Source organism: Nelumbo nucifera, chromosome 1, assembly GCF_055504915.1.
Source record: "Nelumbo nucifera cultivar China Antique chromosome 1, China Antique-T2T, whole genome shotgun sequence".
Taxonomy (NCBI): domain Eukaryota; kingdom Viridiplantae; phylum Streptophyta; class Magnoliopsida; order Proteales; family Nelumbonaceae; genus Nelumbo; species Nelumbo nucifera.
Window position 1 is genome coordinate 30477829 of NC_142649.1, and position 144179 is coordinate 30622007.

At 40.9% G+C, this 144179-nt stretch overlaps 4 protein-coding genes across 5 annotated transcripts; 2 read left to right on the top strand and 2 right to left on the bottom strand.

Annotated features, from left to right (window-relative positions):
• The first annotated feature begins 3333 nt into the window (after positions 1-3333).
• On the top strand, positions 3334-23744 carry LOC104589757 (syntaxin-52-like). Of its 2 annotated transcripts, none has more exons than XM_010248179.3 (6): positions 3334-3566; positions 4823-5045; positions 21154-21359; positions 21461-21561; positions 21641-21685; positions 23375-23744. In XM_010248179.3, exons 2-6 carry the CDS (start codon positions 4828-4830, stop codon positions 23504-23506), a joined length of 702 nt encoding a protein of 233 aa, XP_010246481.1. In that variant the 5' UTR covers positions 3334-3566; positions 4823-4827; the 3' UTR covers positions 23507-23744. The 2 variants fall into 2 exon arrangements, with proteins under 2 accessions (XP_010246481.1, XP_010246482.1); XM_010248180.3 differs by having other exon boundaries at positions 3406-3689.
• An 11949-nt stretch (positions 23745-35693) lies between these two features.
• Positions 35694-97540, top strand: LOC104589756 (partner of Y14 and mago-like). Its single transcript, XM_010248178.3, has 4 exons — positions 35694-36084; positions 36211-36327; positions 57144-57389; positions 97139-97540. Exons 1-4 carry the CDS (start codon positions 35890-35892, stop codon positions 97280-97282), a joined length of 702 nt encoding a protein of 233 aa, XP_010246480.1. The 5' UTR covers positions 35694-35889; the 3' UTR covers positions 97283-97540.
• A 5354-nt stretch (positions 97541-102894) lies between these two features.
• LOC104589754 (putative calcium-binding protein CML29) lies at positions 102895-103525 on the bottom strand. Its single transcript, XM_010248177.3, has one exon. It carries the CDS (start codon positions 103486-103488, stop codon positions 103006-103008), a length of 483 nt encoding a protein of 160 aa, XP_010246479.1. The 5' UTR covers positions 103489-103525; the 3' UTR covers positions 102895-103005.
• A 14354-nt stretch (positions 103526-117879) lies between these two features.
• On the bottom strand, positions 117880-125635 carry LOC104589753 (nitrate reductase [NADH]-like). Its single transcript, XM_010248176.3, has 4 exons — positions 124491-125635; positions 124233-124373; positions 119456-119688; positions 117880-119281 (listed from the first exon to the last, which is right to left on the bottom strand). Exons 1-4 carry the CDS (start codon positions 125500-125502, stop codon positions 117953-117955), a joined length of 2715 nt encoding a protein of 904 aa, XP_010246478.1. The 5' UTR covers positions 125503-125635; the 3' UTR covers positions 117880-117952.
• Positions 125636-144179: the final 18544 nt, after the last annotated feature.

Genomic DNA, 144179 nt, shown 5'->3' on the forward strand with positions numbered 1-144179 from the left:
TGGAGAGTGCGGCACTGTTCCTTGCAACCGAGGGAGATGTCCTCTCTTGTCGAGCAGTGCTTGATCATTAAGGGTTGAGAGGTTAAGTGTAAGACCATTTAGGATAATACCTGATAGGCTAATCTTGCACCTGCCCACAGTCCCTGGGTTTTTATAAGATGACTTGGCCTAGGGACCACTTAATGTAAGTGTTGCGCCCATAGGGTCCATGTGATGGACTTAGGGGTTCACTGAGTTTTTCAGTGAATTCGGCTGGGTCTTGTAATAAAGGTTGGGCCGAACCCATGTGGTTGGTGTGTAAATCAATGCTTGGGTCCCACGCCATACAAAGAAGCCCAACTGGGCAGCAAATTGGAAACTAGTTAAACACTGAACACTTAATGGGCCAAAAGCCCATTTCGAGCTGGGCTGATATGATCACCCATCTATGGGGCGAATTTGAAATTAATGTTAGTAAAAGGATAGGGCCTTTAACCTTATCCACTCTGGGAGACCAAATTCAAAACAGATTTGAATCTGGTAACCTCCTGATAAGATCAGGAGTAAGCTAACTTAATCTGCAGATAGGATTAAGATAATCCCCTATCCAAATACAGATTTGGATTGGGATAACTCCTAATTAGGAGGTTTCTTAGTCAAGAAGAAAGGAGGAGAAATCCAAGAGAAATATATCAGATTTCGAACCAAGGGTTTTAGAAAAAAAAAAAAAAAGAAAGCTCCCTGCGATTTGAGATAAGATCTCATACTAAACTCTAGAGAGAAGAGAAGCAGTTCAGCCATCTTCGTCCCAAGAGTTCTCCTCCAACCGCCGCCATTCCCTCTTGCAAGATTTGATCTTTGCAGCAATAGGGAGTCAAGAAATCAGTTCTTGACATTAGTCTTGCGAAAAAGAGTAAGAAAAATTCAGTGTTCAGAGTTTCCAGAGGATTTTTGCGAAGGATCCAATGTGTAGGATGCACCCTGCTGGTTCCGTTCCATTCACAGTTGTGTCATCTTCAGCAGGAGCGGATCTTGGTTTCTTCTTTGGGCGTGAACACCAACTTTGGGAGATACTGTTTCTCCGGATCATTTATATTCCTCCCTTTTGCTTTTTGGTTCAGATTTGGTTCGATCATGGTTCAAGTAAAATCTTTGAATATAGTATTTTAAATTCAGGGAATATGATTCCCAGTTGGGAGAAGGTGGGAAAATTTTTGAAATTCGCTCACCCATTCCGCAACCTTTTGGCATCCATTGAATGAATCCTACCATTTTTCAAACTTCACCTCGAGAATTTTGCCAAATGGTTTATAGCGATGCAACCAATAAAACAAAATCGATCACTTTTACTAGAAGAATAAGAACTTACTTTGATTAAAGTTTAATCATTAAACTAAGGATATTATAAATTATAGGCCTCCAAGATCTTCTTATAAAGATGAAAAGAAGTCAGGCCAAATTAAAAGGAGTCCGCTTTCTGTGGACCCATGGGTGCACCACTCGAATGAGAATCGACCACGCTAGTTGGGCGAAAAGAAGCTAATGTTAACACTTCACATGGCCATCAACTGAAGTGACCGGTTGAACCGGACATAAAAGAAGCACCCTCGAATGTGAGGCGCAAGTTATCTCGCTTACAGTCTCCCTGCTTTCGGTTGACGTCAGTTCAGGTGATCAAATTCGCTTCCTCTCATCTCATGGTTTCGTTACTTGTTTTGAGGCGAGTTTCTACTCCAAGCCTTCTCAACAAGTTCCTCCACCCCCTCCGCTCTGTTGCTGTCGCTCCTTCCGCCTCTCGCTCCTTCAACACTAATGCTCAGTTGCGCCATTATGACGACGATGAGCGTGGCATCGATGTCAGCCGCTGCTCCGGCGAGCCTGTTTCCCGTAGTCGTGACTATGTTCCTAGCTTCTTCTCAGGTAGTTGTGATCTCAGTCCTTGTTCTTTTGGACTATGTTCACCATTTTCTTATTGATGTAGTCTTTTTGATTTCTAGTTTTGGTTTATAATATTGTCTCCATGGTTTTTGTTGGTTTCTTTAACGTGTCTATTTCAACTCGGTTTTCTCTCCGACAAGGAGCTTGAGCCAGGTTCTGAATTTGATGGATCAATTCATGGACAACCCGTTCTTGGCTGCATCGAGAGGGATGGGGGCTGGATCGAGAAGAGGATGGGACGTTAAAGAAGATGAGAATGGTCTCTATGTGAGGATTGACATGCTAGGGCTCGGGAAAGATAATGTTAAGGTTTCCGTGGAGCAGAACACCCTGATCATCAAGGGAGAAGGGGAAAAGGAATCCGAGGAGGAGGAGAGCGGACGGAGGTACAGTAGCAGGATCGACCTGCCTGAGAAGCTCTACAAGACCGATCAGATTAAAGCTGAGATGAAGAACGATGTCGTGAAGGAAGAGGAGAGGAAGGGCGTTTTCCATGTCAACATCGAGTGATTTGGCTGAATTAACATGATGAATTAGCGGTAGTGAGTTTTTGTAGAAATCTTCTCTTTACTTCTGTCGTCAGTAGTGTAGACATTGAGAAGAGTTTATACTTCAGGGGGGGATGAGGCTTCTGCCTTTATAGTTTTAACAGTGAAGAAATGTAAAGTGGGTCTTGTGACAGAAATGAATAGTACTTCGGTTTCTTTCATCTTGGTTTTATTTATCTTCGACTAATTTTGTTTCTCCCATTTCTATAACCGACTGAACTTCGACGAAATTACTATAACCGACTGAAATGGCAAGTGGAGACCGCCGATGTGAGCTGCGGTTCGGGTTCACTCACCTTCGTTTGACTGAAGACTGACCGCCGGTGTGAGCTGAGTTTCGGTTCACTCACCTTCGATCTGTTGAAAAACAAAAACCAGAAAGACCATTATGTTTGTAGGAGGAAGAAGAAGAGGAGGATGGCAAAGAACATACCGCCTGACACTCTCGTCGTCGGTAGCTTCCGAGTGGACGGACGTTGGTGTGGATTGAGCTCGCCGGTGTGTGGGGTAGGGTTCGATGGAGGGGAAACAGAAAATGGGAGGGAGGTTAGAATTGATAATGGCCATGTTAGCTTCGGTTCATGTTTGCTTCTTTTCACCCAATTGACGTGGTCGATTCTCATTCGAGGGTGCACTCGTCCGGTGCACCCACGGGTCCACAGAACGCGAACTCAATTAAAAGAATACGCTTGATATATGTACTGGTATCATAATCCGGAAGGCTGGGTCAGCCAATCCGATTTCCGAAACCAATAAGCCTGACCCTATCCAACCCGATACAGGTCCACCATTTAACCCGACCCATTAACATCGCTACCTACTCAGTACCCACAAAGACAAGACGATACGTGGTCGTATGATTCGTTTAGATCGAGTGGAAAAGTAGATTATTAGAAGTGTTCATTTTGTTAATTTGAGCCATTTTAAAGAATCTCCTTTTCTTCTAAATTGAACAACGAAGCTCGGACAAACCAAGTCTGCCGGACTCAGGTGGCGCGTCTGTTGTCTCAAATCTCTCTGTCTACGTCATCCGACAGTAATTCCGACAATCCAATCTAACTCATACTCTCTGCCTATCGGATTTAGGTTCTGCGCGCCCAGGTAATTTTGTGTTTCTTTCTGCATAATCTTGGTTCTTCCATGTTCTCAAATTGAAGTTCAGTGCGATCATCTCCATCTATTAAATTCACCAGTAATCTTGAGGTTTGGCTTCCGCTTTGTAAGGTTAGTTCTGAAATTCATATTTGTTTGTAGTTTTATTTTATTTTTTTGTGATGGGTTATGGAGGTGTTTGAATTCATTACTAGGGTTTTAGATTTTTTCTCTCGGTAATTGGGTTTCAATATTCATTGTCTGTGGTCGATGTAGATAAATCTGATTAGAGCATGTTATTGTTGCCATAGTTTCCGGTTATCAGATGATCGCTTTTGGGTAGTTCATTTTACCAAGATTAGGAATAAAGATTTTATTGTGGGGAATAAGGATTTTATTCAAAAATAGTAATGGAATTGGTTGGTTGACCATAGCAAAATGGGTAATTATTGGTTGCTTGTTTATTGAGAATTCAAAATTTTCTTGGCTCAAAAGTCTGATCCGACACCTTTTGTGTTTTCTAGCGTCTATTGTATTCCTGGTTGAGTACATGGTGCGTTTGTTGCATACCTTTTTGATATAGTTTGGGGGAGATTTCGTGTTTTTGTTTTGAAGAATTTGGTCCCAGGGGAAAAGAGTGTGTTGGAAAGTGGCAACTTATGAAAAAGTAGATGGGTTAGTTTCTGGGAGGCATCTAAAGCTGATAACTTGAAAGTAATTGAGTTGTATGCAGTCTACGCATCAAGACTTTTAGAAGTTATATTCATAGTCATTTACTATTTGGAGTTGTAGATTTTAATTTGCAAACCACATTATTTATTATTACTTCAACCCACATCCTTTTTGGTCTGTACTTAGCTCTTCTAGCCCCTTCAAGTTGTCTAGATAGAAAACCTCAAATAGGATAAATAGGTCAGACATGAGGAATCAGAAATTTTTTATTGGAGTAATAGATGCAGTGTCATCATAGTAGCAGGGGCTGATGCTTGATGTCCATGCTTGGTACATCAGTGCTTTATTGAATGGAATGCATGTTCATTAGTTTTAGTGATTTATTCAATGAAATGAATAATGTTTTGTTGGAACCATTTAATTTCTGAATCATCTTTTCCCCTGTTGTCCAGATCTACTTGTAACCTTTTTAATTTGTTTTCCCCCCTATGTACATACAATTTTATTTTATTAGATCTTTGTGAACACATTGTGGAGGATCAAATTTGTTCATCTGAGAATGTTAACTCACATATAGTTGTGTTATCTTTCAGTTACAATGGCATCTTCTTCAGACTCATGGATGAGGGAATTCAGTGAAGCGTCAAAGCTTGCTGATGACATCAATGGCATGATTTCTGAAAGAAGTTCTTTTCCCCCATCCGGACCAGAAACACAACGTCATTCATCTGCAATTAGAAGGAAGATTACTATCCTAGGAACCAGACTAGATAGCTTGCAGTCTCTTTTGTCAAAGCTACCAAGCAAGCAGCCTATGTAAGCATTTTAACTCAAGTTGTATCAGTATATTTGAGAAAAATAACTTGTAGTTAAGTTTAAATATCTTAAGGATTTTTCTAATTTTCAACTCAGTTAGTATCGTTTTTTTATGGATTATAATTTATATTCTAAGATCTTGTTGACGTTTTCATCTAATACTCATCCATGTTTATTTGCTGACTGATGAAATCTCTTTTAATAAAACTGTAACCTTTTTTATCTTTTAATTAAAGCTTATCAAAAAAGTGTTCATATTTTGATTACTATTCTGTTTATGCTGCATACAAAAAGAACTAATGTTATAATGTGGGCAATAGTAGTTCTATAGAATTCTTGATCATAATAAAGTTCTCAGTTTCAAATCAAATCAAGTATCATTATTTTTTGAAAGATGGAATGAGAAAACTTTATTAAAGAAGAAGGGGGGGGTGGTGGTGGAAGAAAAGATCCCACCCGAAGCTTACAACAGAGCGGTCATAGGCCAAACAAAGCAGAACTAAATGGAAAAATGATCATCCCAAATGATTCTACACCAATGAGCACTACAGACAAAAAGAAAGACCAAAGAACAGAGCGGTCATGGGTCAAAGCAAAGCAGAACTAAATGACAAAATGATCATCTCAAATGATTCTACACCAATGAGTGCTACAGACAGAGAAGAAAGACCAACAAACTCCTTGTGGATTGCTACCCATTTGAAAAGGCCAAAGTATTGTTTTAGGTGACTTTCAGTTTTGTTGTCACCTTTTACAGTGCATTTTCTTTTTGATAATCTGGACACATAAATCACTAAATAGACAAAGGGTTCGAGTTCGACCATTATGCCAGAAAAACATGACGCTGGAAAACTTTACAACCAATCAATCGGTATCATAAAAGTGGTAACCAATCAGTTGGTATTTATTTATTTTCTTTTTTGATAGGAAGCAGTAACTCTCATTAAGATAGATTAATAGAATACACAGGTCCAGTCCCCATAAAAAGGGACTAACACCCCACATTCAATTATAATTCAACCCAAGACAAATTACCCCTCAATGTCCCTTGTTTGCCTCATTATATAATGCTTGATTAAGAGAAGATGGAGAATAGGTTCGTAGAAGTTGCAAGACGGAGGAAAGTGATGAAGATTGAAGCAAAAGATCTCATATTTGAAGAGATAAGGATTAGAGGCCAGTAGAGTTTGAAGATTAGGGAGGCAAAGAAAGCTACGATACTGTTGGAAGGTCTTGAAGTGATCGAATGGATGCAGAAGTTTGTTTCAGAAGCAAGTTCTAAAGGTAAACAAAACTTTACGAAGTTCAACCTTGATGGAAGAAAAAGTTATGAGTTGGAATGCAAAAAGAATGCAAAAGGATGCTACATAACTCTGCAGGAATTCTTTGGAGGAAGAAAGAAGCAGTTGGTTTGCTTCCCAGAAAGTAGAAGGGGTAATGGATGGAAGGTAGTGGCAGAGGTACTGAGTAACTTTACTCAGCAGCTGAAAACAAAACAAGTAAAGGCTGTAGCAAAAGAAAAGAAAGGGGGTAAACAAAGGAGAGAGGAAGAACCCATTGATAGGAAATGGATGATTGCAGGGAAAAAGAAGTTGTAAACTGGTAGCAACAGTAGAAAAAGAGGATTGGGGGAAGAAATTTGTGGTGGAAACTTCAAGTCACCAAAGGATTGGAGAGGTATTGCTCAGGCGATACTCAGAGAATTAAACCTGCAAAAGCCGATGGTGATTACTCCTTATGAATCTTGTAAAGCTTTGATAGATCTGGGTGAAGACGGAGTAGAGATTTCGGCTTTAAGCATTCACTCAGAGGCTGGTGTTGCCACAGTCTCGAAATGGTGTCCTCTCTCTAATACCAAATGTTTTGAGATTGAAGACAATGTAATAGTCAGATTGCTCGGGTTACCTTTCAATCTCTGGAAGGAGGAAGTATTACACTCCATAGCTGTAATCTGTGATGCAAAACTAGAAGGTGTTTTTGTTTGTGATCTCCATTCAGTTGCAGTGATGTTAGGTGGTGTTAAATCCAGTGACATTCCAAGGAAGGTAGAGGTTGTTGCAGAGGGTTTAGTATACCTCGTTTGGCTTGCTACCTCCATTGAAGCCCAACTATGGAAGGAGGGAAGAAGGGAGGAAGATGAAGGGGCAGAACAGGCCTGGTTGCTTGGTTTGCAAGGCAGAGTAGTCACTACAAAAGTGGCTAAGTCATCTGAGGTAACCAAGAAAAAAGAGAATAATTTAACCACTTGGGGAAAGTCTGCATTGGCAGGGTGGGCTGAGGGATGGCAGGTCCTATGTTCAGTCAGTGACAGGAGGATTAATTGGAGGCAGACTTGCGCCAGGAGTTCAAATTTCAAAAGAAATTGAGCAAAGGTCAGCAAGGGTTCAGGTGTCAAGCCGGTTCATTCTGGTCCATTGAACCAAGGTCAGTCACATGTTGTTTTAAGTAAAGATGTGACTGGTAAAGAGGTTGGGGGGCTGGGCCCAGGCCCATAAAAAATTAATGGGTCTATTCCTGTGAATGGGCCAGCTGTGTTAAATAGTGTGGACCTAGGCTTTAAAGAGCCAAGTGCCAACTTAAGTAGGCATTTGACCAAAGGAAATGGGGAGATAATGGACCAAAAAGATGGTCTATCATCGTCCCCCTCGAGTAAATCTCATCCAGCGCCCACAGGAGAGAGTTAGCCGCAGTGGAGTGGCAAATCTGAATTGGGCATGGGTTCTGAGCAATGAGAAGAAAGGCTACTCCCCGGAACGGTGCAATTTGAGGTTCAAGAAGCACCCATTGACAGTGGAGACAGGGTGTTCCCTCATTCCGGCGACAGTAAATCACAATATTACGGACACGTTTGAGGTCTGTGTGATGGAGGAAGAAAGTAGCTCAGCATTAGAGTCTGAATGCTCCTCAAGTATTGGAAGCATGGAACTTTAAAAGCCAAATCTCTCAGTGCTGATGAGAGCCTTCACACCAAGCTGCTTTTTTTGGAAAACGATGTTTTGGATTTATCAGACTCATCCCAGAAGAATCACTCTCAATTTCTCCCATTACCTAAGGAATTGGGGTTTACTGCAGCTATTATAGAGGAGAGGCAGGGGACACCGGTTCTTAAATTTGCTCCCAGCTCGCTAGAGTAGCACGACATTGATAGAGGAACAGAGGAACAAGACTTACCTTGGTCACCAATCACAGAGTCATCAACCAGGAGACAACTTCTAAAGGCAAACTCTGATGCAAGGACTAAAACAACATTGGTTGAACACATTGGGAACCCACAGTCATCTCTTTTGGAAGGATTAGCCGTGACCTTGCCCCTTTGTGTTGCTCCTCAATAGTCAATGACCTCTTCCCACAACCATTCAGGTAATATATATATATATTTTTTGATGAATAACCATTTAGGTAATATTGTCAATTCGTTTTCTGGTACTGATGTGGGTTTCCTGCCTAGAACAGGTACTTTTGTAGGTCAACTTGATCAGCAGCCATGGATGGAAAGTATTTAATTGGGGACAAGGAGGGCAAAGAACAAGAGGAAGTGGGAAGGGGAAGAGAATCATAGGAAGAGGTAAGGAAGTATGAGGTTCAAGAAGGTTCAGTAAAAATAGGGGTTCAAAGAAGGAAGAAAGCAGGGGATGAATTAATTATGGGAAAGATGCAGGAGGAATTAGAGAGGATTTGGAGACAAATTTGTGCTCTCCTTGAGGAATATAGGCAAACAAAGGAATCTTTATAGGAAAACCAAGGAATTTCGGAAAGGCAAAATAAAACAAAAGCAGCCTTAAGCAGATCTGGAACAATTAATAACTGAAGGAAGAAGAAAAGATCAGAAGTGGAAAGGTTGATATCAGATATAGAAGAAAATTTGGAATTCAATGGGAGAGAAGGAAAGCCTCTAAGTAGAGGCATGATCTCAGAAGGGGATGCCAAATCTCTTATCTCCATGAAAATCATTAGTTGGAATGTGAGGGGGTTGGGGAGTGCTAGGAAAAGAAGGCTGATTAAGGACCTCCTTAGAAGGGAAAGGCCAGATATTGTGATGCTACAGGAGACCAAATTAGCTGATATTGATAGAAGGTGGGCAAGAAGCATCTGGAAAGCTAGTGGAATAAGTTGGGTTTCAGCACCTTCTTAGGGGGCTTCGGGGGGAATTGCTACTTTTTGGAGAGAGGATACGGTGGAGGTTTTGGAGGAGCTAGTAGGTAATTTTTCAGTGTCATTAAAATTCAAGATGGTAGATGATGGATTTACTTGGGCTCTAACTAATGTGTATGGACCAAGCAATTACAGAGAAAGGAATGAATTTTGGGAAGAACTTTATGGGATTCAAGGCTTTGGGATGGTCTGTGGTGCTTGGGGGGAGATTTCAATGTAATTCAATTTGCGAATGAATCAAATAACCCCCAATAGGTCATTACAACCAGCATACGGAGATTCAACGATTTTATTAATAACTGTGAGTTAAAGGAACTCCCAATGCTGCGCTCTGTATACTTGGTCCAACTCATAGTTTTCAAGGTGTCTAGGCGACATTGGGGCGCCTAGGCGTCGCCTAGTTGCCTAGGCGATAAAAGTTTTATAATATAAAAAAATGACTTTTGGCTAGTTTCCTAGTTTTATATACCATTCAGCATGTATGTTAATTGAAAAAATAGCAATTATCTTTATTAAGAACATTAAATTTCCTCTAAAAATGTGGCAAATCATCACATCTAAAAGATAAAAATCTTTTACATGTATTAATTTCATTATTTTCAAAAATAATACTATTATAATAAGTACTTAATAGAGCAAATTCATATTAATTAGCAGCTAAAGAAGGTTATTAACTTTATATGATAAATATTCAAGATAGAAAGTAAAATAGAAAAAAAAACAAGGATGGAGTTTCTATTTTATTTAATTAGAGAGAGAGAATAGAAAAAAAGAACTTTATTATTCTATTCTTTCTTTCCTCTTTCTTTTCTTTCTTTCCTTCTTTCTTTCCTTCTTTCTTTCTTTCTTTCTTTTTCTCTCCTCAAAACCCTTTGATCTTTTAAATTTCAATAGTAAAACATTAAAACAAAGTATAATCGATATATATATATATATATATATATAGCATGTAATAAAATGTATTAACACATACATTAATAAGATACATCAATATAAATGGCATTATAAAAGGCGCCCGCCTTGTCACTTTTGTCGCTTAGGCGGGCGCCTAGTTGCTAAAAGTCAAGGTGTTTGGGCAAGGCGCCCAACCAAGGGCGCCTAGTCGCCAAGGCGTCGCCTTGGCAACTATGGTCCAACTTTCAAGAGACACCAACCTGCTCCAAATTAGACATGTTCCTTTTCAATGAAAGCTGGGAAAATAAGTGGTCGGACTTGATAACAAGGGCTCTACCTAGAGTCACATCTGAATTGCCCCATTGGCCTAGGACAAGAGCCCTTTAGGCAAGGACCTCGACCCTTTAGGTTTGAGAACATGTGGTTTACTCACCCGGACTTCATGAAGAAGGTTGGGGAATGGTGGAGAGAAAGACCTAAGGGGGGTAAAGTGAAAAGGGGTAAGATTTCACAAAAAACTAAAAAGATTGAGAGCACATGTGAAGGATTGGAATAGGGAGCATTTTGGGAGAATAGAAGAAATGAAATTCTCTCTGTTGTCCCAAATAGAGGAATTGGATGCGAAGGAATCCCAAAGTGCCATAAGTCCTCAGGATAGAGATCGGAGATGGAATTTGAAAAGAGAGTTAGATGAAATCATTTTGAGAGAAGAAATTTCTTGGAGGCAGAAGTCTAGATGTAAGTGGATTAAGGAAGGAGGCGGGAACACAATTTTTTCATGACCTAGCCAATGGAAGGAGAAGGAAAAACCTAGTGTCCAAACTGGAAGTGGATGGAATAGTCTATGATACTCAAGAGAGGATAGCCAATTGTTTTGTTGACCATTTCAAGTCCATTTTGACGAGACCCCTAAGCCCTAGTGTGGAGTTGGAAGGTGTGACCTGGCAGAGGCTTCCAGAAGAGAGTAGAAATTGGCTGGAAAGGATTTTTTTTTTGTTGAAAAATGGCAAGGTAAAATTTTATTCAAATGGCCAAAAGTGGCAGATTACAACTAAGGCCCCTAAGACAAGGAGCCGAAAGACTCACTTTAACAACTACAATACATCATAACTCAAGAAAGATCCTAAATCTCAGCTGAGAATAGAGGGCTGAAGCCTGAATGTCCTTTGCCGCCGCCACCCAGGAAACTATCTTGCCAAATGCAAAGTCAATCAAGTGTTCTATGCTATAGGCCTTTTTTTGAAAGATCCTTCTGTTTCTTTCCGTCCAGACTGTGCATAAGATGGCTGCAGGCAGGACACTCCAAATGCACTTCGCCAATTTTGAACCACCCTCCAGCTCCTAACTCTATATCATGTCTAAAACTGAATTAGGCATACACGGTACACCATTGCAGCCCTACCCCCGATAAAAAGTGATTCCATATTGCAGCTGCAACCGAACAGTGAATGAATAGGTGCCTGCCATCCTCCTCCATATCTCCACAAAGAACACACAGCTGGTCCTGAATCTGAACACCCCTTCTAACCAGGGAGTCTTTCATAAGGCATCTATTGAGAGATGCAGCCCAAACCAAAGCATTCACTTTTGAAGGCACAAAGGGGTTCCAAATCTTCTCCGCTGGAATTTTTGGATGCACAACTTCATTCAGAACCCCCACAAAAGAGCTAACCGAGAAACTACCATCCACACTAAACTTCCAGTTCCAAGAATCCTCAGAAGACGAGTCAATGGACTGCCTGTAAAGCAACCCCAAGAGATCAGCAACTTTCCCAATTTCCCAGTCCTGAAATGACCTTCTAAAGGAAGGGCTCCAAATAACATTGCCCCCACTCACTTCAAATTGACTGGCCACCGATCCATTCTGATTTTCTACTATCTGAAACAGCTGAGGGAATACTTCAGCCAGAGGTGTACTTTCACACCAAGTATCCTTCCAGAAATGCAACCTATTCCCATTCCCCACTTTAGGAATTAGACCACTACTCATCCAAGGGAGAACTTCCATGACTTTTTTCCATAGGGAGAAACCTAAAGAATTCAATTGATTAGTGGTTACCCAGTCCCCACTGTCAGTATCATATTTTGCTGCAATTAATTTCCTTCACCATCTGTCTTTTTCTTTCTCAAATCTCCAAATCCATTTTCCCAAGAGAGCTTTATTAAACAACTTAAGCTTCCTGATCCCCAACCCCCCTTTCTCCTTAGGGCCACATACCTGATCCCTTTCTCCTTAGAAAAACCGTGCTTTCCATGGACAGATCTAAAGCACCAGGGCCAGATGGGTTTACAATGACTTTCTTTCAAGATTGTTGGGACGTAGTCAAAGAAGATTTAGTTGAGGTTTTCAAGGAATTTGAGAATAACCCAGTGATGAGTCGGGGAATTAATGCTACCTTTTTAGCCTTATTTCCCAAGAAGAAAGAGGCCAAGCATCCAAAGGACTTTAGACCTATCAGTTTGGTGACTAATGTTTACAAGATCGTGGCAAAGGTCTTATCTTATTAGCCAAGCGCATGGAGCTTTTGTTCAGGGGAGACAAATTGTAGATTAGATTCTAATAGCAAATGAATGTGTGGAGGAAATGAGGAGATCGAGGTGTCAAGGTTATGTTTGTAAACTAGATCTTGAAAAGGCCTATGACTTGGTGGATTGGGGATTCTTATCACTCGTGCTAAGGAAGTATGGGTTTGGGGATAAATGGTGCAAATGGATAAACGGTTGCCTTTCCAATTGCCATTATTTCATCCTAGTCAACGGGGTAGTTATTGATTTTTTCCCAGCTAATAGGGGTCTGAGACAAGGCAATCACATGCTACCTTTCCTTTTCACTTTAGTCGCCGATGCTATTAGTAGACTCTTCTTAGAAGCAGATAGAGCTGGATCTCTAAGAGGGAGGAGAATAGGTAGAGATAGAGTTTCCGTAACTCATCTCCAATTTGTAGATGACATAATAATGTTTTGCGAAGGTTGTGATTTGATAGAGGTAAGGAATCTGAAGGATTTAATAATTCACTTTGAGAGGGCCTCAAATTTGAAGGTAAATTTTGAGAAGAGCTGTGTTGTGGGAGTTCATTTGAATAGAGAGGAGATGGAGTCTATAGCAGCCTTGTTAGAATGCACTTGCTCTCAGCGACCTCTATCCTACCTAGGACTTCCTCTAGGTACAAATCCAAAGGAAAGTAGGTTCTGAAACCCGGTGGTGGAAAAATTCGAAAAAAGATTGGCAGCTTGGAAGAGAAACTATATTTCTGTGGGTGGTATAGTTACTTTGATTAAAGCAACTTTAGCCAGCTTGCCATTATATTTCTTGTCAGTCTTTAGAATTCCTAAAAGGGAGGCAAAGAGGTTGAAAATCTGATGCGGGGCTTCTTATGGGAACCTGGAGAAGAGAAAAAAGATCACTTGATTAGGTGGGAGGTGGTGAGTCGGAGTAAAAGAGGAGGCCTAAGCTAAGGGAATGTGTTGAGTAAGAATGAGGCTCTTTTAGGTAAGTGGCTTTGGAGGTGGCCCCTGGAGAGGGAGAGGTTGTGGCATAAAGTAGTGAAAAGTATCCATGGCTGTTCTGAATCAGGTTGGGATGCGGGGGTATCTCGAAGGGCTTTGCTCACAACACCTTGGAAGGCGATCTCTGGCATTCTCCCTAAATTCCTTAGTTTTGTAAGGTACAATGCTTGTTTTGGAAACTTCATTCTTTTTTGGGAAGATACTTGGGCGAGCACTCAACCCCTAAAAGACCATTTCTCTTCTCTCTATTCCATCTCCCTCTTTAAAAAGAAACCCATTTCATGATTCCTTTCCCCCCTGGTTTGCCCTTTGGCTTTAAACTGGGATTTCGGGTTTCGAAGAGGGTTAAGGGATGAAGAATTTCATTGTGTTTCAGAGCTATTGTTGCTTCTAGATTCGGTGTGTTGGACCCCACTAACCCGGATAAAAGAGTCTGGGCCCTAACCCCGGTTGGCTCCTTCACTTGTGCATCTTTCTTTAAAGCCCTTTGCTCTAACCCTTCCTTTCAGGTCTTCCCTGTTAAAGAGGTTTGGTCAAGGCCAATACCCCCCAAAATAGCAGTGTTCTGTTGGGAAGTCTATTATGGTAAGATCAATATTGTGGAAAACTTGCAAAAGAAGTAACCTTTTATGTGTTTGTCCCCAAATTGGTGCTTTATGTGTAAAGTGAAGGGTGAGGATTGTAACCATTTGCTGATATCGTGCTCCTTTGCTGCCAATATTTGGAACTGGGTTGTTTCCTTATTTGGGTGCAGGTGGAACTTGTCCTCTGAAGTAAAGATGTTGTTCACTCCGGCTGCTTTTGGGAGATTGACAAAAAGAGGGAAGCTAATGTGGAAATGTATCAGAACCGCTACTTTGTAGATTTTATGGGAGGAGAGAAATGCTAGAATATTTCAAGAAAAGGAAAGAAGTCTTGCTGAAATCAAGGAATGCATATTGACAAGGACAATCAAATGGTTGAAATCTTCACAGTTGTTGGCAGATTTCTCCTTTGATGACTTAAGGAGAAACTGGGAAGTAGTGGCTTCTACAGCATCCACCAAGAACAAATCACAGGTTGAATGGAAACCCCCACTGGATGGAGTGGTAAAATAGAATTTTGATGGCAGCTGCCAAGGTAACCCAGGGTCATCCGGAATTGGTGGGATTCTGAGAGACAAAGACAGCAATATGTTATCTCTTTTTTCAGGACCAGTGGGTGAAGGTGATTCTGTAAGGGCAGAGTTACTAGCAGCGGTACAAGGTATATAGATGGCTAGTCAAATTGGAGTGAACAATTTGTTAGTAGAAGGATGGAGGAATTTGGTTTCTTACTTCCTCTAGTTCCTTTTTTTGTGCTTTGTTCCTTAGGCCCATTAGTTTATGCTTTAAGTTAAGAATGCTTTTAAGTTCTCACAAGTAACCTACTTACTAAGGGCATACTTGTCTTTGTACTATCTTTTATTTATGAGTATATAATCTAATGAAAGGGGCGGCTAGACCTAATTCTGAGCTTCTCCCATTCTCTTCTATCTCTCTTCTCTCTCTTTCTTAGCTGAAAAATTTTCTTCTTTCTTTTACAGTTTTTATATCAAAACAGGTTGTCCAAACTTTTCTACTTGGTATCAGAGCAGTTTAAAGATTTCTTGAGCTGCTCCATCATGTAACCCTAGATCAATTGACTACATGATAAGGTAAAGGGCTGAACGAAGACTTCAGGTAAGCCCAACTTTTGGATTTTTTGGTGGAATTGCAATCCCTTGTACCTGGTCTAGGGTTTTACACCAAAGTCAAGAAGAACTGGAGAAAGGGGGAGAGTCCTGTTTTAGTAGGACTCTTTCAATTTTGACCTAGGAAGTGACACTCTAGTTTTTTTAGGGTTCCTTGAGGTTTTCTGAAGGGGGCAGTTCAAGTCCCAACCTTTTTGGAGGTCTTTGGAGGGAGTCACAACCTCTTCTCTCTCTTCTCCTGCTTCCACAGAAAAAGGAATCTTTGGAGGGAGGGCCTTCTAGGTTTCAGGAGGGTGTTTAGGGTTTCTAAAGGAGATAAATACCTTTCTTTTCATCTCAAATTGATTTCCTAATCTATTCAGGGAGTTATGGAGGCCAATGGAGTTGAAAACAAATTTACAAGAGAAATGAGATCCAGGGGAGGAGGTGTTAGAGACCCCTTCAACGTCAGAAGCATCACTACAATCAAGTTGGATGGTACGAACTACTTTGAATGGTCACAATTTACAAAGATCATTGGTGCTCGTGGGAAATTGGGGTATGTCATTGGTGAGGAAAAGAAACCTGAAACTAACCATTCCTGGTGGGTATAGGAGAACTACATGGTGATGACTTGGTTGTGTAATTCCATGTTGCCCCATATAAATAAGAACTTTTTATGGGCTAACACAGCTAAGGAGATTTGGGATGGAGTACCAAAAACCTATTCACAGATGAGAATGTTGCTAGAGTCTTTCAGTTGAGAAACAAGGTGATTGCTACTAGGCAGGGAGACAAGTCTGTTGCTATTTATTTTTTAGCCCTCAAAACCTTATAGCAGGAGATAAATCATTTGGAGATTGTGGTTTGGGAAAGTAGCAAAGATGCAACAACTTATCAGAAGCTGGTAAAGAAGAATAAGGTTTTTGAGTTTTTAGCTAGACTTTAACCTCGAGTATGATATTGCACGACAACATATTCTTTCTCGAGACGGCGTAATTCTCTCTCAGGCATATGCCTTTGTGTCTGGAGAGGAGAGTAGGAGGAATGTGATGATGAGGAACCCAAGCCTTGAGTAGTCAACGATGGTTAGCATAGTTAAGCCTAAGCCAAGTGGGGACAAGGGTAGAAATGAACCGAGAAAGGAGGACAAAAGGGATCTGATCTGTGACTACTGTAAGAAACCCAAACATACCAGAGATACCTGTTTGAAGATTTACCCACACCTTGTACCGAGACGGCTCAGAAATAAGAAGGGAAATGTGAATATGGCAGTGACTGGTGATTTATCAGGGCCACCCACTACAACCTCTCCAGAGTTTGTTCCATCAGCTGTAGTGAGGGCCGAATTGGAGAGATATGGGCAGTTTCTAAATCAGAAGGATACAACCATTTCCAACTCATTATCAAGTGGACAGCAAGGTGCAGGTGGATTGGAGGTAGTCATTCTACCTCATTTGCACACACAGGTAGTTCACATGCCATTGCAAATTATGTATCCACTATAGGTAACGGGGGACCTCCCTAGATTATAGATGTGGGAGCCTCAAAACATATGACCAACATTTCCACCATTTTCACCTCATACCACCCCTGCTTTGGCAGAGATAGAGTTTTCACAGCTGATGAATCACATGTTTCCATAGTTGGGAAAGGGTTTGTCAGGATAATTAATACCATTACCCTACCTTTTGTCCTTCATGTTCCTAGACTGAGTACTAATCTTTTATTTGTTAGTACTTTGACAAAGAATTTGAACTATTCTATGATTTTTTCCCTTGATCATTGTGTTTTATAGGACCTAGAATCAAAGAGGACGATTGGGAGTAGTCGTGAGGTGAATGGAATCTATCTTCTTGATGTGCTTCCCAGTCATCAGTCATCATGTCAGCAGGAGTATTGAGTCAGAGTTGGTGGGTCAGATTATGCTTTGGCATAATCGGTTAGGACATTTTTCTTTTGCTTCTTTACGTTTTCTGTTTCCCAAATTGTTTGAGTCTGTTAGTTTGTCCAATTTGGAGTGTGAGGGCTGTCAACTTGGAAAGCATTGTAGACATTCCTTTAAAGCAAGTAATAAAAGATGTTCTTCTGTTTTTTATATTGTTCATATTGATGTGTGGGGGACATACTATGGGTGGTTATCGGTATTTTCTTTTATTTATGGATGATTATTCTCAGTACTCTTGGATATATTTGATGAGATCTCGTGATGAGGTATTGTCTTTGGTTCAACAATTCCATAAAATGGTGCTGATACAATTTGGGGTACGAGTGAAAGTGTTTAGATCAGACAATGCTAGGGAATACTTTGAAAAAACTTGGCATCATACCTATTGGAGCATGGAGTTATCCATTAGAGCAGTTTTACATACACTCCACAACAAAATGGTGTAGCGAAAAAGAACAAACATATTGTGGAAGTAGCAAGAAGCATGATGTTGAGCTCTACAGTTCCTGTTCGTTTTGGGGGTGATTTAGTTCTTACAACAGCGTTCTTGATTAACCGGGTGCCTTCTCGTGTTCTTGGATATAGCACTCCGTTCAACCTTCTTTTTCTTGAAGGGGAGACATTCCATGTTTTTGGTCCTCACCGCTCAAAGCTGGATCCTAAGGCGAAGAAGTTTGTCTTCCTTGGGTATGCAGGAAATCAGAAGGGGTATTGTTGTTATGATCCAGTCTTCCTTGGGTATGCACACCTTTTTTCTCGAGGGGTTCTTCTCAGGGAGAGTGTTTTGGAGAAGGAAGTGAGTAATCTATACCACTTCCTGTTCCAGCTTCTTTGTATACTCCAGTGTTTGACCTACTTATCTCACCCACTTTGCCACCTCCATTGCATCCTGTCTCTCAGTGTTTTACACGACAGCGCCTACAACAACACAGGGAGGTTGATTCCACAGTAAAGGAACCCACATCACTCCCTATCGATACTATTACCCCTGTTCCTAACACCATTGCAGATGACCTTGATCTCCCTATTGCCCTCAGAAAAGGGAAGAGGAAGTGTACTGTTCATTTCATCTCATACTATCTTTCCTATAGTGGATTATCCCCTTCCTACCGGGCCTTCCTTTCCTCCCTTGACTCTGTGTTTATACCCATGAGTGTTAGTGAGGCTCTTTCCAAACCTAGTGTTTTAAAAGCGCAAGGGCCATTTTGTGCCTGAGGCGCAAGGCGAGGCACACACCTTTTTGAGGTAAGGCACACAATTTAAAAAAAAAAAGATAAAAATTCAAAAAATGCAAAAAATTCAAAAAAAGTAAAAAAAAATCAAAAAATTATAAAACATAATATTAATAAAAATATAAACTTAAGTTTTAAAATAAATGTTTTAAAAAACCTATATAATATGTAAAGCATATTCAAATGAGAATTTAAAAATGAAATCAAACATATAAAACATTTTCAAGCATATAAAACCCACAATCTCTTTTTTTTCTCAATTGCATCAAGTAGCTAATGTGGCATTACATTCCTAATTCTACGAGCCGTCTTTGTGCCACGCCCCTCGAGGCAAGCCCAAACAAGTCCATGTTAGGGTCTTAAATTCTTAGTTTTCACACAAAAAATAATAATTTAATAGTTTTAATTGCTTTTAAGAAGATATTTTATTAGGATGAATGAATGGACAACATTACAAAATAGGGGATTCTCGAAGCTTTGGTAAGGTGCACTAGGCGTGCGCCTTTTGAATGGGCTGCACCTAGGACCTGGGCGAGGCGCCTACCCTAAAATGCGCCTCGCCTGTGCGCCTAGGCACGCCTTTTAAATCACTGTCCAAACCTGAGTGGAAGATAGCTATGCAGGAGACAGTTGGATGCAGATGGGTTTATACAGTGAAGTACAAGACTAATGGGAGTATAGAAAGGTACAAGGCGAGGCTGGTTGCAAAACGGTATAGTCAAACTTATGGCATAGATTATTTGAAAACTTTTGCACCAGTGGCAAAGATGAGTTCAGTTTGGGATCTTCTATCACTAGCAGCTACTTACTCTTGGCCACTCTTCCAACTTGATGTGAAGAATGTCTTTCTCAATGGGGACTTGCAGGAAGAGGTGTATATGGACCTCTTTCTCCCATTCTCTTCCATCTCTCTTTCTCTGCTGAAACATTTTCTTATCTTTCTTTTCTTCTTTTTTTTTTTTTTACAGTTTTTATATCAAAACAGGTTGTCCAAACTTTTCTACTTAATGCATTATTAGAAGGGCCAATTTTGTCCTATTTCCCACCTAGGAGATGGGTATCATTTACCCATGTAAGTGATACCTAGGAAAAGCAGTTTACTGTGGGACCCATGATTTACCAAAAAGCGAACATGGGATTGTTGGTCAACAGGAACCTCTTCTCCATTCACTAATCCCTTCTCCCATTTACTAAAAAACAAATGGGGCCTTAAAGCATTATCTTCCTTTTCAAAACCAAGTTAGGTACTTATGGTCAAAGAAAGTTGGCATGGGCTAGTCCCACCTAAAATTTGAGCTTTCTGTTGGGAAGTATTGAAATGCTCCATAAGAGAAGATGGGACCTACTTGGTGGTTGTCTCCCCACATATGTTTCTCTTTCAATGCAAGTGGGTAAGCTACTTATGACCTATTAATTTCCTGCTTTTATGTCACTTTTATTTGGAAAAGGTTGCCTTTGTTTGATTGCAGGTGGGGTCGAACAGCCAATATTGTAAGTCTTTTCAGACCCTCCATCAAACTACCAATGAAAAGAGGAATACTAATGTGGAAATGCACAAGGGTAGTGTGCTGTGGGCAATTTGGGAAGAGAGGAATGCTAGAATTTTCAATGACAAGGCATGTCTAGAGGAAGCAATCATGGACAACATTGTGATTAAGGTTTTCAATGATCAAAACTTTAGATATCCCTTCTTCATAGAAAACATTCATGGAAGGTGGCAGCATGTGGTTTACTCATCAACAGCAAGACCTCCATGGTTGCAATGGAGTCCTTTAGCTCATATATGTGTAAGCTGAACTTTGATGGATCAGCTTGAGTAATCCAGGAACACTGGGCATTGGTGGAGAAATGGTTGATATCATCCATCTCTCCAGGCCTGATAGGTAATGGAAAGCCACAAGAGCTGAAGCTGGTGCAGCTTTATAAGGTTTGAGGTTGTCCAAAATACTCAAGAAATTTAGTAGTGGGGGGAGACTCTAAAGTGGTACTGGGATGGCTGAGAGGATGTTGCTAAAGTGCTTGGCAATACAAATAAAAGAAATAAGATAGCTGGAAAAGGACATGAGAATCACTTACTCGTGGATGAAAAGATCAGGAAACTTGTTGGCTGATGCATGGAGAAACAGGGGTTTATAGGGTTATTATGTTTTGGGGTCAGTTATAATAAAAGAATCTTTTGTTTCAGAGAGATGGGTAGCAAAAGCTAGCCTATATGTTGGGGCCTGGGGGTGCTTCAGCATTATGTACATGCATATTTTTTTACATATGGTCAAGAAATTTCATCTGTTACCAGAAAAAAACTAAAGCTTATCAAGCATATTTGTATCAGGTTCAGGTCAACTCATCAATTAGGTGGCTCAAGATTATAAGTTTTGAACTTGCATGGAAACTCCAGATATAGTCTAATATTAAAAGTATGATGATCCTATCATGACTACATGGTTGAGTGTGCTTATGTAGGGATATTGATTAATGGCATAATTAGTTTTTATGTTCTCCCAACTGGACAATCAGAACTTTGCATACCAGGGCCCCTCTTTTCCATTATGCTCTTATTATTAAATATTTGAACTCAATATCTAATGTGGTAGCTATACAACCATGAATTTTCAGTTAAAATAACTATTTTGTTTTCAATCAATCTGTTTCCCAAGTTTTTTATGCTGAGTTTCATTGTAAGGACAGAACAGAGAAGGAGATGCACCGGCGTCAGGATATGCTTGCAAACCTGAAATCAAAAGCCAACCAGATGGCTTCCACATTGAACATGTCCAATTTTGCTAATAGAGACAGTTTAATAGGACCAGATAAAAAGCCAGCTGATGTCATGAGCAGAACAACCGGCTTGGATAATCACGGTCTTGTTGGCTTTCAAAGGCAAATTATGAAAGGCAAATTCTCACCTTTTTGGTAGAAAGATTCTTTTTTATTGTCTTATTTTCATTAAGTTTACTTACGTCAATATATATATGTGGTGTTGCATTGGAAGCAGAACAAGATGAGGGTCTTGAGAAATTGGAGGAAACTGTATTAAGTACAAAACATATTGCACTGGCAGTCAACGAGGAACTCAGCTTACATACTAGACTCATTGTATGTTTCTGATCATTTTCTTTTCTCATAGTTCTGTATTGGATGTTGATCTTATTTTTGTTGCTTGCACATTATACAGGATACTTTGGACGAACATGTAGAATCAACAGACTCGAGGCTACAGGTTACACTTTTAACACCTACATGTCTTTCTTTTAATTAGTTTAAAATCTTATTGGGCAGAACGGCAGAAAACACTCGCACACACACTTAAACGCATAGGTGCTGCAGGGAATTTCTGAATGTGATACATTTGTCTAAATTATGCAATCAGTGAGCTCTTGATGTATGGTGTTGTTTTTATTTTCTTTTTTTAATAACTTTATAAGGGGAAGACATGCGAATACTTAGATGGATGAGTGGTAAAACTAGGACAGGGTTAGAGATGAAGTCATACAGAAGAACCTAGGAGTAGCTTTAATAAGTGATAAAATAAGAGAAGTAGATTGAGATGGTTTGGTGGCGTGCATAGAAGACCATCTACGGCACCTATAGAACAAGTGATCTGTTAAAGTTGAAAAGTTGAAGGGGCCAGAAGAGCTAGGGGCGAACTGAAAAGGACTTGGGTGGATTTGGTGGAATTAATAAGAAATTATTTAACCATCCATAATTTAACAAGGGACATAGCACTGAACAGAACAGAGTGGTGAAACAGGATTCATGTACCTGACCCCATATCGACGGGACAAGGCATAGATGATGATGATGATGATAGAGGGAAGTATGTTTTTATTTTTTTATTTTTTGATAGGACAAAGTTGGGGGTGCAACATGAGGACTTCCCAGGAGAGGGAAGTATGTTTTTAATCAGCAAGTGAGAACAATTAATTGGCAGGTTTTATTTATATTAAACTGAAACAAATCAAAAGTTCCCTAAATAGTACAGGAAAGGCCTACATGAGTAAAAACTGAAGTCCATAACATTAAATGTTTGATGGACCAATTTGGGTCAATTAACATGCTTAAAGTTTGTAGCAGGTTCCAGTGATGTTGCCATCCTTCACTAGTTACACTTGTTACTGCATAACATTATGTCGGAATTTTGCCTGGAGGAAGCAAGGTGCCAACCAACTGGTTGGTAAGGTCTCCTGCTGGTTGTAGCGGAGACTTGGGATCGAATACCACTTGCACCAGGTTGGGGGATGGGCTTACCACCCCCTCCTCAAAAGATATCAAGAAATTTTGTCTAGAGGAATGCTAGTTAACAAGAATTCATGCGAGTCTTGGATACCTTTCTCTACTGACATGGTGAGACCCATGAAGAGATACTAAAAGACAAAATTTGGCATGTGTCCCACCTTGTCTGTAGGCTTAGGTAGTAGCTACAAAATGACTGCATAAAGTCGTTTAATGGTTTGACACGATTGTTGAATGTGATGTTTGATAGTTCAATTTTTTCTTTTTTCTTTCAACATGCATATGTTTATGAATATTCACATTTCTTTTTTCTCTTTTAATTTTCTCCTTTGTGGCAGAGAGGAATCTGGATTTCATCCTCGTGAAATTGGTCCTCACACTATTCTCACAAACTTGCAGCCATGTATTGGGAACATCTCTGTACTTGTATATTTTCATTCATGGGAAGATGTTCCCAATGCATGGCTGCAAGCCTGGTGAGGACCTTTGAGGACAGTTACCCAGTAGTTGCATAAACTCGTTTAATGGCACTAATCTTTTGTTTTACAAGTTTGACAAAGTTGTTGGATGTTACCTTATGGTTGAATTTCTTTATCAATATCTTTCAATATGCATCTTTGGATGAATTTTAGCATTTCCTTTTTTCCCTCTTAAAATTTCTTCATGTTTGTGGCAGAGAGTGCAAAAGAGACTGGCAATCCTGAACAAACGTACCAAGGGAGGTTGCTCCTGCATGTGCTTGCTTTTCTCAGTTATTGGAATTGTGATTCTGGCTGTTGTTGTTTGGGCGCTGATCAAGTACTTGTAGTATTACTTCTAATAATGAATGGTAAACACAATAACCTTTTCTTTATCTCTGTTCACGTGTTGTTTGTGTGGGCCAGCCGGCCGTTTTTCAATGTCATTGCTCAGTCTGATCCTTGTTTCCTGAAAGGCTTTGTCTCTGCAACGGTTATGGCATTTGTGATTTTGTGTAACCGAAGAAATCCTATTTGTAAATTGCAACTGGCCAAGTCTAGAGAATAAATGTTTTATCATCTTTGTGACTTTGATTGCTTCCAAGAGAAATTAAACTAAGGAACTCTCGAATTACAAGAGAGATCTCTTAATACGTAGTGGCAATAAAAAGCAAATTATTCATTCATGCCATGTTCGCAGGTCTGTGAACCCCAGTTCCAAATGACCTGAAGTTTTGAACTTCTGAATTCTGATACTGGTGATTGTGCCGAAGCTACTAATAATCTGTTTTATTCTAATGTTCCATAGCCTACATGAATTTGAATCTTGAATCGTTGCTTGAAGTGATGCACTAAACACAGTTTAGATATGATGACCCTTAATGGAGTTAAGTACATTTCAGTATTTTATTTTTTGTTTGGTAATGGCAAAAATGGGCTACACAACCCGGGTGTACCCCCCCCCCCCCCCCCCAGCAAATAGCAATCATGATTTGATCAATTAATTAGCTCGAAGTGTAAATTTCAGGTATTTACTTTAATGAATCATGCATCAGGGATTCCAACACCCTATGCGTAGAGTCTAGACTCCAAAGGCAGAACCCCTGTGCACTATACACTAGGATTTAGGGGTTTCTATATGTTTAAATATTAGAACCCCTCTTAACATATTTATCTTTAAAGTACTGAATTGGAAAAAAAAAAGACACAATTGCTATTTTAATACTCACAATAAATATTATCGGTACTTTGAACTATGGTGTAAATAGATAAATATAGTTAGGATTTTATCATTTTGTATGTATGCTTTGCAAGGCATAGGAATCTGGTTGGAGATGTCTTTAGGCTCCAATCATTGAGTCCATCACAATAAGGGTGATTCATTGGATTAAGACGTTGCAACTTTTGAATTCATTTTCATTTGAAGGCATTTGAAGAGGATAGCATTGGATAGCTTCATAGCTCAATCATCATCGGCCACCGATGGGGTGATTTCTAGATGGGGGTAACCTGATTAACCTAAATTTTGGCGGCTACGGTAGAGGAAACATCGACATGTTTGTATTTGTATTTGCACTCTTTCCAAACTGAGCCTAGTTTCAATTGGAATCATAAATCAGCCAATGAGTTGGCTGATGCGAAGGTTAATAGAGGAAACTTGTTTAGGGGACAGGTGGGCACGTATTCGGATTTGCTCCTCATAGAGTGTTTCTCACATCAATCTCACAACAAGGTGCAGCCGTGCATTGGGAATATCTTTCCATGAATGACAATGTAATGTGCAGATACAAAAGATGTTCCCAATCTGTGGCTATAAGTGCTGTGAGGAGTGCTTTGTGAGGGCAAATCTGAATTTGATGGGAATGTGCAATATGGCACAAATTGTAATATATCAAGGGTATTAAACTAAGAGTGTAATATATAGAAGGGCAAAAGTAAACAAAGGGTAGGTGACATCAGTTGTCCTAAATTGGGGATGCTTTACATCTTTGTATGTTTTATAGTTATTCTATTATCAATCAATGGAAGGTTATAGTAGAAAATTTGTCTTTAAATTTTAAAATTATTTCTATATGTATAGATACACGCATTTTTTTTACGACGCCCTCAAGGGCAAGCCCCTAGTCCAAGTTTGTGCTTAGGCTAGAAGGTCCCATCATGAGCAATAGAAGAAGTCCAAGATCGCCTTCACCCTTTTGTTTCACAAGGAGTTTAAGAGTGAGGCCAGGAGGGAGGAATTGATGTTGTCCCTTGTCACGACTTCCGGTTGTGAGGTCACATCAACTATTCATGAGAGACTCTAGATCCTCATCCCACATATTGACTCAATCTCAAAAACATACAGAACCATAGAGACAAGTGAATGACTTAATCCAAAAAGGACACATCCAACCCACTTTGAATACTTGCCCGATGTCATTCCTAAGAAGGATGGCTCTTGGCGAATGTGTATAGATGGTCATCTCATCAACAATATTACTATAAAGTACCAATTCCTAGGGGTGAGTATTCGGTTAAGAACTGAATTGAATAAATCGAAAATTTTAAAATCGAATTAAAAAAATCAAATTAAAATTAAATTATAGAATAATCAAAATAACTGAAATTGAAATTTTCGGTTATTTTGGTTAAAACTGAATTTTAATAATGTATATGCTATATATTATAATATATATTGTGAAAGCAAATTTCAAAGTTTCGTTAATTCAGTTAAGCAAATTTCTAATTTTAAAAACTGAAACTGAAAATGGAATTGTTCAAACACCGAATTAATAAAAAACCAAGGAAACCGAACCGAAAAATCAAAATTGAAATTTTTGGTTCGGTTTTTTGGATTTAACCGAATTATCCCCTACCAATTCCCCATACTTTGGTTGGAGGAGATGTTGGACCAACTCAATTAGGCCACATTTTTCATAAAGATATAACAGAATAGTGGCTATCACTAACATCTGCATCGGGCCAAGAGATGAATGGAAGACAACCTTTAAGACTTGTAAAGGCCTATATGAGTGGCTAGTTATGCCATTTGGGTTATTCAATACACCATCCACCTTCATGAGGAAGATGACTCAGTTGTTGAAGCTTTTCTAAGCAAATTTATTGTTGTCTATTTTGATGATATCTTATATATACTTAAAGCACAAGGGGGCATAAGGGGAGAAGATGTGGCTGCATGAGAATGAAGTAAATAGCATTTACACATGTGGAGTTTGGGGCATGTGAAATTTACTATTACAAATTTAATTAATCACAACAATGGCATTGAATAAAACAAAAAACAAAACAATGATAACTCGTTCGACCCAATGACTAGGTCACGAGTTGCACACTAAATATGTATGCAAACTTTGGGAGGCCATAACATGCACTTCAATGTCCGATGAGGTGATTTTTTTTTTTATTTTGGGTAACTATTTTTGCCAAAACCCCTTTTTTCCCTCAAATTGTATTTTTTTATATTTTTTTAGATAAAAAACTTATAACTAAATTAAAAAATATATATATTTAGGGTTTCCAACAGGTTGGGTTTGGTTGAACCCGATCGATTGCACTACTCGAACCATCACCCTGTCAAGATTCCAAGTCTAGTTTGAGTAAAACCCGGAAGGAGGTAAAAAAATTATTGACTTGGTCAAAAAATGTCTGACCTGAACGGTTGGATCATTGACCCATTCAACCTGGTGACCGAGTTATGGGTTGCACACTAAATGTGTATGAAAATTTGAAGAGGCCATAACTTTGCACTCCAATGTTTGATTGAGGTGATTTTTTTTATTTTGGATAACTTTTCGATATTTATGCATCCCAAGGAGCCATAGGTGCCTTGCCCTTCTATTTTCTCAAAAAAAAAATGTCCTCAAATTGCAATTTTTAATATTTTTTATAAATAAAAAAATTAGTATAAAATAATACCTACATTACATGTAGAACACAAACCACCCACTTGATCCATTTAGAAATCACAAACCACCCCCAAGGAAATAAATGGCAAGCATTGCTATTCTATGGGCACCCAGTTCAAAAGCATAGAAAAGAGTTGTGGCAGAAAATAGCCCAAACACAATCTGTAACCACAGTACTATGGATTCTAATGGGGGACCTGAATGAAATATACAAACAAGAAGATCATAAGTCTCTCAAAAGAAAACAGCCCCATCTCTCAAAACACCTCCAAAGCTTCATAAGAAAATTTGACTTAGTGGACTTTGACTATGTGGGGCCACCTTTCACATGGACCAATGGACAACATGGACTATCAAAAGTGCTGGAAAGACTAGACAAAGCCTTGGCCACCTCCAACTGGTGTCAATTGTACCCAGAAGCTATACTACATCGTCACCCAATAACAACTTCAGACCATGGGCCTATCTCAATTAACACCATGCCAACCCCACCAAGAAGAAAACCTCAATTCCACTTCTTATATTTTTTGATTGAACACCCTCAGTGCAAGCAAATCATTGAAGATTCTTGGCAACAACAAATTCATGGATCCCCTGCCCACCAAATCCTCACCAAATTGAAGGTTTGTAAAGCAGAATTAAAAGAATGGAACACAAACCAATTCGGGCAAATCCAACATCACATTCAGAAACTGGCACAGCAGATATCTACGCTGCAAATGGAAACTTCGGAAGATGACCATAAGAGAAAACTCCAATCCCTCCTAAAACAATACCAATACTGGCTTCTCAAAGAGGAACAATTATGGAGACTGAAATCAAGGGAGCTCTGGTTAAAAAATGGTGATAAAAACACAAAGTTCTTTCACCACATTGCAAGCCACAAAAACATAAAAAATAACAACCTAGAATGGCTTCAGATTTCAGAAGGGGCATGGACATCAGACAGAAACACCATAGCCAAAATGTTCAAGGAAGCCATCCTAACCATAAGTGGCCAACCAGAAGACTTTGATCCCAATCAGCTCAACAGTGTATCTCTCCCTACACTCAGAGGAGCAAAAAAACCTACTCCTCACCCCACCCACTCAAGAAGAGCTGGCATTAGTGGTCAAACAGTTCAACCACACAAAGCTCCAGGACCATATGGATTCACAGCCTTTTTTTACCAACATTTCTGGGAGTTAATTGCATAGGACCCTAACTGATGCTACAAGTTACCGACCTATTAGCCTATGTAATGTACAAAATAATCTCCAAACGGTTGGTGCTTAGATTGCAGCCAGTATTGCAGGACCTAATCTCCTCCTATCAGTTGGGTTTTCTAAAAGGAAGGCAAATCACAGATAACATCCTACTAGTGAAGGAATTACTGCACAGGATGAAAACCCAGAAAAGAGGTAAAAAGCACATATCGCTTAAGATAGACATGTCCAAGGCTTTTGATAGAATGGGCTGGTCATATCTATTGCAAGTGCTAAAAAAGATGGAGTTTCCTGAAAAGTGGTGCAAGCTACTACTCGCTTCTCCATAAAATTAGTAAGAGAAACCCATGAACATTTCAAATTAAGCAGGGGAGTAAGACAAGGAGACCCCATTTCTCTTTATCTTTTCATCATTGGAATGGAGGTACTAACCCAGTTGCTTAATCAAGCTGTATCATCTAGACAAATAGAAGGAACCCAGTTCAGCAAAGAAGACACTCCAGTTACACATTTATTCTTTGCAAACGACTATATCCCATTCTGTAGAACCGATTTGGTGCAAATCAAGGCCTTGGTAAAAGTCCTCAATAATTTCAAATTCGTGTCAGGACAAAAGATAAATTATTCTAAATCAAGCATCTTCTTCAGCAAAAATGTGCCTCAGCATCATCACAAGTTTCTCTCACATACCCTTCATGTGAAGAAATCACTAGTAGGCACCAAATATCTTGGGATCCAAATTGGTACAAGCCCTCGGCTCTGCTCTACCCACAAAGAAGTCCTTAGTAAAGTAACAGCTAGAATAAATGCATGGAACTCAAAGTTGCTGTCCCAAGCAGGCAAAACCACCTTAGTCAAATCAGTCTTGCAGTCCATCCCAACAGACTCCATATCCACAACAATCTTCCCAAAAGCCAGAAACTCAAAATTAGATAAACTTACAAGAAAGTTATGGTGGGGAGATACAACTGGGAGAACCATACACACTATTTCTTGGGGCAAGATATGTAGGCATAAACAACAAGGAGGATTGGGCTTCAGATCCCATGAGATTATGAACAAGGCTATCTTTGGGAAACAAATCTGGCGGCTCTTAAGTGATAGCAAGGGTATATGGAAACAAACAAATAAAAGTCAAATATTTCCCACATACCTCCCTATTTACTGCTCCAAAAACCAAGAATAGCTCATTGTGGTGGAAACAAGCACACTCCATGCTATCACAGTTAAAGACAAACTTACTATGATCAATCAAAGATGGCCGAGACACCCAAGTCATCATGGACCCATGGATACCCACCTTACCGGGGCACATCCCAAGTCTGAACCCCTTGATATCTGAATCACAAGTCAAGAACATGAAGGTCTCTAAACTCCTTACTTCAGAAGGATCTTGGGACACTACCAAACTAAATATTCTCTTCCAAGAATCTACAATTCCTCACATTCTATCAATAACTCCAGATACAAGCCAGCCAACAGATAAAGTGATTTGGAAGAAGAACAAGTTGGGTTCATATTCAGTGAAGTCAGCCTATCAACACTTCTCCTCATTTGAAAGCTCTAGTTCTGGTCCTCACTTCAACTGGAAGCTAATTTGGAAGCTCAAAATACCGCATAGATTCCAAGTTTTCTTATGGAAACTAATATGGGATGGTGTGCCTACTAAGCGGAAATGCTTGCCATGGTTGCAAGGAGAGGACTGAATATGTAGCTTCTGCAAAGTCAGTGAGGAGACAACCTTCCACCTGTTCTTTCAATGTGCTTTTGCAAGAGCAGTTTGGTGTGAAGCCCAATTCGGGCTGAACCCAAACACAATATCAGAAAATCAACCCCACACCATCATCACCGAATGGTTTACAAGCCTAGAATCATCACTAGGTGAGCAACAAGCACTTTTGTACCTCAGCAGATTCAATATCATCTGTTACTTCATATGGAAAGCAAGGAACAAAAGCATATTAAAAAATAGACAACTGGATCCATATCTTGTCATACGGACAGCATCCCAATTCCCCCCTAACACACATCAGCCAGCATAGGCAAAGCCATCGCACCATCTCATTATCACAGTCCATGCCAACCTTACATGTCGATGGCTCCTTTGATCCTAATACAGGATATGCAGGACGAGGGTTCGTCATCCAACATGCGCAACGTCAACTCTATATTGCAGAAGGGAAGCCTAGCTAGGCTATCAACAGCTATGATGTCGAAACAAGAGCTCTCTTAGGAGGGTTGCAAGCAACACAATCACATGGTATTACCCATCTTTTGGTTTTCTCAGATAGTGTAGCCTTAATGGAGTTTGCTACCACAGATAAACCAATCCAATGGTCTAATCATCTCCACCGAAGCTATCTACAAAGACTGATTTCATCTTTTGAAGTTATTGAGTTTGTACATATAAGTAGAAACAACAATCAAGTGGCCCATCTTTTTGCTTACATCTCATGTAAGTGCCACATATCACTAGACTACAATGGAGCTAACTCCCCCCATGTAAGACTCGTTTAACTAATTCAAGGCAGCTTCTTTTGACAAAAAAAAAAAAACCTCAATAAACATATAGAACTATAGAGACAAGTGAATAACTTAATCCAAAAAGGATGGCTCTTGGCGAATGTGTATAGATGGTCATCCCATCAACAATATTACTATAAAGTACCAATTCCTAGAAGTGAGTATTCGGTTAAAAACTGAATTGAATAAATTGAAAATTTTAAAACTGAATCAAAAAAAATCAAAAATGTATATACTATATATTATATTATATATTATAATTAAGCAAATTTCATTATATTATATATTAATACATAAATAGTATGATATATTATATATTATATATTATATATCAAAGTTCAGTTAATTCAATTAAGCAAATTTCTAATTTTAAAAACTAAAACTGAAAATGGAATTGTTCAAACACCAAATTAATAAAAAACCCAAGGAAACCAATTCGAAAAATCAAAATTGAAATTTGCGGTTTGGTTTTTTGGTTTTAACCAAATTATCCTCTACCAATTTCCCATACCTTGATTGGAGGAGATGTTGGACCAACTCAATTAAGCCACACTTTTCATAAAGATAGAACTGAATAGTGACTATCACTAGATCTGCACCAGGCCAAGAGATGAATGGAAGACGACCTTCAAGACTTGTAAAGGCCTGTATGAGTGGATAGCTATGCCATTTGGGTTATTCAAACATAGAATTAATAAAAAAACCAAGGAAGCCGAACCGAAAAATCAAAATTGAAATTTCCAATTCGTTTTTTTGGTTATAACCGAATTATCCCCTACCAATTCCCCATACCTTGATTGGAGGAGATGTTGGACCAACTCAATTAGGCCACACTTTTCATAAAGATAGAACTGAATAGTGACTATCACTAGATTTGCACCAGGCCAAGAGAAGAATGGAAAATGACCTTCAAGACTTGTAAAGGCCTATATGAGTGGCTAGTTATGCCATTTGGGTTATTCATACACCATCCACCTTCATGAGAGAGATGACTCAGTTGTTGCAGGCTCGCAACCTTTTCTAAGCAAATTTGTTGTTGTCTATTTTGATGATATCTTATATATACTTAAAGCACAAGGGGGGCATAAGGGGAGAAGACGTGGCTGCATGAGAATGAAGTAAATTAGCATTTACACATGTGGTGTTTGGAGCATGTGAAATTTACTATTACAAATTTAATTAATTAGAACAATGCCATTGAATAAAACAAAGAAAAAACAATGATAACTTGTCATTTCTTTCATATTTGATGCTAAATATGTAATTACTTACAATAGTGTCACTACTAACTATTTACAATGATGCCACTAAATTTTTACCTTTTTCATATTTGTTGAAAATTGTCTTTCACTCTCATTTTATTTACAATCAAGCCATGTTGGGTCGTGCTGAGTCGGGACATGCTTCCCTCCCCTAGGATACTTTAGGGGGTTGGCCCGACACAGTATATGGCATGTGTCGTGCTGGCCAAGCCATGTTTTTTAAAAATTTTGAAAAAAATAAAGAAAATTTTAACATAAATTATAAAAATAGACAAAAATTAAAAAGATCTTAAAATTTTATTTTATATGAATTTTGACGTATATAATTGTTTATATACACAATAATAAAATTGAAAATAAAATTATATATATTAATATATTATATAATTATTGTATATAATATATATAATATACAAATTATATTGTATACACAATGGGGTGTGGCCACACTCATTGCACCCCTACTCCTGCATCTTGTCACTGCCTACCCCTGCCTACCCTGCATCTTGTCACTGCTTCCCTGCATCTCTCCTGTAACGCCTCCATTGATTCATGCACAGTTTACTGGAGCGAACATCTCTCTCCATCTCTCTCTCTCCAATGGAAGGAAAAGCAAAAACCACTGGAGCGAACACCCTCGTAGTATGACTCTTCAGATGAATTCGCTAAGATTGATACTCAACGGATGGCTCATGACAACCACAAGATGAATGAAGCTGGTGCATTGGTCCCCCTCCAAGTTCAAGGTGATTCCGCCCTTTACCAGGCTCAACTTCCAGTCTTGGATCCGGTCGAGCCTCACCGTCACCGATGACCGAACAAGCTTCAGTCGGTTGTGTGTGTCGCTGAAGATTATATTGGAACCTGGAAGCAGAGTCTCAGACCCCTGCAACAATGCCATTTAATTTGCAGGATATCTCGTAGCCGTTAAATTTGCACTGGGGGAAGCATCGAGGCGGCAGGCTATGGCCTACGGCTATCTAGCCAGCAGCCTAGGCTAGGCCGCAGTCAACCAAGAGATTGGATTTACTTTTACAGTGAGCTCCCGTCAGCTACCACCCCATAGAATTCTGCAAGAAGATTTTTGGGGTCAGGCAACCTTTATAACTCTGTCTCCGGCCTTCAGAAAGAGGAGAGAGATTCACCAACCGGCAACCTCATGAAACTCTCAAGGAACGAAAATAATGGCACAGCTCGAAAGAGAAGATTAGGCAATGGGACGAGGGCAAGCTAGCTATTTGTACTTCAGATGTTGTTATTAATGATTCTCTGGAAACGACACAGCGTGGTTTCATCGGCCATTATTCAAACTAATAAACAAAACAGTGCGATTGCGAGTGTAAAAGCTTTGATAGCCGCTCTAACCACTTCATCGGCCGTTCCTGGAAACCACGCTCAAATGGCTCAGGGCTCAAAATTTTCATGCCCACGTCTCCGTAAAAATAAATGTACAAAGCTACCTGTTTATAGACTAGGATAATCCTTTCTAATATGTCTATTTATGTCCAGTGAACTGTTGATGAATCAATGGAGGCGTTGATCCTCTGTGCTCTAAGATGGTGGAACGCCGGTGAAAAGAGGTGCAGCTCCGATTCGTTGTCGTCTGGTACCAACCTGGGTGAAGGAGGTACAGATCTGCAACACTGATTCTTACGGGGTGAAGAAGCTTGCAGCATGAAGGCTGAGCAGAGCACCCAGGTTGAAGACTGATCGGAGAAGAAGGAAAATTGAAGACCGATGGTAGGTATGAATACACGAGAGTGAAACCAGGAGGAAGAAGAAGAACAAGGAGAGAGAAGAAGAAGAAGAAGAAGAAGAAGAAGAAGAAGAAGAAGAAGAGAGAAAGAGAGAGAGAGCGAGAGAGAAGAGAAGAGAAGAGAAGAGGAAGAGAGAAAGAGAGAGCGAGAGAGGAGAAGAAGAAGAGAGAGAGAGAGCGAGAGAGAAGGAGAAGAAGAAGAAGAAGAAAGAGAGAGCGAGCGATGTAATAAATACATCGATAATCGATGTAAATTTAAATTAAAATGTTTCCAGTGTAAAATTACAAAATTACATGTTTATCAAACGCCAATATAATCGAACCGGGGTGTAAAGTTTACCCCGATTGATTTTCCACCCCACGTACCCTCAGTTTTCTTTTATTTTTTATTTTTTGTATATCATGTATTTTCAGACTCATGATATGTTTAAATCAATTTCTGAAGCCTCATGGTAGATTTAAGTGGCCATTTAAAAAATAGGCCTTCTAAAAAATGGTAGATTTAAGTCTTTTACCCAAATTAGAATTAAGGTTGCGTTTGTTTGTAGTGTAAAGCCTAATTTAATGTAATTTTACATTTTGTGTTAGTTTTATACACGTTTGGATAGAGTGTAACAAACTCTCAAGTAGTGTAAAAGTTAACGTTTTTCTCTTCTCTTCCAAAAAACTGCTCCGCCTCTTCCTCATTGGTTTCAATCTTCACCGGCATCGTGCTTCTCTGGAACCTTGGTTTCAATCGCTGCATGATTTTCTTCTTTGTCTCCGCACTTTGCTTCTCTGGAACCTTGGTTCTTAAGCTTGTTGTGGTTTCAATCGCCGACACCTTGCTTCTCCGTCTCCATGCCCTACTTCTCTAGTGCCCTTATTCTTCAACTCGTTGTGGTTTCAATTGTGGTTTCTATCTTTGCACAACTCTCTTCTTTGGCTCCGCATCTTGCTTCTCCCATTTGTCGTTGTTTCAATCATCGGTGTCCTACTTCTCCGTCGTTTCAATCTCCGCTTCTCTGTCTGTTGGCTTACTCCAAGCCCATATAAAAACTCTACCAAAGATTTTACACTTTTTCCAAATGAATAAGAGTGTAAAATGAGCATTCCGCGGATTCAATTATTACACCAATAATTCTGTAAAGTTTTTACATCGCTTCCAAACGCAGCCTAAGGGAAATACGAGCGGAACGTACCAATACCATGAGATGCTGACGTGTGATGGTTTCGACTCTGAAGTGAAAGCTTGGTGGGCCCAGAAAAGCCCAGCTGATATTGCCCGAATCCAATCCACCACACTCAAACTTCTGCCCCTTAAAACTGATCGTCTTGGAGGCCCACGGTTTATTGGGTAGGCCGTCTCCAACAGTTGCAGCTATGATTAACCATGATTAGGGGGCATTATTAACTTATACATAATGTTTACACGTGGCAATTGAGCTAAATTCATATATTGGCTTAGGTCTACACTAGAAATGGGTCTGGGAGTCTGGGACCCAGTAAGTGGTGGGTTTTACTTGAAACATATAAAGTTAGGCTATAGAGGCCCAAAGATCCAAGCCCATCCATGCTCCTCACACAGCGCCTCACTCCGATCTCACATGTACACTTCACCATGCATCGGGAATATCTCCCGTGAATAATAATGTAATATCTCCCGTGAATAATAATGTATAAATACGGGAGATGTTACTAACATGGTAGGATGTGCGTATGAGGTTGATGTGAGACGCCCTGTGTAAAGAGCAGATCCGGTCTCATCATTACATCCGTCCAGTTTGGCCAATTTCATTGCCACGTGGCGAAAAACCAGGCTGCAAAGTACAAAATGCTTTATTAGGGACACTTACTGTTGACAAATGACGATGAACAAAAGAGCGTGAAATCTGAAAAGATCTCTCTCTCCCCTCTGACACTTGTTTTCACTCCCCTCGACGCTGCTTACAAGAAGAGTGTCAAGAATCAAAAACAGAAGAACATAGAGCAACCAATTAATCAAAGAAACCCAGTTTCCATTTCTCTTCTGTCGTTCGTCGTCGTCTCATTTCGAGTTCGTTGAGGGAGTATTTGCTTTTTAGATTTCAAATACATTCTTTGATGGCTTCCGGTGGAGGAACAGAGGAAGAACGGCAGAAAGAGCAGCTTGCTCTTCTGGGGAAACCCTTAAAAGAAGGGGAGAGAATTTTGGCGCCAACGAGGAGACCAGACGGGACAATGCGAAAAGCCATTCGGATTAGGGCAGGTTACGTCCCTCAAGACGAAGTTGCAATTTACCAATCCAAAGGTGCTCTGGTAGGAAAAGCGAATTTCAATCGTTTTCGCTTCTTTTGAAGTTCTCTGAATTGATTTGTGTCGGTCTTTGTCTTTGCTTATTATCGTCGGGGATTTTGCAGCCGATGGTGTTTTCTTTTGATGCAGTTAAGGAAAAGTATGGGCACGCCGGAGGTGCCCCCGGGGTATGACCCGGTTTTGGATGCGAAGCCGAAGACGAAGGCCGCTAAGCGGAATGAGAGAAAGAAGGAGAAGAAGCACCAGGTGCTTGGTTTATTTCCTTGTAATAGTTTTTGCGCATTTGGTGATAGTTTCGTGCCACTGTGCCAGATATGTGTCTTTCGAATCTTTTGGGATGGAGGTCTTGAAATAGCTAATACGGTAACTGGGGCTTGTTTAGAGTGCCTCTTTTTTTACAAAGATTTCTCAATATGTCATGGTTGAATTCTATGGAGAATTAGTTTATGTTCAAGAATGTCGAAATGAATGGTGTGAAGAAGTTGATGCACAAGTAGGTTATTGGGAGAGGAGTGGAGGACTTGAAGTTGCAAATATGGTGACAGGGTGTAGGGCCGTTCTTACCAGAACAATGGTGAATCAGTGAAAGATGGATTAGCCATCCTTTTATGTGATTGAGTTGGGCAGTCAACTCAAGAGCTTGCATTGTTTCATAGTGTGTATGCATTTTGGTTTGTTTATGGTTTGGATTTTCATCACTGGAGGCGAAATACAAGTGCAGTGCTCCCTTTTAGTTTCTTGATTGTTTGGGGCTTTTGGTGTTTTAAAAGTAAGGAGTGCAGTTAAGCACAAAGGGTTCCTAGAGCGAAAGGTGCAAGGTGAGGCATGCACCTCTTTGAAGTAAGGTGCCACTTTTGAAGAAAAAAATCAGAATAAATAAACTTATATATAAGAAGATGAAAATCCTATATTTATAATAAATAAAATATTTCAAAATGTTTATTAGCCCAATTGGTTAAAGCATCATGTTATTAAAACAAATATTGTAGACTTGTATTCTGAAATCTTATGTAGATAATTTTTTTAAACTCTAAACATCATAACTATAACCAAATTCAAGGTTAGAATATCAACAAGCCAGATTTAGGAACCTAGGTGATACAGGTATTGGAGGTGTGATTGAGAGAGGGACGGAGCTATCTGTTGGGCTTTCAGTGGCCCTTTGGGAACAGGTGACTCTACAAAGGCTGAAGTTTTGGTGGCTCTACTGGGATTAGGATTGCTAGAAACTTGGGAATCATGAGCTTAACAATTGAAGGTGATTTAGTAAACACAATTAAGTAGTTACAAGGAAGAGCTGAAGGTCCTTGGAGATTGGTGCATTACATTTCTGAAGCAAGAGACATTCTAATTAACATGTTTGCAAGTATGGTTTGGGTTCATAGGGAACTGAATGCAATTGCTGATGGTTTAGCTAAATCTGGGATTTATAGGGTTTCTTTGTATAGTGATACTGGTCTTCCTCTGTGTTGTGAGGGGTGGTTTTACTAGTACTATTGGTATGGGGGGTCCTATATTTTCTTATTTGTCTAGGGACCTCCCTGTAATATTATTTTTTATTAATATAATAGGGTGAAGTGGGTGCTGCCACGTATCGTTTCCTATAAAAGAAAAGTGGGTGCTGCCACTTACCCAATCATATTTTCCCTCTCATACATGGAATTGGAGTAATAATTTGTCATAGAAAATCTAATTTTTTTCTTGTGTTATTCTTGACTTATCAGTTTGACCACTAGAGGAAGCATACTCAAACAACTGGTTTGATCTGATTGCCACATCCAAGCTTCTATTCTCCTTCTTCTTTGGTTATAGCACCAAGTTTTTATTTTATTTTTCTTGGTTGAGCCTCCAGTGACTGAAGCATTTAAGAGGATTAAATAGTTCCTGTAAGGAAAGTTTCTGCTGTGTTTTTGATCTGGACTGTGTTTGGGAGCCTTGTAGAAGGCTGTTATGATCAAAGAAGGTGCTGGAAATTGACTGGAAGGTGGTTTTTGTTTGAAAGAAGGTTTTCCAAGTGACCAGTCATATGTTTTCTGTTTGCCAAGTGGAAACCAAAGGGCTGTTTGCATGTTGACCAGAATGTGTGTGCAGTAGTGGTTTACAGTGACAGTGTGTCATTGTGTGCATGGTACAAGTGGTTGTAGCCCTCATGTAAGTAGTTTGTTTTCAGTTTTGTCCCTCCTAATACAGTTGTTCTGTCATTGCCTTGGACTGTTAATGTCATGTGATTGTGTCTGCCCAGGAAGGGTCTTCTTTTGGATCCTTTTGGTGGTACTGGTTATCTAGTAGTAGTGTTTCAGCAATGTTCTCAGAGAGTTCTGTCACTTCAAATTCTTTTTGGGGGCTTGTTAATTCTGGTAGTGGGATGGACAATGTTGGATTTCCTGTATCCATTGTTTTTCTTGATGGGCTGGATTACTTGGAGTGGTCCAAGGGTGTGAAATGTTTGTTGGAGTCAGGGGAAAGTTAGGGTACCTCATCAAAAAGACTAAGAAGCCTATTAGTGAAGGCACTGAGTATGAGAAGTGGGAACAAGAGAACTATATGATTATGTCTTGGCTTACATCTTCAATTCAGCCTGCTGTTAGAAAAAAACTTTAAGTGGGCTGAAATCCATCTCTATTGAAAACTACTAAAAGAGAGAGTTGGCTGGTGATTCTTTGGTCTTGATTGAGATGTTGAAAGTTCCAATCTTCTAGGTTGAGAGAACATCAAGAGTTTTAGGGTTGTCAAACAGTATATCCAATCCCTGCCCCCAAAGAGCCTATATATCTTATTAGTTATAAGTATTTACAAAGAGGCCCTTGAAGGGCTAAAGATAAGAAAGAAAATGAATGCTATGGTACAATAGGGACCATAAAACAACATTACATCAAGTATCTCTATACTCCCCCTCAAAATGATGCCGAGACATAAGCATTAGTTTGCCCACAAGAAATAGATGTCTCAATCTCGTCATAGGCTTCGTGAGAATGTCAGCAATCTCTAAGTCGGAAGCTATATGAGGAAGGGAAATAGAGCCGGTAAGAAAAAGATCCCTGATGAAGTGACAATCCACCTCAATGTGTTTGGTTCTCTCATGAAACACTGGATTAGATGCAATCTTGATATCACTAGTGTTGTTAGCATAGAGAGGAATAGGCGGTGGGAGATGAACACCAAGATCAGCAAGGAGAGATTGAAGCCAAACAACCTCACTGCATACCAATGACATAACCCCGTATTCAACTTCTGTAGATGACTTAGAAACTGTTTGTTGTTTCTTACTTTTCCAGGAGATAAGGGAGTCTCCCAAAAAGACACACCATCCGGTAGTAGACTGTCTAGTGTTAGGACAACCTGACCAATCTGCATCAGCATAAACTCTCAATTGAAGAGGAGAGAAGAAGAAAAGAATAGTCCTTGAGACAGAGTGCCGCGAACATAACGGATAATCCGGTGGACAGCAGTCATGTGGGGCTGAAACGAATTGACTAACTACCTGAATTGCATGGGAAATGTCCGGACGAGTCATGGTGAGATAAATGAGAGACCCAACCAATCATTAGATTTAGACATCTTGACATTGAGTTCCAAAGGTGTATCAACTTGTTTGGTGTCTGTAAGACCAACAAGCTTAATAAGATCACATGCATATTTGTGTTGACAAAGTAACCATGGCCGCTACGATGTATTTCCAGCCCCAAGAAATAAGTAAGAGAACCCAAGTCTTTCATATGGAAGGAACTGTAGAGAAGAGACTTAAGTTCTTGGATTCCAACCTCATCATCCCCTATCAATAACATATCATCTACATGCAACAATAAGATGGTAATGCCTCGAGGTCTTTGACGGATGAAGAGAGAATAATTAGAGGCACTCTGATTGTAGCCAACAACCACTACAACATCTCGGAATTTCTCAAACCAAGCACGGGGAGCTTGTTTGAGACCATATAAGGATTTCTTTAACCGACAAACAAGAGAGGGATCACCACTGTATCCAGGAGGAGGCTTCATGTATACTGTCTCCTTCAAATCGCTATGAAGAAAAGCATTCTTCACATCTAACTGAAGTATGGCCCATGAATGTGTAGCAGATAAAGCTAAGAGGATACAGACTATAGTAATCTTGGCAACACTTGAAAGAAGAAAAAGAAGAATTGTTTACTGTATTACAGATTTGAAGAGAGAGAGAGAGAGAGAGAGAGAGAGAGAGGAGAAAAGAAAGAATTTGAACAAAATACACTTAGTGGCTTTGGGTTCAAACTTGGAGCGATGAGGTCCAAGGATTTGAACAAAACAAGTACACCCAAAAGTTTTGAGGGGAAGAGTGAATAGGTCCTTATCTGGATATAGAAGACTGAACGGGATTTGCATGTTTAGGACTTGTGAAGGAACCCTGTTAATGAGGTATATGGCTGTATGGATTGCATCTCCCTAGAAGCGTATGGGAACATGGAATTGAGCATGATGCTTCTGGCTACCTCTAAAATATGTCTGTTTTTTCTCTTAGCAACCTCGTTTTGCTAAGGTGTGTGAGGATAGGTGCTCTAATGAATGATCCCATGATCAAGGAGATAGGATGCCAAGGGTTTTGCAAAGTATTCCTTGGCATTATCAGATCTAAGAATCTTGATCTTGGTTTCAAATTGAGTTAGGATCATCTAATGGAAAGCTTGGTCAGAGAGGGAACCTCATCTCGAGAGTGCATAAGATAGACCCATGAAAAACAGGCATAGTCATCAAGAAATAATAAGAAATATCCGTACCCCCCCATGGTGGGAGTATGGTAGGGCCCCCAAACATCGGTATGCACAATCTCAAAAGGAAGGTTGCTTCTTTTATTACTTAAATGATAAGATGATCTACTATGTTTTGCAAGTTCACAACTTTCACATTTTAACCCAGACACTTCTACTGACTTAAAGAAGTTTGGAAAAAGACTCTTTAAAGACCCAACAGATAAATGACCTAAGCGGTTGTGCCAAAGCATAATCTTACTACAAGACTGAGAAACAAACAATTTACCTGCTTTACTCTACTCCCCCTGTGAATGTTCCAGCAGGTAGACTCCATTCATCTCATGGTCAATCCCAATCACCTTCTTCGTTTCCAAATCCTGAAAAATACACTGATTAGGGAAAAAAGTTATCGAACAATTTTGATTTTTAGTAATATTACTAACTGAAAGTAAGTTAGCACTAAGCTTGGGAACATGCAAAGCTGAGGATAGGGTGATGGTATCTGATAATTTGATGTCTCCCTTGCCAGAAATTGGTACAAGAGAGCCATCAACAATAGAAACTTTTGTCTCTCCCAGAGGATAAACAATAGGTGCTAAATAGAGTAGATATACTGGTCATATGATCTAAAGCACCTAAATCTATTACCCAGGAAGGTCTAGTATTACCTGGGACAAAAGCATGACAAGCACTAGCTCTTGTACTTGTATGAGCAAGGGTTGAAGTGGGCTGTTGAGCTGATGTAGGCTGAGCTGAATTACTAAATTCATTTTCTAGCTGAGTCAGAGCAGCTCGGGCTGCAGCTAGGGTATTTAGAGGAGTGCCTCTTGTGCTTGATGAAGTTGTACTATCAGTGTTGACAGCCATATTAGCATTCCCTTTCTTATTTTTGAGCTTTGCTGGGACTAGATTAGGGTGCAACTTCCAACAGGTGTCCTTAGTATGTTTAGGTTTCTTGTAGTGTTCACATACTAAGTCCTTCTTAGCTTCCTTCTTCTCCTTATCCCCCTAGATTTAGGTCTAATTTCTACCAAGGCTGATTCGGAGGGCTGTTGCTGCAACATAACCTTTCTCCTAGTTTCTTCACTATGCACTAGGGAATAGGCTTGTGATAAAGTCACACTATCTCTTGTCAACATCTGTTGTCTCACAATGCCATATTCAGAGTTCAGACCAGTTAGGAACTCAAAAATTCTGTTAGTTTACCTGCTTTCTATATGTTTGTGTATCTTTCTGACTCTCCCACTCAATTGTTTTAAGATGGTCAATTTCATGCCATAGGGATTTTAAGGTTGAAAAGTAAACAGAGACTTGCTTCTCTCCTTGCCTCAGATTTTTAACCTCACATTTTAGCTTATAAGCCCTAGCAACATTAAGAGGCTGAAAGTAAGTTTCCTTCATAACATCCCATATTTCCTTAGCTGTTTTGGCCCACAAGTAGTTTCGGTTGATGTGTGGCTGCTGAAGGGATGAGAGATCCATCATATGGATGGCCGAACCCTGCAGAAAGGTTGGGCGAAATTTAAAAAATTTCCTCTCCCCTTATCTGGGAATCACATTCCCTGTTTTAGAAAATCTGCATTTTCAAGGATCAGTCTTGAACCATAAACCAAACCAGATATGAAAACAGAAGTAGGAAAGGGATATACTGAAGGGATGAGATATCCATCGTATGGATGCCCAAATCTTGCGGAATAGAATGGGCGAATTTCAAAAATTTCTCTCCATCCTACTAGGAATCATATTCCCTATTTTAGAAAAATCATATTTTTCAAGGATCAATCTTGAACCAAGAACCAAACCAGATCTGAACAAAAGCAGTAGGAGAGGGATATGCCTGATACAGAGAAATAGTATCTCCCAATGGAGGTGTTCACGCCTAAGGAAGGAACCAAAAACTGCTCCCACTGAAGATGGCGCAGTGCAGGATGGAGCAGGATCAACAGCGTTCTTCAAAAGAACCGGATCCTTCGCAAGAATCAGCTAGACGACACGTGAGCATTACTTCCAATCAGCCCTTTCACAAAGGACTGGTATCAAGATTCAATCTTGATCACTCCTACTGACAAAAGGAGATCGAACTGGTAGATATGGCGGCGGCAGGAAGGAGGCGGCAAGAGAGATTTAGCGCAGTAATGCTGAATTCTCTTTTCTGTGATTTCAGCTCTGAAGACAGGATGTGTTGTGTGTCAAAAGGCTGCCGCCCCCTCCTTTTATAACCTTAAAGGGATCAGCTCCTAATCCCATTAGGGAGTTGCTGATCCAAATCATATTTGGATCAGAATTCCCTTTAAGTGATAAGGGTAAACCCTTATCTTATCTGTAGATTAGATCAGCCTTCTCCTAATCTTTTTAGGAGGTTTCCAGATCTGAATCACATTCAGATCTAGACTCTCTGAGTGGATGGGGTTAAGACCCAATCCTATCTGCTAATCTAATCTCAGAATTCGCCCCTCATTTAATTGATCAAATCAGCCCAGTTCGAAATGGGTTTTAGGCCCATTAAGGTTATGTGCTCACTTAGCCTTCCAAACTGCTGCCCAGTTGGGCTTCATTGTATGGCGTGGGACCCAAACATTGATCTACACATCAACCACATGGGTTCAGCCCAGCCTTTGTTACAAGGCCCAGCCGAATACACTGTTGTGGATAGCGCACCCCCTGAAACCCATCACGTGGGCTCTATGGGCCCAACACTTACCCTAAGTGGTCCCTGGGCCAAGCCACATTGTAACACCCAGGGACTGTGGGCAGATGCAAGATTAGCCCATCAGGTATTACCCTCAATGGTCTTACACTTAACCTCTCAGCCCATAATGATCATACACTGCCCGACAAGAGAGGACCTCTCCCTCGGCTGCAAGGAACAGTGCTGCACTCTCTACTCACATGGATCCCGGGAATTAAAACCTTTTGCAAACGTTTGAAACCGTAACATATATATACTTTTATATCTCATATAAAATATATTTTGCAAAACAAATCTCAACAATTGAAATCGGCTGCCGGCAGTCTTGGTTTCCATCAGAGAGAGTGCATCCCGATCATTACCTTTGTTCGACAAAGGGGCTGATCCTGTCACTATGATCACCCACTCAGATGAATTCTCGGACTGTCCCAACATACCCAGGTTTTGACCCCTGCTAAGGATCTCACTGATTGGCATATTAAAAACATCCGACACCTAGTGCAGTATCATAATCGAGTCTAGGGGTCAGGTGTAACTTTCCAGTTTTGCCCATCAATCTCCAAGGTCCAGGGCAATACTGGAAATCTGGTCCGATTCAAAGATTCAATTAATCCTACACTGCATGTGCCTGGCGGCTGAGACATGCCACCCCAACAATTGGCAGCACAACAGTGTCAGCCTTGGCAGGATAAATCTCCCCAGACTTATCCAACGGATGTGAACATTCTAAACTAGCACGAGTCTCATAAGTATCCAGTTTAAGGGTATTATACAAACACACCACAGGAACATGAATCAAATATGTACTTTATTCATTTACAATAAATTCATAATGTATATCATTCTGATTGGAGCTAAGGGCATACAACTGTCTAACATATACCTGATACGGAGAAATAGTATCTCCGAAAGGAGGTGTTCACGCCCAAGGTAGGAACCAAAAACTGCTCCCACTGAAGATGGCGCAGTGTAGGATGGAGCAGAATTAGCAGTGTTCTTCCAAAAGAACCGAACCCTTCACAACAATTCGCTAGGGCCGTGAGCACAACTTCAGATCAGCCTTTCTCCAAAGGTTGATATCAAGATCCAATCTTGATCGTTCCTGCTAGAAAGAGGAGATCGAACTGGCAGTAATGGCGGCGGCAGGAAGGAGGCGGCAAGGAGAAAACAGCTCAGCCTCACTGGGTGCTATGTTCTCTCTCTGTTTTGAATATGATCATCTTCTAAAGCTTCCCCCCCCTTCTCCTTTTATAAACTTAAAGGGATCAACTTCTAATCCCATTAGGAGTTGCTGATCCAATTCAAATTTGGATCTGAATTCCCTTTAAGAGATGAGGATAGACCCTTATCTTATCTGTAGATTAGATCAGCCCTCTCCTAATCTTATCAGGAGGTTTCTAGATCTGAATCTGTATTCAGATTTGAACTCTCTGAGTGGATAGGGTAAGACCCTATCTATCTGCTAATTTAATCTCAGATTCGCCCCTTTAATTAACTGATCATATCAGCCCAGTTCGAAATGGGCTTTAGGCCCAATAAGTATATGTGCTCATTTAGCCTTCAAACTGCTGCCCAGTTGGGCTTCCTTGTATGGCGTGGGACCCAAGCATTGATCTACACATCAGCCACAAGGGTTCGACCCAGCCTTTGTTACAAGGCCTAGCCGAATTCACTAGAAAGCCCAGTGAACCCCTGAGCCCATCATATGGACTCTATGGGCCTAACACTTACACTAAGTGGTCCCTGGGCCAAGCCACCTTGTAACACCCAGGGACTGTGGGCAGATGCAAGATTAGCCTATCAGGTATTACCCTCAATGGTCTTACACATAACCTCTCAGCCCATAATGATCATACATTGCCCGACAAGAGAGGACCTCTCCCTCGGCTGCAAGGAACAATGCTGCAATCTTTACTCACATGGATCCCGGGAATTAAAATTTTTTGCAAACAATTTGAAACCGTAACATATATATACTTTTATATCTCATATAAAATATATTTTGCAAAACAAATTCTCAACGATTGAAATCGGTTGCCGATAGTCTTGGTTTCCATCAGAGAGAGTGCATCCCCGATCATTACCTTTGTCCGACAAAGGTGCTGATCCTGTCACTATGAGCACCCACTCGGATGAATTCTCGGACTGTCCCAACATACTTAGGTTTTGACCCCCTCTAAGGATCTCACTGATTGGCATATCAAAAACAACCCAATTAGACACCTAGTGCAGTATCATAATCGAGTCTAGGGGTCAGGTGTAATTTTCCAGTTTTGCCCACTAATCTTCAAGGTCCAGGGCAATACTGGAAATGGAACAAATATCTGTGAGCTGTTGAGTAAATGGAACAAATCAAGTAACTAGATGGCCTTGCTTGACCTTCTCATGAACAAAGTGATAATCCAGTTCTATATGCTTACTATGAATATGAAAGACTAGATTTATTGACATAAAGAGGACACTCATGTTATTGCTAAGCAATGTGGCTGGATTTTTGAGGGGAAAGCCAGGTCTTGTAGTAGGAAGAAAAGCCAATTTAGTTCTGCAGTAGTGGAGGCCATGGAACAATACTCAACTTTTGCACTAGAATGAGCAACTAGTGATTGTTTCTTTGCTGCCCATACAATGAGTTTCAAGCCTAAAAAGACACAATAACCAGTGGTGGATTGCCTGGTAAGTGCGCATCTAGCCCAATCTGCATCAGAGAAACCATACATGTCCAACAAGCTTTGCTGCATAAGATGAATGCCAAAATCAGTTGTTCCTTTGACATATCTCAAAATATGCCTCACAAGCTGAAAATCATGCTTGGTGTGATCATGCATATGTTGACACACTAGATTGACTGCATGACTAAGATCTAGTTGTGCCATGGTAAGGTATTGTAGAGCGCCAACCAAGCTCTACCTCAAAGGCATCTTTAGGATTTGAGCCTCCAGTTCCACTTACAGTAGAAGTTTTAAGTACCATTGGTGTTGCAACTGAGCAACTGACTTGCACTCCTCCATATGAGCACAGTAAGAACTTTTCATGCATACTTGTCTTGTCACAAGAAAAGTCCTTCACCTGTAGATTGAACTTCGATACCCAAGAATTAGTGAAGGGACCCAAGATCCTTCATAGCAAGTTCTGTACCTATGACATCAGTGAAGTGTTGAAGAAATTGAGAGTTTCTCCTTGTCAACACTATGCCATCAACATACAAGAGAAGATTGATAGTGTCCTTGGCATGATGTAAAACAAAAGTTATGGATCATGCATGCTATTATAAAATCCCTTTGCAAGAAGATATGTACTGAACCTGTTGAACCAAGCTCTGTGGGTCTAGTTTGAGGCCATACAAGGCCCTATTCAACTAGTAAATATAATTTGGGTGAGAGGAATCATGAAATCCTGGTTGTTGTTCTGTTGTTTTGTAAACATGGGCGAGCTTCTTGAGATATCCATTAAAAAAAGCATCATTTACATCCAATTGTTTAATTTCTCAACCACAGTCAAGAGAAATAGAGAGAATAAGTCCTATTGTTTGTGGTTTTACAACAGAACTGAATGTTTCTTCAAAGTCCAAACCAGGGATTTGACCATATCCCTTGGCAACAAGTTGAGTTTTCAGTCTTTCAAGACTCCCATCTGACTTCAGTTTGGTTTTAAAAACCCATTGAAAACCTACTACATTTATAGTCTTGGTCTGAGGTACCAACTTCTAAGTTGAGTTTTCATGCAATGCCTTCAGCTCATCTTTCATAGCTTGAGTCCATCCCTGAGGTTGCTTCGACTGTTTTTGGTTCTATTGGAATAGAGGTAGACTTTTCTTGTGAAAGTAATCCTTGACCCAACTTTTGTAGTTGTGCCTTCTTGTGGTCATAGGATGGGTATTCAGTGTGGGAGCAGCAGCTGTGATAGGGGAATCAATATGCAATGAGTTGGAGATATCTAGTATGCTGGAAGGATTAATTTCAGCTGGAGATCCATGTTCTTCTTCATTAGCAGCCTCTATGGCCTGTGTGTCATCTGCAACATGATGAAGATTATGGTCAATTATGTTGTCAATTGTAGCATGTGAAGTTGAGGCTGAACCATAGCTCGTAAGGGTTGTTCTTCCATACTTGGGGTTGTAACCATGTGATTGGTATTCCAGTCACTAAACGTACTTAGCTCTAATCTTGTGCTGCTAACATGTGAGGAATCAGTGGGTTTAGCATAAAGAAAGATATTATCATCAAATAGTACATGTTTAGACATGTAAACTCGACTAGTTGCAGGCAATGTTTTAAAACATGGAGGTGTGATTTGAGGTGTTCCACTACCTAGAGGTGTGAGGCGTAGTTTAGAACATAAGAGGCGTAAGCCTCTCGAACACAAGGATGCGTAAACCTACTTAAGAGGAGGGGGGTGAGGAGGAAGAAGGAGGGGGAGGAGGAAGAAGAGGAAGGAGGATCTCATTTTTCTTTATTTTTAATAAAAATCTTTTATATTAAGAAGAACGAAGATGTTTAGGAGTGAGCCCCTAGACAAGGGGGTCTAGGGGCATTGCTCCCAACTCACTTTCTTTCCCCTTATCTGTCCTTCCTTTCCCTTCCCTTCCCTTGCCTTGCCTTTTCTTTTCTCTTTTTTCCTTCTCTTTCTTTCTTTTTCTTTTCTTTTTTTGCCTTTTTATATGAGGTGTGCATGAGGCGTATGCCTCTAGCACGCCTCATAAAAAAGGTGTATGAGGTGTACACCTCAGAGGTATCAACATCTTTGGCGTACTGAGGTGTACACCTAGGGGTGTTTTGGGGGCACCTCGCCTAGAGACATGCCCTTATGTCACAAGTGTCCAATTTGCCGCACCATCAAGTGCCTTCACCACGCCCACAGCCTGCCATCCGAGTGTCCAAGTGTGTGTCTTGGGTGGGGGCATTGCATGATTTTGTATGGGGGGATTGCCAATGGCATTACTGTAATTCTATAGTATGGTTTTTCACCTTTTTGATGTTTCTTATTGTCACTCCCCCAAAAGCTTAACGTACTCTTGGAGGGGAGGTAGGTAGTCGAGTGAATCAAGAGATTGTAAAGGTTAAGCATGAGATCCCCTCGACACTGAACTATGTGCTTATGCTTGCCATCCATTAATGCAATACAATTTGCCTTTTGTCTAATTCGTGTGCCATCTTTGTTTCCTTTTCTTGTGTTGTTGCTTGTCGCTTAGGCTTACTCGTCGCATTCGAGTGCTGCATGGGGCCCCAACGACTAGCCCCGTGACAGTTGGTATCAGAGCAGGAGCTCCTACACACACATTGGACCCTGTCTTCGCCCCTACTTCAGCACAATGAAGAGTAACCGGGACATTGCCGATGACACACTACACGGGCTGCACCAAGCCCACGACACTGATGAGGCTCCACTCGACGAACCCACCAAGACACAAGCCCCAAAGGGCCGCACAACTAAAGCTAGCAAGTGCGACAAGTTAGTCGACCAACTAGCTAGCATGGACATGCGCATCCTACGTTGTGAGGTGACAGTGGGAGAAACCCGAGATCGGGTCGATGAACTCCACCTCAACCTAGAGACTGTTGAGAATGCAGTGGTGGAACTAGAAGGGCGTTTCAATGGTGCCTTCAGAGACATGCACACCACCATACAAAACTCGGGAGTGGAGGCTTCCCAAAGTAGCCTACAGGGCTTGCTAGACAGATTTCAAGCGCAATTGGACGAGATGAGAAACGAGATGACTCTCCTAAAGAGGGCAGTGGCCAACTCATCTAGCACTCTATCCTAGCTTCCATGCACATCAAGATTCGCGAGCCAACACCTTACTCGGGTGCTCGGGATGTTAGGGAGCTTGACAACTTCTTGTGGCATTTGGAGCAATATTTCTCTACCATTGGCATCATTGACAACCAAACTCAGGTACGTATAGCCGCTATGTATTTGACTGATATCGCAATGTTATGGTGGCGTAGGTGTTGCCAAGACATTGAACGTGGAACCCGCACCATTGACACCTGGGTTGGATTCAAGCATGAGATCAAGCGTCAATTCTACTCTGAAAATGTGGAGTACATGGAAAAACCTTAGACATCAAGAATCACTACATGACTATGTCAAGGAATTTTTGGCCTTGACGCTTGAGATCTTCGACATGTCAGACAAGGACCTCCTGTTCAATTTCATGGACGGTCTCAAGCCATGGGCTGAGCTTGAACTTCAACAACGCGGGGTTAAGGACCTCGTCACTGCCATGGCCGTAGCTGAGCAGCTTGTTGATCTGAGGGCACTTCAGGAAGAAGAGCAAAAGCCATCCAGTCCACGTGTCATGAGTTTGAGTGGGGGAGATCAACAATCAATCTCTACAAAGGAGAAGCCAGTGCGCACCGACAAGCCCATCAATCACCAACAAGGGAAGAAGCCACAAGGAGCCTAAAGCCATCAGGCCATCGGTACACCAGGAGACCAACTACTCCTCCCGCACCTTGTTACATTTGCAATGGAAAGCTCTGGACTAGCGACTGTCCTATGCGGAAGAAAATCAATGCCCTCATCGCCAAACTCAATGATGATGAAGAGAGCGGTGAGGAGAAAACCACAGCGGCGCCAAGAGTAGGCGCCCTTCAACTTATCAACGCCATGGTTAAGAAAGAGGCCACATCCAAGCGGCCCACCAAAGCCCACAAGGGGCTGAATTATGTAGACATCACCCTCGGCGGGAGGCCGACCCAAGCCTTGGTGGACACTGGGGCCACCCACAACTTCATTTCGCTTGCGGAGGCAAAGCGACTCAGCTTGACCACCACCAACCAAATAGGGTGGGTCAAGGCTGTCAACTCAGGGGCCAAAGTAGTAGAGGGCATGGCTCGTGGAGTAGAACTCCAAGTTGGACCATGGAAAGAACCCATCAATCTATCTGTGGTACCTTTGGATGATTTTTAGGTTGTTCTTGGAGTGGAGTTCCTCACGCAGGCGGAAGCAGCACTTATGCCACACATTAGCAGCTTACTTATCTTGGATGAGCATTCCCCTTGCATGGTTTCGGTATCATCAGCCCTGTAGATACATGGGAAGCAACTTTCAGCCTTACAGTTGTACCAAGAAACAAGCAACCATGAAGCTAGCGCCGTGTCAACAAGGAAGACCCCCTGTCAATCATCACACATCAACACTGGAACTGGTTGGGAAGTCGTCACCAGGAAGAAGTCTCCCCCAAAACCGTTCCATTTCCAGTGCCAACACCAACGCCAGCGCCCATGCCAGCACCAACATCAGCATCAGCATCAGCATCAGCCTCAACATCAGCAACAACATTAGCAGAAGCCGCAAGCGCCCGCAATTGATGGGCCCAAGGGAAGACCCAAGGCCAACTCCAACACCCAGTTTACCTACCATAATGGGAAGAGAGTGCCACCCCAACTCGATGGGGACCATTCCAACACTCGGCCTTCATCCAACCCATATAGTAACCCCCTCTTAATCCAAATTCACCGTTTGCACCAATCCTTCCCTTAGCTAGTAGTGCAAGCCAACCCAGGCCTCATTTGATATACTTTCAAGTCGCTAGCCAAGGACTTAATCTAACATCTAGCCTTAGGTCTCCCTAGCACCTCAGGAACCATCAATCCCATCACCCCAGCACTTGCCCAGGCCTTAGAAGAGAAGAAGCTCGTGGAGCCGCTAAAGAATCCTTCACCAACAGCAGTTTCACGCCACAAGCAGAAGTTGGTCTTCGAGGACGAAGATCAAATTGAGTGGGGGAGACTGTCACAAGTGATCAATTTGTCGCACCATCAAGTGCCTTCACCACGCCCACAGCCTGCCATCCGAGTGTCCAAGTGTGTGTCTTGGGTGGGGGCATTGCATGATTTTGTATGGGGGGATTGCCAATGGCATTACTGTAATTCTATAGTATGATTTTTCACCTTTTTGATGTTTCTTATTCACTCCCCCAAAAGCTTAACGTACTCTTGGAGGGGAGGTAGGTAGTCGAGTGAATCAAGAGCATGTAAAGGTTAAGCATGAGATCCCCTCGACACTGAATTGTGTGCTTATGCTTGCCATCCATTAATGCAATACAATTTGCCTTTTGTCTAATTTGTGTGCCATCTTTGTTGCCTTTTCTTGTGTTGTTGCTTGTCGCTTAGGCTTACTCGTCGCATTCGAGTGCCGCACGGGGCCCCAACGACTAGCCCTGTGACACTTAGGTGTATGCCTCCCATGCCTTTCAAAACACTGGTTGCAAGATAAAGGCACCAATAACCCTTTTAAATAATGCTATACCCAATTCATTTCTTGGGGCTCAAGCTGAAGTTGGAAGATAAGAAAGTTAGTCTTCTTCTTTGTAATTCCTATTGTGATAATTAATGAACTATGGTATTGATCAAAAAAAAAAATGCTATACCCAATAAGCACACATGAGAGACCGAGGAGAGAACTTGTTCTGAGCATGATCTTGCAAATAGAGGAAGCATCTACATCCAAAAATTCTGAGTGTAGTACAGTCAGGGTGTTTCCTTATTAGAATTTTGTATGGACTTTGCATGTCAAAAGAGGAGCATGGGAGCCAATTTATGAGGTATGCTGCAGAAGAGGCTTGAAATTAAAGGAAACAAAAAAGGTTCAAGAAATAAAAGAAAAAGGAAAAAGAAGGTCTCTTGATAGGAGAACAAGAAGTAGAAGTTGAGAGAAGAGGGAAGAGAATGCCAATAATGATTTGGAGCTGGCACTTGAGTGCAGATGGAATCTTTTCAGTGTTGTCTTTCACCAGAAATCTGTTAGAGGGAGACAGATCTGAATTTCCTGCTGCTAATATTTGGAACTCAACAGCCCCTTCCAAAGTAAATGCCTTTCTCTGGGCTGTTGTCTTGGATCGATGTCTAACCAAGAAGAACTTGGTTAGAAGAGGAGTTCACATTCAAGATTTACAGTGTGTGTTGTGTGGTCAAATGGAGGAGGAAAACAACCATTTGTTCTTACATTGTTCTGTTTCTGCTACATTATGGGGCTTATCCTGGGCCGTGCCAAAGACAGTGTTGGATCTGTTATGGTGTTGGGAATTTCAAGGTTTGTCCAAGCTGGTTAAAAGTGTATGGAGGTCTATTCCTGCAGCTGTGATTAGCATCATCTGGGCAGAAAGAAATAGCAGAATCTTCCAAAAAAAATAAAAGATGTAGACAGTCTTATTTCTATTTCATTTGGCAAGTTGGTGTCTTGGATTGTAGCTGTAAAAGGTCTCCAAACCAGGGTGTTTGGAGCCCATCTGAGTTGTCACGCTGTGATCAATCTTAAAGGAAAGGTCACATTTTGTGCCTTTCCCTGGGTTGCTTGTAACTCTTATTTACTAGATTAATAAAATGCTTACTCATTTATCAAAAAAGAGTTTATTGGGCTTTGGGCCTAGCGTTTGGATCTTGTGTGGGGCCTCTTTGTATTCTTCATTTCTGTTATTAATAAAGTTCCCTTGCCTTTTTTCAGAAAAAAAAGAAAACTGGCTGCTCTCCCATTAACTTTATACTTGAAGAGTAAAAAATATACAATGTCAAACATGCCCTCAATAGGGCGGCTATTGTCTACACACTTAAGCACAACTTAAAGAAACATTAAATTAATGAGCCTTGGGCCCAATGATACTAACTAAATAACAGAAAAATATAATAGCAAATCCTCAACACTCCCCCTCAAGTTGGGTAAATGTCACACATTCCCAAGAATCTCAACTTGTGTAGATCATATCAAAGCTTGCCTTTTGCAACTCCCTTGGTGAGTACGTTAGCTAGCTATAAGTCAAATGAAACACATGGCAGGCATACTTCTCCTAATGTCTCCCTTTATCTTATAAAGTGTTTGTCTACTTCAATATGCTTTGTCCTATCTTGTTGAACTGGATTATGAGTGATGTTAATTGTGGCTTACAATAAGGATCAAATCCAAAGAAGCTATGAGACCCCATAGGCCATAGATCTGTATTCAGATTCTACACTAAACCTGGCCACAACTGATTTGAAACCATATTACCCCCAACAAAGGTGTAGAATCCTGATGTAGACCTCTTATCATCTAAGCATCCAGTCCAATCTGCATTTGTGTAGGCCTCTAGCTTCATATGTCCATGATCAACAAACAATATTCCTCTACCCGAATGCTTCTTCCAATAGGCAAGAATCCTATTAATGGCTGCCTAGTGTTGAACCCGAGGAGAATGCACACACTGGCTCACAACACTGACAACATAAGAGATACCTTGACGTGTCATGCACAAATATAGTAGTTGTCCCACCATCCTCTGATACCTCCCTATATCCTTTACTACCTAACCATCAGAGGCATTAATCCTGTGAGTCTAATCAATAGGTGTATTAGCTGGTTTAACTCCAAGTTTTCTGGTCTCATGTAACAGATCAACACATGCTTTCTTTGGGAGAGGAAGATATGTTTGGACCTTGCCACCTCAATACCCAGAAGATATTTTAGTTTTGCAAGGTCCTTGATCTCAAACTCTTGTTGTAGGGACTTCAAGGCATCAATTTTACTCAGATGATTCCCTATAACTACAATGTCATCAGCACTTACTATTAGCACTGACACAAGTGACCCCCTTCTCTTCACAAAGAGTGTATGATTTGACTGAGTCTGTATCCAAAACAAGTCATTGCTCCCCTAAACTTGTCAAACTATGCTCTAGGTGGTTGCTTCAATCCATATAAGGACTTCTTTAGTTTGCATACCTTTCCTCCACTTACATCATCATAAATCCCAGTTAGAAGGTCCATGTAAGCCTCTTCTTGCTAATCTCCATTGAGGAAGGCATTCTTTACATCAAGCTGAAAGAGTGGCTAGGAGTAGGTGGCTGCTAGGGATAGCAGAACCTGAAGTCCTGAACCAAACTCATTTTGGCTATAGGAGCAAAGGTCTCCAAGTAATCTATCCCATAGGTCTGTGTATATCCTTTTACAACAAGCCTCGCCTTGTACCTTTTTATACTTCCATCAGTCTTATAGTTCATAGTAAACACCACCTACATCCCATTGTCTCCTTATCAGTAGGTAGATCAATTATCTCCAATGTCTGATTTTTAATTAGAGCCTCCATTTCCTCTTATATAGCTTCCTTCCACTTAGGTTTAGAGAAAGCCTTAGTAATGTTCCTGGGTATAGACATAGAACCAATGAAGAAAGGAAGACATGGTAGGAAGAAGATAGGCTATTGCAAGAAAGATAATGTGAGATACAATGGGCTATACACTTTCTCTTCCTCTTGTGTAGAGCAGTGGGAAGGTCTAGGTCATCTGTATAAATAATGTTAGGCATAGGTGTATCATCAACAAGATAGAAACATCAGTAGGCACAAGAAGAATTCCTGGATATATGTTAGCTGAACTTGGACTCTCCAATGAGCTGATGGGAAGTGGTGCAGGTTCCCTTGCTGGAGCATGTGTAGAATGAACTCTCTTGCGTTGGCGTGTAAAGAACTGTGAGACCGGACATAATGGAGCAGGTAAAGAAGCTAGAGCAACTGAAGTAGGTAAAGGAGCAGAACGATAGCTTCCATGGTTGATCCCTTTGCATAAAACCAATAGGGATGTTTGTTAATGCAGGAGCAAAGTAGTTAAAACTTGAACTGAACCTGTTATGTATCTTAGTATTATTGGACAATAGGGGCATTTTGGTCATTTTATATGTTGCCTATGGGGTTCAGTCTAAGAGTTTCATGTGTCTACTCATAGTTTAATGTGCCTAAGTTTCATAATCATTGGTTGCAGAGAGTATAGTGAATGGCATTGGATTGATTTTTTTCTTATGATAAGTGATTCCCATAAAGGCATAAACCCTACATAGTGAAGTCATTTTAGGTTCTCTTTTGGATGATTCCAGACTTTCTCTCTTCTTTCTCTACATTTTCTATAATTCTGCACGTATCAGTTTCAGCCATCAATAGCTTGTAAATTTCTCATTCAAAGTAGTTTATTCAACATTTCTAAAGGACTGAAAATGAACCAATTACGTTTTTCTTTAGTTTACATTAAAAACATGAAAATATCATGCTTCCTCTGTTTTTATCATTTTGTGTTAGACCTTCTCCAAATGATCTCATATTTGGTTGCTCCCCGTAGGTCTTCATTCCCTCTCATCCTACAAAGTTTCATAAAAAAGCTTCATCCGAAATCCTAGCCTCTTGGAATTTTGGGAGTTCCTCTTAGGGATTTTTTTCCTTTTGTGGAAAACATGTTTAGAATGTCTTCAATTGTATTGTCTAATATAGTCTATCATTCTAAATATCTCTACAAAGTTTAATAAAAAAAATCCATCTTCATGCTTAGTTTTTGAATTTCCTTTTTTTTTTCACTATCCCACGTAGAATCTGTAATCCCTAACAAGGGACTCAAAGAGGCAGGGTGGAGAAAAACTAAGAGAGAAGCTAATGGTAGCATTACTGGGTGAGGTAGACATGTTTGGGTGTTGAGGGGTTTGGCAGGAAGAAATAATCTTAGTTTCACTGGCTTGTGGCGTTACCAATGTTTTAAAATGCAGAGGCGTGACACAAGGCATTCCACTACTTGGAGGTGTTAGTCATATTTCAGACTTCAGAACATAGGAGGCATAAGCCCTGAACATGCATTTTTTATAGTTATATTTGGAATTTATAATAATAAAACATTATATTCAAATAAAAACAGTTGTTTTAAGCATGATAGAATACATAAGTAAGACTTAATTTCAATTGTCAAATTATCAATAAGGTCAATACTTGAGTTTTCAATCCCAAGTTCTCAACTCATGACTAATTTCCATGTAACAACTGACATGAGTGACTAAACAAAATACAACAGCATTCACTATTCAATTATGGAATATGAATTATGAAAAATCTTTAAGGACTGAGGTTCAATCAATAGACTAAATCCTCCTCTTCCTCCACAAGAGGCATCATTATCAGCTTCAATATTTGCATCTTCTACATTATATGTTAATACATTAATATAGGATGCCGCTTTCTAAGAAGGAGAATATATTGATCTTGGATTTCCCTCCCAAGTTCTTGGTTGAAGAGATGATTAAAAGAGTTTCCTTCTGTTAAAACTCCAAAGAGACCCTCAATTTGTGTTAATTTCTTCTGTTAATTTGTAATGTTTTTAAGCATTTCCTAGAAAGTTGTATCTTATATTTCTTATCTTCTCAGATAATTATATAATATAGCTCAGTGCATTGTTGTCATCCTTTTGGGGTTGTTGGAGTACTGCATTTGACACATTGAATCTGTGTTTAGTGCTTAAGCTTGGTAAAATTAACCTTTGGTTATTTGTAGTTCAACTGAAGATCTCTTGATCCAGATTGATGATTGAGGCAATTTAAAGAGCATTTTCCCTCTCTAGACCAGAAACATGTTCCTTCAGGATGATTCATATTCTCAACCATGTTGCTCTGAATTTGAAGAGTTGTAGATAGTTGGGTGATTTTCAAGAGGCATTTCATAATTCAAACATTTAAGGGGTTTTATTTACTTGCCTTTTCTGGCCATTGCTTTGTTTTCTCTGAGATTTTTGATGATAGATAAACTAAGTTCACTTGTAAAGTTGTGATATTACTTATAAAAAAAAAGACATCATTACTTTTATTGAACAAATGTACCTGTTAGTAATTGTTTTTATGATTTCCTTAAATGACCATTTACCTATTGCAGGCTGCTCTTGAGAAGGAAAAAAGCTTGGCATTGAAGGTTGAGATGGAGAAGACTGGAGAGGTGCCTTCTGCTGAAGATGTAAATCACAGATCTGAAACTGTTGAATCAGTAGCACATCAAATGGACATGCTATCTGTTTCAGGAAACCTTCCAGCAGTGGCTCCTTCTGCAAACTCAGTGGAGACGTCAAATCCAGGGGCTCCTGGTCCTGATCTTGATAGAAGAATTCGAGCACTGAAAAAGAAGGTAATTTTCCCAAGGTTGATACAAAATTAAAGGATGTGAAATTTCATTTCCATATTGTTTTTTCTTTCCTTTAATGTGCAGGAAAGAAATTTCATTGGAGGAGGAAATAGATGACATACACCATAGGAATTCTAAGCATCTCTCCAATGTTCTGGCTTTGCATTTAGCTCATATTTAGCCTTGTCAATACTACACTACCATCAATGACATAATCTTAGTATGGATAAGAAATAGTAGATGTAAGAGGAGAGGAGAAGGTGAAAAATAAAAAAACAAGAGTACCCTACACACTCCCCTGCAAGATGGGCATATATGTTAAACATCCCCACCTTGCCTAAAGCATTTATTAACAATGATACCCTAATCATCTAATTTAGATTTGACAAAAGTTTAAGCAAACTGCTCTTGTTAGAATGTTGCACTAGATTATGTGTAGCAAGGTTTTAAAACCATCATTGACCCAGATGGTTGAACCATTCGGCCATGGAACTGGTCAAGTCACCAGTTATGTTTTGTCCCTGAACCGCTATTTTGTAGAAAACCGTTGAAATGGTCAAAGAACCAACCCAGTTGGTTTAACTGTTAAACTGTTTGACCTAGTTAACGGTCAAACTAATTCAAAATTTTAAATTATTTAAAAATAGAAATTAAAAAATAAAAAAATAAAAAAAGCTTCCACATTCCATAATCTTCTTTGATTATTCTCGATGGCCAAAATTAGTTAAGATTTTTAGTTTTTCCAGTTTGATTTTGGGTTTTCTTTCATTCTTTCTAATCATTTAATGGCTATAACAAGCAAGAAATTGTGAGTCCTATAAATGAAGAGATCCAAAGATCGATTCAAGAGATTAGAGAGATGAGTGATTGATCTGAGATCTGAAATTTGATATATACAAATGAAGCTAGTATGGCAAACAATTCTGCAATGATGGTGATGGTGATGGCTATAACAAGCAAGACATTGTGAGTCCTATAAATGAAGAGATCCAAAGATCGATTCAAGAGATTAGAGAGATGAGTGATTGATCTGAGATCTGAAATTTGATATATACAAATGAAGCTGGTACTATCTGGGATGTGAGAGAGATATAGAGAGATGAGAAAGAACTAAGAACATGGCAAACAATTCTGCAATGATGGTGATGGTGAACATGGCGACAATTGCTACTAGCGCTTCCTTCTCCTTTCTTCTCAGGGTAAACGATGCTCCAAGAATGGACAGTGAACATCACAACAACTGCTACCGGTGCTTCCTTCTCTTTTATTCTTCTTTTTCTTTTTCTTCTTCTTCTTCCTTCTCAACTTTAATGAGCCAGCAGCCGCCCCTCTCAAAGTCTCACTCTCCCCCCTCTCATAATGATGTATATATATGCTCTTCTTTAACCTATATTCTAATCTGATGGCTAGGATGCAAAATACACTATTTTGAATCTAACTGGTTTTAAGGATGCAAATGGATCGGATTCGATTCGAATTAGGGTATATTTGAATCTGATCCAATCCGAAGATTCGATCGGATCTGATAGGACTCGATTTGAATTTGAATTCTGTTGGTAAGTTGGATCTTTAGATCTGATACGATCTGACTTGTTTTCTTTCAAAATTAATAAATTATTAAAAGAAAATTAAAATATACTAATTTAAATAAAATAAAAACAAAAAATATAAGTATTTTTAATTATTTTTCATCATATATACATCTTTTCTATAAAAAAATAAATAATATAACAAATTTATAAAAATAAAATATAAAAAATATATTTACAAATAAATAAATAACATATATATGTATTATATATATTTATATTTATAAATACATAATATATATCGGATCGGATAGGGGGGTGATCCAAATCCGATCCGATTTTTGACCGGATCCTATTATCCGATCCGATCAGGGGTGATCAGAATTCGACCAAATAGGCTTGGATCTCGGATCAGATCATGACCCAATCCATTTGCACCCCTAACTGGTTTAACCTACTCAAATCTAGCGGTTGAACTGTTGACCTAGAAACCCGGTCGGTTTTTAAAACTTTTTTTTTTTGAAGAAGGTAAAGTATTGTATTAGATTAAAAGGAAGAACCCATGTACAATGGTTATGGAGATGGTCTTTAGAGAGGGAGAACTTGTGGCACAAAGTGGTGGGCAATATTCATGGGAGGTTGGAGAATGGCTGGGATGCTGGTGTATCACATCGAACTACTTTTGGTAGCACCTTGGAAAGCAATCCATAGCTTTTGCCATCAGTTCCTCGGGTTTGTCAGGTATGATGTCTGTTCAGGGACTTTAATCTAGTTTTGGGAAGACTTGTGGGATGGTGACCGGCCTTTAAAGGAATTATTCCCGTTTTAATATTCCCTTGTATAAAAATGCGATGATATCAAAGTTTTTAATTCCACCTATTTTTCCTTTGAATCATAATTGGGATTTTGGTTTTTCAAAGGGGATTGAGGGATGAAGATGTTAGGAACCTGCCTAACACAGGGCTCTTCAAGGGAGCCAACCTCTTGAATTCGAGAGATAGGGGAGAGGGGGAGAAGAGAGAGAGAGACAATGATGCTAAAAGAGCGATGCCTTTATTTCTCCTGTTTTGATTATTTATACTGTTTTATAGAGCTCCTCTTCTTACATTCTTTAATTTCTTTTTGTTAAACCGCTGCAAGTGGACGGTCAGTTAGCTGAACTGTTGTGCTGACGTGGCCTTCTCTTGTAAAACTGACTAACTGTCTTCCGTTGTTTTGTTTCAGAGGCCTTAACAATCTCTCCCTCCTTTAGAGAGACCTTGCCCTCAAGGTCTAATGTGGGAAAATTTGTTTGCAGATCCAAGTAAGATTCCCAGGCTATTTCCTCTTTTGGAAGTTTAGACCAAACAACTAGTGCTTCTGGAATGACTCCTCCGCCACATCGCACCCATTTGAAATTAATGATGCGGGCTGGCTCAGTCTACACTTGTCCTTCATCTGAAAATGTGGGAAGAGTAGCACTTGTAATGACTCTTGGCTTCGGCCCTTTCTTTAGTAAAGAGATATGAAATACAGGATGTAACTTTGATGTTGCAGGGAGGTCTAGTTTGTATGCCACAGACCCTATCCTCTCAAGGATTTTAAATGGTCCAAAATAGCGCGGGCTAAGTTTGTTCCACTTTCGGCTTGCTACTGAAATCTGCCTGAAGGGATGTAATTTGAGAAACATCCAATCACCAACTTCATATTGGACATTCTTATGATGTTTATCATAAGTGCGCTTCATCCATTGTTGTGCTTGCAAGAGATGATTTCTTAGCTCTTTAACACCTCATCTTGCTGTATTAATTGTTCTTCTAAGGCTGCTACTGTAGTGGTCCCTTTTTCATAAGTAAAGGGGGAGGGTCCTGACCATATAGAGCTCTAAAGGGCGTCATCCTGGCAGCGCTACGGAAAGTGGTGTTGTACCACCACTCAGCCCAGTGGATCCACTTCACCCATTGTCTTGGTCGATCTCCCACAAAGCATCTCAGATATGTTTCAAGACTCTTGTTAACCGCCTCTGTCTGTCCATCAGATTGGGGGTGGTAGCTTGTTGATTTGCAGAGTTTAACCCCATGTAGACAAAAAGTTCAGCTCAGAAACGACTCATAAAAATAGGGTCCCTGTCGAACACAATTGAGTTGGGGAGCCCATGAAGGTGCACAATTTCCCGAAGGAACAATTTAGCAACTATGACTGTTGTGAATGGGTGTGATGGAGGTAGAAAATGACTGTATTTCATCAATCTATCAACCACCACAAGAATAACAGTTTTAACAGCGGAAATGGGCAACCCCACAATGAAATCCATTGATATATCATCCCAAACTTGGGTTGGGATTGGGAGTGGTTGCAAGAGGCCTGCTGGTGTTGTAGTAGCTGTCTTATTTTGTTGACATACTGCACACTCAGCTATGAAGTTTTGAATCGAGGTACGCATGCCTTTCCAATGGAATTGTGTGGCAATGCGTTTCTGCATCCGTAGAATGCCGGAGTGACCACCTATGGGCGAGGCATGAAATAATTCAAGGAGCTTCCCAAGATGTGTAGAATTTGCTGGGATTTCTAGGCATTCCTTGAAGAAGAGTAGATCATCCTTGACGGTATACCTGGGGTGCTGTGATGGATTTGCCAATACTTGGGCCTTTAATTGTTGTAACTCTGTATGAGAGTGAGCTTCCTTTCGAAGCTGATCCATGAGTGGAGATGTTGGGGAGGACACAAGTAGCTGAAATGATTGTGGGTGCCGTGAGAGGGCGTTAGTAATGCGGTTAGTAGCCCCCACTTTGTACTCAATTGTGTAGTCATACCCCAATAATTTGGACATCCACCGTTGTTGTTCCGGTGATAGAACGGCTTGTTCTAACAAGAACTTCAAACTTTGATGGTCGGTCCGAATTATGAATCATCTACCGAGCAAGTAGGATCGCCAATGCTATACTGCTAAGACCATTGCTATTAATTCTTGTTCATAAACTGATTTGGCCCATTTCTGTGATGTCAAGGCCTTGCTGAAAAAGGCTAGTGGTTGGCCTTCTTGCATGAGGACAGCCCCAACACCTTGACCAGAGGCATCACATTCAATGATGAAATCTTTTGTAAAATCGGGTAGTGCTAATGTTGGAGGTGTCGAAATAGTATGTTTCAACTGCTCAAAAGCTTGTTGGGCCTGGGTTGACCAGTGAAAGGCATCTTGTTTCGGTAATCGGGTCAAAGGGGTAGCTATTAGGCCGTAGCTTTTGATGAAGCGGCGATAATAACCTCATAGGCCCAAGAAGGCCCTCAATTCTTTCTCATTTTTGGGTTGCAACCAGCACAATATACTAGAGATTTTATCTGGGTCTGCTTCTATAGTTCCATTTTCTACAACATGTTCCAGATAATATACTTGGGTTTGTGCAAAGGAGCACTTGCACTCTTTAACGAACAACTGATGGGCCTTAAGTGTTGCGAGGGTGACCTGTAGATGGTTCAAATGTTCCTCCCAGTTGGGGCTATAGACCAATATGTCATCAAAGAAAACAAAAATGAACCTACGTAAATATGGCCGGAATATGTCATTCATTAAGGCTTGAAATGTTGCTGGAGCATTGGTTAACCCAAATGGCATGACCAAGAACTCATAGTGGCCATCATGTGTCCTGAAAGCCGTTTTGTGAACATCCTCCACATGTACCCTGATTTGATGATACCCAACCCGTAAATCTAATTTTGAGAATATGGTAGCCCGACTAAGTTCATCAAGTAATTCATCAATGACCGGTATTGGGAATCGGTCTTTAATGGTGATATTGTTAAGGGCCCTATAATCAATACAAAATCGCCAAGTCCCATCCTTCTTTTTGACTAATAACACCAGTGAGGAGAATGGGCTATGGCTGGGCTGTATTATTCTTTTCTCAAGCATATCTTGAACTTACTTCTCGATTTCAAATTTTTGGAAATAAGGGTATCTTTAAGGTCTTACATTGGTTGGGGAGGCTCCTGGCGTGAGAGGAATGTGATGGTCATGCTCTTGGGGTTCTTTGAACACGCTACCGTATTGCTGGAGGAGTTGTTGTAGGCGGCTGTGGTAGTCTCCAGGCTCATTTCAGCTGCTGTTAGCTAATGATGGACTGGCCCAATTTGAGTCCATGTGCATGAATAGGGCTGATTTGGATCTCCCATTTGCTTTGTTAATGTTGCAAGACTGATGGGCCTTAGACTGTTGAAGTTTGACCTGCCATAGAATTCTGTCTTGTTCGTTGACTGTAGAGTAAAGTAGACAGCAAGAAGTAGGAGAGGAAAGAAGAAAAGAGAGAAGAGAGAGAAGAGAGAAAGGCTGGTTCGAATTAGGGAAAAAAGTTAATCCCTTGATTCGGCCAGACCTGTTATTATATTATTAACTTATTGGAAAAGACTTGAGTGCCCTTCTTTAAGTAAGAGGCACTCGAACTAATATAACAGTACACATCAGCATTCTCAACAAGTATAAAGATTGAAATACCCCTTCACTAACACCACTAACACTCCCCTTCAAGCTGGTGAGTATATATCATATAATCCCAGCTTGTTACATATGTAGTCCACTCTCCCCCGACTCAAGCCTTTTGTAAACAAGTCTGCCCACTGGTTTCCCGTACTAACATATGCAGTTTCTATCACCCTATTCAGCACCTTCTCTCTCACAAAATGACAGTCAACTTCGATGTGCTTGGTTCTTTCATGAAACACTGGATTGGAAGAGATATGAACCGCTGCCTGATTGTCACAATAGAGCTTTATTGGAGTACTGATGTCATATCCTATCTCCTGTAGAAGGTTCCTCAGCCACACTAGTTCACAAGCAGTATGTGCCATGGCCCTATATTCTGCTTCTGCACTGCTTCTTGCCACAACTGTTTGCTTCTTACTTTTCCATGTTACCAGGTTACCCCCCAGAAAGGTGCAATAGCCTGTGGTAGATCGTCTATCAGACATAGAACCTGCCCAATCAGCATCAGTGCATCCTTCTACTACCAGTTTTCCACCACTTCTGTACAGCAAACCACGACCAGGAGCTCCTTTCAGATACCTCACAATCCTTAGCACTGCATTCCAATGTGGGACCAAAGGTTTCTGCATGAACTGACTCACCACACTAACCGCAAATGAAATATCTGGCCGAGTAATGGTTAGATAGTTTAGTTTGCCTACAAGTCGTCGGTATCTGCCAGGCTCTTCAAACACTTCACCTATATCACTGCTCAGCCTCGTATTTGTTTCCATAGGTGTCTCAGCCGGTTTAGTACCCAACAATCCTGTTTCTTCCAGTAAATCAAGCACATATTTCCTCTGGCACAAATTAATGCCATGCTTAGATCTTGCTACCTCTATGCCCAAAAAGTATTTCAACTTGCCAAGGTCCTTTGTCTGAAAGTGTTCCTGTAGGAATGCCTTCAATCTGTCAATGCCCATTTTATCATTCCCAGTCACAACGATATCATCCACATACACCACCAATATTATTTTACCTGCCGAAGAGTCAAGACTGAAGACAGAGTGATCAACTTGGCATTATTTCATACCAAACTTCTTGACCACCTCACTGAACCTACCAAACCATGCTCGAGGGGACTGTTTAAGTCCATAAATAGCCTTCTTAAGTCTGCATACCTTACCATCCTCCCCCTGAGCAACAAACCCGGGTGGTTGCTCCATGTAGACCTCCTCGAGCAAATCCCCATTCTAAAAGGCATTTTTGATATCGAGCTGATGGAGAGGCCAACCAGACATAGCTGCAAGAGAGATGACGACACGAACTGACCCTATCTTAGCAACCGGGGAGAACGTCTCCGTGTAGTCAATGCCATAGGTTTGGGAGTACCCTTTGGCAACCAGCCGCGCCTTCAGGCGCTCAACACGACCATCTGGCAAGTACTTAACACTATACACCCACTTACAACCGACAGCCTGCTTCCTAGGAGGAAGAGCGGTGAGATCCCAAGTGTGATTATGATGCAAAGCAGAGAGCTCTTCTTCCATAGCACGGCACCACTCTGGAGAGGTAAGGGCTTCCTGGACATCCTTAGGAACAACCACGGAGGATAACAGATATGAACTGGCGATGGAAAGCGGAGAGGTGGGTAAGTGAAACAAAATTGGAAATAGGGTGAAGGGTGCAAGTACGCTTACCTTTCCGTAAGGCAACAGGAAGATCTAGGTCGGAGGCTGGTGTCGGAGCTGGAGCTGGATCTGTCGACGGTGATGAAGCTGGAGGAGCTGCAACCGGTACACGTGGACGATGTGTATACACGTGACGGATGGGTAGACGGTCAACCAATGGTGGCACCGGAGGCAAGGACGTAGGCATGACTGGAACCAGAGGAGGTGGATCAGCCACAGGAAGAGGAAGAGGAGGTGGTGATGTGGGGGAAGCAGCAGCACCGGACCCCACGAAGAACGGAGTAGACTCGAAGAATGTAACATCAGCACATACCAAGGAACGACGAGAACTAGGATGATAACACTTGTACCCTTTCTGAGTTCGGGAATAACCAAGGAAGATACACTTCACGGAACGTGCATCTAACTTGTCAGTCCCGGGACTCAGATTATGAACGAAGCAGACACAACCAAATACCCGAGGAGAAAGCGGAAACGAAGACATGTTGGGGAATAAGACACTAAAAGGAGAACGACCATCAAGGATAGACGTGGGCATCCGATTAATTAAGAAACAAGAGGTGAGCATTGCATCGCTCCAAAAAGTTTTGGGAACATTCATGTGGTGCATGAGGGAGCATGCCGTTTCTACAAGATGGCGGTTCTTTCTCTCAGCAACCCCATTTTGTTGCGGAGTATAGGTACATGAAGTTTGGTGTATAATGCCATGTTGATCCAAGTATTCTCGAAAAGATGAAGACAAGTATTCACGACCATTATCAGAACGGAAAATTTTGATGTGAACACCAAATTGATTGCAGATCTCAGCATAAAATTTCTGGAAGATGGAAAATAATTCACTTCTTTCTTTCATTAAATAGAGCCACGTCATTCTTGAACAGTCATCAACAAAAATAACAAAATATCGGTATCCATTATATGACATCACTTTATAAGGACCCCAAACATCTGAATGAATTAAAGAAAAAAGACTCGACACACGGTTATCGACCCTAGAACGAAAGGGAACACGATGGTGTTTCCCAAATTGACAAGACTCACAATCTAAAACAGAAAGTTGACTCAATGAAGGGACTAAGGACTGCAACACTTTTAGCGAAGGATGACCAAATCTACAGTGCCACTGGAGAGGAGAAATGGATGACTGAAGAGCCGTTGACGTTCGTCCACCACCATCAAGATAATACAGTCCACCGGCTTCATGCTCTCCACCAATCTTCATCCCCGTCTTGAGATCCTGAAAAACACACATAGAAGGGTAAAAAGTGATGGAGCACTTAAGGGACTTGGTCAGCTTACTAACAGACATAAGATTAAATGGAAGCTTAGGTACATATAAAACAGAGGATAGGGATACAGGGTCTAGGTCAACATTACCAACACCACAGATAGATGACGTGGAGCCATTAGCAAGGGTAACAGATTGTGATGTTGAGCAATGAGTGAGAGATGAAAACACACCTGGAGTTCCCGTCATGTGATCGGAGGCTCCAGAGTCAATAATCCAGGGGTTGGGTGTGGATGCCAAACAAGCCATACCCGAGTGTGCAAAGGAAGCTGTGTTCTGCTGTGACTTGGATTGAACAAACCTCTCATACTCATCACGAGGAACACTCACCATCTCCTTGCCTGGACCATCTGAGGGAGTAGAAGGCATCGGGTCAGCTGACCGTTTCTCCTGTGTAGAGCTGAAACTGGTGTCACTAGTCATGGCATGGTTGGCCCACGTCGAGGGAGGACCATGTAAGTCATAGCAGTAGTTAATGGTATGTCCATCCAAACCACAGTGAGTACACTTCCGTGGACCCGAGCCACGTCCTCTACCACGAGCTCCCCCTGAATCTCTGCCTCCAGTACGACCACCACCACGGATATGTGTAGATCCACCACTACCACTCCTGCCAGGCTGGGTTCCTCGAGTCCCACTTCTACCACCTCGGCCTCTTGACACTGCAAATGCTGATTTATCGGAGACATTAGAGTCCATAGATCCAATGGAAGCCCTCCGAAGACGAGCAAACACCTCCTCTAAAGATGGAAGAGCAGATCCCCCTAGTATCTGGGCTCGTACAGGTTCATACTCAGACTTCAGCCCCACCAGAAACCGTGTCACATCAAGCTGCTCTCGCTGTTGTTGTTGAACTTTGACATCTGAAGTGAGAGGATGATAGACATTTAACTCATTACGGATATTCCTCACATTGGCATAGTACTCCTCAAGGCTCTGATTTCCCTGTTGCAGATTGAAGTATTCCTGATACAGTTGATATACCCTAGTGGTATTATCCTGACCTGAATACAGTTTCTTAGCATGATCCCACACCTCTTTGGCTGTGTCAAGAAACATGAAGTTCACACTGATTTTGGGTTCCATACTGTTCCACAACCATGTAATGATCTGTGCATCTTCCTGTTCCCAGTCTTCATACTCCTGAGAATTAGCGGGGGGTTTCTCCTCTCTTATATGCTTCACTTTCTTCTTCGCCTTCAGAAAAACCTCTACAGACTTGGCCCAAGGGACATAATTCTCTCCATTCAGTTTAATGGAGGTCATTTGGACATTCAGGTAGTCAGTAGATATCATGACACTAGGTTTACTATCACTGTTATCTGCCATTGCCGAACTCCCTTAATTCTGAGCACTGAATTAGGAGCACTACACACTGCACACTACACACAGACACTTCACCGAAATCTGCACACTGATTTCAACAGCTGAGAACTGCAACACCACAAACCCTACTCACCGAAATCTGTACACTGATTTCAGCAGTATTAAATGCTGAAAACTACAACACCACAACCCCTACTCACCGAGGTCTACACACTGATTTCAGCGATATCAAAAGCTGAAAACCACACTTGTAACACCACCAACATTAATCCACAACTATAGGAAGCTTCACCATTCAGTAGACACTATTGCCATTCGAATCACACACAAACCAGAATAAACCCTAGCATACTGCAATCTGAAAACCCATCATGCGAACTGTACTACACCTCTCATGTATTCCAAAAAAAATATATATATAAAAAAAAACTTTACCTCATCGCCTGAAGGCCAACCATACGAAGGGCTGAGACACCACTGCACCACACGTACCAGCCCTAACTAGGGCTTAGAAACCACAGCAACCAATCACCAACGACACAATCGGAGGCATAGAGACCTCCTAGGGAAGAGGGCAATCACTCCTTTTCAGCCCTTTTCCCAGTCTCTAACTCACAACTGAGAACCCCAAGTGAAACCCTAATTCGAATGCGCAGAAGGCAGAATTCTAGCAAGTCTGATTTGGTGAACCTAGCTCTGATACCATGTTGAAGTTTGACCTGCCATAGAATTCTGTCTTGTTCGTTGACTGTAGAGTAAAGTAGACAGCAAGAAGTAGGAGAGGAAAGAAGAAAAGAGAGAAGAGAGAGAAGAGAGAAAGGCTGGTTCAAATTAGGGAAAAAAGTTAATCCCTTGATTCGGCCAGACCTGTTATTATATTATTAACTTATTGGAAAAGACTTGAGTGCCCTTCTTTAAGTAAGAGGCACTCGAACTAATATAACAGTACACATCAGCATTCTCAACAAGTACAAAGACTGAAATACCCCTTCACTAACACCACTAACATAGACCTTTGCATGTTTGCCCCTGTAGATGGACTATAGAGTCCCCCAGCGTGAAGTCCATGGTGAGACGAGCCCAGTCACAGATCACAGGGCCTAATTGTCTTAACCACTGAATGCCTAGCACCACGTCTGCTCCACTGAGATGAAGGGGGTATAGGTCCTTTGAAAACTGGTGACCCTGAACCTTCAGTGGTAAGCCCATGCATATATTGTTGCAAGATAGGCTATTACTGTTGGCCACATGTACCGTAAAATCTGTTGTTGGTTGAACCGGGAGTCTCATTTTATCCACCAAAATTTGAGTTGTGAAGTTAAGGGAACTGCCATTGTCTATGAGGATTGACACGTGGCGCTCTTGGATTAACCTGGCTACTCTCATTGTTTGTGGGGATGCAAGTCCCATAAGGGCTTGTAGAGATATTTCAGGTGTCCCATTGGGCTGTATTTCCCACTTGGGGTCAGATTCCCCATAACCGGTGAAGCCCTCTTCCTCCTCGGTCTCTGTCTGAAGGAGAAATGCTTCTTGTTTCTTGCATCGATGGCCTGACCCGAATTTTTCTTCGTAGTTGTAGCAGAGGCCTTTGTCTCTGTGGGCTTGCATTTCGGCCCAGGTTAGTCATTTGAATGGGACAGGTGGGCCTGAACCCAGTATTCCTTCCTCCTTGTCTAGTGTTGCCGGTCTAGTTATAGAACTCCATGGCTGGTGTATCCTTCTTGCTTGAGCGAACTTGTCTTCATATAGCCTTGCTAGTGCTGCTGCGTTTATGATCGAAGTAGGCTGCATCGCCTTTACTTCCAGTCGTAGTTCTTCCTTCAAGCCGCTGATGAAGCTTCCCACTAGCGCCTTTTCCGTCCACCCTTAGACTCGCATGACCAGTTTTTTGAACTCTATTTGGTAATCTCTAACTGATCCCATCTGCAACAGTTTTGCAAGATTCTCATCGTGATCTTCGAACCCAGACGACCCAAAATGGATGGTCGAGTCATCGGTGAAGTCTGCCCAAGATTGACAAGGGTGCCCCCGTTGGTACCCCCGATACGATTGGTAGAGGAAGCCTGGTGGACGGTGTCTACATTCTCGACAACAAAGCCGGTCTTTCCGTGTCATCCTCAGAGTCACATAGTCAGTCAAATAAGAGTCAAATTTTGTTGTGGCACAGTCGTTTAGGTCATGTTTCTTTCGAAGTAATAAAATGTTTGTTTCCACTTTTATTTAAGTCGTGTTCAGTATCAGAGTTCATGTGTCAAACGTGTTAGTTGAGTAAACAATGTAGAACAACCTTTCATTCAAACAATAAAAGATCAAATGTTCCTTTTCATGTTGTGTATTCTGATGTATGGGGGCCTACAAATGTAACATCTGAGGGTGGATATAAGTATTTTATTACATTGATTGATGATTACTCTCGCTATACATGGGTAATCCCTATGCGTAGCAGAGACGAGGTTCCAAAGATAGTGAAAGACTTCCAGAGGATGGTGTTTACACAGTTCCATGTTGAAATACATATCTTCCAATCCGATAATGCGAAGGAATACTTCCATGGGGAGCTAAATGAGTTCTTCGCCTCCCATGGGTCTATTCATAGAAGCTCATGCGCCAGAACACCACAGCAAAATGGGGTTGCAGAAAGAAAAAACAGATACCTCCTTGAGATAGCTCGCGGGATGATGTTCCACATGAATGTCCCAAAAAGGTTTTGGGTGGATGCTATACTTACAGCTGCGTATGTCATCAACCGCATGCGCTCCAGAGTATTGAATTACATGGCTCCTCATCAGTTACTGTACCCTCAGTCACCTTTATTTTCCATCCCCATGAGTCTTTGGTTGTCGGGCCTTTGTCCATGATTTGTCTCCATCCAGAGGTAAGTTAGACCCTCGGTCCATTCCTTGTGTCTTCCTGGGGTACCCATCCTCTCAAAAGGGGTATCGGTGTTTTGACCCAATCAGTCGTAAATATTTTGTCTATGGATGTGTCCTTTTTTGTGTCCGAGCCATTCTTCCCTCCTCAGGGGGAGAGCCGTAGTGTGGAAAAGGAGAAGCAGGTTCAGGTGTCTCTTCCTTCTATTCCAGACCTCACTCCCTTCCGTGTCTTCCAGCGTACTCGTCGGAGAGATCAGTAGTGTGATAGAAATGTGGAGCAGCCAAACACTGAGCAACTGACATCATCAGAATCCCAAGAGGTAAGTCCAACCCCTAACCCTTCTCCCACTGTGGACGACCTAGACATCCCTATTGCTCAACGAAAGGGAGTCAGGTCTTGCACTACCAAACACCCCATTACCCACTTTGTTTCCTATGACCACATCTCTCCCTCATACCGAGCCTTCCTATCGGTAGTTGACTGCATCCCTGTTCCCAAGAATGTTGCAGAAGCTTTAAAATACCCTGAGTGGATAGATGTCATGAAGGAGGAGATTGATGCCCTCCACAAAAATCAGACTTGGGAATTGGTGGATCCTCCAAAGGGGAAAGAACCCGTGGGGTGTATGCCCTCCACAAAAATGGGTGTTCACAGTTAAGCACAAGGCAGATGGAACAGTTGAAAGGTATAAAGCAAGACTAGTAGCCAAAGGGTACACACAGGTATATGGAGTTGACTATGATGAGACTTTTGCCCTGGTGGCTAAGATGAACTCGATTAGGGTTCTCCTATCCTTAGCTGTTAACTTTGACTGGGAATTGCATCAATTGGACATAAAGAATGCTTTCCTGAATGGTGACTTGGAAGAAGAGGTATACATGGTTCAACCTCCTGGATTCTTTGCCAAGGGAAGTGAAAACAAGGTGTGCAAGCTACGAAAGTCTCTCTACGGCTTAAAATAGTCTCCCAGAGCCTGGTTCAGTAAGTTTCACATGGCAGTTCAAGAGATGGGGTTCCAACAGTGCCAGTCTGATCATACACTTTTTGTGAAGAGATGTCAGGAGCAGGTTGCCGTATTGATAGTGTATGTAGACGATATCATCATTACAAGGAGTTGGAGTTCAGAGATACAGAAATTGAAACAATTCCTTGCATCCAAATTTGAAGTGAAAGATCTAGGACTCCTAAAGTATTTCCTTGGGATCGAAGTTGCCCGTTCAAAAAGGGGTATTTTTTTCTCTCAAAGGAAATACACCCTTGATCTATTACGGGATACAGGTAAATTAGGTGCAAGGTCGGCAGACACCCCTATGGATGCGGACCACAAGCTAGGTGACTGTATTGGTGAACCTCTGAAAGATGTAAAGCAGTTCCAAAGGTTAGTGGGAAAGCTGATTTATCTATCCATGACCCGTCCAGATATTGCCTATTCAGTTGGAGTTCTGAGCTAGTTTATGCACTCTCCTAAGAAGCCACACATGGAGGCAGCAGAGAGAGTCCTTAGATACCTGAAGAAACATCCAGGAACAGGCCTACTATTCAGTAAACACAATCACCTAAAGGTGGAAGTCTTTACAGATGCTGATTGGGCAGGAGTCGTGGATGATAGAAAGTCCACTAGTGGGTATTGCACATTTGTGGGAGGAAATCTGGTGACCTGGAAGAGCAAGAAGCAAAGTGTGGTAGCAAGATCAAGTGCAGAAGCTGAGTATAGAGCTATGGCACATGGGGTGGCTGAAGTCCTTTGGCTAAAGAACCTCCTAGGTGAGCTTGGAGTTGTTGTTCATAATCCTATGTCTCTTTACTGTGACAACAAGGCTGCAATAAACATCGCCAGCAACCCAGTCTTACATGAGAGGACTAAGCATATTGAGGTGGATAAGCACTTCATAAGAGAGAAACTGGAAAAAAGGGAAATTTGTATCCCTTATGTCAACTCCAAGGAACAACTTGCTGATGTCCTCACAAAAGGACTTTCGTGTTCACGACACAATGAGCTATGTGACAAGCTGGGCATGATAGACATCTTCAGCCCAACATGAGGGGGAGTGTTGTAAGGCTTAAGTGTTCCTTGTAACTGATGTTAGTGGGACAGTTTCAGCTACTAGTCCTTTCTTTCTTTCTTTTCTTATGGTTCTTATCCTAGGATATGCCGCCAGGGGCATACTTGTAATTTTGCCTTTTTTATAAAGATTAATATAAATAGAAGACTGGCGGCTGCCAGTCCTGAGTTTTGCTTTTCTTTCTGATGGAGGGTGATTTGGCCCGACCTTGCAGCACGGGTACACGTGGGCATGACCTTGCTTAAACAGTGACTCATCATGACAGCGCAACGGACGTGACCACAACTCGGAGGGAAGGTCCCACCGAGTTCAGCTCGGCAACTGGGCGGATAAGCTACTTGCCGGAAGCCGCCTTACCCGCATCTCCTCCCCGGGTTAAGCCACTTCGGGGCACCTTGACCTTTCTTGAGGCCCGAGCTCGTCCCAATGGACTTCGGGCCACTCCCAGATAGGAATGCACCGATCCATCTCTGAACACCCCGAGGTTTAGACACCTCGAGTCAGCCAGCTCGAAATAACTTGCTACAGGCAGCTCGCCACTCATGAGACAGCCCTGCGCAAGGTAATTCGCAGAAGGATAGTTCGGTATACCACAGGAAGGCCTCCTGCTCGACCACCGTACCCGACAAATCTGGGGATAGAAGCCATGTCCCTCGTCAGATAGCGTCGTGCCTGTCACCTTTAGAAGGTGTCTCGCACATGACAGGTACGTACCCTGCAACGGCGGCCCCGCGTGTGCCACCTCAGCCTTGCCTGTAACGGCTGTGGCAGACTGACAGTGGTGGTTATACCTGCCCTGTCAGAAGCCAGAGGGCCTGAAGCAACGGGATTCTGTAATAAGAAGTTGATTCTCAAGGAACAAGGTATCTTCGAACCATCTTCGCAATCTGCACTCTTAGCCTTCGTTTTCCCTTTGCTTCTCACACAGAATATTGACTTAATGATCGGAGTGTTCCCGTTGGGCAAACCCCCCGGGAGTTCTTCTTCCTTCTCGTCTCAGGTACCCTTCAGGAGTTGCGTGAGTGCCAGCTAGGAGTGCCCGGATCGCGCTACATCATTTGGCGCCGTCTGTGGGAACACGCTACAGAAAGCTAAGTTCTCATCCTACAAAAGCTAAGTTCTCATCCTACAAAAGCTAATTTCTCATCCTACAAAAGCCAAGTTCTCATCTTACAAAAGCTAAGTCCTCTTCTCCTAGAAAGCTAAGTCCTCACTTTTTAGAAATTGAAGCTCTTGCTTTATAGTTTACATTTTTTATGAACTCAAAGACTCTGCAGGGAGCTAACAGACTAAGTAACTTTACTTTCAATTCGGATAAAGCCTCATCAGTCCTCTTCGCAAGGTCCCCCCTACAAAGATGAGCTCTCCGTGGCTTCCGCGGGAGTTGGCGGCCAACAGACTACATAGGCGCCCTTACCGGTCGAGCCTTCCAAGGCTCCCGTGTGAGTGGGTGACCGGCATTACGAAGCTGATGCAGCGCAATCATAGCTCTAAGGCACCCACCTAGTCAACTCGGCACCTTACAGGTAGCTCGGCACCTCGCAAGCAGCTCAACACCTGGTCAGCTCGGCACCTCACTGGTAGCTCAGTGCCTGGTCAGTTCGGCCCCTCATAGGCAAAGCCTACGGGCCACATTACTGCTAAAGACCCAGTCGCCTCTTCGGCACGGGCAAAGTCAAAAAAGAGTGGACTACGAGTCACTCCCAAAAGCCTACGGGCCACATTACTACTTAAGACCCAGTCGCCTCTTCGGCACGGACAAAGTCAAATAAGAGTGGACTACGAATCGCTCCCAAAGCCTACGGGCCACATTATTGCTTAAGATCCAGTCACCTCTTCGGCATGGGCAAAGTCAAGAAGAGTGGACTACGAGTCGCTCCCAAAGCCTACGGGCCACACTATTGCTGAATACCCAGTCGCTTCCTCAGCATGAGCAAAATCAGCAAAAGTGAACTATAAGTTGCCCCTAGAGCCTAAGGGCTACACTACTGAACTGGCGGAGACCTCCTCACATTACAGGCAACTCGCCATTGGCAGGCAGCTCCCAAAGCCTAAGGAATTGGATCAGCACTTACTAGCTCGTCGACTTACTGGCCAAAAGAAGAAATCTACTCCCTTCGCTGAGTTACTCTCAGCTCGGGAGTGGGGGGCAAATGATGAGGGCGGATTTGGCCCTCCAGTGAAATTGTGACACCTGGCACCTCATGCAAACCAAGTGCAACCTCTTGACAATTGGGCAGCTCGAGAAGCTCGGGCAGCTTGGCAGAGCTTGCCACAACTTGCCACTTACAGACAGCTCGGCATGGCTCGCCACAGGCAACTCGGCAGAGCTCGCCACAAGCAGGTCGGCATAGCTCTGGGAGCTCGGTATAGCTAGGGGCAGCTCGCCACAGGCAGCTGACCACTCTGCAGGCAGCCTGGCGTCTTACGAAGAGCTCACCACTTAGGGCCAGCTCGGCACTAACAGGTAGCTCGGCATAGGCAGCTCGCCACAGGCAGCTGGCCACTCCGCAGGCAGCCTGGCCTCTTACGAAGAGCTCGCCACTTAGGGGCAGCTCGGCACATAGGGGCAGCTCGGCGTATCGCAAGAAGATCTCCTGCCTGACAACCTTACCTGACAGATCCGGAGGCCTGCGCCCACGTCTCTCGCTAGGCGGCGCCGTGCCTGCCAGTCCTGAGAGTTGTCCCTTGACTGGCAGAGTCGTACTTTGCAGCAGTCGCCTGCACCCGCCACCTCAGCTTTGGCAATAACGACTCCGGCAGAGAGATAGAGGCGGTTACGCCTGACTTGACAGAGGCTGTTGCGCCTGATTTGACAGGACACCACTATATAAGGACTCCGACCCCCAAAGACAAGGGGGAGAGAATGAAAAAATGGAGGTAATCCTTGCTCTCTAGCTCTCTTATTTCTCTCCAAGCTCCCTACAATCAGAATGCTAACTTAGGCATCAGAGAGTCCCCGCCGGGAAAATACCCCTGGGTCCTCTGATTCAGTTCTCGCAGGTCCCTCAGCTCCCGCCGCCTGCAAAGGAGAGGAGATCACCTCTTGCAGAGGGCAGTCGGGTTGCGCTACACCAGGGAGCTCGTCACCAAGTAGCTCTCCACCAGGGAGCTCGTCACCAAGTAGCTCACCACCAGGGAGCTCGTCACCAGGTAGCTCTCCACCAGGGAGCTCGTCACCAGGTAGCTCTCCACCAGAGAGCTCGTCACCAAGTAGCTCACCACCAGGGAGCTCGTCATCAAGTAGCTCTCCACCAGGGAGCTCGTCACCAAGTAGCTCTCCACCAGGGAGCTCGTCACCAAGTAGCTCACCACTAGGGAGCTCGTCACCAGGTAGCTCTCCACCAGGGAGCTCGTCACCAGGTAGCTCACCACCAGGGAGTTCGCCACCAAGTAGCTCATCACCAGGCAGTTCGCCACTAGGGAGCTCCATCATCCTCTGAGTCACAGGCCACCTGGGAGCTGGTCAAATGACGAGGTACTTAGCCAAAAAATTGGTACATCACAAAAAAATTGGTACGTGACCAGAAACGGTTACATCACTTTCTATCATCCGTACCTCTCTTTTCTCTCTCTCTCTCTCTCTCAATCATCTCAAGCAACAATAGAAAGAAACCTCCAAAACCTTTTAAGGAAAATCTCAATCTATAGATGAATGATAGATCTGATCACTGTGAGAGTGGCACATTGGAAGCAAGCAAGGGAAGAATTTAGACTTTTCGGTGTGGATTACATCATTTTTTTTCCAATCAATAAGTGTGGATTACATCATTTTTTTTCCGATCAATAAGTGTGGATTACATCATTAGGGGATAGCGGTATGCTTCTCCAAGGTCTACTGTCCAAAAATTATCGGGAGCTAACTTCACTACATAAAATCAAGCTCAACTTTGATGGATGCAGCTGTGGAGACCCTGGAAATTTGGGAATCAGAGGCATCTTTAGAACCTCTTAAGGTGAGATCTTAACAATTTATACTTTTCCAATTGGAATTGGTTAATTTTGCTCATGCTGAAATATACTGTCTCATCTAAGGGCTGAGGGTGGTTGTGTTTGGTTACTTAAAACTTGGAACTGAAAGGGGATTCCAGAATTGTAACTGGTTGGTTAATGGGTGAAGGGTTTAGTCCCCTGGATTCATATCCACAACATGAGGGAAGCAATATCCTTGGATCCATTTTGAACATCTCATTTAAATGGATTTATTTCTAGTAGTGCAAAAAATTCAGCTGACTTTTCTGAGGGTAGGGGCTAATATTTGTATTGGGGGCGACTTGGGAGGCTTGCAATTGTATATTGGGACTTCCATTTGTTTTTTCATGTTTGCACTTATGGCTCAGTTTGGAAGGAGTACAAATACAAATATGTATAGTGCAAACCCTTGCATTTTATATTATTTTGTATGTATTTGCACTGTACATATTTGTATTTGTACTCTTTCCAAACTGAGCCTATGGGACTTGCTAGTTGACTTTAGCTAAACATGTCTTCTTTCATTCTGCAATAACATTTTGTTGATCCGCTATTGATAAAAGAAAAGGAATCACCACTTTTTTTAATGACTGTATGTGGTTGACTGGACCTGATTCTTTGAATTGCACCTCCAAGGGTTAAATGGGAGATAGAATAGTGAGACTGAAGGATGAGAGAGGGGAAATAAAGAAATGTCAAGGATCTGTGGTGCTTACCCTCAAGATTCCATTGATTTCCCATCACAGCTTAAATTTTGTGAGAAGAGAGAGATTGATCAACTGAGAAGTTGCCATTGCTTCTGCCATACAAGTCCAAGACTTGACCTTTGAGGAATTGCTTGGATAGAGAGGGAAGAAAGGACAAGAAAGAGTGGTTTTGCTGATATTCTGGATTTTGGGTGTTTGCTTTTTAGGGTTTGGATAAAATGTAAATGGGGGTTGTGGATGTAGGGCATTAGTGAAAATGTTAAGCCTATTCAATGCCTGTATTTCAAGTTGGTTGTTTGACCATCCAGGTTGGTTTTTCTGACAATGACAATGGATTTTTATCTATTAGTGGGTTAGGGGTTGGACTGATGCACTCTCTTAACTGGGTAACAGGTTGAAAGGTCTGACTGTTTGGGTTAATGAGGAGTTGAAATTATTGTTTTTTCTTCTTGTTGGGGGAACATACCTGCTCAATACCCAACCAATAGGTGTTTTTTTTTTTTTTTGTTTTTGTGATCAATAACAGAAACTTTTATTAAACATCATTGAAGGAACAGATACAAGAAAGCAAGGGGAGAGGTAAACTCTCTTAACCCTCCATGCTCAATACCCAACCAATAGGTGATTTTCTTTTTTTTTTTTTTCCGGATCAATAACAGAAACTTTTGTTAAACATCATTGAAGGAACAGATAAAGAAAGCAAGGGGAGAGGTAAACTCTCTTAACCCTCCCTGAAATGAAAATCAAGTTACAACAAAGCCCAAACTGGTTCAGCCCTGACTCTCTTGGTTGCGTATGTTGATGATATTGTGATGGCAGGGAATGATATTGATGAGATTAATTAAGTGGTTACTCAGGAGAAAGTGAAGGATTTAGGTGAATTGCAATATTTCTTGGAAATTGAAGTGACTAGATCCAAGCATGGTATTTTCATCTCCTAGAGGAAATATGTCCTTGATCTCCTATAGGAAACTAAAAAGTTAAGGATTAAACATGCAGACACATCCATTGAGCAAAATCATAAGATAAATGTGGAAGGGGGTAACCCTCTTGAATATAAAAGTATGTATCAATGACTGATTTGAAAACTTCTCTATCTTTGCCTGACATGTTTTGACATTTCCTATGTAGTTAGCATTGTCAGTTAGTATATGCACTCTCCTAGGACAACTCATCTTATTGTTATTAAAAGAATACTAGCCTACTTGAAGAAGTGTCCAGGCCGAGGTATACTCTTCAAGAATAGTGGTCATATGAAGATATAAGTGTACATTGATGCAATTTGGGCAAGGTGTGTTGATGATTGGAGATCCACTTCAAGGTATTGTGCTCTTGTTGGAGGAAATCTCATTTCTTGGAGGAGTAAGAAACAAAATGTTGTTTCTTGCTCCAGTGCTGAAGCAGAGTATGGGTCTATGTCTAATGGTGTAGCTGAAGTGTTATGGCTGAGATCCCTACTTGAGGAATTGGGCATCGAGTATGAAAGACCCTTGATGTTGTATAGTCATAACCAGGCTGCCATTAACATTGCTCATAACCCAATACAGCATGATAGAGCAAAACACATTGAAGTGGACCAACATCTCGTCAGAGAGAAAGTAGCTTCCCAAGAAGCCTGCCTTTCTTATGTAGCCTCTGATATGCAACTTGTTGATCTTTTCATCCAAGCAATTGCCAAAGTCAAGCTAGAGACATATTTATGCAAGTTGGGAATGACAAATATCTATTCCCAACTTGAGGGGGGAGTGTAGATATGCAGTTAATTAGTTTGTGGTCCCATTGGTTATTATTTTTTATTGTCTTGTTATTTTTATTAGTTTGTTAACTTGTCTTTGGAGTGGCAGGATGGACTGATTCTGTACCCCCTTTTCTTTTTCTCATTCTTTCTGTCGTCTACCTTCTTCTCCTCTGTTTTCTCACTTCCTTTTGTCCTTTTCTTCTACTGTTTTTCTTACCAAAACAGGTCTGAATACCATTGGTTACAGCCAACTTATCTGATTTCTCCATTTCCTGGAAGAATTGAATCTATTGAGCATGTAATCCAAAAAGCTCAGCATACATGATCATAGGCCTTTTTCAAATCTACCTTAAGTAGCACTCCTTCCTCCCCATTCCTCCTTGAGTCAATTAGCTCATTTGCCACTGAAACCCCATCAAGAATCTGCCTCCCATCTACAAAGGCTCCCTAAGTACTTGTCCAGCACCCCTTCACATTCTTTTAGGTAAAACCTTTGCAATCACTCTGTAGACATCACGAATGAGACTGATAGGTCTGAAGTTTTTTGAACTTTCTGCCCCTTTTCTTTTTGGTTATCAATGAAATGAAGGTTCAATTTAAACTTTCTTTTTGGGATACCACAGTTGCTCTTTGTTTGTACCAAACCCCCTCTCCCCACCCCCATAAAGAGAGGCATGGGATGAACAGAAGAAGGTTACAAACTTCCACAGTGCCACATCAGCAGACACATTTTTCTTTTGTAGAAATCAGATTATAAACTTGATAACCTTTGATAGGCTGAGCATTCAAGAAATTTACAATACAGATTTAAGGTCAAGCTTTGTATGGTAAGGACTGGGAATATGAAAAAAGAGAAAAGACTTAAAGGAAATTGAAGACAGTCACAGGAGAGCTAACATGCAACCTGAAGCAGGATTTTGAAATTCAAGACATGAGATGGCATACTATTAAAGAAGTATGCTAGAATGATGCATTACTGTTGAGAAGGCCTTGACCAACTTCCAACATAATAGACTGAACTAAATGCTCTTAAAATTCTCTGAAGCCAAAACCTAGTGGGTGACTCCAATGATAATTAAATCAATAATTACCCAAGGGGAATTAGTGCTATTCATTAAAACCTTGGAAATCCTTTCCTTGCACATACCTAGAAAAATTCAATCAGCATGCATCCCCACATGATCATCTTTGTAGAGTTACAAATGAATTGAATTCAGATTGGATGTACCTAGTTCCAAATTAGTTATTGCTGAGAAGAGATGGATGAACTCTGAGACAAGGTTTTAAAAGTCTAAAGGCATAGTTGAGGCGTAATGGCCCAAAAAGGTGAGGTTTAAGCCTCAAGGCATTGCAAGGCGTAAGCCTCAAAGTTTAAGGAAAAATTAATTTAAGTTTGTAAATTGATGAAAATAACATATGATATGCCAAATTAAAATGATAGAAGGTACACATATCCATAAGCTAAGTTAATAAGCAATAAGCTTCAACATTTAAGCATTAAATAAAATAATAACTAATCAACTAACAATTATAAACATTTTACATTTCATGTAAATAAACCAATTTAGAAGAAAGATCCATTATTATTGTTGAAATAATTTAGTTATTTGTGTTAGGGTCTGTTTGGCTAGTTAAAGTTTTTTTTTTTTTTTTTTTCTGTTATTGTACTCACTTACAACAGGGGCACAAGAGTCTTTTCCCTTCTTATTTCTGCCGCTCTATATAATATAATAGAAGTTGGCGCCGCCAGTACTGTTCCATTGCTCCAAACCTTTTCTTCTTCCTTTCTTCTCTTCTCTCTTTTTCCCTTCTCTTCTCTACTTCCTCATATTTCAATCGGATTTAATGCCAAGATGGTATCAGAGCAAGGCTGTTGAATCTGGGTGACCAAGTTTTCTCTTCAAGTTGCTGAATCTGGGAGGAATAGAGGATTGAATCTGGGCTGATCAAATCAGATCTGCAACTGGTACAACCCTAAAGTTTTCTTTCTTCTTTTATTTCTTTCCTTGGTCGTGTACCAAGTGGAGAACAAATGAATCCAAACCACTGAATGTCGGCAGACTTTTGTGAGGGTTATACCTCTTTTATTTGTTGGATCGTGTGATCCTGTACCTATGAAAAGGTGACTGTAGGTCATAGATGACCTGTTTTCTCTGCTCGTTAGTCTGATTTCATGTGTTAGGATCTCTCTTATTGATTAATGCTGTGGTGGAACTTACTGGAAAACCAGTAGGCTGGGACTGTTCTTCATGCAGATATGAAAATCAGTCTCGTCATAATTCTTCTTTGGAAATTGGTGTTGTTTTTTGTGCTCAGATTAAGTCCAGACCTGAATTGTTGTGTGTGGAGCTTTTGTCGATATAAGGAGGGATCCTAAGTTGAGAGTTTAGATAAAAAAAAAACTGTGTTTACCATGTCGTCTGAGAATTCTGCTACTTCAGAGATTTCAGGGAGCCACAATGGAGTGAGTGGGGGAATGGATATGAATTTCCCCATGGCTGTTATTCCCTTTGATGGTCTGAACTACCTTGAGTGGTCTAGGGGAATAAAACTCTACAGCATTGCTAGGGGGAAAATAGGATACATCAATGGGAGAGTGAAGGAACCGAAGAACAGAAGTGCTGAATATGATAGGTGGAACCAAGAGAATAGTATGGTGATGTCATGGCTCTTGGTTTCCATCCTGCCACAGGTAAGGAAGACTTTTATGTGGGCTGAAACTGTTATGAGCACCCACACCACGCGGCAGCAGTTGAGGCAGCAGCGGCACCGCGCACACACGCCGCGCAGCAGCGGTACCATGAGCCGTGCACGGCACCGCGCAGCAGCGGCACCGCGCGCACACACCGCGTAGCAGCGGCACCGCGCGCACGCACCGCGCACCACGCACAACACCGCGCGCACCACGCGGCGGCAGCACCACGAGCGCGCGCACGCAGCAGCAGCAGAGCGGGGCCCACACGACAGCTCATAGGGTGGGCCCACCCTTATCCAAAAACGTCAAGAGAACGCATGTTTCCCTCATCCCTTATCCCATTCGTCCTTATCTTACCCCCTTTTCTTAGAAGGATTAAAAGCAAGTAGTTTAATTAGGAGTAGGAGTTTGAGTCCGTTAGGACTAGTCTAGCCGAATCCAACAAGGAAACCTCCTCTTGTAATCTCCTATTTAAGGAGACGCTATTATTGAATGAAGTATCGAATTTTGCAATCAAGAAAGGAAGTAAGGAGAGTTCGGTGATCTCTTGGACAAATCACCCCCCACGACAGTCAAAATAGGGCCTGTACGCAAGGCCAAGTGTCACGGGGATAGTTCTGCAGCGGAAGAAACCCGTGCGGCGTCCTGGCCAAGGCAGGCCAGGACAAGCCTTTCTGCGCTTAGAGGCTAGGAGTTGCCCGATGGGATGGCTCCACCAACGTCAGTAGCACTGGATCATGACCTCAAGTCCAATGGCCGGGGCACTCTCCTGGCTCAGACCGGTCCATGGGAGGCGCCGCTTACGTGCTAAAGGGGGACAACCATCATGGAAGGCGACCATGCGCCGATGAGGTGACTTGGCACCGATGTGAAGGGTCTCCTGTATGCCGATGATGACAGGCACCTGTGTGCCATGATGATAGGCAACCGCTTGGGCCGGAACACACCCGTGCGCTAAGGGCAACGGGATAGCTCAATCAGCTTGGGCAAGGGGCTGGCGAGGTAAAGGGACGTGCTTGAGCCGGGCCCGCATGCCAAGCCTCCCTTGAGTATCGGTAGCGCGGTGCCGGTCCAACACTGTCCCCATGAGCAAGTGTGCGCCCATGAGGAACCCTGGTAGCCATGCTAGCCGTTAACCAGGGCCGCCCCGCAAGGGGATGGTCTAGGAGTGCCAAGGTTAGGCACCCAAGGAGGTCGACCACCCCTCCTCAAAGAGTACGTTAAGCTTCTGGTGGTCTGCCTGAAGATGACATCAGTTCTCCCAAAAATCTTACAGGCGAAAATGACGGGCATGTCCCTAACGTAAGCCTGCCAAGCGTAGGCAAGGCTAGGCCTGTGCTGAACCGTAACAGGCTCCCCCACTCAATTCATTGTCGTCCTCGACAATGACTCCTTCCGTGAATGGGCGTTTGAGTCTCGCGCCATCCACTCTTCTGCCAGTTCGGGGCTCGCCTGGCCAACCCGGGTCTTGCCTATATTGGTGTCCATTTATGGGGACGGAACCATTTCACCATGCCGGCCTGCCTGGACTTCGCCCCTTGTGTCGAGGTTACTCAAACCGCGCAATGGCTATGCCGTTGACTGTGAAAGAAGGGCCCTCGAAGAAATGTGTGTGGTGCTTCGCGGAGGTCCGCCCCATGTATCATCTTACCTCAAGGCTCAACCGTCTTCATGGTAGCTTTTCTGTGATGCTACCGAACACGTTGATAGGTCTACTCCTCATGTTGGCGATGACACGGGTACCCTTTTACCATGCTAGCCTGCCGACTTCACCTCGCCCTGCGCGGGTTACTCAAACCTAGCCATGGCTTATGCTCTCTGGGCCCTCGAAACTACGCTTCGCCTCGCCGACTCGGGCTACATCTTCACTCCGAGGGGGCCCCACTGCTGCTGCCTCAAGGAGACCTGACCGCTTCAAACGCGAGTGTGGCAACTTTTACCCATGAGTTGCCGAACATGCACTCGCCTTAAGATGAGCTTCTGCTGCTGCAAGTGTTCAACCTGAAAACTGAGCATGTCCACCTAAAACTTTGCCGGTGTAGGGCCGCCATGCTCCAACGGCTAGCGTAACCGCATTCCTAACAAGGCCCACGCGTCTGCCCCCGCATGAGATCAACAACCAATGCGTCTGCACCCGCAAGGGAAGCTGTTTTAGGGTCATTGGAATGGGAACGCGAACATTGAATGGCCTCTTGATAGGCCTGATCTGAATTCTGCTCAGGTAGTGTACCCACATTCCTATCAAGGCTCACGCGTCTGCCACCGCATGAGGACAACAACCAAAGCGTTTGCAACCGCAAGGGAAGCTGTTTTAGTGTCATTGGAATGGGGACACGAACTATGAAATGGCCTCTTGCCAGGCCTGATTTGAATTCTGCTCGATCCTGGGTGGAGGTGACTAGGGACCGCACCCCACAAAATGCTGCTTGTCGAAATGATCGCTTCAACTGGCTCTGGGCTAATCTGCTGAAAACCAACTGCTGTTGCAATTAGCCAACTTGCTCTGATACCAACTGTCACGGGGATAGTTCTGCAGCGGAAGAAACCCGTGCGGCGTCCTGGCCAAGGCAGGCCAGGACAAGCCTTTCTGCGCTTAGAGGCTAGGAGTTGCCCGATGGGATGGCTCCACCAACGTCAGTAGCACTGGATCACGACCTCAAGTCCAATGGCCGGGGCACTCTCCTGGCTCAGACCGGTCCATGGGAGGCGCCGCTTACGTGCTAAAGGGGGACAACCATCATGGAAGGCGACCATGCGCTGATGAGGTGACTTGGCACCGATGTGAAGGGTCTCCTGTATGCCGATGATGACAGGCACCTGTGTGCCATGATGATAGGCAACCGCTTGGGCCGGAACACACCCGTGCGCTAAGGGCAACGGGATAGCTCAATCAGCTTGGGCAAGGGGCTGGCGAGGTAAAGGGACGTGCTTGAGCCGGGCCCGCATGCCAAGCCTCCCTTGAGTATCGGTAGCGCAGTGCCGGTCCAACACTGTCCCCATGAGCAAGTGTGCGCCCATGAGGAACCCTGGTAGCCATGCTAGCCGTTAACCAGGGCCGCCCCGCAAGGGGATGAAGGTCTAGGAGTGCCAAGGTTAGGCACCCAAGGAGGTCGACCACCCCTCCTCAAAGAGTACGTTAAGCTTCTGGTAGTCTGCCTGAAGATGACATCAGTTCTCCCAAAAATCTTACAGGCGAAAATGACGGGCATGTCCCTAACGTAAGCTTGCCAAGCGTAGGCAAGGCTAAGCCTGTGCTGAATCGTAACACAAGGGCAAGGAAAGGTCCGAGGCTCTGACGGCGGAACGACCCGTGACACGATCCTACGCTCGGGCCCATAACATCTTGGTATCAGAGCCAACCGTCATGAGAGAACAGGAGCCGCTGTCTTGTAGAGTCCATGAACTGGAGCATAGGCTCACTGAAACCAGTATGGAGGTCCGAGAGGTCAAGGAGGACGTTCGGGAGCTACGTCGCCTGTTAGAAGCGTTCCTCTCCAACAAAGATAAGAACTCGGAAGGGCTAGCCTCTACCAGCAGTCGCCGCACGGATGGGACAGGATCAACCAACGAACATCAAGCCGCAGCACCGATGGCTGCAGTTGTTCCCAAATACAGCCGGTTTGAATTTCCATCTTACGACGGCACCGGAGACCCGTTAGGATGGTTGTACCGCTGCGAGCAGTTCTTCCGCAGCCAGCGCACGGATGACAGAGACAAGGTCAGCCTGGCAGCCTTCCACCTTATGGAAGAGGCACAACTTTGGTTCTACCGCGTGGAGCAAGAAGAACCAGGGCTCAGCTGGGAGCAGTTCAGGTCCTATTGCCTCCTTAGGTTTGGACCCCCAATGACGAGCAACCCGCTGGGAGAGCTCATCAATCTCAAGCAAGGGGGAACCGTGGCTGAATACCAACGCCAGTTCCAAACCCTGCTTGCCAGAGCAGCCACAGTTAGGCCAGATCAACAAGTGGACATGTTCACAGCAGGGCTGATAGAGCCCCTAAGGGTAGACGTTGAGATGCAGCATCCCCCTAATCTGGTTACAGCAATGAACCTCGCCCGCGCCTTTGAGCGAAAGATGCAGCTCGCTCAGGGACCCTCTAGCATTAGACGGCCAGCCACGACTTGGGCACCGTCGAGGCCAGCGGGAGTGTCTACCCCTGCGCCCAGCAGAGAACAGAGGACCCACCCGGGTTACCCCTCCAGACCGGTATCACAGACAGGGAGCAGCAGGGTGTCACCCCCCATCAGGCGCCTGTCCCGAGCCGAGATGGCAGAACGGCGCGCGAAGGGACAATGTTTCAACTGTGATGATCTATACTCCGCAGGGCATAGATGCAAGAAACTGTTCTGCCTTCTAGTAGACGAGACGGAAGAGGATGAGGAAGAGCCGTCACCAACTGAACCAGAGATCTCGCTCCACGCCATCACGGGTATCAGAACCTCCCAGACAATGCAGCTAAAGGCTCTAGTGACGAGGAGACCCATGCGCATTCTGGTGGACTCCGGGAGCACCCACAACTTCATCAGCAATCAGGCGGCCCGCGAGCTAGAGTTGCCCATGGAAGCCAGGCCACAACTACAGGTAGCCGTGGCAAATGGGGAAAGAGTGCACAGCCCCGGTATCTGTAGGAACACCGAAATTCAGGTGGGAAAAGAATCCTTCCGGGCAGATTTATTTGTACTATCCTTGGACGAATTTGACATCGTCCTAGGCGTCAAATGGCTGATCACCTTAGGCCCAATTCTGTGGGACTTCGCTGCCCTGACTATGACTTTCCACTTGGATGGCAAACCAGTTACCTGGCAGGGAACCAGGACAAGGACCAAGACACAATTGCATGCACTCCAGGGGGAGAATTCGCACGCCACGGATGTGGAGAGACTTCTCACCGATTACTCGGTTGTTTTCCAAGAACGCAAGGGCCTCCCCCCTCCTAGAGCCTGCGACCACCGGATCCCTCTAATTGTAGGGTCAGACCCGGTCGTGGTGCGACCCTATCGCTACCCCCACCGGCAGAAAGATGAGCTAGAGAAGCAATGCGCAGACATGCTACAGCAGGGGATCATTCGGCCCAGCCACTCCCCTTTTTCCTCCCCAGTTCTGTTGGTACCCAAAAAGGAGGGAACTTGGAGATTTTGTGTAGACTATAGGGAACTCAACAGCCGAACCATCAAGGATAAGTTCCCGATCCCCATCGCAGATGAATTATTGGACGAACTCCACGGTGCATAGTTCTTCTCAAAGTTAGACCTCAGATCGGGCTATTTCCAGGTCAGGATGTCTTCTGCGGATGTAGAGAAGACAGCCTTTAGGACGCATCATGGCCACTTCGAGTTCCTAGTTATGCCATTCGGCCTCTGCAACGCCCCTTCCACATTCCAGGCTCTGATGAATGAAGTCTTCCACTCTCAACTCCGAAAGTATGTACTAGTCTTCTTCGACGACATCTTGGTCTATAGCAAGTCGTGGGTGGAACATATACAACACCTAAGGATCGTGCTCGAGCTCCTTAAGCAACACCGACTCTTCCTTAAAAGATCCAAGTGCTCCTTTGGGGAACACCAAGTCCTTTACCTTGGACATGTAATCAGCGGACAAGGTGTATCGGTAGACAGCTCCAAGGTGCAGGCCATTAAGGACTGGCCCCGGCCACAGTCCGCCAAGGCCCTCCGCGGGTTCCTAGGGCTAACAGGGTATTACCGAAAGTTCGTCCAGAACTACGGCCTGCTAGGAGCCCCGCTTACCAACCTGCTCAGGAAAAACGCATTCCACTGGGATAGCACAGCCGAGGCAGCCTTCGTAGGCCTAAGGGAAGCCCTCTCCTCCACACCAGTCCTCCAGCTACCGAACTTCGACCTTGAGTTCACAGTCGAGTGTGACGCTTCTGGCACGGGCATAGGAGCCATCCTTCAACAGCAAGGGCACCCGACAGCCTTTTTCAGCCGCAAGCTAGCTGACCGCCATCTCAAACTACCCGCCTATGAACGCGAGCTCATTGGCCTGGCCAAGGCAGTACAACACTGGAGGCCGTACTTGTGGGGCAGACCCTTCGTCGTCAAGACAGACCACTATAGCCTCAAGTACTTGCTGGAACAACGGCTGACCACCTCTCCACAGCAACATTGGGTCAGCAAACTTTTGGGGTTTGACTTCCGAGTGGACTACAAGGCAGGATCCCTGAACGGCGCAGCAGATGCCCTATCCCAACGAGAGGAAGACAGTATGGTCCTCCATGCAATCTCCCAACCAAGAGCCACCCTGCTAGAAGACATCCGGAATGCACTGCCGCAGTCTTCCGAATGGAACGACCTAGTCCAACAAATACAGTCAGGGTCTACTAACCCAAACTGGGCCTTCCACGATGGGCTGATATTTTACAAAAAGAGGATATACCTACCAGCCGATTGCCCCCTCATCCCCTCCATCATCGCCAGCATACACCAATTGACTCACGAGGGCATTCAGAAAACGTTGCATCGCATTCACACTGACTTCCACTGGCAAGCCATGAGGGCCTCGGTACGGGACTTTATCCAGAACTGTGCGGTGTGCCAACAACAAAAATGGGAGAATCTGCACCCCGCAGGCCTGCTCCAACCCCTCTCCCTCCCAACACAGATATGGGCCGATATTGCCATGGATTTCATCGAAGGGCTGCCCAAGGTCGGAGGGAAGTCAGTACTGTTCGTGGTAGTAGACCGGTTCTCCAAATATGCTCACTTCCTCCCTTTATCCCATCCCTATACCGCAGTCTCGGTCGCCCATACGTTCTTCACCCACATTTTCCGCTTACATGGACTCCCCGAGTCCATCGTCAGTGACCGGGACCCAATCTTCACAAGCACATTCTGGAAGGAGCTCTTTAGATTACAAGGCACGGCCCTCTCCTTCTCCTCAGCCTACCATCCACAGTCAGACGGCCAAACAGAGGTGGTGAACCGGACAATTGAGATGTACCTTCGCTGCTTTGTGGGAGACCAGCCACGGCGCTGGGTGGAGTACCTCCCATGGGCTGAATACTGCTACAATACATCTTATCACTCCTCCCTTGGAATGACCCCCTTCAGAGTGGTGTATGGTCGAGACCCTCCGCGCCTTCTGTCCTACGAACCGGGCTCAACGCGGCTGGAAGAAGTGGACTGCAGCCTGCAAGCTCGCGACGCCCTCCTGGCCGAGGTCTCCTTGCGCTTACAGCAAGCACAGACGCGTATGAAAAACGCCTATGATCAGTAGCACCGCGAAGTCACCTTCGAACCAGGGCAGTACGTTTGGCTGAAACTCCGACCATACAGGCAGCTGTCCCTCAGGCGCCGGGGGCCCCCTAAGCTGGCCCCCAAATTCTACGGGCCTTTCAAGGTTTTAAGGAAGATAGGAAAGGTAGCTTATCAACTCGAGCTTCCGGAGCACAGCAGGATCCACGACGTCTTCCATGTATCCCTCTTAAAGCTTTACGTTGGCACTCCACCCGACCATGTACCTCCCCTACCCCCATTGCAGGACGGCAGACCTATCCTCCAGCCCCGCGCCCTCGTCGGGTCCCGTGTCTAGCAAGGCACCCTCGAGGTTTTGGTCGAATGGGAGGACCTTCCCCCAGCAGAGGCAACTTGGATCCCCTGGACCGACCTCCACAATGCTTATCCAAACCTCGAGCTTGAGGACAAGCTCGTAGTCCAGGAGGGGAGTGATGTTATGAGCACCCACACCATGCGGCAGCAGTTGAGGCAGCAGCGGCACCGCGCACACACGCCGCGCAGCAGCGGTACCATGAGCCGCGCACGGCACCGTGCGCACGCACCGCGCAGCAGCGGCACCGCGCGCACACACCGCGTAGCAGCGGCACCGCGCGCACGCACCGCGCACCACGCACAACACCGCGCGCACCACGCGGCGGCAGCACCACGAGCGCGCGCACGCAGCAGCAGCAGAGCGAGGCCCACACGACAGCTCATAGGGTGGGCCCACCCTTATCCAAAAACGTCAAGAGAATGCATGTTTCCCTCATCCCTTATCCCATTCGTCCTTATCTTACCCCCTTTTCTTAGAAGGATTAAAAGCAAGTAGTTTAATTAGGAGTAGGAGTTTGAGTCCGTTAGGACTAGTCTAGCCGAATCCAACAAGGAAACCTCCTCTTGTAATCTCCTATTTAAGGAGACGCTATTATTGAATGAAGTATCGAATTTTGCAATCAAGAAAGGAAGTAAGGAGAGTTCGGTGATCTCTTGGACAAATCACCCCCCACGACAGTCAAAATAGGGCCTGTATGCAAGGCCAAGGGCAAGGAAAGGTCCGAGGCTCTGACGGCGGAACGACCCGTGACACGATCCTACGCTCGGGCCCATAACAGAAACTGCTTGTGAGATATGGGAACAAGCAAAGTCCACCTATTCAGAGCAGAGACACTATGCCAAGATATACCAACTGCAAGCTGAATCGCCTACTTGCAAGCAGGGGGAGAGGAGTCTCTCGATGTACTATTCTGATTTGACATCGATATGGAAAGAACTTGATCACTACCAGAATGTGAATTGGAAGTGTGATGAAGATGCAAAGGCGTATAAGTCACTTGTATCTCAGCAACGGGTCTTTGCCTTCCTCCTAGGGCTGAATCCTTCATCTGAGTCCATCAGGGTGCAGATCTTGGGTAGTAAAGACTTGCCATCAGTTCAGGAGGTGTATGCCTTAGTGCAGTCAGAAGAGAGTAGAAGTGTGATGAATTGTGTAGAGGGGGAGTCAGTTGCCCTAGCTGTCCAGGGAAATTTAGATACAAATGTCGGAGGTGCTTTTAAGAAAGGTGACTCTCAGAAGAGAACAGATGATGAGAGTAAATTTTGGTGCACTCACTGCCAGAAGACAAGACACACTAGAGATACATGTTGGGATCTCCATGGAAAACCTAAATGGGCACAGGATTTGGGTAAGAAGTCAACACCTGATCAGGGCAAGAAACCAAGTCAGTAGAATAAGAAAAAGTATAACTCAGCTAATATGGCATCTCCAAATACTAGTACATTGGTAACTCAGGAGAGGCATCCCAGTTCTGACCCTAAGTAAAATTATCAACTCCTTTCATGACCATTTGGAATTGTATGGTAGGACTCTCTGCCAGATGGATTCTGGTCCTACTCCCTTTACCTCTTTCGCGTCTACATCAGGTAACGTTGCCACTGCCTTCCATGTGTTATTGACTCTGGAGCCTCAAACCACATGACCGGTACGTCAAATTTATTTTAGACATATAACCTTCTCTCTAGGAGAGGTAAGGTGAGACTAGCTGATGGTTCTTTCTCTACCATAGCTGGCCAAGGTACCATACCTCTCCCACTCGGCCTTACCCTTTCTAATGTACTGCATGTTCCGAAATTACCTATAAATTTGTTGTCCTTTAGTAGTATAACTCACTCCTTGAACTGTTTAGTCACTTTCTTTCCGTCTTCATGTGTGTTTCAGGATGGCCTCGGGGAAGACGATTGGTAGATGAAGCATGATGGATGGTCTCTACGTGTTGGAGAATAAAGCTGGTCTTGTGGCTACAGAGTCCATGAGTTTGTCCAGTGAGAGTCAAGCCTATTTATGGCATAGTCGTCTTGGTCATCTTTCTTTTGAGTCATTAAAAGTTATGTTCCCAAAGTTGTTTGAATCCTTCTCAGTGAGTTAGTTACAATGTCAGACATGTCAATTGAGTAAACATTGTAGAAGTTCTTTTCCTTTGAGAAATAAAAGATCTGAATTTCCATTTCATATTGTTTATTCTGATGTTTGGGGCCCTGTTACTCTACCTATTGAGGCTGGATATAAGTACTTCATTACCTTGATTGATGATTACTCTAAATACACTTGGGTTTACCCTATGTGATCTAGAGATGAAGTGCCAAAAATTGTGAAAGACTTTCAACGCATGGTTTTCACTTAGTTCCAAACTGAAATCCATATCTTCCAGTCGGACAATGCGAAGGAATACTTCCATAGTGATCTCACGGAGTTTTTGCTTCGAGTGGGTCACTTCAACGAAGCTCTTGTGCTAGGACACCCCAACAAAACGATACTGCTGAACGAAAGAACCGTCACCTTCTCGAAGTAGCTCGTGGCTTATTAATTCATATGAATGTGCCAAACCGTTTTTGGATGGATGCAGTTTTGTGTGCTACATACATCATCAACCGTATGCCATCTCTGTTACTAGAGTATAAGGCCCCACATCAACTTCTGTTTCCTACAGTTCCATTGTCCACCATTCCGATGCATGTTTTCGGGTGTCATTGCTTTGTCCATAACTTGTCCCCTACTCGAGGTAAGCTTGATCCTCGGGCTATTCCTTGTGTTTTCCTTGGTTACCCTTTATCTCAAAAGGGGTATCGTTGCTATGATCCTACCTCTCGCAAGTACTATGTCTCCGTTGATGTATCCTTCTTTGAGAATCAACCTTTCTTCTCGGTTTCTCCTCAGGGGGAGAGTAGGGTTGAGGAGAAACAGGCGGCTCAAACTCAACTACCTTCTTTACCCAATCCTCCTCCATTCCGTGTCTTTCATCATCGCCATAAAAGCCAGCAGAGTTCAAGAGCCGTGGAACCTGACACTATGCAACCAACATCATCGGATTCGCCAAAGGTAGATCCTTCTCATCAGCCAGGTACACTTGCTCCTATTGATATGTTTGTTCCTCTCAATGTTGATTCCCCTGTCATCAATGATCTTGATGTTCCTATTGCTAAGAGAAAGGGTGTTAGATCTTGTACCACTAATCATCCTATCTCTAATTTCCTATCCTATGATCACATTTCACCTCCATTTCGTGCATTCATCTCTTCTGTGGACAGTGTCCCCGTTCCTAAGAATGTGGCAAAAGCTTTATCTAAACCTGAATGGACAAATGCAATGCAGGAAGAAATTGATACATTACACAAAAATGACACTTGGGAGTTGGTGGATCTTCCTGAAGGGAAGGAACCAGTGGGTGTTCACAGTGAAACACAAGGCTGATGGAATTGTTGAAAGGTACAAGGCTAGACTGGTAGCAAGAGGTTTTACACAGGTATATGGAGTGGACTATGCAGAGACTTTTGCTTCAGTAGCTAAGATGAACTCTATCAGGATTCTTCTTTCATTGGTAGCAAATCTTGACTGGGAACTTCACCAATTGGACATAAAAAATGCTTTATTGAATGGTGACTTGGAAGAGGAAGTGTACATGACCCAACCTCTAGGTTTTTGTGCCAAAGGCAGTGAACAAAAAGTGTGCAGGTTAAAAAAATCTTTATATGGGTTGAAACAATCACCTTGGGCTTGGTTTAGTAAGTTCCACTTAGCAGTTCAACAGATGGGGTTCAAACAATGCTAGTCAGATCACACTCTATTTGTTAAAAAAGGTGAAAGGAAAATTGCAGCTCTAATTGTGTATGTGGATGACATAGTGATCATAGGAGATTGGGAGGCTGAAATACGGAGACTAAAAAAATTCTTAGCCACTCAATTTGAGGTGAAAGATCTAGACCCCTTACGTTATTTCCTTGGAATTGAAGTTGCTCACTCTCACAAGGGCATCTTTATTTCCCAATGGAAATATGTACTAGATCTACTAGAAGATACATGCAAGTTGGGGGTAAAACCAATTGACTCACCAATTGAATCTAATCACCAGTTGGGAGATAGTCAGGGAGAGTTTTTGAAAGATATGAAGAAGTTCTAGAGACTCGTAGGGAGACTCTTGTATTTTTTTATGACTAGGCCTGATATTGCTTATGCAGTGAGTGTCCTTAGTCAGTTCATGCACAATCCTAGGACAACTCACTTTGAAGTTGCAGGGAGGATCCTTAGATACCTCAAGAAGTTTCCCAGAGCTGGTTTGTTGTTCCAGAAACATGGACACTTAAAGGTGGAAGTATATACTGATGCTGATTGGGTAGGAGCAGTTGATGACTGAAAGTCTACCAGTGGGTATTGTGCCTTTGTAGGAGGAAACCTGGTCACATGGAGAAGTAAAAAACAAAGTGTGGTGGCTAGATCTAGTGCTGAAGCAGAATATAGAGCGACGTCTCATGGGGTTGCTGAAATCATGTGGATAAGAAATCTGTTAGGTGAACTGGGTTTTGTAGTGAGCAACCCTATGTCACTCTGTTGTGACAATAAAGCTGCCATCAATATTGCTGTTAATCCAGTCCTGCATGATAGGACGAAACACATTGAAGTGGACAAGCATTTTATTAGAGAGAAACTTGTAAATGGAGAAGTGTGTACTCCATATGTCAGCTCAGAAGAACAACTTGCAGATATCTTCACCAAAGGTCTTTTTCATGTGTGGCACAATGATTTGTGTGATAAGTTGGGCATGATTGACATCTATGCTCCAACTTGAGGGGGAGTATTGAAATAATTTAGTTATTTGTGTTAGGGTCTGTTTGGCTAGTTAAAGTTTTTTTTTATTTTCTGTTATTGTACTCACTTACAGCAAGGGCACAAGAGTCTTTTTCCTTCTTATTTCTGCCGCCCTATATAATATAATAGAAGCTGGCACCACCGGTACTGTTCCATTGCTCCAAACCTTCTTCCTTTCTTTCTTCTTCTCTTCTCTTTTCTTCCCTTCTCTTCTCTACTTCCTCATATTTCAATCGGATTTATTTTCAAGAATTATTATTATTATTATTATTATTAAAAAGAAAAAAAATCCATTAGTAGATGAAATGAGAAAAATAACAAACTTGGGACATTACATTTAGAATAATGGAAAAATCTCACTTAATTTATCCAAAAGAAACTAAGAACTTGATTAGCCCTTTTTGCATTGAACTCTCTTAAAACACTAAGAAAGACCAATAGAGTTTGATTTGCCTTATTGGTTTTTCTTTTTTATTCTTTTTTATTTAGGCTGTAATTATTGAACTAATTTTACTATTTTTTCTATTTTTCTATATGTTTTAAATTACAAAAATGTATATTTTTGCATTAATTTACTAAGTAATCATTGATACTTGAGGCTTACGCCTTTTTACACCTCATGCCTTGAGGCTTGAGGCTTACACCTCATTCTAACAAAGGCTTAAGCTTCACATCAAAGTTGTGAGGCTTAAGCCTTGAGGCAAAATCTGTGTGCCTCACCTCAAGGTGTACGCCTCACACCTCAAGGCTTAAGCCTTTAAAACAATGCTCTGAGATAAGTAGCATGTAGTCTTCAAACCGGGGCTGGTGCATATTTTGTAAGTATAGGGCACAAGGGCCTTTTAGCACCTGAGGTGCAAAGCAAGGTGTGTGTCATTTTGAAGCCAGGCACAAAATGCAAACCTAAAATTTAAAAGAAATTAATTGTTTTAAAAACCTTATTATTTCTTATTAAAATACATAAACTGAAAAATATAATGTTTAAAACTTATTTTTGAGTGAAAGCAAAAATATTTGGATTGTACTAAGAGTTTCAAGCACTCAACAATTCTAGTATGTGAAACTTTCTAACCCTAGGAGACCAGCCCTTCATCTGTGAAATCCCCTTGAGGCAAGTCAACAAAAGAAAATGTTGGGGTTTAGGGCTTGCCCCCCCAACCTAAATTTTTGTCTTGTGAATATAAAGAGATTAGTGTTGTGATTTTAGCCATAGTTCATTCTATTTTTGGATTAGGTATCATATGTGAGTTGTACTATTGTTGCTTCTTTAGTAAAAAATATGCTATTTGAGATCCTATTTGTAAGAAATAAGACTTACAGTTAACCTTTTTATACAGTTAATACAATATACTTCTACTCAAAAAATATTATTTGAATGGTCTTTATTTTTTTATTTTAAAAATTAGTAGACTATTACTAGTGCAGAAACAAATAAAAAATTTAAGGTAATGCAGAAGTCAATAAACTATTACAAAGGTGTAAAACACAAGAATCTAATAAAAAGCAATTTTAAAAAGATGCACACCTGGACTGAGGCCAAAGGCACACCAGGACATGCCCTTTGAGAGGGGCTGTGCCTTGGTTTAGGTAAGGCACATGCTTTGAAATGTGCCTCACTTGTGCAACTAGGTCCACCATAGGTGTGCTTTTTAAGACACTGGGCTGGTGGAATTCTTCATTAACTCGAGGCTTTTGCTTCCAGGCAAGGATCAAAATTTTGACACGATATGCCTTGTATCGGGCGTATCACATCATATCTTTTGGTTCCCGATACACCTGTTTTACTGGTGTTTTCGGGAACCCATTCTTTTTTAGAATATATATATATATATATATATATATATATATATATATATATATATATATATATTTGAAGATATATCTTGATGTACATTATTAGTATAGCCCTTGTTGTACAGTATATATATATATATATATATATATTTGAAGATATATCTTGATGTACATTATTAGTATAGCCCTTGTTGTACAGTATTCTTATTATTTTACTTGTTCTTTTTATCTGTCCTATCGTTCAAAGTGCCGATACACAGAGGTGAATCGATACTTTGTCATTGATTTAGCTAGCTCTTAAGCAGTTTACCCAAATGTTAGATTAATATGGATGCTTCACAAAGTGGCAATTGTTTTTCATTGTAACCTGTAACCTTACCTGTGGTAGGTTGTGATTCTACCTTCTCGTTTTGCATCTTTTGTCCTCCTCTTAGTATAATGCTCCAATTATTTAAAAATGAAAATGAAAATATGATGAATGAAAAGGAAAATATGGTTAATATTTCAATTGGTTCTAGAGTAGTAATGATAAAAAAATTGATTCTAGAGTTGCCTGCTATCTAGTCAACATAGGTTTTGTCTGGTAAAGATGTAGCATAAAGATTTGCAGCATCATGTAGTGTCGTTAGTAAATCTGAACAATCATTGTAGTCATTTTTGTGGAGTGTTATGTTTGTAATGAAAGTTAGCAAAAATTAGCATGGTTAATTATGCTCCCATTTGGTGCCAATGGAGATGCATTGACCAATTTCGGACAACATAGGCTGTGTCTCTACCTGCATACATATGATGCCTACAGTCACTGATTTCTGTGACGTGGACTAACAAGGAAAATTTAGGCACAGATTGAACATCCTCTGAATTGACAATGCAATAGCCCTGCCCATGTAAACCAAATATCTTAACCTTCTATTGCACTTTCTCCACAAATAACGTATTTTAATTTTCTAGGATATTTTCAAATAACATGGGTGAGAAAAATGCCATCATTAAGGAGATTATTGCACAAAAGCACTTAACTTGAAGAGTTTAGTAGTGAAATGCACCCTCTCATTTTGAGCTTCCACCTTAAGCTACTGCAAAATAAAATGCAGAAGCAAAGATGGTGAACTTTCTTTGCCTAAAAAGCAAATCTGGCTTCTTTCTCTCTTCCTCTTATACAGGACATTTCAACATTACGTAAATAAAGTGGTAATAAGTGAAGGAAATGGTATTTAAGGTTATGCATTTCAGCTTTTATTAATTAACCTGAAAGTGTGCTAATTTGCAGATTCGACTCACGGAAGCTCAACAGCAGAAAACTGATCAGAAAGATATGAAGCCAGAGCAGTTAGACAAGGTGGCAAAATTAGAAGGTTGGCGTCAGGAGCTAAAGATTCTGGAGGAGAAGAAAGCAGAACTTGCAGCATCATGAGGTGAAGATCGTGATTGTCTGAGGAAACCGTGTAGTATCTCTTCTGTATGGGTTCTAATCCTTCTTGGGCATTTGGAGGATCCTTTTCTGTTTGTTCTGGTTGTGAATGGACTTCTAGGACAACAATAAAAATTCAGTGTTTGTGAACGAACCTGTTTCTGATTGTTTAAACTATTCAGACTTCTCTACCATTGCCATTTAAGCGATTTTCTTTTTCTTTGTAGATCTTCAAAGATATTAGTTCTTAAGTTCTCTGAATTACTTCCAACTCAAGCTCGTTTTTGGATCAGATAATTAAGTACACTTCTAAGATGGTCCTTGTTAGGAACTCACCATTTCAAGAGGGGTAAAACATGGAAGTTGCGGAAAAGGGAGTTCGTTTGCCATTGGCAGAATGATGGGTTCCATTATTGCAGGCCATTCTCATCTCTTTTAAATCATGAATCTCCCTCGCATGAAGGAGTGGAAGATGAATTCGGCTTCGGTCAGGTGAAGCCCGCTCCAACAGCCTTTACAGCCCTGACAGAAGATGGGGCCATGTCTTAGACTCATGCAACCCAACATTTAGAGCATCAATGTCTTTAGGCTATAGTCTCCCACCATTCAGATATGTGACATTTTCATTTTTCTAAAAAGTTAAAACACGAGGCATTTTTTAAGAAGTTGTGAAAGTCCATAACCCATTACCACCATTCAGACAAGTGGTCTTCTCATTTTCTAGAAAGCTAAACACATTACAGCCCTGACAGAAGATGGGGCCATGTCTTAGATTCATGCAACCCAACATTTAGAGCATCAATGTCTTTAGGCTATAGTCTCCCACCATTCAGATATGTGACATTTTCATTTTTCTAAAAAGTTAAAACACGAGGCATTTTTTAAGAAGTTGTGAAAGTCCATAACCCATTACCACCATTCAGACAAGTGGTCTTCTCATTTTCTAGAAAGCTAAACACATGGCAATTTCTGAGAATTTTCTGTTAATGCCCACAACCCACTACCAAGCTACAGCCTCTTACCATTTAGACATGTGACCTTTCTCATTTTTCTTGATAGCTAGACACGTGGCATTTTCTGAGTTGCTTTTTAAACCCACTACCACCATTTAGACATGTGGCATCCTATTAATTCAAGAAATATGATTCAAAAAGAGGGTAGTTTCAATCCTAAACATTCTTAATAGACATTTATTTATTAGTTTAACACATGTTTATCCATAGTCTATTAAATACAAATGGTGGGACCCATTAAAAGATTACCATAAACCTAAGTTTATTTTTAAATGATTTTTTTTCAAAAAGAAAATACTTTATTAATTACAAACTTGATTTAACTTTTAGGAAGCAACCTAATTTAACTTTTAAAATTAAATAACTCAAAATAGATATATTAGATAAATAGTAAATACTAAATAAAGTGGGTTGTTGTTTACAAATAAGATCTCATTTAATATCTTAAATCAAATTAAAAAAAAAAACATAAATTAATAATGGTTTTCAAATAAAATAGGTGAGGATAGATTGTCAATTACAAAGATGCAAGACCCATATTAGTTTTTTTTAATTTATTTTTTGATAACTAAATAGTAAACTTCAAACTAAATTATACACACATTTAGTTACCCCGTACTAAGTACGGGGGTCATTCTCTAGTTGGTAGATAAAAGCTAATACATAGTGGTTTCTCGAGGTTATAAGCACGAGTACGGGTGTAATTGAAGCAAGTAAAGTCGAGGAGTGGGCTACTCGAGCTTGACTTTGACTCATAATCTAGAGCTTGAGTCGACACCTGCGAGCTATCGAGGTTGGCTCAACTCAAACTGATTATAAATAAATTAATATTAAAAGTAAAAAATAAATCAATATCAAGAATTAATATTTATTCATATTATAAATTATTGACAATTAATTTGGCCACAAGGGAGGAAATCGAAAGTTGTTGGAGACGTCGGTTAATAGGGAGCCACCTTAGGCTTAGAGAGTCACCTCTGTTTGGCACTTCGGCTGTTAAGGGGGACCTGCGTTCAGAAGAAATGTCAGAGGCCTTGGGGTGATATCCCAGAGGTGTGGACTCTGATGGTTAAGTCAGTAATGCCAAGAAAAGACGAAAGAGAAGACTTGGAGAGCTCTTGAGACGTGTTATGAGATGAGGTGATGTGATGTGAAGTGTGCCAAGGTGTCCAATGTGTGTAATATCGAGTGTAATGCAGTGTTTTGTTGTGTGGTTAAACGAAGAAGGGGCTCACCTATTTAGAAGGGATGGGCTTCATCCAAGAATCGACACGTCGCTCACATGTGGTCAAAGCTCAGCCCACTTGTTATGTTCGTGGTTGACATGCTGTGTAATATGTGTGTATACGTTGTATGCACGTGGTAGGTAGAAGTACTTTTATGAAAGTACTTTTATGAAACACTTTTACGAAAACACATTTACGAAAGAACTTTTACTAAAGTAATATTATAAAAGCTCTTCTACGAAAGTAATTTTATAAAAGTGCTTTTACAAAAGCACTTTTATAAAAGCACTTCTATGAAAGTACTTTTATAAAAGTACTTTTACAAAAGCACTTCTATGAAAGTACTTTCACAAAAGCACTTATACGAAAGTACTTTTATAAAAGCACTTTTACAAAAGTACTTTAAAAGCACTTTTACAAAAGTACTTTAAAAGCACTTTTATAAAAGTGCTTTTTCAATGCCAAAAGGGTATATTTTTGTAATTTTTAGATTTTCTTTTATATGTTGTATTTTTTATATAATTTTTGATATTTCATTCAGTTTGAATTGGATTCAATATAGTCCATTTACATTTTAATGGATTGGATTGGATTTGGACTGGATTGGGTCTAGTCCATTTGTAAGTTAACTCACATTGGACTGGATCGGGTTGGACCAAATCCAGTCCAATTGACACCTTTAGTGGTAGGTAGTGAGTCTACATGGAATGTGTTGGCGTTGATGTTCTAATCAGTTCGACCACGTACATTCATATGGATGTCCACATGTTACTTGTGCATGCTATGAGCTAGTACCAGGTTAGTTCAATGAGACTAGGTCGGCTTGGCTAGGTTAGGTTAGCTTGGCGAGATCAAGTTGACTTAGTTAGGTTAGCTTGACTGATTAACAACTTTGCGCCCAGCCTGTTGCCTCTAGGTGATTTCTGATTGGTGGTTGGTTTTGGCCGTATCATAAGTCATCATCATCATCATCATCCATGCTTTAACCCAACTATATGGGGTCAGGTACATGAATCCTTTTTCGCCAATTTAATCTATTTAAAACCATATCCACTATTAAATAATTAGTGCTTGAATCATTTCTTACTACTACTGATGTCTTTTATTCTCTCATCTTATTGCTAGAACTACTCGATTTTTTGTAGATGGCTTCATTTCTGGTCTTATCTTTTCTAGTTTTTCCATTCATCCATCTTAGCATTTGCATTTCTGTTACACTCATTATCAGTGCTTAGCAAATCGAACTGGACTAGCTAGTTAGATCGGTTGAACTGTGATCTTGCCCTACATTTGGTTCAATCATATCCTAGAAACCAAAATTAGTAGAAAACCACCCAAAATTGGCTAATTGGTTGGTTTAACCAAAAAACCAATGAGCTGATCCTCGTTTCTTAAAATTGTTCATGTCTCAAATGTGTGGAATTTTCAAAATGCAAATGGCAAGATTCAAACCCATGACCTTTCTTTCCAAACCATTAATCCACTTCATTATTTATGTTCACTTATGAATATTTAATGTATTTCAAAGAAAATGTGAGTTGGGAAGTTGAAACCTGGGCAATTACTTCAAAAATTAAACAACTAACCATTTATCCATCATATTTAAGTATAACCTAATTTTCATAATATATTATTTATAGTATTTATGTGTAATGCTCTGCTCCATACAATATAATTGGCCTTAAAACTGTTTCATAAAATTTTTCTTTTGATAAACTCTGGGTAACATCTTCCTCAGTCTCTTCCTTATTTTGAATTATTGAACCAAGGTATTTATTAATATATGAATATATTTAAAAATTTTAATATTTCATTATAAACTCAATTAGGCTCGATTAAGTTTTAATTAGGTATTGTGAACCTCGAACTTGATTTGAGTTGAGCTCGACTCGATCTCAATTATTATCTTTGAGTACTTAGCGAGTCGAACTTGAGTAACTTACAAATAGTTTGGCTTGCTTATGGGGCACGGGTGGAATAATCCAAACTCCATTCCGTTTCATCTATATTCATCGTATCAGTGAATAAAAATCTGACAAGTGTTAATGCTATGGGTATATTCAATGACACTCTCATTAACTCATCTATTCAAATCTAAATTTTGAAATATACAAGTCATCAGAACCTTTGCTCTATCTTGTGGTGTTAAATTTGCTCCCTTGATCAACCTCTCATTTTTATGGTATAAAAAATGAAAGATCAAAAAACCCACCACACCATGCTTCATAATAGGCATTATGGATTAAATTTTAACCTTCAAACATTTTCTCTTATTATACTGTGCCTATCAAAAAGTCAAAAAAAAAAAACAGAATTAATTGGTTAAATATTAAGAAGAATTATATAACAATTCCTTTAGATAAGTTCATTTTTCTAATGCTGTCTGCTCTAGTTTTTCCACTCATCATTCTTAAGGTTTGTATTTCTATTGCATTCATTTTTGACATGTTTCTTAATTGTCTACTACCACACTAATTTTATATCAAAACCAATGTTTTAAAAACTGACTTAGGACTGAACTGTTTTTGCCTCTCAGTCATGGGTTACTAATTCAACAATCCATGTCGAACAGATTAGGTGATTAGACATCAGCAAATTATACATATATACATACATACATATACATGTAATATATGTATATCTAATTATTATTTTATGTTTAGTTTATATTTTTATTTGTAAAAATATTAAAAATTGGGTATTGAGGGAAAAATGTTTTTTCTGACAAAAATAATGGGTCAAGATACCTTCAAACTTCTGTGGCACAGGTCTCTAAAAGTGACCCAAAATTAGATAAAAAAGATCACCTCAATCGGACATCCGAACACAAAATTATAACATCTAAAAGTTTACACATACATTGAGTGATTGAATGTGCAACTCGTGACTGAGTGACGAGGTCGAATGGGCAACCATCCATCTACCAAGGTTGCATCTTAGGAAGGTAGCAATCTGATCTCGCTACCCCAGGTAAAGTTGCCCATTTTTCAGGAACCCCTGTTGGGCTTGGTTTTGGGCCATGGGCAACCTGACCCAAATCATGTAAAGTCTTTTAATGTATTTTGCTTAATCATCATTACAGTTTAAGCTTTTATCACAGTCATATGGGGTTAGCAGCGTTGGCTACAAGAATTTTGTTCTGCTATTTCATTTAATGTCACATCTATTTTAAATTATGGGTATTTAGAGCATTATTTTATTAGTTTGACCTATCTCCTTTTCTTGTTTATCTCTAACCCTTTTAGCCCCTTTAACTTGCAATAGATCACTTCTTATGTTTATAGGTGCCGTTGTTGATCGTCTTCTATACACATGAACAAACCATCTATTTCGCTTGCTGATTATGTATAAAAAATTACAAATAAAGATGAGCAAGTGAAAAAGCACTATTGTTTTAGACTTTTAGATTAGGCCTCATGGTTCATGAAATTTGAGAAATACAAGATGGATATTATTCGTTTAGTACATAAAAGAAAAGGGTTACAATCTAAATGAGGGAATTAACAATGAGTTTGAAGTCCTCAAAACTAACAGTCCCATCTCCATTCACATCCATGGAGGCTATGATCTCCTGGCAATCCTGGAAGGACAACCCAATACCTATATCGCTCACAACTTGATGCAGCTCTTGGGCTGTCACAGCTGTGTTGTTGCCTTGAACTTCCAAAGTATCAGAAGCAGTTTTAAGGAAAGTTGCCATGTCCCCCATCTCCATCTCCATCTCTCTCGTATTCATCTCCACGAACTCCTCTATGTTCAGAAGCCCGTCCCTGTTTTTGTCGCCCTCTTGCATCATTGCCTTCACTTCTTGTTCGCTTGCGCAGTAACCAAGTGAGCCCATGAGCCCTCCCAGCTCTGCAGCAGTGATTAACCCATCGTTGTCTGCATCAAAGGCTCTGAAAGCCTCTACGAGGCTCATAACATGGCTCATCATCTCTGTCTGAGAGGATAGCGATCCAAGCTGAGCCATGGATTTGAAATAGAGCTCATTAGTCACTAATCTAACCTTATTGTATTTGCAATGTTGTATACTTGTCGACCCTTTAAATAGAGAGTCCTTGCTAGGGGGATTCCTGTTATTATTCCTTCCTGGTATCTCCTTTATGTCGACAAAAATCTAGAGAGGTTCTTTGTTACCCAAAAAAGGGAGGTTCTTATTCCCCATTATCCTCAATATAGCACTATACTAGACTACTTTGCTTGTGTCTTATCCATTGCTGACGCCCCAAATGAGGAAGGGAGATAGGTAAGGTTCAAAGTATCGATACGTATTGGCTAATATGTATCATTTCGGGAGCTTCCCAATATGCCCCTACAGAGGCTGTATCGGGGTTCTGACCGGTTTAAGGGGTAGATGAGCCTTAAACCAGCCCCCTTGAACCGATTTTGAAAAAAAAGTAAAATAACACTATCGATATTGCCCAATACGCCCCTACCAGCATATCAGACATATCGGTATTTAGAACCTTGGAGATTGGTGTGCTTCCTTTGTTTCAAGTTGACAAAAAAACATTATTTGCATAGTGCAATGCATGAACGTATATATTGGGATGAGTACTAGCTAGGAGGATCCATGCTTTCTTTGGCTCTTTGAAGCTTCAGTAACAGTATATTTTTCTGCCATTTTTTCCTATGAAAATCTGGTTGGTAAGAAAAACAAAATGCCCTGCTATTATTGATCAAGGAATTGACCATTAAAAGATAACTAAAGAAGAAGAGATTTACAAAAGCCAACCAATCTTTAGAGCTAGGAAATTAAATTGTGAAGATGGAAAGTTCATGCATATGTCCAGAACTTGGGGACTCAAGAAAAGAAGCCCATAAACATAGCAGCTATACTGGTTTCACTTAAAGGCCCAACTGTTAATAACCCAACCACGAACCATGAATCTTGATGCACCCTTTTGTGTTAATTTATCATATTCTAAACATATAATCATCATAAGCCCATTCAAGCTATCCCTCATACACAGCTACCAGAATCTGGTTAGTCATAAAAAGAAAAGAATTAAATGGGTTAAATGGAAACCAGCTCCAAGTGATGTTATCAAGATGAACTTTGATGCAACAAGGAAAGATAACGGTCAGAAGGCCTTAGGCTGTGTGGGAAGGAATGACCAAGGAAAAATGTTCTTCTTCCTACCTAGCTCAAAAAATAGGATTAGTATTATCACTGTCTATGTAATAATTAATTAAAGCGGCAAAGCAGTTACGAGTCAAAAAAAAAAAAAAATCTTGAAGGAGATTCAAGCTGATCAATAATCGTCTAAATCAAATATCAAGTAGCGTTAAGCAAGAATCTCTTCGAATAGCAAAGAGGAGGAGATGAGTATTAGCCCTCAGCCTATGATTTTTGAAAAAACAAAAAATAAAAAATAATTAAAATAAAAATGACCTCAAAACCATTTATTGGATCAAATTGTTTAGCGAATCAACCTTTTTTGGACTCAAAATACAATTTTTAATTTTTTTTTTACAAATAAATAATACATATATTACATATAGAACAAAATTATATATTATTTATTGAAAAAACACATGTTTATACATACCTATACATATACATATGTATGTATGTATGATTTAGGTATTATTGATGTGGTATGGTCTGACCCATTACCCATATGGTCAAACAGGTGACCTATGACTCGAAGACAAGAACGGTTTAATCTTCAAATCGGTTTTTAAAACATTGGTAAGAGCAGTTTAGGATTTTAAACATGCTTAACCAAGCAACATGACAATCACGTAGAAATTTTTATGTTAATTGATGAATTGTTAAGACAAAGTGTTGGAAGATTTTATCGCAAATGAAAATATAATTTAGGGTTCTTCTAAGTGTCACTACTCCCAAAGGACAGGGTAGCAACCCCAAATTTACTACTTGTTCCCTACCCCAACGAGTCCATTTCAGATCTTGCTCCCATATGATATCTAGGGTTCTCCTCAATAAGATAGTGGACTCCACACATGTATCTTGGATCTTCTAAATATCTGTTTGATACAACGACGTAAATGGTGAGTCTTTCATTGAGCAAGTCTACCCAATAATGCTGAAAGATATCATGTGAAAGAGGGTGAAACATCTTGAGTGTCGGTTGCTGCATCCAGGTCTACATCCTCCTAAAATTTGGCAGTTTGATGAGGAATTAAGATTCCTCAATGAAATAATTGATTTCAATCAATTGTAACATTTCGGAAAAGTGGATGAACCCTTTCAACACAAAATGAGGCCTTGCCCAACATCTCTATCTCTATCAGTACATGATGCACCACCATTTATCTCTCCTATACTTGACTTGACCTTAATGATCTAAAAATGGTTGAAGCCATTAAAAGAGGTATATACTCCACATTTCATGAGATATGAAAGAAAGGTAAGAGAAAACTAGCAATTAAAGTAGTTGGCTTGTTCCAGTCGTGACCTGTCCCACTCAAGAATCTCACATCTTTATCCAAATCTATCCTAACCTCATCTGAACAAGCATCTCTTCTTTTGACCATCGTTTTCAAAATCAGATCAGACGGGACAGTCGGGCCAAAAAAATCGGGAATCAGTCAGATGACTAATTTCGTTTTTCTCCAAAACTGAATATTTGTAAAAAAAGATGTTGATTTAATCAATAAATCGCTGATTCGAGCAGTTGAACCGTTCAACAGTTTTGACTGGATTTTATTTTTTATTTTTATATCAGAACGGACCGACCATTCAACCCAGAAACCGAACCCTGACCGATTCAGTCTCCAGGTCAATTTTAAAAACCTTGGTTTGATGAAGAATTAAGATTCTTCAATGAAATAAATGATTTCAAGAAAATGAGAGTAAAAACTGAATGTGAAAACAGACTGCAAAATTCACTATCCTCAATTCGATTGTCACAACATTAGTAAACAAACTAGTGTATATAAAGATCACCGATTCACCATTCATCATATATTAAGGAGTTTCATCGCTTAAAAATAAAATAAAAAGAGTCCCACCACCTTTGAGATTCACCCACATTTTACTTTTCAAGAATCCAACAAGAATATTCATTCAAACAGTCCAAGATTCCTTATTTTCTTTAATGCTGGTCTAACTTCAAGATTGACATTGGGAAATAAGCTTTTCAACTAATAAATATGATGGGGGCACTCTGGGTTTATTCTAGCCAGATGTTTTCACTTGTTCATGCTTCACCTGTTTCAACAATTTTTAAAAGCAAATATGCTATAAACAAAAAAGGTTTGTATTTTCACTTTGCTTTAGCCTGTAAGGGGACAGTTTTAGGAATCCGAATCTCTTACCCACAAAAGCTATATCCACACCTACGCATGAAACACTACTTCCGTGCATGCATTCGAAGCATTTATCATGTATAATAACATGTAAAAGCATAAAATGTTCCTCATGTGTAACTATGATCTCAGGTGCGTAGGTGTGGACTTCGGATCTTCTGCCTACGAGAACTTTGCCTATGCCTACCCACAATACACTATCCCCATAAATTGGGAATATTTTTCTCTGCATAATACTATGTAGAGGATGAGATGTTCTCCATGTATGGCTGTAATAAATATGGGCAGAGTTCTCATGGACAGGAGCACTGTTTTCAAAATCGGATCAGATCGGACGGTCGGACCGGAAAATTGGAAACCGGTCACTTGATCAGTTCCGTTTTTCTCCAAAACCGCTTTTTCCCTTAAAACCGTTGATTATGGTCAGAAAACTGCTGAACTGACCGGTTAACCGTTCGAACGGTTTTGACCGTTTTTTAATTTTTTTTGTTAAAACGGACCAACCGTTTGAGTCGAACAGTCAAACCATTCGAACAGATAACCGGACCCCTGACTGATTCGTTTTTAAAAACCATGGGCAGGATATCTGGACTCGTAGGTGTGGGTAGAGTCATTGCGGATAAGAGATCTAGACGGGTGCAGCTATCATAGATGCATATAAAGCATATCTAAAGCCCTTAATAATATCAGATTGCATTTTTTTTTTCAGCCAAGGCAATTTCGTTCAACAAACAATTAGGTCTCAGTACAGTCAGCCCAAGGGTCGTCAGACATAATGAACTTAGATGGGTCCTCTATGACTCAGACTGGCCCAAATACAAAACATGAATAGGGCTAGAATATTCCAAAATTCCATGAGTACGACCGCAGCTGCAAAGAATGATCAGTAAGAAGTTGGACAATCCTCAAAGCGTCACCCTTACTCCCTTACGCTGTGTTTGGTTTAAAGAAAAAAATAGGGAACCTATACATCTTTATCTTTCCCTTCCTTCTCATACTTATATTCTGGGCCCACGACCTGAAGGGGCCGAGGCTCAAGCATTTCTATTTGATACACTCTGGGCCCACGACCCCAAGCATGAACCAGGATAATTAATCCCCATGAATGGCAGCTCCACTAAGGAACATAAAGCATCAACATAACATTTTAGCTTAGCAGCAATCTCTGGAGGTCCGTCTCAATGTTAAATTCGATGTAGAGTTGGCAATTGGGTTGGGTGGGTTGGGTTCGGGTTCAGGTTGGTACAAGGCTCTTATGGTTGATTTTGGGTCGGGTTGAATTTTGGGTTGGATTGTCAAGTGTTAGGCCCTAATCTTAAATGTTTGGGTTAGGGTTGACCCATGGGTCAATTTGGATCATCCCAAAAAATAACTGAAATTTAAAAGAATAAAGAAAAACTACATGAAAAATGTCAAAATTAGAAGATTCAACCTTCAAATTCCAAATATAAAATAAAAAAAAAAAAAAACTTCAACATTTAACAATTTAAAGAGTAAAAAATAAAAGAGTAAAGATTGAAAAGAAAAAATTAAAGAGTGGAAACTTCTAATAATACATAAATAGTCCCAATTAAACTTGACAATCGAGTCAGCTGATTGACCCATAACCCAACACAACCCAGTTTTTTTGGATTGGATTGGGTCGGTCATTCTAACGTTCAGGTGGATAAATATGAGACCCTAACCCTGTTTTTTTGGGTTGGGCTAGGTCGAGTTCACGTGTTGGATCAAGTATCTGATTTCAAATTAGATATCCGATATTTAAACAAATTGAATTGAAGAAGAAACTTAATTAACTGAATATTAAGTCTTTCAGAACATAGAAAAATATCTTCCTTCTTGCCGAAGATCACGCTTCTCTTTCTTTCTTACCAGTTTATACCTTCTTTCCACCCCTGTTGCATCCTTCTGCATTTTGTTCACATCTACTCCCACTTCTTTCCCATCCATCTATTGCAAAGCACAAGAGCACCGCCCTTATTTTGAGACTCAGTTCTATCAATCAAAGCAGAGCAAACCCACCCCTATTTTGAAACTCAGTTCCGTGTTTGATTTTAATCTTACAATTTTCTTTCTTAAATAAATTGTTTAGAATATAATAGACTATGTTTGGATTGCTCCTAGGTTCTACTATATCTGGATCCACAGCCCCTTGCTTCCTAGAGAGAGATTTGATCGAGCAAAACCCAGGTATGCTTTTCATCTTCCAAATCGCTTTTCTGTGTTAAATCCATCTTCGAAGTTTTCCATCGTTTATGTGTTCAAGCCATATTCCAAACGTTTTCTGTGTTTAAATCCACATCCATCCCACCACATTCAGCATTATATGCAACAAAGATTCGGAAGATGACCCAAATCTGGGTGAACGGGTCGGGTATGGATGTTATTAAATTATTTGTTTGTTGTTAATGTTAAACAGTTATTAAACTGGTCGGTTATTCATGTCCCACGTACCATAAGTAAAAAGTCATAGTAATTACCAAAATTAATGAAGAATTGAAGATTCAATGAAGATTAAGAATTATTGAATAATTAAAAGGTCCAATTTACTTTTACTTTAATATAAACTACAGAATTACGTTTATGAAATAACTATATGTTTACCAAATATTTGCAGATTACGTTAAATATTTAATATTTACTGATTTTTATAATTGATAATATTAAATATTAATTTTAGTAATTAAATATTATAATATTATAGTATCATAACAGTGAAAATTATAATTGTGTTTTAATGTTTTCAGTCATTCAATAATTTTAATGTTTTATATTCAAATTTTAATACTTTTTTAAGTCTTAGCTGCTAAATTTAGTTATTTCAGACATTAGTATTTTTGATAATTATGATATTAATTGAAAATAATTACTGAATTCTCAAAAAAAATGATTAAAATTCTGAAGTTTCTGATAATTACTAAATTCAACTTAATTTTTCAATTATTATTTTGAAATCTGAATATTGTGAAAATGCTGAAATTAAAATAATTATTGAAAAGAAAAATAATTACATCAAAATCTAAAAATTCAAAATAGTTAGTGAAAATTGGGAGAATTAGTAACAATAGTTAGTAAAAATAATTACTTATTAAGTCTGAAAATTAGTAAAATTTCAGAATTAGTGAGTTTTCGTATCCATTTGATCTTATTGTTAGATTTCAAAATTCCATTTTCTTTATATAATTTAGTGAAAATACCATTTGATATTATTGTTATATTTAGAAATTCTGTTCTATTTATGTAATTAATTGAAATATCCATTTGATCTTATTGTTCAATTTTGAAATTCCTTTTTATTTATGTAATTTAGTGAAACTTCAATTTGTTAGATTTTGAATTTCCATTTTATTTATATATTTTCTTGCTTATTTTGCTTATTGATATTTAGTGCTTAAATAATGACCCAATATTATAATCTGTTGATATTTAGTGTTTCAATTTTTGTTGATAATCTACCTAAAATTAGTGACTCTATGTCATTACCTCTTATGACTATAATGGGTCGGGTCTAACCCAAATTCGACCTTGACCCATCCAAAATTCAAATGCTTTATTAAATTAACCGGGTTAGTGTAGTTTATTTTCTTGCTTATTTTTCTTTTTTCAATTAACAAAAATTATTGTTATTCTCATTTATTGTAATTATTAATTTAATAGAAATTATTAATTTCATTTTGTTAAATTATCTATTTATAAAGGTTAATTATTTACCAAACATTCATTTACAAATAATTAATTTAAGTAAATTTTTCACTGAAAAATAATATTTTTTTTATCAATTTTTGAAGATATTTTTTGGAAATTTTGATAATTAATTTTGGCAATTTTGATCATTATATGGTAAATTGGTTTTTTGTAATTTTTATAATTTTTAAATTAAACATTAATTAAAATTTTAGAAAGTATCACTTTGTTATTGTTGTTTGATTGTTAAAATTAATTGAAAATTATTTTTTGGGGTTTTCGATAATTATAAATTTGAGGGTGGGGGACAGGGAAAATATTTTTGCCCCAAATTGGGGATGGGGTTTGCATATAATTCCACAAACTTGATGGTAAATTAGTAAAATATCAGTAGATTTAATATTGATTTTTAAAATACCCCAAAATTCCCATAGCCCTATTTGTAAAATATCCATAAATTATATTTTTTTAGGTGATTGCCTCATGAACCCATCCCACCACTAGGGTTAGGGTGGGGATGAAGTAGAGTGTCTTGACTTACGGGGGTGAGGGACAAGGAGGGGTGCCCCATCCCATGCATTGCACGGGCCTCGCTAGTATATACAAAAGTAGAAAGTGCCATGTCACATGGCCTCTGCTTTCTCCCTTACCCCAATGGAGAACTCTCAACCCACCTTTCATATAGCCTTTTCTACTCTCTCATGAAGCCACCTCATCAGTGCCTTCACCCTCTCTCATTTCGACACTTAGCATGCCCAACCTAACCCATTTCCCTCTATGTTTATCCTTTTGGATATCCCTCTCCTAAAGCTATTCTTAAAATCTCTCTCCACCAAGATATAATCTAATCTACTGAAGTGGCACCACTATCCCCCACTTTTTCATAAATTATCTATAATTCCTATTTATCTCCAAAATTATCTCTAATTCTTATTTATCCTTTTCCCTCACTTTTCATTTATATCTATCTAAAGGAAGTTTGAATTAAAATTTTAAGAATTATTTAAATATTATAACAAAATTATGTTATAACTTTAAAATACTTATTAAAAACACAAAAAATAAATTTATTATATTTAATAATATTCATATTATTAAAAATTCTATATTTTTATGAAATTCATAAATATTAAATAATTGAAATAGATAAATGATTATATGAAAAAAATATTTAATATTATATAATAACTTTAAAATAAATAAAATATAAATAATAAACATTTTAAATATTTTACATATTATTTAAATATTTTAAATAATAAAATATTTAACATAAATAATTTTAAAATAGTTAAAATAACAAAATTACATAACAAGTATATTTTTTTCAAAGTAGAAAAATCAATATAATAGATTTCATAATATTTGAATTGATAAAAAAGTTATGTAATAATAATATAGCTTTTAATTTTATGGATTATGAAATTTTATAAATGAGTAATGTTTAAATAACTAAATAATTAATTAATATTGTAAATAACTAAGTTTTAAACACTTAAAATATCAAAGAGTTTAATAACTAAATCACATTTCAAATATTATTTAAAAAACAAATAAAATAGAGTAAATAACAAAATTATGTAATAACCTTTAAAAATTTATCTAAAACACAAAGATAATTATAATATATTTAATACTATTGGATGATAAGAATATAAAATATAACCAATTTAAAATTTTTAAATGTTATGGAAATAATGAAAATAGATTAAATAATTTAGAGGTATTGAAGCTTTCAAATAACAAAAATAGGTAATAGCTTTAAAAAATGTATTTATGTATACTAAAATTTATATTTTTTGTATTTTTTAGTAATTATTTATTGTATTTTTGTGATAAATATATTTTCAATAATTGTGTATAAATCTAATTTTGTTTTGTTATTAATACAAAATTTTCAATAATTATTGGATATTAAACTATTGTTATTTATTAGAGATTAGATTATTAGTTTAGCTGAAAGTAGGAGTATTCATGGGTTGGTTTGGTTTAGTTATAGGCTATTTGGCCAACCAAATTGACCTTGTCGGGTTGGGAAGTTGGTCACCCAAAACCAATCGACCATTAGTGAAACCAACCAACTCGAGTTACATCAGATTAGTCGGTTGGTTCAAAAGATTTAAACTTAAAAATTTAAATGTAAAAAATATAGTGGTATTATTAAAAAAATTAAATATTTTAAATTTACAATATAAAATATTTTAGACTAAGAAATATGGGAATTTTCCACTTTCTCATATACACACACACACACACACACACATATATATATATATATATATATATATATATATATATATATATATATTAATATGAATTGACCAAAATGAATTGATCTGAGTTGGTTAGGTTGGAAAATTTCTGAACCGAAGCCCCCAAAAATACTAGAAAACCGACCAACTCGAATTGAGTTGAATCAGATTGGTTAGTTTGGTTGGTTTCATTGCATGGGTTATTCATCGGTTTAAAATTAATTATTATTATTTTTGTATTAAAAAATTATTGAAAGTTGTATATAAAATATAAACATTTATTAATTATTTAAAAATTAAATTATAAAACAATTGTCTACTCTTATGTGCGTCTATTGTTTAGCTTTTGCTTAACACCCCCTTTATATTTCTCCATAAAACCAGTAAAATATATTAATTTATTGTATATACACCTCATTGAGGCCTTATATTTAGTATTGTTAACATATTTTTATGATTTATTAAAGTACTTTTAGTGCTTTCATATGCATATCTTAGCTTTTCTCCGATACACATATATATCCAAGATGTATCTCGATATTTTTTTAAAATTGTCTTTTTGATACACTTAACGTTTTCTATACTTTAAACCTTAATCGACAGTGGCCACTGTCTAATGTGGATGCCTGGGTGATGACCCACACGACTTTTTTTTGGTACAAAATGGTATACTATTGATCGATGATATGATATTATCATTTGTGAATTTTGCTTCTAAGTTATTGGATGATTAGTAGGTGTCTGGATCTTTCATTAGTAGGTTTTATAGTGCTGAATTAGGATATTTCTTAGTTTGATAAATAATGTGGTGACCCATAAACCATGTCGATCAGAATGAAATGCATTCCAAGTAACTGGTCGCCAACTTATTTTTCTGGATCAACAAAATTACAAGGTTGACAAACAATTCGCTAATAACTGTAAATTCATCAACTGCAGGCAGTGTCAAATATAGGGTATACATTCAGTAATTTATATCAAATTAACATTTTTAAGAGATTTGAAATCCAGCTTATTTATAATGAATAATGTACTGGTGTCAAATATAGGGTTGAGGAAAGTACACCTTAATCAGTTGAAGAAAGATACTGAAAGTGGGTTGTCTCTTCACTTCAACTTTTATTAATTTAACATCTACAATTCTCAAAAGAAGATTTTTGCAAATAGGCATTCCTTATATTCTAATGCTTAATTTCTCTCATCCAAGCTCTAGAATGCTATAAGGATTCATCTACTTTTAAACAAAAAAAAAAAAAAAAAATCAAACTCTCCAAGTTGTATGCTTAGCACTCACTATATTGCTATCCGATTGCAATATTTGTATTATTGATGCTATTGATATCTTGCCATATAGCCTATCTCTGATCACTACATAATCTTTTAGGAATTGAAGAAACCTCTTCTGTATCTCTTCTTTTGTGCCACAACTATTACAAATCTGCTTTTGAGTATAAGTTATACCATTACTCCCACAAATTGATTGTTCACTGTCTCTCAGGCTTTGCTGCATGCCAGATACAGTAACATCAACAATGTTTGATCAATATTACACCTTCAAAGCAATAATGCTTGATCATTAACCTTAAGATTACTGTTCATTAAGCAACATAATAAACACAGTTTAATAATGTTTGATCATTACACCTTCAAAGACTCATGCAACAGTAACAAACCAATATCACAATTCAAGGGGGATGTTGTGGCATATAGGTGAGGGTTTGGATAATACATTGAGAATACCAACAACAATTTCTGAGGGGGAGCAAACCATAAATTTCCCCAAATCAATCAATAATAAGAATAGTTTAGGGTTTATTAGTTATAATTATAGGGTATGGTTTGGAATTAGACTTATTGATGGACTGATTAGCATAACGGGCAAGCCTAACACATTTTAAGTCGGGATTATAGGCTTGGGCTCAAACCCAAAACATCAGGTCCCACTTTTTTCGGGGCCGGGCTTGGACCCAACTATGGCTATATATCGTCTCTCCAATGCCCAAACTCATAAAAATTTGTAGTGAAATCTTGGAGCTGTAGTTTTGACATCACACTCATATGGCTAATACTATGTCCTAGTCCACAAACTAAATGAAAGCCTTTTGATGATGTATGATGTAGATACTCCTAGCTGGAAGATGATCCGAACTCCAATTGCATGGCGAGCTGGATCAAGCTACAAAATAATAGATCAGAGAACTCGGGGTGGCTAACCCGACAAGGTCCCTCCGATGCTTAAGTCAGTTCTATACTGTGGATACGAGCTAAATACTTGAATGCTTGAATGCTACTGAATAAATAATCACACGTACCTTTGCCTTGAGGTTTGATGTCCTTATATAGTGGAGTAGTCGTGGGTCTTGCGAAAGAGCTCCGGGCTGTGCAGATAAGATCTGTTCTGTTTTTGAAGGAGAGCAATGCGTTAGTTGATAAGGTTTATCGTTTTCCGCCAATTCAAGCAGAGCTATGATGAGTCTCGTTGTAATCTCGAGAAATTCGAGGTCCGTTGGAGAGGCCTTTGGAGTCAATTATGTGGTGTTTCGGTTTTTTAACTCCAAACTGGTGCTTTGATTCTTTAGTCTCGAATTGGATTGGGTGTCAAGATGTTTCTACGCCGAAGTGGTTTTTGAGCCGAGGTAACTAAATACCCGAGCTTCAAATATTGTAAACTAGATTCGTTTGAATTAATTGTCACCGCTCCAACATATCGCGTCTAAGTGACCCCTTCTTAATAGGGCGTGCCAAATCATCCTTTATCACCTTTGATTTGTTGTCAAATCCCCACCTTGAATTAAATGAGGTGACTTGGTGGTAGAAACCATGATTTTATGTTTTACCCCTCCCATGAGACAATGTTGTAGCAAAAGTGAACTCTGGCTATATATCTCTTATCTCCAATGATGACTAGCCTCAAATCCTTTTTCATCAATCACTTCCTCCCACGTCTTGTCATCCTCCCCTTTCAACCTTAGAATCCTCAATTTCAACGAATCATCTGGGAATAACAACAGTTCTGGTCAGTTGGAAAGCTGACAAACAAACAAGAGTTTTGAAATTGCCATGTATTAAAAAAATTGAACAAAAAGTAAAAGAAAAAAAATAAAAGTGGAAGTGTCGAATGATGAGACAAGATTTGTCGATCGATCGAATGAATTGATTGACCGGAGAGAGATTCCAATAATAAAAGTATAAGGGTAAAATGTAAAAACCTCCCCAAGTTTTCTGACTATCACAAAATCCTCCTCTTTAGTTCTGAAAAATCATTTATTTACCTCCCTTCTGCCGTTGTCCTGTTTGGAAAGTCATGACCTAATGCGCTTGTTGTTTTAAAATACCTATTCTTCCTTTATATCTATTAATTCAGTTATATATTCATTAAATTAAAATGCCTCAAAATACTATTCATCTTTTTCTCTAAAAATTAAGGGCCTGTTTGGCATGTCTTTCCATGCAGTCTTTCGACTGTTTACAAGCCGTGAAGATCGATTTTTGGTATATTTCCATTTGGTGCACAGAAGATCTAATCGCTAAAAGACGGAACGTCGAAAAGACGGTAAAACCCATTTTGGGTTGATTTCGGAAAGCTCCAAATGAAGCTTCTCGCTTCCTTTGTGTTTTAATCTCACGCTGAAAGATGCAAAAAGACACGCAAAAAGACGCGCATTTGCCAAACGTATTTCGAGCTACTCAAATCTTCATGAAAAGCTCAATGCATCTTTTACATGTCAGAGCTACCAGAAGATCATCCCAAAAAGACATACCAAACAGGCCCTAAGACAACCTAAACCATTCATCCCTTCATCTTTTCAACTCCATCCCCTAAGTTTTTACTTATTTCCCTTATCTCGAACCAATCATCGATGCATTTCTTATGAGCAGTAGCCAAATCATTCTTGCAAGAACAGCCCAATTCAATAGGAATTTCAGATTCCTCGTTAATATTCTTCAATCTCAAATGACAAACCCTGCAATCCTTGTCTACTTTAACTGAATGCACCTAATTTCTAGTACACCACTTTACAAATCTACCTTGACTGAACAGTCTGACATCAAAAAATTCTGGCAGTGGCCCGAAGTCCCCCAATCTCATCATACAACCCACCGGTAGTGGAACCGAACTGGGATTGCCACAATCTCAACAACAGAGAAGAAGATGCTTTCCTCACTATGATTGCCATTTCCAAAATTTTAGACCTGAAACTTCATGTAAAAGCAGTGAAGAACTTGAGACTCTACCCCAAAGGGAGAGCATGGAAGCCCTCCAAGTTTTAAGTTTTGGAGGTCTCGTCCTTGAACACTTATTGCTTTAGGAGATTATAGCAAGCAGGCAGGTGATCTCCTTCAAACCTCTCATATTGTCGTTACCTAGTAACAAACAGAGAAAAAGATGTGCAATAACTTCCATTTCTGCAACAAATAAATAGTAGGTTACAACTAGAGGACTTCATGCAAACTTCAGTATTTTTTTTTTTTTTTTTGCGGAAATTCATGACGTGCTCTGTTCTAATTTCTAACAAAGAAATTTGGAATTAAGCCAAGACACAAACATTGTAAGATGAGAATAAGTTTAAAAAATGGGGTTTTGTTGAAGATTTGAGGGGAATGTTTCAGAGAGAAAAATAGCACCGAATATTTGTATATATTTCCATGCATGGAATGACGAAAATTTATAGCATACCCAACATGGGAAGAAGTATTTTCTCATTATATCATACTAGTCACAAGGAACAAGTAAATTACCATTACACCATATCCATGGCCGTTTAGAAGAAAGGACATGGGTCTGTGATGGAAATGGCAAAGAGTAGGGTAGAGTTTAGAGAGAGAGAGAGAGAGAGAGAGAGGGAGGGAATTGAAAAGATGGAGGGATGAACGATTAGATTGTCTTTGCTGCCTCTGCTTCTTAGTTCTGGGAGAAAAAAGATGATCTGCTTTAATATCTTAATTAATAGATATAAGGGCAAATTAGGTATTTAAAAAAATAAACACATCATGGGACGATGGGGAAGAGAGGTAAGTGCATGATTTTTCAAAACTTACATGGAAGAATTTTGTTAAAATGAAAACGTAGGGGAGGATTTTATGTTTGTTTTTTATATTTTACAAAATCATAAAGAATTAAAGAAAATACGACTATACATAACACATGAACGAACGACCATTGCAAGTGCAACGAATAGATACAACGCTTGTGAACTTAGGTTCTCTCACCCAAGCACTTCAAAACACTAGCAGCGACTCCTTGACGTCGTACTTCATCTTCTCCAAGTTCGGAACCACCGCAAACTGAATCATCGGCGGTGGTCCGCACGCCAACGCCAAGGTGTCGCTCGATCCCCCAGGGATATGCTCCCTCAGAACACTCTCTGTAATCAGCCCTTCACTGTACTTCCACCCTTCCCTCAACGCCTTCCCCACCACATACCACACCTTCAACCTCTCATGCTTCTCCGCCCACCCATCAAGCTCCTCTCTTAACAATATATCATCTTCGGTGCGATTGGCATACACGACGTACATCTCTGTATCATCTTCTGGGTCTCTCAAGATTGCTTGGATCACCTGATAGATGGGTGTGATTCCTGTCCCTCCGGCCAGCATTGCGAGCCGCTTCGCAAATTTGGGCTTGCCGTGTACGGTGAAGCTGCCGTGGCCGGTGTACTCGATGTGTCCCAATGGACCCTTAACGTTCACGGTAGAGCCTAGGGAGAGAGAATCCAAGAACTGTGACATGAGCCCTCCATTGGGGAATTTAGGGTTCATTCCCTTGAAGTAGACCTTGACGACAAGATCGAAGTAGCCCACATCGTCGACTGAGCTTGTTGGGGTGTAAGCACGAATGCAGAGCTTATTATCTATGGTAGCGCAGAGGAAAATGTGCTTCCCTACTGGTAATCCCAGGACTTGATCCTTCGACGGCAACGCGAAGCGGAAGAGACGGACGTCGTGAGAGATTGAAGTCTTGCATATGAGCTTGCATGGAATTTTTTCACGCGGTATCAGAGCAACATTAATTGTAACAGTACTGACTTCTTTGATGGGAGCTAGGAGAGTCAAGTTGGAGGCGCCATGGACTGAGTTGTTTGGTGAGGAGGACGAGTCGGAGGTGTAACCGAAGGTGATAAGTTCACCAATTCGATAATCTTCGAGCAATTTCCTGGCTTTATCGGAGTGGATTGCGTCGAACTCCTCGGTGCAATCGCCGCCGGCATTGATGAGGATACTGTCGGCACCACCCGGGTGGTCCTTCAGGAACGGGGTGCAGTCGTAGACCTTGCCGTGGACGACAATCCATGCAGACTCGGCCGAGTTGTGCTTCTTCACCTCGGACATGGAGAAGGTCTTCGAGGAAATGTTCATGAAGGGCGAGGAGACGCTCTTCTTCATGATCGGGTTCGACTCGGCCGAGTCGAGGTGCTTCTGCCGATCCATCCACCCACCCGGCTGGTTCGCCGGCTGAGTCGGGTGCTCGAACACAATCCCGATCTCGCCCTTGTGCCGCTTGCACACGTTCATCTTCACCCGGAACCAGCAGTTGTTCATCATTCCCTACACAAGTGACAAGACACACCCGGTCCACGTTAGCAATTGAAAGCTCAATTACCACACTCTGTCTCTCGCCCAATCAATGGGTCCCACAATTGATTTGAACGGTTGAGAAGGATATTAAGAATTCTAAGTAGGGATATAACTAGAATGCGCAGTTGAGAAGGAGATACATACCATGACGTTCCAGATAAGCTCCTCTGGTTGCGTGTTGAGTGACTCATCCCAGGCTCGTACAGCGATCTCGTTGGCCCCAAGCAGGTCCAGCATTTCCACGTCAAGTGACCAGAAGCACCAGCACCAGTATTTCCCATACTTGTTGGGTTTCTCTGGGTGGTCCAAAGCGCACACTAGCCAGCTCTCTCCACCGTCCAGAGTCACCTCTACACGTGTCACCTTCTTCCCTCCCCCTATAAAATGCAAATAAAATTAGCAATTAATTAAAATCAATTATTTAAATAAAATGATATTTTTTCATTATTATATGTGAATCAGGGTGGGCCAGTGCACCCATTGACTATACCCTACCATTAGGGGTGTCAATTGGACTGGATTTGGTCCAATTCAATATGAATTCATTATAAATGGACCAGGTCCAATTCAATCCAATCCAATGAATATTTTGGACCATTTTGGACTGGTTCAATACAACGTCTGAACCGTCCAATCTATTCAAATTCATTTTAATTTAGACTGGTTTTAATCCAAATTCGGTCCATTGGCACCTATATTCTTATCTTATATCAATGGATCAGATATTAACTTAATCCAATCCAACCCAATCCAATATAAATTTATTACGAATGGACTAAGTCCAATCTAATCTAATAAATAATTTGGACCGAATTAATCCAATCCAATATATCGTATTAATCTGTTCAATCCGTCTAAATTGATTTTACTGGTCCATTGACACCCTTACCTACCATGGAAAACTTGCATGTAGGTGAGGTCGTCCAAGGATGCCAATGTGTGATAGGATTTATGGGGAGATGCTAGTGAAGCTTAGTTTGGAAAGTACAAAACCTTATATTTTATAATATTATTTTGTATTTGTACTGACGCACGGCATCCAGCTGTACACCAATTACGTACATATATATTAAATTCATAGGAAGATGTTTTCAATGTCTAATTAGACGATGCCCTTCCTCCTTTTAGATTGTGCAGAACTTTTACATACAGAATAGATTAAAAGAGCTAAGGAAAGAGGAAAAAGACTTAAGGTAATAAGAATGATTTAAATATCCATAATTTAAATGGATATTGACACTGCATAAAAAGGAACCGAGATTCATTCATCCCACATCATATAATTAAAACAAGAATACTTAATTTAAATAAATAAAATTCATAATATTTAAGAACAAAAGACGATCTCAACAAAATATGAAATACTAATATCATCTCTAGTCCATCTATTTTTCATTAAAATTCTTTAATTTTTGCTTCATGTATGATATCTAAAATTCATGGGTGGAATTACAAATATGGTAGTCAATAACAAAATTTATGGGTGAATTTTAATTGATCAAAACTCTTTAAATATCATGCCTTTTCTTTTCTGCATCATAGATTTTCTTAAAAACTTATTTCTATAATAAAAATAACTATTTGATATGATATGTCTTCATCTACCGTATTAAATTAAGTGATGATGGATCACCTGCAGGATGAGTCAGCATTGGTATGACGTGGCCAAATTGATGGCCACATAGCAAAATCACGTTTACATCGAAGCTCATTTTCCTATATTAAGTTGGGGCTTGTTGAAAAGTCAAAGAAATGGACAAATAACCGTAGGATCCAGACTGCTCAGTGGATGACAAAGGGACATTCGAAAGGTCCATGATTCATGCATGTGTTTTGTACCATGGATAGAAAGTAAGGAGCAAGGAGGCTCTCGATTGGTAATTCGGGTTTTATGTTGCAGGCTTGCAGCTTTTAGAAAATCAGACTCTGTTTCTGAAAGAAGTGTGTCAGGTTTAAGATTGGTGATTCGTGCATTGTTCATTTACTGCCTGAAAGTAGTGAATTATTACGTAGGGGTGTCCATCAAAATCCGAATAACCGAAAAATCGAACCGAATCGAGAAAATCAAATCGCAAAATCCGGTTAATCAAATCGATCGGTTCGATTTTCAATTAACCTACAAAAAAAATTAGCGGTTAATTGAATCAACCGATTAATATATGTCACATATTTTTTATATATTATATATAAATATATATTTATAATGATCTCTTTATAAATATGTTATATATTATATATTTTTAAAATATTTATAATATATTATATATCATTTATTATTTATAATATAATATTGTACATATATTTGTACAATATATATTATAAATATAAAAAAAATGAAAAAACTGAAGAATTGAACCGGTCAAAAACTGAAACCGGCAAACCGATTAACCGGTGGTACCGATTTGGTTTCAGTTTAGAGAAATAGAAAAACCGGTACCACAGGTTTGATTTACATAAAAAGGCCATGGTTCGGTTAACCGAACTGTGGACACCCCTATTATTGTGAAGTATTTATACTCTTTTCAAAATGAGCATTTTGCATTGGTTCAGTTTGGAAAGAGTGCAAATACAAATACATACAAAATACAAGTTTTTGTACTCGTACGTATTTGTATTTTTACTGCTTCCACAAACGAGACCGAATTGTCCAAATTTATTTTTTACACAGTGCACCTCACACCGACCTCATAGGCACATCCCACCATGTACCGAAAACATCTTCCATATTTATATTTTATTATTCATGGAAGATGTTCCCAATGCACGGCGGGATGTGCATGTGAGGTGAGTGTGAGATGTGCTCTGTGAGTAGCAGATCCCAATCATCCAAACTGAGCTAAAGGAAAAAATAATTATTTCTTTTCGCAACGTGCATAGAAACTTTGTTCTTGAAAGAGGTTTATGTATAATGATGGCCAAGGAGTTGAGATGGTTAATTGGCTTCCCTCCAAATAGGAGGTGGGGGATCAAACTTGTATAATTGCAGGTAGGGATGCAAACGGATCAGATTCGAATCATGGTATATTTGAATTCGATCCTATATTATTCATGTCGGATTCGGTCTGATCTGATAGGACTCGATTTGAATTCGAATCTTATCGATAAGTCAGATATTCGGATATGATCTGATCTGACTTGTTTTCTTTAAAAATTAATAAATTATTAAAATAAAATTGAAATATACTAATTTAAATAAAATAAAAATAAAAAAATACAAGTATTTATCATATATATACATATTTTTTATAAAAATAAATAACACATATGTATTATATATATTTATATTTATAAATATATAATATATATCGGATCAGATAGAAGTGATCTGAATCCGGTCCAATTTCTGATCAGATCTATTAGGATCTAAAGTTCTGATCCCTGATGATCCGAATTCGAGCAAATAGGATCGGATCTCGGATGGATCCATTTGCACCCCTAATTGCAGGCTTTCTATGTTAAAGTTGGTGGACCTAATCACTTGAATCCTATTCTATCCCCACCATGTGTTCCCAGAATTGTGTACTATATATGATATCAATAAAAGGTAGAGGCATTTGTATGAGATTTTTCGCTTTATCATATATGACTTTTACAGCTTTATTAATATATGGCTATCCACACAGACATGTAGGAAACATATCTTTTAATAATTTATATGAAGTACGAACTAGATACACATGGAAATGTTGAGAAATTAATGGAAATGAAAATTTTAAAATATACACATAATTTTATTTATACATATAAATAATAATTTTAAATTTCATAAAATTGGGTCAAACTTAAAATAAAAAAAAAAAAATTAAAACACAAGTGATTTTAGAATAATGAATGGATTAGAGAGAGAGAGAGAGAGAGTTAATAGATTAATAGATTAGACAGAGATACAGAGTTAACCAGCAAGTAGGAACTTAGTAATAAATACTTAGATGAGAAATCAAATGTAAAATTTAAAAGAAATAAAATTGGTGAATGTAATATTTAATTAGCATACACACTAGCAGTAGCAGTGTTGAATTCGTTCCACACTGCCCGTTTCATGCGTGAATCTCCTGGTATACTACAGATATTTTAAACTCCGGATATTATATTGTACTAAGAAATTAAACTAAAATAATTTATGTGAGATTTGTCCATATAAAATAGACCATAATTTTTCCTATATATTATAAATAATTTAGATATTGTATATCATGAACAAAATGACTTAAAATTGTGAAATTATTTCACAATTTTATACATGTAAAATTGTTTCCAACACTCTAATGTTCTATATTCTGCCACGTAGAACTGAGACATTCACCAAATAGGACCCTTTGAATCGGCAGGCCACCTGTTCAATCCTATAGTCCACATCAGCCATGTTCCCTACCATTTGTTGACATTTTATGGCAATTTGCCACGTGGAAGGTTTCTTGATTTTCATCATCCTTACACTTCTTAATTTTCATATTTACATTATATAAAAAAATTAGCAAATTAAATAAAAGTTGCACCAAAAAATCAAACATTGAATCACTGAATGTTAAGATTTTCATAAAAAGTTTGACCAGTTTTTTGTTTTTTTAAATAAATAATTGACACAATGGGAAGATAAGAAAAAGAAAGAGACAAGAAAAAAAAGAAAGAGGAAAAAAGAAGATAAAGAAATTAAAATAAATAATTTTGATCATATATACTGTAATATTTTCTGATTCGTTGAATGACTAATATTAGGGTGGATCCATAGATCCCATAATCAATCATTCAATCTGATTCTAAATCGGATCGAATTTCGGATTCATATTTGGAAACACAGTGACCATATCCAGGGTTTCCGTTTTCAAACACCCAAAGAAGAGAAACAACCGACGCTTCAACGTACCACTGTACCAGAAGAAACATTTCAACATACAGGATATTATACTACAAAGCAACTTACCAGAATATGCATAGCCCCTCAATGTATACGGTCTCTGATTCGCCGTAGAATTAATCGGCAAGAACTCCTCGTGGCACGGCGTCGTGATCACCGAGTTTATGTTCAGCTCGTTAATAATGTACTCCGGCTTGTACCACCAAGCTATAGTAAAGTATACACCATGCAACACAGTAACATTACCAAAAATTCAGAAATTTCTACTAGTCTTGAACAAATCAAGAGAAGAGGAACAAGATTCCAGTTGTAGGTGTAGTGTACCTTCGGCGTTGGCTAGTTCGGCGTCGACGTGAGAAGGAAGGACCCTGTTGTCCTTGTAGTGGTAGTAATTCTGTGACTCCTCAGTAGTGACGATGATGCGCTTCAGCCATTTCACCATTCGTCCGCCGATGAACCCAGGGATGATCATTCGAATGGGGAAGCCGTGATCCGGAGATAGAAGCTCTCCGTTCTGCATGTACGCTATAATGATGTCCCGCGATGGATCCATTGCGATCTCCTTCTTTATGCTTGTCCCGTACTTGGAACCACCACTGCCGGGGAGATCTTCAGCTCCTTCGAAACAAACGTTGAGGGCTCCCTTTCGACGGCTATAGATGCCACATCGTTTGAGTACATCGCAAAGCCGTACTCCGCGCCACACCGAAGTGGATACGCCTGCAGCGCCCCAGTTGAATCCGATGGTTTGTTTCACCAAGTTTTGCTCCTTGCGACGGTTACCCGCGCAGACGAGGGTGACGGGGAACTCGCGACTCGGGAACTCGGTGACGAGTTGGTCCATGGTGAAGACGGCCGGTCGGTTCATGAACCCACACACCTCGACCGTCCAGTCCGCCCACTTGGCCTGGGGGACCGGACCGTGGTTCCGGACGTAGTGGAGCTGAACCGGAGTAATGAAGCCGTGGTGCATGAGCTGTGTCAATTGCGGCTCCGAGTTGAATGGGTGTTTGCCTGTGAGACGGATCATGGAGGGGTTGCGCTCGATCCAGCTGTCAGGCGTTCCTTCGTCTCGTGGGTCCAAGATGGACGGCTCCAGTTCTCTGTTGGCCGTTTGAAGATGATCCTTCCAATCGAAATCTCCCTCGTCTTCACTGGACGACTCCTCCATGACGGCTAACTGATTGGGACGGGAGAGCTCTGGGGCGGAAGAGAAGTTGCAACTGCGAACGGGGGAGTCGGAGAGGTTGTTGAAGGCGGTTTTGAAGCCGTGAACGGGGCCGCTCAGGCAGGGTTCTCGGCAAATGAACTGCCAGTTCTCGACAGAGCCTTCCATTGGAGATTGTAAAGAGTGAAAACTGAAAAGACAGAAAAGTAAAATCAGCTTTTCTTCTCTCACATCTTCTGTCTGTGTTGTTTGAGGTCTTTATATAGGGGCGACATATCCAAACGAGTCAAGAGAAGGGTGGGACCCGGCGATCGGACGATTACGTCATTACGTGAGAAGAGGAGCGACCTCGGAGAGACAGAAAATAAGAAAAGGACCTCGAGACCTTGAGGAGAGGTGGTGTCGAGGCACAACGGCCCACAACCAAAACAGGTGCGCCGCCAAGAGTGGAACGGTGGCCGGTAGCTCCACACCGATAGTGTCTGTTTGCCGGCGGTTGTTTGGCTACAGCCAACGTCGGAGGAAATTTCCTGCCGAGCCCGGCATTTGTATTGAACCAAACCGCACAATTGCTTTGGCAAGCTTTCTTGGATGGTATGGAGGAACCTGGAGTTGTCGATTGCCACGTAGCAACTGACCTAATTGTGGGATAGAGCCAGCTCATGAGATTCTGGAAAAGTGCCAGATCATTAGATTCCGGAAAGTGATAAATGGCATATTAGGCATGCCCGTTTTAATGCTGGGCCAAACAGTACTGCAGGCAACACGTGGCAAAAAACATGTCATCTAATTAATTGCAATAATCATGTAGGAAAAGTCCACATTCTCATGTCATGTATGTTGTAGTCAGGGTGCTTTGCACGTGGAAGTGTGGAACGTGCATTACACATTCTTGCTATGGCTGACTAATAATTTTTTTCTTTCTTTTTCTTAATTTTACGCAAACAAATTTGAAAAATGAAGAGAAGATTAAGGAGAATCCTAATCTAATCTATTAATAGCTTAATATAAATCGCATCCTACCCATAAAATTGGCATTGATTTACGGTCAGGATGAACGTAGGGAATGAGATCAACGACGAGGACCTGAGAAAGGGTGTCTTGTGTCTTCTATACGACGCTGAGAAGCGGCGCTTGGGCCTTCTCATGACCAATGAATTAGCATAAGGCCAGGTGAGAGAGAGAGAGAGTGAGACGAAGGTGACTAATATCACCAAAAGGCCAATTTCCCTATTAAGTTATTAGCCCCCCACTGCTTCAATAAGCCGCTCCCAATTTGTGGTCCATTCTATAGTATGTGTAACCCAACAACTCAACACACACTCTCTCTCTCTCATCTCTATAATTTTCTTTCTATTTAGGGTTTGGTCATGTCAGAAATATTGAACTCTTTCACTCTTTAGAAATCTCGTTCTATTTGGAGTTCAAGAAATTTATCAAGATTCAACTAACTCTCTCTAGCCAACAACTCAAGGTGTATGGTTGACAATTTTGATGGATTCACTTAGGCTGTGTTTGGTTGCAATGCAAATAAATTTGTATTAATGCAAAACCATGGCCGTGCAAATGATATTGTCTAAGGTTTGGAGAAATTATTTATGTATATCCTATAGTTTTAATATTTACTTGTAAATATACTTTATAAGATGGCAACGCTTAACACAAATAAGTCTATAGGGGCTAACTCTCCATGGGAAGCAGAAGCCATAGCTTTCATATTTGGCCTTCAAGTGCCATTACTATGCCAGCTTCGAAGAGTTATCATTGAGGGGACGTTCTTTTTCTTGATTTTGAGAGGGGGAAAAGTTGGTCAATGGGATTTTGATCTTCATTGACCAAGAATCCCATGTTTGTTTGTTTTTTTTTTTTTTTTTCAGATTTATCTGGGGACCAAGGAAAGTGCATTTTCTTGAGTATTAAGTGATATCCATCTCCTAGGTGGGTAAATAACATTCCCACCTTAGGGAAAAGTTGCGAGCACTTGAATGGAACAAAGATGCCCCTTGTAATAATGGATTTTTATGACTAAAATGGTCATTATCTTATTTACTTTAGAAATAAAAGAACATGGATAAATATGTTTATCCGTATAAGTCTTTCCTAAGAAATACTTACCTAGATAAATGCATTTACCTGAATAATTACGAAAAATCAAACGGAACCTGATGAGGACTCGTGACTCGTTACAAATTATACTTGCCTGTCTCAAGTTTCTCTTTTACCTCCTTGTCGAATTATTCCTGAATACAGGACCTCCAACGGTTTGAAGAGATTCATGTCAATCACATACGAACAGCGTGGCACATTTATTATCCCAAATTGCTTTAAAATTAACGGTTGACAAGCAATGGCTCCCTTAAGAAAACATTGAGCCCATTTCATCTGCCCTTAAAACTTTTTCATAATCTCATTTTTTTTCTCCTTCCTCTCTTTCATTCATCGTTTTCCATCTCCTGATCAACCAAGAAAAATAGAATTTGAGTCATAAATCATTCACTCACTCTAATCTTGATTTTATATATGATAAGGCCTACAAAATTAATCTATCAACTAACAAAGGCCTACAAAATTAATTTTGGTTATCAGTTTTGAAATGTCAGAGGTACTTTGTGCTTGTTGTTTCCAACCACGACCGGTGATTTTGCTCATGAGCAAATTACTGCTATGTAATTTCTACTTTTTAGTGAGAGTATTTTATCGATTCTCCCTCATTCCCGACCATGCGGCTCAATTTGGAAGAAGGTTAAATACAAATTTGTACAATATAAATACATCAAAAATACTATCAAATACAAGGTTTTTCATTTTACAAATTTGTATTTGTATTATTTCTAAACTGAGCCGATGTGGGTGTCAAAAAAAGCTAAAAATGGGAAAAAAGGTTTGATCTATTACAAATTAAAAAATAAATAAATAAACATTTTTTTTTTAATTTTAGGAGTTGGTGTATCAGAGAGTGATTCTTAACATTTTAGTGGGACTTTGCACACTTAATTACGTTTTTGACCCTACCTCCACCTATATAAATAGTGGTTTTAATAAATTTGGGGTCGGGGTCAAGGACCCATGGCTTTTAATCTATCTTCCATTTCCATTTGTTCATCTCTAGGATTTCCTTCCTATCTCAGTGACGGAGACGGTAATATGTGTTTGAAAATATGAAAAATCACATAGGGTGCATGGGGCCAACTGTTTCAGTTGCATAACCCCACCACCTTTCTGTGACAGATCATATCCACTCATCATATGAGTTTCCCTATGGCCTCTATCAGACAAGGTTCAGAGCCGTTTTCAGGTAAACCTTTCTGTTCAGTGAGTGCTCACCCATCATATTCATGTTACGCCAAGGTACCGTGAGAGAGTTCCCATTTTCTGGTGAAGCCCCTCCCACATCAGTCTATGATGCCCCTATCATCTTATGAAACACTCTGACAGATCCAATGGCAAATGGATAGCCCAATTTTATGGTGCGTTTCCTCATTACTGAAGGACCCATCATCGTGTTAATGACGGAAGGCCTTTAGAGAGTCCATCATATGGATCTCCCTATCACATGCACTCATATTTGCTGGAGGGAACAAAAAATTACGCCCTAGTTAATTTAGGTCAAACCAGAGTGGCTCCCACTGGCTTTTATAAAGTCAGATTTATGGTGGCCCAATCCGGCTACGGTTTCCGCACGCATTCCTTTTCAGGGTTGTGGGGCCCACCATGACAAGAAGGGGTCATCCAATGACCGTAAGGGACACCATGGCAATGATGTGCATTTAGCCATGGTGTGCACAAGAGCCACTAACGAATCATCATGGGCCAAGTGCTTATGGCCCATGGTTGCAGCACATCAAACATCTACACATCGCATGATATGGAAGAATTGATCCAATCAATCACATACTGTAAAGCCCTTTAAACAGCCCATTTAAAGACCACAACATTAACAATTAATATCATCTAGGTATATGGGCTGAATCGCAGTTAGCAGTTCGGCCTATATAGCTTTTATGTAAAACTGGGCTTTTGCAGTTTTAACCCCTTAAAACTGGGCTTTACAAGTTGGGCCGAATTGGTTCTTCCAATTAAAAATTGATTTCAAACTTGAAAGTGGGAAATAATAGGACTGAATACAGCCCTTTTCGAACCCTAAATTTGGTCCAAACAATTTTGGTTCAATCTGGTCCGAAATGGTCCAAAAACAATTTTTAATTCAAGAAACAACTCAATGAAAGATTTAAAATTAAAATTCCGAAAATTTGACAATCAAAACAGATCTGCACTGTTTGTACGACCTACAAAACAGAGGTTAGTAACTAGGGTTGCAGTTTCCCAAACTGCAAAAACGCAGATAGCGAACTCTTCATCTGCGAATCTCCAGCGCCACCGCCTTCTCAATCAAGAAAATAAAAAACAGAAATCCTATTTCTATTAAAAATTACATTCTTGATTGAATCCTTTACATTCGGTCTAGAAAAATAAAAAAAAAATTATTTTACAGACCAGAATGAATAGAAACTGCAAATAACAGGTGCGCAGACATTCTGCGCCAAAATTGATCTTCGAACTCCATGTACGAACAGTCCATTAAATCAGAAATAAAATAAGAACAGTTCTAAAATAAATTTCAGATTCAACAAAAATTAATTTCAGATCAATCGCCCATACAAGAAACAATTTCTTGAAATAAAACTACAATCTGCGCAATACCCGGATAGAACAGCTTCTACCAAATTGTGCAGGTTTAGATCTGATCTCTTGGTTCAAGATTCGAACCTGTGGCTCTGACACAACTGAAAGTATGGTAGGATCCATCATATGGACGCCAAAAAGGTTGCGGAATGGGTGGGTGAATTTCAAAAATTTCCTACCTTTCTTCCAACTAGGAATCGTATTCCCAGATTTTATAATCAAGATTCAAGGATCCTACTTGAACCAAACCAGACCCGATCTTAACCAAGAACAAAGGGAAGGGTTATACCTAATACAGAGAATCATGATCTCCCAACGTCGGTGTTCACGCCCAAAGAAAGATCCAAGATCTGCTCCTGCTGAAGATGACACAACGATGGTGGGGCAGAACCAACAGTGTACATCCCACGTATCAAACTCTTCACAAGAATCCATCGGAGGCTTAGAGCACCGAACCTAACCAGTCTTTCAGCAAAGACTGATATCAAGAACAAGCTTCTTGATCCTACCTTCAAAGGAATTCGAACCAAGCAGTAAGGCGGCGGCGTCTGGGGGAGTTCCTAAGGCTAAAAGTGGCGTGGATGCAGATTTCAACTTAGGGAAGGTGAGATCCTATCTTAGATTCCAGAAGATCTAACTACAAAACCCTAGGTCGAATTCTTGTAATTCTAGATCTGGGGTTTCCTCCTTTCTTAGTGATTAAGAATTCTCCTAATCCCATTAGGAGTTATCCCAATCCCAATCTGTATTTGGATAGGGGATAATCTTAATCCTATCTACATATTAGATCAGCCCACTCCTGATCTAATCAGGAGGTTAATCATAATCCTATTTGCAGATTCGCCCCCTTAAGTGGGTGATCATATCAGCCCAGCTCGAAATGGGCTTTTAGGCCTAATAAGAAAACAATGCTTAATAAGTTTCTAAACTTTTGTCCAGTTGGGCTTCTTTGTATGGCGTGGGACCCAAGCTTTGATCTACACATCAGCCACATAGGTTCGACCCAACCTTTGTTACAAGGCCTAGACAAATTCATTGGAAAGCCCAGTGAACCCCTTGAGCCCATCACATGGACTCTAAGGGCCCAACACTTACACTAAGTGGTCCCTGAGGCAAGCCATCTTATAAAAACCCAGGGATTGTAGGCAGATGCATGAATAGCCCATCAGGTGTATCCCTAAATGGTCTTACACTTAACCTCTCAGTCCATCATGATCAAACACTGCCCGACAAGAGAGGACCTCTCCCTCGGCTGCAAGGAACAGTGTTGCACTCTCTACTCGCATGGGTCCCGGGAATTAAAATCATTTGCAAACATTTCGAAATCGTATTTAAGTATATATCATATATATAAATTTGCAAAAACAAATTCCAACGATTGAAATCAACTGCTGGCAGTTTGGTTTCCATCAGAGAGAGTGCATCCCCGATCATTACCTTTGTCCGACAAAGGGGCTGATCCTTTCACTATGATCACCCACTCAGACGAATTCTCAGACTGTCCCAACATACCCAGGTTTGACCCCCGCTAAGGATCTCACTGATTGGCATATCAAAGACAGCCCAATCCGACGCCCAATGCAGTATCATAATCGAGTCTAGGGGTTAAGTGTAACTTTCCAGTTTTGGCCATCAATCTCCAAGGTCGAGGGCAATACTGGAAATCTAGTCTTGTTCAAGGATTCAAGTAATCCTACACTGCGTGTACCTTGTGTCTTACCCTGGCGGCTGAGACAAGCCACCCCAACATTTGGCAGCACACCAGTGTCAGCCTTGGCATAATAAATCTCCCCAGACTTATCCAACGACTGTGAACATTTAAAACTAACACGAGTCTCATTAATTGTCCAATTTTAGGGTCTTACACAGAAGCATACCACACAACATGAATCAAACATGTACTTTATTTATTTACACTAAAGATCAAAAGTAAATCAAAACTAATTGGAGCTAAGGGCATACAAAACTGTCTAACATGTAATACTGAGGGATGGCCCTTCCCAACCCATTGGAGGGCAGCCTTTTATGATCCCGGTGTCAGACTGGACCTAAAAACAAGGGAAGTGCTCCAATCTTGGGCGGAGCTCGACCTCAACTCCGTGGACTACGTGGTTTAAGACAAGCTTGTGCAGGCCGGCCTGAGTCCTGGTAGGTCATCTCTGTTTGTGTTTTTACTTTATTTCTGATAATGTTGCTAACGTTTTGCTTTCGTTGAAGCTCCCATGAAGCTCACTGCAGATAAACTCCTTGGCCGGATGAAGGGGAAGAAGAAGCGAGCTGCCAATAGAGCTCGCGTTGAGTCACTGCAGGCTACCATGCTTGAGCCTAAACAGCCCTCCACTGTGCAACCTCCAGTAATCGATCTGATCGAGGAGGAACCAGGAAAGGCCTCCCCGCCCCTGCAACCACCACGTCTTCGGGCAGCGAGGAAGCAGTTCTAAGCATCTTGACTCCGAAATATAGTCTTGTCAAGAGCAAAAGCGCGGTGTATGCCGAGGAGGTCGCTAACTGGGCCGAGCTGTCGGTCGCTCAGCTCAGAGCTCGAGCGGCTTCTCACTGCAAGGTGGTAAGTTCTGTCTTGACTTCTTTAATTTTGCACTTAGACTTTTCTGGTACTAACTATTGTTCTCTTGGCAGGTGAACTCCGCCATACACGCTCTGACATACCAGTCCGAGGTACATTTGAAGCGGGCTCTTGTAGTTGAGTCTTCGTCTCGCGAGGCTCACGCCGAGATGAATGTTGCCCGTAACAAAATCAACCAGTTGAAGAATGATGCATAGGCTCATAAAGAGCTCATTTCAGTGCTGATGTCCGAGAAAGTGGCACTGGTCAGCAGGTGGCTGACCAGACGCGAGTTCCCGCAGCTTGTTTTGAGCGCCATCACCACCTCGAGGGTTACAGACGAAATGGCTATCAAAGCCGCCGAGGACCCGGACTCTGAGTTGGAGAGTGACAATGAGCTGCTTGACATAAGGGAGGCTGGCTCTGACAAAAGGATTGATCCTCTTGCTAAGGCTTCAGGTAAGGGCGAAGAGCACCAAGAGTAATCTTCCATGTTGTATATCCCGGGCCTGTGAGCTCGACTTAGAGTAGAGAATTTTCTCTTTTTTTTTTGTAACGAGCTCCTCACATTAATGAAATATACTTGTCTTTTTGTCAAAAATGTTCTAAGTGTAAATGTTTCCTGATGGAGGGTAATTTGGCCCGACCTCATAATGAGGGGACACATGGACATGACTCGACATAAGTGACAACTCGGCATACCAGCTCGCTACAAAGTGAAGAATCCACCACCCTGAACTAAGGGTTCTTCGAGCAAAGATCATCCCAAACTAAAGACACCTCAGTACCAAGTCGCGGCACCAGTACCCAAACTAATTCAGTTTGAGGAGTAGGAACCTTAGCTCAAGGACATCAGTTCGGAGAGAAACCAGCTCGGGTATACCGATCTACCCTCAATATAATCCCGAAAGTCACCAACGGTTCCCGAATTCTACAGGATCACGCCTCGTAACAACTAAGTATTATCTTCCCCTCCGATTTGGGTGGAAGTGATTAACCTTATCAACCGATAATGTTATCTCCAGTTAATGCGGAAACCGATTCTCTGATGGTACTGATCTCGGAACTACTCCGCGAAGCCCGCGAGGACTCCATTATATATGATGAGAATAATAGTTATCATATTTTTATCCCTAAATATTTATTCTTTTATACTTAATTAGTCTTAATTGGATCAGCCTTTCCGAGCTCAACTAACGGGGACAACAAAAGAAAGAAGGATGAGCCAGTTCAAGGAGGAAAATTGGATCAGCCTTTCCGAGCTCCTCCAGTTGAAAGAACAAATTACACTCCCTTGAATGTGAAGCGAGAAGAAACCCTCATGGCGATCAAGGACACTTCTTATGTAAAGTGGCCACCTCAGATGAGAGGAGATCCAAACACCGGAATCCGAAATGTATACTGCCACTTTCATAGAGATCACGGTCATAGCATCGAAAATTGAAAGAACCTCCATGACGAGATAGAAGAACTCATCCGTCACGGATATCTAAAAAGTTTTGTATTAAATGATAATAAAAGTCAAACAGGTCGGTAGGGGGAGCAAAGTAGAGATGCTCCCGAATCCAGCAATAGGCAAAATGAGCAGCCCTAGAAACAGTTGCCCGAAGAGAGGCCAGTTCGAGGAGTAATACAAATGATCACCGGCGGGTCAATTGTCATGGGCTACACTTTAGCCGCGGCAAAAACATCAGCTCGCGAAATTGAAAGAGAAGAACAAAATCCTCCAAAGTGGCCGAGGTTGGAAGAGCCTATTTTCTTCACCGAGGATGACACACACGGAGTCCAGTACCCCCATGATGACGCACTTGTCATAAAGATAAGAATTAATGATTTCGAGGTGAAGTGTGTCCTGGTCAACTCTGGCAGCTTGGTGGACATACTCATTAAGGATGCTTTCGACAAGCTACAACTCCAGGAGAGTGACATCAAGCCTGTGAACACTCCCTTGGTAGGCTTCAGTAGAGAGGAAGTCAGGCCCCTGGGAAGAGTGAGATTCGACCACACTTTCTTAGTGGTCGCAACTCCCTCTCCGTACAATGCTATAATAGGTCGGCCTATTACCCACTCTCTACGTGCGGTGGTGTCCACCTATTACTTGGCTATGAGGTTCCTCACGAACTTTGGAGTTGGGGTAGCGTGAGGTGACCAATTCAAATCTTGAAAATGCTACATCGCCACCCTCAAAGGGAAATCCAAGGTGGCAGACGATCTCGAGTTGGAGCGACCTGCGGAGCGCTGGAGTTAGGCTCGTTAGACAGAAGAAGCGCAACTTAGCCCCAGAGCGCTATAGAATAGTTGACGAGGAGGTCGGGAAACTCCTTGCAGCCGATTCAATCAAGGAGGTACATTACTCGAGATGGGTGGCTTACCCCATTCTGGTAAAAAAGGTCAACGGTAAGTGATGCATGTGCGTCAACTATACCGACCTGAATCAAGCTTGCCCAAAGGACTGCTTCCCACTTCCCAAAATCGACCGTTTTGTGGACGCAACCTCAGGGCACAAGTTGCTAAGCTTTCTGGATGTTTATTCGGGCTACAACCAGATCAGGATGGACCTTGCCGATGAGGAAAAAATGGCCTTCATAACTGAGCTCGACCTGTAATGTTATGCCCTTCGGACTTAAGAATGCCAGGGCAACATTTCAAAGACTTGTAAACTAACTGTTTGAGCCATTGATCGGCAAAAAAGTAGAGTGTTATGTAGACGACATGGTCGTCAAAACTCAATTTTCAAATGATTTAATAAAAGACTTATATTGTGTTTTTCAAATTTTGCGCAAGTATAATATGAAATTGAATCCCAATAAAAGCATCTTCGGTGTCACTTCGGGTAAGTTCCTGGGTTACATCGTTAATCGACGTGGTATCGAGGCCAACCCTGAGAAAATTAAGGCTATCCTAGACATGAGACCGCCCCGTAAAATGAAAGAGGTTCAGAGGTTGAACAGTCATATAGCCGCTCTGAGCCGTTTCATGTCTAAATCAGCAGATCGCTACCTGCCTTTCTTTAAGGCAATCAAAAGAAGCAAAGACTTCGAATGGACTGAAGAGTGCCAGCTCGCTTTCGACGAGCTCAAAAGGTACCTCGCCAGCATCCCAATTTTGACCCGAAGAGTGCCAGCTCGGAAGCTTTGCCCATACTTCTAGGCTCATACCATCGTCGTCCTCACCAACAAACCTCTGAGTCAAGTCTTGCTCAAGCCCGAGGTTTCTGGTAGATTGATGAAGTGGGCCATTGAACTCTGCGAGTACGACATACAGTACGAGCCCCGAACTACTATCATGGCCCAAGCCTTAGCCGACTTTGTGGCAGAATGTACCTTTAGCGCTGTAGTTCCTGAGTTGATCGAGCCCAAGCACGAAGAATCTTCAACTAGTGCGGCACCTCTCCCGGTTAGAATGAACCCGACCTGGGATAAAGAGCCCTGGATCCTCCATGTGGATGGCTCGTCAAATCAGTAAGGCAGCTAGCTGGAATCATTCTGTATGGGCCAAGCGGGGTGAAACTAGAGTACGCGCTTCGGTTCGAGTTCAGTGCATCCAACAATGAAGCAGAGTACGAAGCGTTAATAGTCGGGCTCGCCTTAGCAAACGAAGTACGAGCTAAACACCTCATTATTTGCAGCGATTCCCAGTTCATGGTCAACCAAGTCATCGGTAATTATGAAGCCCGCGAATCGACCATGGTTGCTTACCTAGCCAAAGTCAGAGGAGCCCTGCGTGATTTCCAATCCTACTTCATCAGGCAAATCTCAAGGTCCGAGAACGCTGAGGCCGATGCCCTATCCCGACTAGCCAGCACAAGCGACAACACCATGAGAACTATATATATAGAGAACTTGCCTCGGCATAGCATTCTCGGGGGGGCAGAGGAGGTCGCTCCTGTTGAACAGGCAGAGCCGAGCTGGATTGATCCACTTGCGAGCTACCTGCTCCACGGGACCCTCCCTACAGATCGTAATGCCGCCAGAAGGGTAGAGCGTCAGGAGGGTTTGTGCGACGGAAGCTGAGCTCCCTTATCTGCGTTGCTTACGACCTTCTGAAGCTGAGCTCGTACTCCATGACGCTCATGAGGGTTTGTGCGACGGACACCTGGGGGGTAGGGCTCTAGCCCAAAAAGCGCTACGATAGTCTTACTTCTGGCCATTGATGAAGGCAGATGCAATTGAGTACGTCAAAAGATGTGACAAATGTCAAAGGCACGCCAACATCCACCACCAGCCCGCTGCCGACCTAAAATACCTCACCAGCCCATGGCCCTTCGTGCAGTGGAGATTCCTAGTGGTAGCAGTGAACTACTTCACGAAGTGGGTGGAGGCTGAACCTCTTGCGATGAGGACACCAAGAGGACACCAAAGTTGGTGTTCACGCCCAAAGAGGACACCAAGATCCGCTCTTGCTAAAGATGACACAGCAATGTGTGGAACGGAACCAACAGAGTGCGTCCTACACACTGAATCCTTCACAAGAATCCTCTGGAAACACTGAGCACCAAATCTTTTTAGTTCTTTCTGCAAAATTGATATCAAGAACTGATTTCTTGATTTCTTTTCTTCAAAGATCGAATCTTTTCAGAGAATGGCGGCGGCCGGAGGAGAACTCCTGAGATGAAGATGGCGAAGATTGCTTCTCTTCTCTCTAGAGTGTATGAGATCCTATCTCAATTCGCAGTAAGTTTTTCTTGCTCAAAATCCTAGGTTTGAATTCTGTTAATTCTCTTAGGATTTCTCCTCTTTCTTCTTGATCAAGAAATCTCCTAATCCCATTAGGAGTTATCCCAATCCAAATCAGTATCAAGATAGGGGATGATCTTAATCATATCTGCAGATTATGTTAGCTTACTCCTGATCTTATCAGGAGATTACCTTATTCAAATCTGATTCGAATTTGGTCTCCTGGAGTGGATTAGGTTAAAGGCCCAATCCTTTTTCTATCCATAATCTCAGATCCGCCACTTAAGTGGGTGATCATATCAGCCCAGTCCGAAATGGGCTTTTGGCCCATTAAATAATCAGTGCTCAATTGGTTTCCCATCTACTGCCCAGTTGGGCTTCTTTGTATGGCGTGGGACCCAAGCATTGATCTACACACCAGCCACATGGGTTCGGCCCAGCCTTTATTACAAGGCCTAGCCGAATTCCCTGAGAAGCCCAGTGAACCCCTGAGCCCATCACATGGACCCTATGGGCCCAACACTTACACTAAGTGGTCCCTGGGCCAAGCCATCTAATAAAAACCCAGGGACTGAGGGCAGGTGTAAGATTAGCCCATCAGGTATTATCCTAAATGGCCTTACACTTAACCTCTCAGCCCATAATGATCAAGCACTGCCCGACAAGAGAGGACCTCTCCGTCGGCTGCAAGGAACAGTGCTGCACTCTCTACTCACATGGATCCCGAGAATTAAAACCATTTGCAAAGATTTTGAAACAACACTTAAATAGATATGATATATAAATTTTGCAAAAACAAAATTCCAACGATTGAAATCAACTGCCGGCAGTTTGGTTTCCATCAGAGAGAGTGCATTCCCGATCATTACCTTTGTTCGACAAAGGGGCTGATCCTGTCACTATGATCACCCACTCAGATGAATTGTCAAACTTCACCAACATGCCCTGGTTTTGACCCCCGCTAAGGATCTCACTGATTGGCATATCAAAGACAGCCCAATCCAACACCTAGTGAAGTATCATAATCGATTCTAGGGGTCAGGTGTAACTTTCCAGTTTTGCCCATCTATCTCTAAGTCCAGGGCAATATTGGAAATCTGGTCCGGTTCAAGGATTCGAGTAATCCCTTACTACACGTGCCTTGGATCTTACCCAGGTGGCCGAAACAGGCCATCCCAACACTTGGCGGCACACCAGTATTAGCCTTGGCAGGATAAATCTCCCCAGACTTATCCAATGGCTGTGAACATTTAAAACTAACACGAGTCTCATTAAGTGTCCGATTTTAGGGTCTTACATAGAATCATACCTGTTGGACAATTTTTGTATGCCCTTAGCTTCAATCAGAATGATGTACATTATGAGTTTATTGTAAATGAATAAAATACATATTTGATTCATGTTCCCTTGGTATGTTTCTTTGTAATACCTTTAAACTGGACACTTAATGAGACTTGTGTTAGTTTAGAATGTTCACAGCCAGTGGGTCGGTTTCGGGAGACCTATCCTGATAAGGCTGACACTGATGTGCCACCAAGTCGGTTGGGGTGGCCTGTCTCAGCCGCCGGGGTGAGACCCTAGGCGCATGCAGTGTAGGATCAATTGAATCTTTGAACCGGACCAGATTTCCAGTATTGCTCTGGACCTTGGAGATTAATGGGCAAAATTGGAAAGTTACACCCGAACCCTAGACTCGATTATGATACTTCACTAGGAGTCAGATTGGGCTGCCTTTGATGTACCAATCTGTGAGATCCTTAGCGGGACTCAAAACCTGGGTATGTTGGGACAGTCTGAGAATTCATCTGAGTGGGTGATCATAGTGACAGGATCAACCCCTTTGTCGGACAAAGGTAATGATTGGGGATGCACTCTCTCTGATGGAAACCAAGTCTGCCGGCAACCAATTTCAATCGTTGAGATTTATCTTGCAAAATATATTTTATGAGATATAAAAGTATATGTAATATGGTTTCTAAAAATGTTTGCAAAGGTTTTAATTCCCGGGATCTATACAAGCGGAGAGTGCAACACTATTCCTTGCAGCCGAGGCAGAGGTCCTCTCTTGTCGGGCAGTGTTTGATCATTATAGGCTGAGAGGTTAAGTGTAATGCCACTGAGGGTAATGCTTGATGGGCTAATCTTGCATCTACCCATAGTCCCTGGGTTTTTATAAGGTGGCTTGGCCCAGGGACCACTAAATGTAAGTGTTGGGCCCAGTAGAGGCCCATGTGATGGGTTTCAAGGGGTGCACTGTCCACAAAAGTGTATTCAGCCAGGCCTTGTAACAAAGGCTGGGCCGAACCCATGTGGCTGATGTGTAGATCAATGCTTGGGTCCCACGCCATACAAAGAAGCCCAACTGGGCAGCAGTTTGGAAGCAGTTTTGAGCACATAGACTTAATGGGCCTAAAGCTCATTTCGAACTGGCCTAATTTGATTAGTTAAATAGATGGGGTGGATCTGGGATTAAATCAGCAGATAGGATAGAGTCCTACCCTATCCACTCAGAGAGACCAGATATGGAAACCTCCTGATGAGATCTCGATAAAGTTGATCTAATCTACAGATAAGATATGGGTGTTATCCTTATCACTTAAAGAGAGTCCAAGTTCAGATAATGATCTGAAACAGAAAACTCCTGATAGGATCAGGAGCTGATCTCTTTAAGCCTATGAAAGCAGAAGGGGCGAATCCATCAAAAGGTATCCCAGAATTGGAGAGAAATCGAATCTCGAATTACAGAGAGAAGAATACATAGTTTAACTGCGCCTTCTCCCTATTGATTTTGTATACTTTAACATGAGGTTTATGCTTTTCTTATGAAAATTATGGATAATTGTTAGGGAAATCCATCGCGACTACCCTAATATATATGGTTTTGAACTTAAGGCTATGGTTGTTAGCAATGCCAATAAATTTGCACTGATGCAAAACTATGGCAGTACAAATGATTTGAGTGTAAATGCTGACCTATTTTTGTTTCAAATTTTAGCTTATCTTGGCAGTACAAAGAAATCCATCGCCTAGGTGACTAGGTGAAAAGGGTGCCCCCTTGCTGCCTAACCTCACCTAGGTGCCTTCAAAATTTTGGTGTGGATTGATGGTTAAGAGCTCAACTTAAAAGTCCTTCATTTTAGTTTGAGGTTTTTTCAAAATTACTCTTTCATGAAACTATGATAATTGCTCAGTCAGTGAAGTGTCTTGTGTATTATGTTGTAAATCCTAATACGTGTCTTTTGTGGTGGTTTTAGAGGAATATGTTTTTTTTTTTTGAAAAAAGTAAGGTACAGATTTGTTAATGGATTAGGAGTATCCAAGTTGTATACAGGACACAAGGAGATACAAGCATCAAACCAAGGCCAAAGCCAGGCCACAACCAAGAAGAGCCTCGGTCAAGCCACCCTTGCTCAGCACCATGATAGGCATTTTCCCCAAAACAAGCAAACAACTACCCCAAAGAAGCAGCTTCCACCTATTCAGAACCGAATCTCCATAGTCACTTAATACCAAACCCTAACCAAAACTCTATAGCTAACTCTTTTTTTCCCTTTTTTTACTCTTCAACATTAATCTTGACTCACATGGTGCATATTGTTTGCTGATGACATTGTTTTAATTGATGAAACTAATGAAGGATTAAATGTAAAATTAAGTTTATGGACAAAAATCCTAGAAAGAAGGAATTTTAAAATAAGGAATAAAATGGGATATATGATCTGTCACTTTAATAAGAATGAATGCAAATGAGGACACACTTAGGATTGGAGATCAATAGTCAAGAAACATGTCCAAAAAATGAGTGGCAAAACTGCATCTGCAGAGATGGATGAGTGAAAAATCTAGAAAGAATAGGGTCAGAAATGAAGTCATTGAAATGAATCTAGGAGTAGCTTAGCTTAAATAGGTACTAAAATGAGAGAAAGTAGATTAAGATGGTTTGAACATGTGCATAGAAGACCACCAACAGCACCAGTGAGAAAAAGTGATCTGTTGCAAATAGGACATGGGTTGAAGTAGTTAGAGAGAATTTAAATTCTCATAATTTAACAATGATATGACATTGAATGGAACTGAATGGCAAAACAAGATTCATGTTACTAACACCATATTAGTTGGGAAAGGTTTGGGTGATGATGATGATCATTGATCTTGATTCTATCATGCTTATTTTGGTTGTGTTTTGGATATTTGCATTATCTGTTTTTGGTATCCAACATCTTCACCTTTTCATTAAGAAAATCTGGCCAAGAGCTTAATCTTCTTAAAGACGGTACCTCAAAACATTTTCCCCCTCCTAATGATTAGAGCGGCTGTGTAACTAACTACTTTGTAACGATTTGTGAACAAGCATTGCCTTCACAATGAATATAAATTCAGTCATGTCCAAGGCACTGTTTTGCATGTCTGAAGGCCCATCAATTTGGCAATTTGGCTTTTTTCCCTTCAAGTGTGAAACTACAGGTACTTGTTATCTGGGACAGATGGGTCGAACTAAGAGACATACATAAAAAGTGCTTTGTTGATGTTACTGGGGAGACCCTAGATGCATTCATTGGCTTGGTGCCTCGGTGATGCACAGGATATTAGGTGAGCACATTATGTCTACATGTTCTCTTGCTTATCTTATTAATCATCATATGGTTAGAGTTTCCTCATTTTGAATTTTATTTTTCCAACAGATAAAGGTTGATTATTTAATTAGACCATTAGAGAAAACCACCAAGGCAAAAAAAAAAAAAAACTAAAAGTTCTCTTTTTAAAAATGTATTCTTTAAAAAAGAAATGAGATTTCTATTCTTATTTGCATGGTAAAACAATTCCTTTCCAATTGCAAGAAAGGAGAGAAAGAAAAGATTGAAGGGATGGGATATCCATCACATGGATGCCCAAATCTTGCAGAATAGATAGGGCGAATTTCAATAATTTTTTCTCCCATCTTTGCAGGGAATCGAATTCCCTATTTCGGAAAACATATTTTCAAGGATCAATCTTGAACCATGAACCAAATCAGATCTGAACCAAAAGGGTAGGAGGGAGGATATACCGATACGGAGAAACAATATCTCCCAATGGAGGTGTTCACGCCCAAGGAAGGATCCAAAATCTGCTCCCACTGATGATGGCGCAGTGCAGGATGGAGCAGAATCAGCAATGTTCTTCCAAAAGAACTTGACCCTTCGCAAGAATCAACTGGATGGCTTGTGAGTACAGCTCCAACCAATCTTTTCCCAAAAGATTGGAATCAAGATCAGATCTTGATTTCTCCCAAGAACTGGAGATCGAACTAAAGGTAATGGCGGCGGCAGGAAGGAGGCGGCAGGAGAGAATTCGTAGGGTGCCGAAATCTCTCTTTCTGTGATTTTTGTTAGCTCTGAAGAGAATCATATGTGTTTCTTTCTTAGGCTGCCGCCCCCTTCTTTTGTTAACCTAAAAGATCAGCTCCTAATCCAATTAGGAGCTGCTTATCCAAATCATATTTGGATAAGATCTCTCTTTAGGTGATAGGGATAAACCCTTATTTTATCTGCAGATTAGATTAGCTTTCTCCTAATCTCATTAGGAGGTTTCTAAATCTGAATCACATTCAGATCTGGACTCTCTGAGTGGATAGGGTTAAGAGCCTATCATATCTGCTAATCTATCTCAGAATTCGCCCCATAACTAATTAAATAAAAAACCCAGTTCGAAATGGGCTTTAGGCCCATTAAGCTTATGTACTTACTTAACCTTCCAAATTGCTGCCCAGTTGGGCTTCCTTGTAAGGCGTGGGACCCAAACATTGATCTACACATCAGCCACATGGGTTCGGCCCAGCCTTTGTTACAAGGCCTGGCCGAATACACTGTTAAAGACAGTGCACCCCCTGAAAACCCATCTTATGGGCTCTATGGGCCCAATACTTACCCTAAGTGGTCCCTGGGCCAAACCACCTTGTAACACCCAGGGACTATGGGCAGATGCAAGATTAGCCCATCTGGTATTATCCTCAATGGTCTTACACTTAACCTCTCAGCCCATAATGATCATACACTGCCCGACAAGAGAGGACCTCTCCCTCGGCTGCAAGGAATAGTGTTGCACTCTCTACTTATATGGATCCCGGGAATTAAAACCTTTTGCAAACATTTTAGAAACCATAATATATACTTTTATATCTCATATAAAATATACTTTGCAAAAACAAATCTCAACGGTTGAAATCGGCTACCGACAGTCTTGGTTTCCATCAGTGAGAGTGCATCCCCGACCATTACCTTTGTCCGACAAAGGGGCTGATCCTTTCATTATGATCACCCACTCAGATGAATTCTCGGATTGTCCCAACATACCTAGGTTTTGACCCTTGCTAAGGATCTCACTGATTGGTACATCAAAGAGAGCCCAATCCGACATCTAGTGTAGTATCATAATCGAGTCTAGGGGTTAGGTGTAACTTTCCAGTTTTGCCCATCTATCTCCAAGGTCCAGGGCAATACTGGAAATCTGGTCCGGTTCAAAGGTTCTATTAATCCTACATTGTATGTGCCTAGGGTCTCACCCTGGTAGCTGAGACAGGCCACCCCAATCGACTTGGTGGCACTACAGTGTTAGCCTTGTCAGGATAGATCTCCCCAGATCGATCCACTGGTTGTAAACATTCTAAACTAACACAAGTCTCATTAAGTGTCCAGTTTAAGGGTATTACACAGAAACATACCAAGGGAACATGAATCAAATATGTACTTTTATTCATTTACAATAAATTCATAAAGTACATCATTCTTGATTGAAGCTATGGGCATACAAAACTGTCTAACAACTCCCACTTGCACTTAGGTCCAATCAGGTACTAGCCGGAGTCCCATGTTTTCCACGTGTTTCTCAAACACTTTCTGTGATAGTGGTTTCATCAATGGGTCTGCTACATTTTCCGCTGATGC

Bases quoted from the DNA above. Each gene is read 5' to 3' on its own strand.
- LOC104589757 (XM_010248179.3), top strand. From the start codon at position 4,828: ATGGCATCTTCTTCAGACTCATGGATGAGGGAATTCAGTGAAGCGTCA. The intron at 5,046-21,153 runs GTAAGCATTTTA...TTGTAAGGACAG, and splicing joins CTACCAAGCAAGCAGCCTAT to AACAGAGAAGGAGATGCACC. The intron at 21,686-23,374 runs GTTACACTTTTA...TGTTTGTGGCAG, and splicing joins CAACAGACTCGAGGCTACAG to AGAGTGCAAAAGAGACTGGC.
- LOC104589756 (XM_010248178.3), top strand. From the start codon at position 35,890: ATGGCTTCCGGTGGAGGAACAGAGGAAGAACGGCAGAAAGAGCAGCTT. The intron at 36,085-36,210 runs GTAGGAAAAGCG...CTTTTGATGCAG, and splicing joins ACCAATCCAAAGGTGCTCTG to TTAAGGAAAAGTATGGGCAC. The intron at 36,328-57,143 runs GTGCTTGGTTTA...TACCTATTGCAG, and splicing joins AGAAGGAGAAGAAGCACCAG to GCTGCTCTTGAGAAGGAAAA.
- LOC104589754 (XM_010248177.3), bottom strand. From the start codon at position 103,488: ATGGCTCAGCTTGGATCGCTATCCTCTCAGACAGAGATGATGAGCCAT.
- LOC104589753 (XM_010248176.3), bottom strand. From the start codon at position 125,502: ATGGAAGGCTCTGTCGAGAACTGGCAGTTCATTTGCCGAGAACCCTGC. The intron at 124,374-124,490 runs GTACACTACACC...ACTTTACTATAG, and splicing joins CGAACTAGCCAACGCCGAAG to CTTGGTGGTACAAGCCGGAG. The intron at 119,282-119,455 runs GTATGTATCTCC...TCACTTGTGTAG, and splicing joins AGCTTATCTGGAACGTCATG to GGAATGATGAACAACTGCTG.